We start from the raw sequence: 121,896 nt of genomic DNA, 5'->3' as shown, positions 1-121,896 counted from the left end.
ACAAGGAAAGAGCGAAGGAAAGCAGGAAGGACCCTTGGCCCACCCCATGCAGGTTTAAAATAAATTCAGACACACAATTCAATTAAATACACAAGTTTTTATTATCAGTACGTCTTAAATTTTATTTCACAATGTTATCGCAAATTATAAATGAGCAGCCATTAGCTCGATATTATTCTTTATTTGCAAGATAATAGAAGATCTAACAAATAGAGAATATTATCGATTGCCCGGGTCTCACCACGAGGAGGTTGCTGCACGAGAGACCCGAAAGGAAGCCAGAAGGAATTCAATACGCTTCCTTCTGACTCCCTTTCTTACAACGACGCTTTCGAGTTTTACAAACTAAAATTCGCAACGTATGTCGAGTAATTATTGCGGATAAAAAATGTGTGAGTCGGAGAAGAAGTCTCCGATCCACGGTGGGTGAAAAACGAATCAGGCAGAAGGCTCTGATTCTTTCGAAGAGAGAAACAAAACCGAACCAGAGCAGAAGGCTCTGGATCGAGGGTGACGCGACGCGTACAATGCTTGCAGAACCAACTCCAGCCAGCACCGATACCCGACGTGTCCTCACGAAGAGCGATGGCCGAGAGAAGCGTTCAAACGATACCCATTTCCCCCACCCACCTGTCGCCAGGCAACGACTAGCGTTGAGGCGACTCGGGTGGCCTTACAGCAGAGAGGATTTTACACGAGTGAACAGGTCTCTCGAACATCCCTCTCAATGGATCTACGCCGAGCACCGGTACCAACCGGTCTGGTACATACAAGCAAGGTCCGACACAGCATAAGGCTGTGTCGGAATCAAAAATCGAACCGAGCAAAGTGAAGTTACGGCAAAAATTACTCGACATATATATAATACTAACAAACAAGCTTAATAACTAACGCACGCATGCAAGTCGAGCAATTATTGTGAGAAAAGAAAACTAAGTCAGACAAGTCTCTGAACAATGAAAGAGATAATAAAAATGGAGCAGAAGGCTCAGATTTACAAAAAAGAAAAATGAAAGAAGCGAACCAGAGCAGAAGGCTCTGGTTCGAGGGTGACGCTACCAACTGGTCACAGCAGAAGGCTGTGACCAAAATCAACAAGCGAAACTAACAAAGTAAATCTAACACAATAATTGCTCGAGAACTAATACGAACTTATAAATACTGTGAAGTCTTCTTAAAATTCGTTGTCTTCGTTCGACGATAATCATGGTGAACTGTTGTGATTTAACTGAAACAGACTAATAATAATTAGACACAAAATGAAGTAACGCCGAAGTATTCGATGAAGAAATGAAGACCCCGTACACGAGTACGGCCTACCTACTATGCACAAGAGTGCAAATCTAACCAGCTCTCGAGAGCCAAACTAACCCCGTACACGAGTACGGCCTACCTAATATGCACAAGAGTGCAAATCTAACCAGCTCTCGAGAGCCAAACTAACCCCGTACACGAGTACGGCCTACCTAACATGCACAAGAGTGCAAATCTAACCAGCTCTCGAGAGCCAAACTAACCCCGTACACGAGTACGGCCTACCTAATATGCACAAGAGTGCAAATCTAACCAGCTCTCGAGAGCCAAACTAACCCCGTACACGAGTACGGCCTACCTAACATGCACAAGAGTGCGAATCTAACCAGCTCACGAGAGCCAAACTAACCCCGTACACGAGTACGGCCTACCTAATATGCACAAGAGTGCGAATCTAATCGGCTCACGAGAGCCAAACTAACCCCGTACACGAGTACGGCCTACCTAACATGCACAAGAGTGCGAATCTAACGTGCTCACGAGAGCCAAAATAACCCCGTACACAAGTACGGCCTACCCGACACGAAACTAAGAGTAGATGAAGTCAGAACTTCCATCTACTGAGGTGGCGCTTCGGGGCGCCCCGGGTTCGCCAATACCCGTACTCACCCACAGCAGTGAGTCCCTGAGGGACCTCCGTTCGGAGGAATACCAATTTAAAACCAGACATATAAATTTTAGAATAAGAACTTTTGAAAGTTCAGAAATAAATTTCAATTGGAAAGATGAACAATTCCAATCGAAAATAAATCAAACGAAATTGGGACGCAACGACATAAAGGCTAGGGTCATAGCAATTTTAAGAAACGGAACTTTTAAAAAGTTCAGAAGCAAATTTCAATTAGAAATCCAGAAAAAATGTACGATGTATATTGAATGAAAAAGTATTCCGAAACAAGAAGTGTGTGTTTCGGTTAATAATTAAAAGGAGCTGCCAAGAAGGCGTAGGTGGGCCAAAGGTAAACAAGGAAAGAGCGAAGGAAAGCAGGAAGGACCCTTGGCCCACCCCATGCAGGTTTAAAATAAATTCAGACACACAATTCAATTAAATACACAAGTTTTTATTATCAGTACGTCTTAAATTTTATTTCACAATGTTATCGCAAATTATAAATGAGCAGCCATTAGCTCGATATTATTCTTTATTTGCAAGATAATAGAAGATCTAACAAATAGAGAATATTATCGATTGCCCGGGTCTCACCACGAGGAGGTTGCTGCACGAGAGACCCGAAAGGAAGCCAGAAGGAATTCAATACGCTTCCTTCTGACTCCCTTTCTTACAACGACGCTTTCGAGTTTTACAAACTAAAATTCGCAACGTATGTCGAGTAATTATTGCGGATAAAAAATGTGTGAGTCGGAGAAGAAGTCTCCGATCCACGGTGGGTGAAAAACGAATCAGGCAGAAGGCTCTGATTCTTTCGAAGAGAGAAACAAAACCGAACCAGAGCAGAAGGCTCTGGATCGAGGGTGACGCGACGCGTACAATGCTTGCAGAACCAACTCCAGCCAGCACCGATACCCGACGTGTCCTCACGAAGAGCGATGGCCGAGAGAAGCGTTCAAACGATACCCATTTCCCCCACCCACCTGTCGCCAGGCAACGACTAGCGTTGAGGCGACTCGGGTGGCCTTACAGCAGAGAGGATTTTACACGAGTGAACAGGTCTCTCAACCATCCCTCTCAATGGATCTACGCCGAATACCGATACCAACCGGTCTGGTACATACAAGCAAGGACCGACACAGCAGAAGGCTGTGTCGGCGTCAAAAATCGAGCCAAGCAAAGTCAAATTAGGGCAAAAATTACTCGACATATATATAATACTAACAAACAAGCTTAATAACTAACGCACGCATGCAAGTCGAGCAATTATTGTGAGAAAAGAAAACTAAGTCAGACAAGTCTCTGAACAATGAAAGAGATAATAAAAATGGAGCAGAAGGCTCAGATTTACAAAAAAGAAAAATGAAAGAAGCGAACCAGAGCAGAAGGCTCTGGTTCGAGGGTGACGCTACCAACTGGTCACAGCAGAAGGCTGTGACCAAAATCAACAAGCGAAACTAACAAAGTAAATCTAACACAATAATTGCTCGAGAACTAATACGAACTTATAAATACTGTGAAGTCTTCTTAAAATTCGTTGTCTTCGTTCGACGATAATCATGGTGAACTGTTGTGATTTAACTGAAACAGACTAATAATAATTAGACACAAAATGAAGTAACGCCGAAGTATTCGATGAAGAAATGAAGACCCCGTACACGAGTACGGCCTACCTACTATGCACAAGAGTGCAAATCTAACCAGCTCTCGAGAGCCAAACTAACCCCGTACACGAGTACGGCCTACCTAATATGCACAAGAGTGCAAATCTAACCAGCTCTCGAGAGCCAAACTAACCCCGTACACGAGTACGGCCTACCTAACATGCACAAGAGTGCGAATCTAACCAGCTCACGAGAGCCAAACTAACCCCGTACACGAGTACGGCCTACCTAATATGCACAAGAGTGCGAATCTAATCGGCTCACGAGAGCCAAACTAACCCCGTACACGAGTACGGCCTACCTAACATGCACAAGAGTGCGAATCTAACGTGCTCACGAGAGCCAAAATAACCCCGTACACAAGTACGGCCTACCCGACACGAAACTAAGAGTAGATGAAGTCAGAACTTCCATCTACTGAGGTGGCGTTTCGGGGCGCCCCGGGTTCGCCAATACCCGTACTCACCCACAGCAGTGAGTCCCTGAGGGACCTCCGTTCGGAGGAATACCAATTTAAAACCAGATATATAAATTTTAGAATAAGAACTTTTGAAAGTTCAGAAATAAATTTCAATTGGAAACATGAACAATTCCAATAGGAAATAAATCAAACGAAATGGGGACGCAACGACATAAAGGTTAGGGTCATAGCAATTTTAAGAAACAGAACTTTTAAAAAGTTCAGAAATAAATTTCAATTGGAAAGATGAACAATTCCAATCCTAAATAAATCAAACGAAATTGGGACGCAACAACACAAAGGCTAGGGTCGCCCCGGGTTAGCCAATACCCGTACTCACCCACGGCCCCATCCGTGAGTGAGCCCCCTGAGGGACCTCCGTTCGGAGGAATACCAATTTTAAATCAGATAAATAAATTTTAGGATAAGAACTTTTGAAAGTTCAGAAATAATTTTTAATTTGAAAGTTGAACAATTTTTATCAGGTATAAATATAGGGAAATTAGAACGCAACAACCTACAAGCTTGGATCGCTCCGGGTTCGCTAATACCCGCACTCACCCACAGGACGCACCCGTGAGTGAGTCCCTGAGGGACCTCCATTCGGAGGAATACCAATTTTAAATCAGATAAATAAATTTTAGAAGAACTTTTGAAAGTTCAGAAATAATTTTTAATTTGAAAGTTGAACAATTTGTATCAGGTATAAATATAGGGAAATTAGAACGCAACAACCTACAAGCTTGGATCGCTCCGGATTCGCTAATACCCGCACTCACCCACAGGACGCACCCGTGAGTGAGCCCCTTAGGGACCTCCGTTCGGAGGAATACCAATTTTAAGTCAGATAAATAAATTTTAGGATAAGAACTTTTGAAAGTTCAGAAATAATTTTTAATTTGAAAGTTGAACAATTTTAATCACAAATAAATATAGCGAAATTAGGACGCAACAAACAACAAGCTCGGCCCGGCTCGTGAGTGAGTCCCCGATGGACCTCCGATCGGAGGAGTATCAATTTTATATTACAAATATAATATAATATAATTTCAGAATACCAATTTTATGTCAAAAATATAATATGATATAATAAAATTTCAGAGTACTAATGTTATGTCAAAAATATAATATAATATAATTTCAAGAAAAGAAACTTGTGAAAAATTCCGTAGCAAATTCGAATTAAAAATACAGAAATAATAATTGACGTTCGTTGAATGAGCACGTATTCCAAAATAGAAAATGTATATTTGTGTTGTTACTTACCAGTTGTTGAAAGTTGACCAAGGTGAGCGGAGACGGCTTTCAGGAACCGCAGGCTGACCGCGAGCCAGCTTAAGGTGGACAGGGTTGACCAGTGATGTCCACTGCAGCTCTGGAGGATCCCTGGTCAACTCGAAGGTAGGCGAGGGTAGGCCAGGGTGGGCCAGGGTAGCTCTGGAGAACCTCTGGTCAACTCCAAGGTCGGTAGCCCTTCTGGTCCCGGAGCACCTCCGCTCACTCCTGAGTGCGCACTACGACTGACTGACTGAGCGCGGACGCCGTGGTGGGGTGCGCGGTGCGCAACTCCCCCACCCCAACCAGCTGCGCCAGATTTCGATCGCCGCAATAGTAATTATTGATAAATTTGTTATTTCTGGTTGCTTAATGTTTATAACAATTTCTTTTGTTAATGTTATCAACAAGCACTCCCTTGACCATCTTGCCATCTAATTTTTTAGTAAAAATACCTAATAGAACTCGAGATACAGAGTAACTTTTGAACCATGAATATTCGCACGTATTAATTTATCGAACACATTTCACTGATAAATTTATTATTTATGGCTGTTTAATGTTTATAACAATTTCTTTTGTTAATGGTATCAACAAGCACTCCCTTGACCGTCTTGCCATCTAATTTTTTAGTAAAAATACCCAATAGAACTCGAGATACAGAGTAACTTTTAAACCATGAATATTCGCACACAGTAATTTATCGAACACATTTCACAGATAAATTTATTATTTCTGGTTGTTTAATGTTTATAACAATTTCTTTTGTTAATGGTATCAACAAGCACTCCCTTGACCATCTTGCCATCTAATTTTTTAGTAAAAATAAATTATAGAAACCGAAATATAGAATAACTTTTAAGCCATGAATATTCGCACGCATTAATTTATCGTACGAAATTCACTGTTAAATTTATTATTTCTGGCTGTTTAATGTTTATAACAATTCCTTTTGCTAATGATGTCGATAAGCACTCCCTTGACCATCATGCCATCTAATTATTTATTAAAAATAAATGAAAGAAACCGAGATATAAAATAACTTTTGAACCATGAATATTCGCACGTATTAATTTATCGTACAAAATTCACAGTTAAATTTATTATTTCTGGCTGTTTAATATTTATAACAATTCCTTTCGGCAATGATGTCGACAAGCACTGCCTTGACCATCATGCCATCTAATTATTTAGTAAAAATAAATTATAGAAACCGAAATATAGAATAACTTTTAAGCCATGAATATTCGCACGCATTAATTTATCGTACGAAATTCACTGTTAAATTTATTATTTCTGGCTGTTTAATGTTTATAACAATTCCTTTTGCCAATGATGTCGACAAGCACTGCCTTGACCATCATGCCATCTAATTATTTATTAAAAATAAATTATAGAAACCGAAATACAGAATATTTTTCGAGCTCGAGGCCGGCCTTGGGTGAACGAACGGAGACGTAAACCTTTTGTTTACGTCTATTGTCATACTTGTCGCGAGGCCATTGTTTCCCAAATTCTAAAATATCAAATCCGCTGCCCGTCGTCCTTGGCTCGCTTAATTTACCGCCTTATCATCTCGCCGTTTGTATAAACCTTACCTCCTGTTATAATATAAATGTTTATAACAATTCCTTTCGCCAATGATGTCGACAAGCACTCCCTTGACCATTTTGCCATCTATTTATTTAAAGCAACGATCTGCTAGAAAATCCTCACTGATGACTCTATTAGCAGATACCGGAAGGAAACACCATCAAGTTTAATTTGAAAAGCCCGCTCTACCTTTGTTCTTAGTGAGTCATCTGGTGTCGTGTCACGACACTAAGACATAAGAGACGGTCTCTTGGACCACCTATTCTTCTTACACCGTGGCACCGACGAGATATATATCTCGTCGGTGACCTCGTCTGTGATGCAGGTTCTAAACAGGCTAAAAAGTTGATGCAGGTTCTGTTCCAGGCTAAAAAGATGATGCAGGTTCTGTTCCAAGCTAAAAAGATAATGCAGAAAAGTGGGGACACTAAAACCCCGAGCGTGAGCACTCTCATTCCTCTCTGATAGCATATGCGTCAGTGGATCACTCTCGTTGACTCTCATATTCTGTCTGAAAATACATACCATACATTGTAGTCTCAATACAAAATGATGCACTATTCTGTGAATGTGCCAAAAATTCAATTTTATGGGCGGTTAATAAACCGTTTATTCAGTAATACGAGTACAAATAAATGTTCCAGTCAAAGTATATATAAGAAAGAATGTAATGACTCTACGAAAATTCTTAAATCAGTAAAATATCCTGATTATGAAATAGTCTATACTTTTCCATACATTAAACATGTTTCCGCTATAAACGTAATAAAGCGTAATCAAACTGTGTTTACTGGAGCGTGTACCTTAACATGTATAGGTGCGCGGTTGTTAGATTTTATTTCAACGGATATTTGTTTATCAGCCATAGCTACTAGTAAGTTTATGAATCATTTTATTTAACTCTTATGTGGAATTTTAATTAGTCACTTACTAAAAAAAATTAAGTAGAAAAGAAAATATTAAATTCGTCAAAATTGAAACAGAATTTCATTTTGGGCAAACTCATTTTATTTAGGTTTGTTTAATGCATTAGATAAGTCTATGTAGGTAAAATGAATGAGCTAATTAAATGGCTTGACTTTTCTAAAGACCTTATCTTTAACTCTTTGCAAACAAGAACTTTTTTCATTGGTTTTCCAGTAGTCTGAATGTGCTTATTTTTTATGTAAAATAAGCTTGTGCACTGAAAAGCTAAATATAAGAGTAAAAGAGGGGAAAGATGTATTTGATAAACATTTGTTCGATGTCATTAGAGAATAATTTTTTTATGAAATAACAGTGGTAGTCATTCACAAAGGGTTAAGGGAAGATCACATTATCACGTTTATCAAGTAAAGGCTTATCTAATGCTATTCATCTTAAACGATAATAATACTTCTAACTAAAATTGACATGTCATCATCAGTTGAATTCAATCTCACGAAATTCCACAGAAAGAGTAGTTTTTAATTGAGGTGTCTGTTACTTGTTTCATATTAATTTTTTTATTGTACATTTTAGGTAGTATATTAACAATTTCTCTTCATGTGGGCACTATAATGTGCAATAATATTATTGCACTTGTATATTTAAGAAAAGAAGATCACAATGTAATATTATCGTATTCCAATTATTGGGGTAAAAGGGTGGATTTAAAAACTGATATTATGAATATTTTACCTCTATCAGAAACTCCTTTAAATATTTGTTCTAAGTTCTATAGAATATTGAACATTAAGTCATGTCAAAAACAATTGAAATTAATTGTACCATATGGACAAATAGTTCAAGAAAAAAATTTTGTAAATATATTTGGTATGTACGACTGATTCGTTGTGTAGAAATTCATTATTATATCCTTATTTTATTGAAATAAATGTTTATGTAAATAACTATTTTGGTTTATATACATATAATTTATAATACGGTAAAAACTACTTTTATTTAGATCCACCTAAAATGTGCATAAGCACGATTTGCTTCACACTGCTTATGTATATCTTGCTTCCTTTTAATAACACGACCCTGAAATGCAAGATTTGGTAAGATTAATATAAATAATTGTGAACCATGAGAAATATATTACACGGGGTGCCCAAGTACAATATGAAAATCAATAATGATAATATATGATTGCAGTTTTGTTTTGTATTTACTCCACGTTTCTACTATTAAGATTATTTGGAGGTCATAGTATAATTTTTTTACAGTATTATTGAACTTGCCTTGCATTGTTATAACACTATTAAGATGGTCTTCATTTAATATAGAAAAGTTTTTCAGAATTTTTTTTAATTAAAATTGATAATCAATTGGAAATGGATCAACTTTGAATAATGAAATTATTTCTTATAGAATACATTATGTGTATATGTATTCATCGACGTACCTGATGATTAGCAGCATCAATTAGTTCCTTTGCTAACATTGAAGGAAACGTTTGGGTACAATCTTTCTCGCTTGCGGTTTGAATTATCCAGTTCATTGACAAAAATCTAGCCCTGTTATCGTTCATTGGTACTGGAACCTACAAATTTCTATTATTAAATATATAAATTTAGTCCACAAACTTTAAACAAACATATGTTAATACCTGATAAACAATTCCACCTTTCCTTATTTTCTGTAGTTGCAACATTGGTGTACAATTCTCTATGGCACGATGAAAAATGTCTATTGGATTCAATAAAACAAATTGCTTATGTTCAGGAGCAGTCTTATTGTAACGTTCTAATTGTATCATTTTAATGTGTTCAAATGTTTTTTCCACTATTGCTCTAGCTACTGCTTTCTTGCCTTTGCGCATAATATAATTTGTAAACTTCCTAATAACCACAAATAATAAATATTCAATCTCTGAAATTTTACTTTCATTAAAAATTAAACTATATACCTAACGACTTCATCATGGAATTCAGATGCCGTGTCAGAAGTAAGAGCTGCCCTAATAGGCAGATGAGCTACTTTTTCCCTTTCTTCACTTTTATTTAATTGGTTTTGGTCTTCCTTTTTATAAACTGGTTTTATATAAGTAGATGGGTATAAACTGTAATTCTGAATAATATTTGTTGGTGTGTATCTGGAAAATAAATAACAGTACATTATTAATGAATCCTTTGTAGCAAAAGCTTACTAACGTGATGAATTAGTAAACTGCAGATTTGATGTATTTCTGACTAAGAGTGTAGATGAAATATGAAAAAGTCAGAAGAGTCTAAGAGTACGGATATAGTGGAGTAGTGAAGATTGAGGATAGCAATGTGAAAAAAACTGTTTTTTCAATTAAAATCATTTTTATTAGATACTCTTATATTTTTACTATAAGCACCTAAAGTATCATTTCCATCGATTTGCTAGCTCAGTCGTCATAATTTAGCATTAAATAATTTGAAAAAAGGTTGACACTTTATTTTACAAGTCTGTAAAACAAACAATTTGCAAGATATCGAAAAATCCTTTATGATAAGTTCATTTATCACTAAAGACTACAACATATGCGAATTTGAACAAAATTTGAAACACTACTCCAAAAAGTGGCCAACTCATTCTACATAGAATTATTTATATGTAGTATTACAAAATTTTTGTTCTGTACATTGTCATTTTGTAAAACACTGTAATCGATATTATTTTTCAATATACATAATTTTTTTATTTAAAACTATACTGTGTTTATTCATACTTGCGCAATAACGTTCAATTCTTAATATTCTACACAGATTTCAAATTTACTACTGCTTCATTTACTCTTTTATTGCTATATAAACCAGACCTTTCATGAGTAGCATTCAAGTTATAAAATTGGTGGTCAAAACAAATTCCTAAACATAATAAAATATTGCTTTGGAAGGTTATGTTAAGAAAAACACGAATAAAGAGGTTAAAACACACATGAAAGCAATATCAGATACACAAATACAAGTTTATAATTTATAAAGATGCATATATTGTGTAAAATTCTCTAAATTACCTTTTTATATTCTGTAATAATAATGGATTTAATGATCTTGCTAAAGCCATTTTCGTACAGAAAACTGTACCTGCACTTTCACAACAGAACTCGCAAAACAATAATGGTGGTTTCATTTATCTCACTGACACGTGATCACTTTTGTACGATTTTCACAGAATTTCGTAATTCACATATTCCTTGTGTATTGCACTTAATAAAATGTTGGATTGCTTAAATTTAATTAATTCATCAATTAGAAAATTGCAGTTATTTGCATGCAAATTACTAAATAGTTTATCTAATTTTTTCCATGCATTTAAATCAGTATTTTATATTAATATAAAACCTACAAGAATGATCATTCTCGAGATGCCATGAACATTTTATGCATTAAAAGAGACTATCTTTGAAGGATATAAAAATGTATTTATTCAATACATTATATCTAATGTAAACATTTAATGTTAACTTTAGTATCTTACATTATTTAACAGTAGTAATAATATCAACTTTCCCAGTTAGCCAAATGCCTACTCGACCAAATCCTGCTCGAAGCAGAAGAGTTATGTATTTCGTACCAAACCCTGCTCGAAGCAGAATTTGGAACTCCTGTGCTTTGATTGTGACACCAAAGTGTGTCGTGGAATTCATAAGGCAATGCGGCGGCAGATGTTTGTCACATCCATGCGAAGCCTACAGGTAAAATTCCATGCGGCATCATGCGGCATGGGAGCCAAACTTTGACTTCGTTATAGAGGGCAGGTCCGTCGCACTAAGAACGGACGTAACCTTGTTCTAACAGTAAATATCGGTAAAAGTTGAAGTAAATCTTCCTGTGTAGGGTGGGAAAAGGTATTTTATTTAAGTTTCAATGCGTAATAAAGATAAAGTGATGCGTAAACACCACAATGTGTCGTGAAAGACAAAGCGCCGTGTTGTATAATTCGAAGAGCGTACGTGCGAGAAAGAGAGAGAGAGAACGAGCGCGAAGAGTGTGCGTGCGAGAGAGAAAGAACAGAGCGCGAAGAGTGTGCGTGCGAGACAGAGAGAGCGCGAGTGTGCGAGAGAGAGAGAAAAGAGCGCGAAGAGTGTGCGTGCGAGAGGAAGTGGATTCGAAGAAGATTGAAAGAAGTATATGGAAAGGGATGACGGAATATTTTTAATTCATTAATTTCTTTTAAAGCCATAATATGTATAATTTTTAATTTATGATGCGCGTATGTTAGGTGTTGCGCGTTACGCGATCATGCGCAGTGCAGTTTGCGACACCAGACTGGGAATAACAGCTCTCACGACGAAGGTGTCGGTGTTTCGACACGCGCACTGATTCCGTCTTGTTTGATTAGTGATTCCTTTGTTAGTTAATTACTAATTATTAAGTTCGTAAATTAACTCTGAAGCGGTGAAGACTGGATGAGCAGTGGATTCGAAGGAAGGAAGGATAGAAGCAGAGAAGACGCCAGATAAGTATTGCCACGTGGTATTGTTACCAATACACGTAACAAATTATTATATATTTTGTATATTCTTTATTCAGTTTTCTTTTACCCCCATGGATCGTAGAGTTTTGAAGAAGTCGGTTTTCGCGAAACCGACTATAATAAATTAAGCGCTAGGCAGAAACGAAATATTCGGCGCGAAATAACCTCAAATTTGAGGAAGTTTTCACGTGACAATAAATTACAAAGTCCCCCTAATCTTGATAATCTGCAGAACATTCCCAGCACGTCTTCTTTATCCGTGCCTGTCAGTAATAATAGTAATGAAAGTCTTCTTAATATTCCCACCACATCTTCATTCACGCATGATTCGTCTTCTACCTTTTCATGCGATGATGTGGTTTGGGAATATGCTGGTACTGTTTCAGAAGTATCATTTCGTGATGGTTTAGCATCTTGCTTTGTGGACAATAATTTAACGCACACTCAGGGGAACAACATCTTATCTCTTCTACGTACCCATTCGTGTTTTTCTAGTTTGCCGAAAGATATAAGAACGCTCATTAGTATACCATGTACCAGTGTCGTCACCTCTGTGGTAGAACCAGGAGAGTATGTTCATTTTGATGTAGAGTTGGAAATAGTTAAACAGTTATCTCAATGTTCTCCAATAATTCCTGGAGAGTTGCAATTATATTTTCATGTGGATGGATGTAGTTTAGATAGTTCCAATACAATTCAAATTTGGCCTATTTAAGTCAGAATTGTAAATATCTTAAATAGTAAACCCATTGTAGTAGGGATTTATAAAGGCACTCAAAAAACAGAGGATTGTAACAATTGTCTTCAAAAATTTGTCTCTGACATAAACTTGATAATCTCAAATGGAGGCATTACGTTCCACGAGAAAAAAATTCCAGTCGTATTAAAACATTATATGTTTTATTGCTGATGCACCAGCGAATCGTCGATGGATGAAGAAGACGGTAACATATTGGGAATGTCCCAGTAGGTTATCGCTGTGCTGGTTCATTTTGAAACAGTATAGTTTATTCCAAGTTGCACATTGTACATTACATATTTCTCGTGTTATGATAAATTGTATTGTTATTATATATAGATACGCATGGAAAACAAATAACTTTATGTTATAATCAATAATATCTTCTGTGCAGTATTGTATAGTATTATTTTAGTACTCTAGACTTTATATAGTACTCACAAATATTTTTAATTATTTCAGATACCTATTTTTCCAAGAATGCTTTACTACCAGGATTACCACCGTAAGTAATTTGGAACAAATGTCAAAACAGTATTATTTTGAGTTGATTAATGAATTGAAAGTGAGTATATACATTATTCTAGAATTAAAAAAAATTTTTCTTCGAAATATATCTATTGTACAATGAGAACAGAACATATATTGCGTCCTAATGTAAGGCCCTTTTTGTTTGTAGGAAGGAGAAACTAAAAGAGTGGTGTGCTGTCCATGCTGCCCATGCCTAATGACCTATATTATGTATTATAAATTAATTAAACTCTTCTTAAGCGCCCCCATACCTTATTTTCCATTCGAGGGTTTTATTTCCATTATTTTAAGATTTGAATATTTATTTTTTATTTTATAACAGTTTTGTTATGATAATTGAATTTTATATCATTTTTATTTCCTTCGTGTAACTTGTACAGTTCATTTTTTTAAATTTTATTGTCTATTCGTTTTCTTTCTTAAGATTATAAATATGAAACAAATAAATTTATATAATACAAATATATGTAAAATAAAAATAAATTAAGATTAAAATAAATACGTTTGTAAATTCAATTTTCCCTCTCGTCGTTTATTCCGATTTTTCCCGATATTTACTTTCAGAACAAGGTTACCCCTTTCTTATTGCGACGGACCTGCCCTCTATAACGAAGGCTGATCGAAGCCAAAGTGTGGCACGAACAGGCACATATGGTAATGCGGCGGCAGATAGATGGCACTTCCGTGTCAAATTTTAGTGGCAGATTCAAAGCATTTTGCTTACTGGGTTCAAATATCAACTTTAGAAAAGTGAGTGTTAAGGCCTGTAAGTACTGTAATGACTGTATATATACAGTAAACAATTTGCTATGAATTTCCAACAAAAGTCTACAAATTCTGATCCATCTGTTTCCGCATTAGGCTCGGTCAGAGCGGCTTGGTATTTGAGTGCAAAGTTTGCAGCCAAAATTCCATGTCAAATCCAGACCAAATCGAAGCCAAACCTTGGCTTCGTTACAGAGGGCAGGTCGGTCGCAATAAGAGCGAACCTAACTTTGTTCTAAGAGTAAACCCTAAATGGACATGCCTTTTGGTACCAAACCCTGCTTAGAGCAAAAATTGGTCCCTATTTTGTACGAATTTGGCACCAATACTTGTCGATAAATTCCTAGCCAAATGCGGAAACAGATGGATCGAAATTTGACTGCAAAGTTTGCAGGCAAAATTCCATGTCAAATTGGGGCCAAACCTTGGCTTCGTTATAGAGGGCAGGTTGGCCGTACTAATTCCTTGCTCTACGAGTACATATCGAAAAAAATCGGAGTAAACTTTACTGTAGCAAGAAAAATATAATTTTATTTAAAGTTCTAAATTACAACAACAACAAAATTAGGTTCACTCTTAGTGCGACCGACCTGCACTCTAGAACCAAGCCAAGGTTTGGCTTCGATTTGGTCTTGATTTGGCATGGAATTTTGGCTGCAAACTTTGCACTCAAATGCTGAACCTAATGCGGAAACAGGTGGATCGGAATTTGTAGACAAATTTTGGTGGAAAATTCATGGCAAATTGTTTACTGGGTTATATCTTCTAAACTAATGATTTCTCGCCATAAGTGATCTAATACTTTTATGTAGTGAATAACGAGTAGCATCGAGTAGTGCATTAAGAAATATACAATTCCATTAAAAAAAACAAAGTTGACTTTTATATGACCTCTACGCGTCCACATAGAAGAAAGATATTTACATCGGAAAGTGTGCCCCCTGATATCGTTTAACTTTTGTCTGAAACATTTTTTAGTATCATCAACAGTTTTGGAGATATTCTCAATCTCCAGATAAATTGGGACACCCTGTAAATTTTCTTAATACAGGAATGTACATATATATACGCACACTCTTATTAAATGTTTCTATTAAAGTTTATGAAAAGTACATATACAATAAGGATAAATGATAGATTATAGATTGGTTTTATTAATAACACAAAAATATTTAATAGTAGATATAAATTTCTACTAAATCATGAAAATATGTGTTGACATAATTCGCAATCTAAACTTACCATGAAGTCTTCCTTTAATATGTGTACGCATGCGTGCGTGTACATACACAGAATAGATTGTACGTATACACCGTTACAGCCGTCAACTATACGTGTAACAGATCGCGCCAGGTTTATGGTGACGTACACTTTGATTTTTATAATAGAAAGTTGAGTAACTTTTCAATCAAAGTATTTCGAAATAATAGGAGAATAGTTTTTTTGCGTGCACTCTTCACCGAAAAACAAAACTGCACAAATGGTGCGCTTGCAGCAGAACACATATGCTACGTTCTTAATATCTTGCAGAAAGGTCTCCTAAGAGAGGAGTGCCTTTAATAAGTGGTACTTTGCTTATTAGTTACATATTGAAAATCCTGAAAATGACTGATAATCGTGGGAATTTCTCTATTCCAACAAATCAAAGTAAGCTACAACACTACATAAATGGATAGTGAATATTACAGTATTTTATGCTACATAACCTAAATGTTACTTTCTCTATTGATAAGAAATCATACAGTTACCTGATGTAAATCTATATTATTCTGCGATATTTTTTAACAATGTCATGATTTTTAAAAGAATTATACTATTTGTGTGTAGGTTCCAGCAGATCATTTAATTCTCTACGTATGGAATTTGGACCTATCAGTGACGTTCAGAATGAAATGTCAGGTATGATATATACATATTGAATAATTAAACTAGATAGATATAAATACATGTATTTGTATGCATTTTGGTAGTATTTAATATCATTGTTTTCTTATGGGAACAAAACATAAATCATTAATTACAATTTGTAATTTTAATTGTGAAATATAGGTGTTATAATTTAGGTAACCACACATAGTGTATACTAATTTAAGGATCATATATGCATTCATAATAACTTTATTATATGGAATGCATTTTCTTTGATTTAAAAATTTCTTATAAGAAGTTTATATAATGTATGTACTTTAATGATTTCAAAAACATTTGCATGCTATACATACAAATATAAAAATATTTTGTTTTTTTAGTGAGGTGAAAAAGGTTTCTATTGTAAATTAATATGCTGCAAATATTACTACTAGAATATAACAGAAATGTAATTCAAATTTCTAAATATTTATTTTTAAAATTTGACTCAAAATTGCAGTTCTTGTTAAATATTTTTTAAGAAAAACAATATTTTTGTTTAATCATATTTTCACTTTATTCTTGGTATATCAATAACTTTTTTGCCATTAAAATCATACGTGCACATTATATTGAAACATTTGCATATACATCAAATGAGCTTACACAAACGGAATATGGTTTATGGTTTATGGTAGTGCATGTGATCCAATTCTACTCATAATACAACCTACAAGTTAGATACATTCAAATGGGTTATTGTCTAGATTGAATTAAAAAATATCAAACATTGTATAAAGATTTTTTGTTGATATTCTCTAAGCAAAAATTGATTGTTTAGTTAATTTAACAAACACATGTAATTGTAATGTAGCCTCTTGGACTACGTTCACTCTGTGTATTTTAGCTCTTCAATTGAACCCCTTAGTTAACAGGTGGCATAAGTCCAATATTTGAAAGAAATTGTTTGCTATTGAAATAGAAAGCCTTATGAATGCTTATTTTATTTATCAACTCAACTTACTTATACTTCGTGTTTTTGTTTATAAATAGTAAAAATTAATTTTGCATCATAAATGAAATGATCGTAAAAATTTCTGAAATAGTGTCATAAAACCAGTGTTTTGGACTTGTGCAATTTTTATTTCTATAAATATTTTTAGCAATACTATAGTTCCAAGTGTTTTCTTTACGAACCTGTTTTGATGGGCTTATTGATTATTGATAATTATCGGTATAGTTGTCGATAACGTTTATGCTCCTCGGCGACTGAGGCCACTCGAGCATCCTTGTCTTTTTCTACGTACGGCACTGCATCAAAGAATAGTAGGATCTTTTAGACAGCATTTTTCGCTGCTAGAATGTGACTTTCACATTTAGAGTATGAAACGTGTGAAAAAAAAAAATGGAAGCCTGTAAAGCAAAGGACAATAAAAAATTTATACAAATTAGTCCTGAAAGGAATGCTGGAGATCATAAAAAATAAAGGTGGCACTACACATTATTAATATAAAGTAAAATAAAATTTGTGATTTGATTCTTTCTAAAATATATTCATGTCTCATAGTTTTGTTGCCGCTACAAGAGCGTATTTTCACTTAATATTGAAGTTCTTTGAACCATAGCTTTGAGAAAGGCGTAGAACTGGATAAAGTGTTACTACATATATGATGTAAACAATAACATTAGAAATAAGGGAAGAAAAAATTTCTTACTAGAATACACTTTTTATTCATTTTCTTATGTCTTATAGTTTCGTCCCAGGGTGCATAAAGGAAAAACGTAATTCATACTCTTAGTATATGTAATCTTATTGCTGTCTTTAATACTACAGTTTATCTTGCTCACATGTGGTTTTAGTTTTATGTTGCCGTTCCTTGTTTCACGTTTATATTGTTCACTGATTTCTGGTTCTGTTCTGTTCATAAAAATATGTCTGTTTGCACATCACCTTAATAAACTGTCTTGTTATCCAGTCTTATGATTAATACACGAATAATCAGGTTTTCTCCACCTAAACATTCCATCATATACAAGCAAGTGTCGTAGTGGCACTGGTGAGGCCTCCGGCTACTACGCCGGACGTCCTGAGTTCGAATCCGTGCATTGTATTTTATTTTTTTTTAAATATATATTATATATTTTTATATTGCTAACCAATTTTAGTTTTATTGTCATAATATTATTCATATTAATAACGCTTTTTGGTAACAGCACGTTCTTTATAAGACAAAAAAGAAACTACTTGTAACTTCCGAGGATAGTTTATTATAAAAGCTTTCTGTATGGGGACAAGGGTCATGTTTTCTATTCATTGTACATGCATGAATTACTACAATGATGTAGTAATAGTTTTCTTATTTCATACAGAAAAACGAAGACAACTGAAATGTAGTTTTCAAACACAAGGAAGTGAAATGACATTAATTAATTCAACAAATTCTTCCCTTTCCAATTCGAGTGGAGCTACAGCAGCATGTCCACCTATGTAAGATATACTTACACATATCAAAAGAAATATATATATAAGACTATTTGTATTATGATTTCTAAATAACAATTATCATTATATTTAATCTTAGATCTTTTCGTCCAAGTTTGCCTTTATCTTTACCAAAACTGCCACTAAGACCACGTCCTACAGTTCCAACAGATACTCCTGATAAAGCAAGGTAATTAAATGAATCAACTATACAATTTCTAAATAGTACACGAGTATTCAGTAGTGTAATTTCTGTTTTGATTATCGAGTATGCTGTCTTATTTATATGTGTATTAATAAGATAAATTGCGATATATACATCATAGGGATAAGTTACGAATGTGTCAGTCCATGCAAAGTACTGGAAAATTACAGCTATCACCGAATGTGATATATGATTTCACAAGTGAAGATCTTCAAGATTTAGGAGAAATAGGACGAGGAGGCTTTGGTACTGTAAATAAGATGATTCATAGGATAAGTGACACTGTTATGGCTGTGAAGGTATACCATTTTATTTATTTATTATAATAAATAAATTCGGTAATGTTCACAAATAAATTCGATTACAGAGAATTCGTTCTACAGTGGATGAAAGGGAACAAAAGCAACTTCTAATGGATTTAGAAGTTGTAATGAAATCCAATGAGTGTCCATGCATTGTGCAATTTTATGGTGCTTTATTTAAAGAAGTAAGTTTCTAATTTTAGTTATAAATAGTATTAGTTAATTTGGCACTGACAGAAACGTTAGAATTATTTGAATCAATGGTTCTAAGAAGATTGTTTTCATAACAATCTCTAGCTTAGACGTTTCTTATCTTGATGGTTTGTTTAGAGGATCCATTCCAGTATTCTTACAATTAGTTCTTTCATGGGTAGGCCCGTAAAAATGTCATATGAAAGTCAACTTTGATTTTTTAAAAATAAAATTGCGTGTCCTTGAATCCACCATTTGATGCAGCCTAGGTATTTGCTATAAAAAAGTATTCTTACTTAAGTCGAAAAATTAACGCTCCGCCTAAAAAATATACTATATTCCAACAAAACTCTATAACAACCACTCATTAAGGTTACAAATTAGAATAAAATTGAAATTTGTTGGGTTAGTATGGGTGAAACTAGATGAATTGTTGCACTTTTCAATTTGTATTAAAATCTATAATATTGCACAATTTTCACAAGCTAAATAACATAATAGACTCATATTCTTCTCTAATTGTATGCTATTTGTTATGTTTAGGGTGACTGTTGGATTTGCATGGAACTGATGGACACTTCATTGGATATATTTTATAAATTTATTCATGAGGTATTGAAGGATAGAATACCAGAACGTATTTTAGGAAAAATTACTGTTGCCACAGTGAAAGCACTGAATTACCTCAAAGAAGAGTTGAGAATAATCCATAGAGACGTAAAACCTAGCAATATTCTGTTAGACCGACATGGTAATATAAAACTATGCGACTTTGGTATATCAGGACAGTTAGTAGATTCTATTGCACGCACTCGAGACGCTGGATGTAGACCTTACATGGCTGTATGTAAAGTAACAAATTAATTGGAAGGTATTAAAGTTACATTGTGGATACATTGAAGAGGTTAATTTTACTATCGCCTTTTAGCCAGAGAGGATAGATCCTCAACGCGCAAGAGGTTATGACGTGAGGAGCGATGTATGGTCATTGGGAATTACATTGATGGAAATTGCTACGGGTTATTTTCCATATCCCAAGTGGAATTCGGTGTTTGAGCAGCTTTATCAAGTAGTTCAAGGTGACCCGCCACGGTTATCACCCAATGAAAATGGAAACCATTTTACCATGGATTTTGTAAACTTTGTGAACACATGGTAAATTATTTTGATTTGACAGATTTGCAATTTTATATGAACTACTGTGCAGGACTTTTTGTCTAATCATGTTTTCTGTTATTCTTAAAGTTTAATCAAAGAAGAGACACAACGACCGAAGTACAACAAATTATTAGAACATCCCTTTATCAGAAAAGCAGAAGAAGACACAGTAGATGTTGCTGCATATATAAGTGGAGTTCTTGATAACATGGTTCTCAGGGGTTTGACGCCTTTTACCACTAATCGACATTAAATTGAAAACATAAAGATATACACATTTGTACCTTAATTTCTATTACTTTTGAAATCTTCAATCGGATTGTAAATGAGCAGGTCATTTGCACTTTGGTCTAGCATAGATAGTAAAATTAATCGACATCGATCATTGTTGATAATAAATGATTTTGTGTAGAATCATATACTGTGGTGTTACAGAATCCTTAAATACATAAAAATTAGAAGTGTTCTAACAACAAGTTGACATTTATTAAGTAATGCATAGAGTAAAAATTCTAAATTGATTTTCATTTGCAATTATGACAAGAAGATCGTAATTTTATTAGCCGCTTCATATTAGAAACCCTGAAAATAAGAATGATGTAATCCTATAACAGTGACGTTTGTTACATGTAACAGGAGAAGATCCAATCTAGTTATTTGGGTGTACATCTTTCTCATTCTTAAGGCTTCATATCCCATAATTCCCATGATATGTGTTACAATAGTGTCGAAATTTTATAATCTTTTCAGTAGATTTCAATAGATCAATTTAATTTATTGCAGTGTACTGCAATATCATTTCTTGATTTCTCACATGTTTAAGATATGAATCATGTTATGTGTTGTATGAAGTCATTCGTAAAAACGAAAAAGCAGGTGCCGAAACATGATTGTCCTTATTGTAGTGTACAAAAGAGAAATGTAAATTTACAATTTATTGTCTTGTTACTATCGCAAACGTAATCAATATTATACTATACTACAATATGAATAGCATCTTTCTAATAGTTTTGTTCCTTTCTTCTCAAGATGTATTTAATCCTTCGTGGGCAACATGGGTCTTTCTTTCGAATATTTATTTTCTCTTGTTAATGCTTTAAACATTTGACGTTCCAACGATTACATATTAAACCAGGGACTTCAATACGTATTCCAGAATTTTTTTAGATTTCTTTTAAAACTTAGGACAGTATGTAAATGGCGTCGATAAAAATAAGGTTGCAGACGGAGGATTAAATATATTTTGAACACGTATAAAACTCATTCTAACATGTTTTATTAAAGAGTTGGAATGGTTTGGAATATATTTGTTATACAATGATTTTGACAAAGACAATTGTGAAGAAATGAAATGATATTGTAATAGTTATGGTTAAAAAATGTTTTGGTCTGTACTAATTTCGATTACCATTTCATACAATTTTCTATTTTGGATCTTCTCTCACGAAGCGAAATACAATTAGTTTATAAATATTTTACAATTGCTACAAGGAGCAAACACTGATATAGTTCAAAATTAATAAATGAATGTAAATACAACATGATATATTTTAAGGAACAGTGCATAATTGATTGATATACATATAAAATTACGAGAAACTTTTTTGCCCATAACTATTATTATAAATGTCATTCTCATAATTGTTTTAAGAATCCGAACCGATTCACAGCCGTTTTCAACCTTTCTTATTTGATTTTCTGATTCAAATCAAGAATTAAAGCATTCGGTAAAAAATCTTCGAATATGCAAAATAGCGCAGTTCCTTCGTTAAATTGTATATGCGTATGTATATATACGTACTGATAAATGATATGTATAAATAAGTACTATTATACGTCTCATATATGTATGAACATGTGTGCACAGAGTGTCCAATAGTTTAGTATACAAGTTTTGTCTATGCATATATTCCGTGGTTAAAAATAAGACGAAAGTGTCATAATTGAAAGCCTACGTTTGTTTCTCTAGAAATATACAATTATGAAAATTTTAAATGGTTACTAATTATAAATGGAACACTTGACAGTAAAATTTGAAAGTGCATTATAAGACAATATTGCGAAAGAGATGTAACTATAAATAATGCTGAAACGTTGTGTGTTCTGGATAAAGTAATGAAGATTCATAAGTACTCTCTAAAAGTATGTGATCGAAAGGCATTTAAATTCGTTGTACAGCACTCTGAGTTTCGACGGTATTTACTCACATCGAGAGTCCTTAAAAGTCTATTCAGTGATCCATAACAGTCTTTTTGACAAAGCAAGGCAAAGGCATTGATCAGTTTTTCTTTTTGTATTACATATTGTAACATTCATTTTTATGCAGATTACAAGATTAATATAAATTAAAAATTATTATTATCTTAATTTCAGTCTTCATTTCTTAATTTAAAACTTGGAAAATATTGACAATGATTATATATTGTAAAAACAAATAAATCATTCTGTGTACATATGGTAAGGTAAAATAATGTATACTTGTGCGGTTATACAGGACGTCCCGAAAGTAAACGGCCAAACATATGGTTTAATCTACACATAAAAAGAAGAAAAAATTTTTATATAAAATTTGTCACGAAACGTTTTGTTATAGAGTCATAAACCAATAAATATTGTATGTATGAAACGGGTAACTATCTTATATCATATTATTTTATAACTATTTATGAACAACCCTTAACTGTTACCACACATACGTGCTCTAACGAAACATGCGTAGTTGCGCGTTTCATACATACAATATTTATCTGTTTATAATTCTGTAACAAAGCGTTCCCTGAAAAACTTTATATAATATTTTTTTCTTCTTTTTATGTGTAGATTAAACCCTAGGCAGTTTGGCCGTATAAGTTCGGGACATCCTGTATAAACTGTATATACGCATAAGTCATCAGACTTAATGTTTACTTCTATCAACTTTTTTTTATTAAAATTAAAATGCATAATTCAGTAGAGCGGAATTGATAAAAGACAATTGACACGTGCAATGAAATCTTAATTTTTTCTATTGTTACAGCAGACATTGAATGCGTGCTGTCTGCTCGGAAATATCTTGTTATTTGTTAGCTGTATTCTTGCGAATCATTGGTAATGTCCGTTTATAGATTGATGGCCATTTTTACAAGTTTGTTAATTCAATGATTTGTATTATTTTTCCCACACGTGTACGTAATAAAAAAATTTCATATGCTTCTAAAATTTCTCAATTCTTTTCTTGCGTCATTGAATATTTAATGTACCAGTAACCAAGGAATATTACGAAGAAATTATCAATATCACTACAGACATTGTATCTTATGGGCTTTTCTGTCTCTCGTTTTGTTAAGGTCGATTCACACAAGACAGGCAAAATGCCGAAGTTGTTTGGTTGCCTAAAATCGTCGGTCACAAGGACTGAGCGTATTGGAGCCTATCCGCAGGCCACTTGAGAGGCGCTCGAGATGCCCGCAACAAAGGCTAAGTGCCGAACATCGTGTCATTTCATAACAGAACCCCAGAACCGTTTACTCCCCTCTATACCTCCGAGATGCCTATGCTGGAGCGTGTCGGCCACAGACAGCCACAGACAAGAATAGTCGGCGACAGAAATCTCTGCGGGTCATTATCTTGAACGTCTCATCATTTCCAGATGGCCCCTTTCTAGGGGCTGCACAGCTACTTAGGCAAACTATCGGTATCTCTCCTCTCCAACATCATGGATCATCACACATCCTTATATTATACGTACATTATACCTATATTGTAAAAACGAGAATAGTTGTTATTTTTTTATGGAAATATCCACATTAGGAAGGGGATCATTCCATGTGAATTCGATCATTTTTTTCGGGACTATGTCTTGAAAATGAAAAAATAAAAAAAAAATGCAAAACAAAAAAGGAGTTACAAAACTTTCTGTGTCTACGTCGTTAGCTCAGGGTAAAGCTAAGAAAAATTCTAAGAATTCTTGCGTTCATTTATTTATATTCATATCGGTTCAGATTCCTTAAACAGAAAGCTGCTAATTCATTTTCGTACCCATGGGCGCCATGATAATCTCGCCCGGGATGCTGGTGGTGCTAAAACTGGCACTGTACACTGTACTAATCGACGAAATACATTTATTGAACCAATATTTCAAAAATTACTTTACATCTTCTACCTTGCAATATCATCTTTCATGTAACTAGGATATTATCGCCACTGTTGGTACTGCTGATGTTGTTACCAGAATCAATTCTATTGAATATTTGATGGGAGTACCATCATTCTCGTGAAATCTATACTCGCATTCATAGCTATATTTGTAACTCGCCAGGGTAGTAGCTAGCTTTTTAAGTTATCCATAGATATGCGTCCACATCATTCATTCCATGACCTATAAACATATCCTAAGAGCATGCGGCGAAACTGAATGACCTCGGGTCGATCTACATTCTTCAAGGAAATAATGAAATATTTCTGTGCATCAATGATAGTTTACTTGTATGTACGAAAAAATGTAGATGTTGATTGAAAGTTTTTGACAAATTTTGGAAAAATGTGACCGCATTCTATGATTGTTTTTCTTTAAAATTCCACTTTTAATTCGGGGACGCTAAAAAATCGCGAGCGGAACAAGCCAGCAAAGGACATCGCGCACAGTGGCGCCATTTGGTCACAAAGCGGCAAAAAATCCGTAAAAACGTAAATGTACAACGAAACTTTTTGAACATTTGTGGAAAGTTTGCCACAGGTACTACGCTTATTCGGTAAAAATAATTTTTTAAAAAAGTGGTTAAACATTAAGTTATTTGGGCTAATCGGAAATCTCTGTTTTCCGCTCATTTTTTATTTATGGAAGCATATCTAAAATCTGTTAAGAGATTTTGGTTTGGCACTGATCGTTTCGGCGAGGTGTAATATTCAACTAACTTTGTGTAAAAAATCTCGGCCAGCTACGGTCACTCTTTACCGCAATTTAAGTTAAAATATTAACTTTCAGAATTTCCAAGAATGAATCGCGCGGAAGTTAGTGTTGTTCGATGTTTAGGGTGAAATTTTAAAAGGATATATCGTAAATGCTAAAGAAAAATTTGAAATGCATATGATTTATTAATTGGTTAAATAAAAAAGATTTAATAACAATTTTTTGTATGTTGCTTAATCTAAATCTAAAGGTATCTAAAGGTTTATGACAATCGTTATTCAGTTGAAAGCCAGACCCTGCAAGCGTACACGTTTACAACTTCCAGAGACTAGTTTAGAGTATTCAATCTAAAAAATTATCTAAATGTTTTTCTATCATTCAGTAAACAGTTTCCAATTAAGTAGTTTCAATGACCCTTGTTATGAGCCGAGGGCAAGGCAGTTTAATGTCAATGCATACTCACAGGCTAGTCCGGCCGGCTCAACATTACAACCCTGGTTTTGGTTCTAGCGTTTAGGAGCCGGCAAGCCTGCCAGGCTTTGAAACCGAATTTCTTCTCTGGCCTGTCTGGCCTTTTCCAGATGGCCTTTCGAGAGCGTGTTGACAGTTCCCTGCTGTGCACAGCACAAAAAAAATGTTTTTAGGGGCTCCACAGCTCCTTAGGTAAACTATCTGTATCTCTCCTTTACAACATCATGGAAATAGGAAACGTTCCTGGCACTTACAATTAGTGAAACAGCATCACACATCCTTGCATGTATTTTATCATTCGTAAATTATACATATAAAATTCTTCTTAAATAATTTATTATGTTATACGCAAATGTAATTTCTTAATGAAAATATATTAGAAATATCTTTGTTCTGCAAATTTTACCACCGGTTAAAGTGTAAAAAATTTTTTAAAATATGGTCGTATTCTACGATTCTTCCTCTTTGAAATTCCGTTTTTTAATTCGCGGAGCATCAAAAATTAAAGAATACATTTGAATCAATTTATAAAAATATATGTTTAATATTATTCAATGATATAATTTCCATTATTTGTAAGAACTTGTTGCCATCGTTCAGGTAACCTGTCCATTCTTGTTTCCCAATGACTCAATAGCAACATGTGTTTTTGTACCGTTCGGTTAGCCCAAGCCCATCAATTTTATGACGGGCAAGGTCAGATGTTGGTCAACTCTAAAAATGAGGCGAGCGTAAAAATTAGTTTCTACGACGAGTTTTAATTACTTTATGACCACCGTCCGACGAAAACACGAAGGAAAACACACGGTCAACACGTGCTAGAAGTGACTTCCTCATACTAAATCATATCGCACCTCCTATTCGGAAAACATAACAATAGATACTATTATTACCAAGAAATTCCCGTGTGATTAATTACATAATATTCGACGTTATATAGCTGTGGGTTATAGCAGTGGGCTAAGATATTAAACTGTTACCGCCCACTACTACGCTATTGTAGGGGGTGGCAAGACGCCATTTCGTATAGGTTCCAAGTGGTGACATTGTATTGATGCGAAGCTGAGAAGAAGGTTCCCCGGCAAAACTGCGGTGACCTATCTAGATACGGATGCGCGGCCGATTGGTTCAGAGTGGAAGAGGCAGGCCTCGTTTCACACGCATTTTCGGCTGTATTCGAAATATTGGCTACAGCGGTCACACATTCTACGTAGTGTGTGACGTTCGACGTCAAAACATTGGGCCTACAGGCGCGGTTGAGGTGGGGTTTGTTAGCATAGTAATAAATTGTTATTTTGTTTGTTATAACGTTTAAATTCTTTAAGAACGTATTCTCCACCTATTACCACGAGGAACTCTGAAATGTTCTAGTTAACAGCTTTTATGCGTGGACCGAAGTTTGTTCCTTTTACGCGGGAAAGTCGTGAACTAGCCGATGCCTGTTTCATCACCGGGTGTCACAGGAGTATTCGGTAATCGGCTCTCGTAACGTTTAGAGATATCGATACACCTCGAGCGGTGAAGGTGTATCGTAATGGGAAGAATAGTCACTGGAGTTTAAAAGGATGCGGACATAAGATTAAAGACTCTCATATATCTGATATGAAAATAAAATATTCTTTGTAAAGAGACAGAAGGTATGTACACTTGTTAAAGGTGTAATAATGCTATCGCGGAAATTATGTTCACGAGCTGTCGGTTTTGACGCATCGAGAATCGGCACTGACGTTGAATTTGCTTGAAGGGGACTGTAAACCCGATCTCACGATGTGCGTCGCTTGGCCTTTCGACTCGTACTGCACGCGACTATGGGCAAGCTAGACCCCTTTACACAGGGTGTTTCGTTTATCTGAAAACGGAAATATCTCGTGACGCACTGAAGTCACGAATTAGTATAATCTGAAAATATTCAGCTGTGTCTTACGGACAATGTCTCTCGAATAACTTTTCGCCGCTAGAGGCGTTGAATACGCATACGCCGTTATCTTCGAGATTCAATAAACTACAGATGAGGAATGACATTTCTGAAGAGTATTTCGGAAAAATAAGTACAAATAAAAGATAACTTTCGGTTATCTTTTATCTAAAAATTTCAGATAAAAAATAGCCCATCTTTGCCATGTAATACTGGGTGAAAGTTTCCAGATGCGGCGAAAAGATCACAAAATGGCAGCGCGTCCCATTCCGTCCCGCACGTGACTTAACAATTCCCACTGGGTGCAATAAATTCTTTGATTCATTGACTGTCACGTGGTATATTTTGATTTTCGATATAAACAACAGTTTATCAGCTGCAACACGAAAGTGTATCTCCTAATCATGATACCATCAGATTTTCTGTTATGCACCCAGTACAAGGGCAAAATAGACGTATTCACGTCAATAACGAAAGCGAGAAAACTACAGAAGGGGATAGAGAATTGATAGTATATTTAAAGCAATGAAACAAATAAAGAAACTGGGTGGACAAAAAGTGAGTTTAATTCGACATTTTTCTTAGTACAATTTTGATATTCAAACAGTTTGTTCGATTTATTACTTTGTAGGATTACTTCGTTGCTATTTATTACAGCTTATACAGCCTATCTGTTATACTTGCAATTAACCCCTTGCCGTACGAGAAACATCGACAAATGTGTACCGCGCGGTTGTTAGTAGGCATTACCGCAATTATTTAATCTTACTTTTATCCGCTGGAACGGATTGATAACGCATTATGCGAAAGCCGATGAATAAACAAAAGAAGTTCGGTGTTATATACTGTGCCCCAGATAAGACGAATGTTATCTACATTTGACAAACAAACATTAGACAATGCAAAGCTTCCTTGAAAAATCTTCTAAATGTGTAAAGGGATAACAAGAAGAAAAAAAAATGATGCATGCACTGTACTATAGTATTTTTCTGACAGCAGTCGGTAATGGCAGATAGTGATAGTATGGAAAGTGATTATGAGTCAGAACCTGACGCGGCTGTACGGTCAGGGGAGGGTAGCAGGTGCAACGATTGTTGGTGCTGGTGGTACTGGTGGTGCTGCTGGTGTTACCATTAGCCAGGGGTAGCCAGCTGGGTAAGCCAGTAGGAGAACGGATGTTTCCAGGAGATTATTGATCGTGCACGTAGATAGATATTTCCACTTGCGACTACATAAGCAACTTGCGAAACTTTGCCAGAATCTATGACTGAATTTATTGTATTCTTCATTGCTGAAGAAATCTGGTGGGGTAACCCATGTAAATTCCTTCTGCGTTTGTAACGATGAAAAGAAAATCTGGACAGAGCGACGGAAATACAGAAATCGTAACAATTATACACCCCATAGCATTTTTACTAAAACAATAAATATTATCGCTCGCTGAAATACGCAACAATTGCATTATAATTTTATTTCTGATGATTCGGATCGACGAATTTTTCTGCGTCGCCTAGTTCTCGAAAGAGGGCAGAGTTACACCATTTAGATTCGTATTGATTATTCGATGAAATTGATTACGTGGTAAACACGTCGTCGCTTTAATATTTAAATCTTCTAACATGGTTCTGGGAAAGGAGGGTTGGCCGAACATTCGCGCGGATAACGCCCCCGCGAAGGTTCCGGCGCGACGTAGATACAAGGTGAAATTGCGTCTGCGTTTCGTGCGACTCTGTCAGGGAAATTTTTCCCTAACGATCCCGACAGACGTCGGCCAATAATAAACAGGCCACTGAAATTTAACACGCCATTCCCCACGTCGTCGAATAGCTGCGCTTCTTTCCCCTCTCTTTCACAGTAGGATATCGTAAGTGACGGTCACTGCCTTCCTGATTCGATCAATGAAACTACCTTTCGCAGACCGACTAGGTTATGCGTCCACCCCTAGTTTAGATCTAACCAACTGATTTTTACCTGCCCTTTCTACGTATATTGATGCATGCCAACCATTCATAGCAGAGTAATTTATTCATTTATCCGTTACTGTCAGTGCTGTCGCTACTATTATTTTTACGTGAAAAATAAAATAATTTTAACAACTATTCCGTTAATCTTCTCTCCAAATATTCGGACACATATTGCGCAATTCAACACGCTTCAGTACTAAGCTATTTTTTACACAATCGCGACAACACGTTCGAAATCGTTTCTTACCTTACGGATTTTGTATCTTCTTGAACAAAAATACCACATCGTTGCTCGCAATGTCTTACTGGAAAAGTTAATGTTTATCCTCCATTCAGAAATGGTGTAGAAATATGTGTGTTTCGTTCACTCGACACGGTTGAATTCCCCTATCTACACAGACACGTCTTTAATAGAGTGCGGATCTTTATGCAAAATAAAACTTGTCCACATCAATTGCAAGGAACCGATATCGTTAAAAAGTTTCTTACCTTCTTTAATAACTTCAAAAAGTTGACCACAACACATTGATACCCTTAAATTCTTTCAATCTCTGTACTCTTCCAAATGGCACCTACCCATTTTTGCCATAAACGTATAAAATCCATTGCCCAGTCATGATCGACGACATCACACCGAATCGACTTGATCATCATAATCATCCCACCATTTCCCCAATGTAAATAACATTTATACCGTAAAAATAAATATTATTAATATAGGCACAGTAATTGGCACCCCACAGTAATTGGATCCCTTACCCTATCTATATTTTACAATCGTATGATACGCAAAACCTTTAATATCTCAACAATGGAGAAACATGGAATGACCACTGATTGAATAAAACGTGAATGTTGTTAATTTTCCGTATGTATGTTACATGGTCACCGCATTCAAGTTGAAGGACATCAGTTCGAGTAACTTAGTAGCTTTCAGCTTTTTCTAGCTTTTAGTAGTAGGTACGTATTGAAAATTATTTCGATACAGTGTCTACACGATATATGTCCAAAACACGGGTCTGGCCAGGGACATATATCGGCTAGAAGATACTATTCTTTGATACACTGCCTGCATGTTGGTGAAAGTCCCATAAAAAAATTATGAAAAATAAAGAAGTTTTGTTATTGGATTAGTAGTGGTCTCCTGGTCTCACACCGATATACCAGATCCGTATTATGTTTACACTCCTCGACGACCGAGACCATTCGAGCTTTGGGGCCCGTCACAAGGTATACGTCGCGGCAGTGGGGATAGTTCTGGGACTTTTATCGGTTAGATATTTCGCATATATATCAAGTAAAGACTGTATATCCTAATATAAAATTTGTTTACAACATTGCAACAATATTTATTCTTTAAAACGCTCAAAGATAAAACAAAATGTCGTAAGGCGAAGTTAAATGGTGTAGAATGGAGCATTTTCTGATATTGGTTTTACGCATTTTTATGCACTAGAGCTGCCAAAAAATTTAATTATTACATCTATTTTTTGTATCATACCCCATACTTTTAAATTGATTCATCGATGCATTTTTTTTCCTTCTCTATAAGAAAGTATTAATGGACTCAAGCCTCAAAACTACCATTTTAAAAGTTCGATGTACGACACTCTTCAGGAGAAATTGATTTAAAGTCAATTTCATGAAGTTCGCATAATTTGTAGTATAACTATTACCGTTATTCCTGCAATATAAAGGTAGATTGAAAATGATCTGATCCAGGCTGGACAAATGTTAATTGGGAACGAAAAATCAGCAAGTTTTCTTTACACAAAATACTCACAGTGTATACCAAAAAATGAATAAGTTCTGCCTGTTTCAATAAAAATACTCTAAACATGACAGCGTTCTTTAGTAGCGGAAGTGAAGAGATCGAGAACGTTGGGGCTTTTAAAGCCATGGGGGCATGTGCACCTACTGTGTGCACCATGGGGGCAGCCGATGCAGTCAGGTGTGTCCCCGCAGAAACAAAAAACAGATGTGGCAATTTGCATTGTCATGGCTATCGCTCCTTCGTTCTAGCGTGAGGTTTGAAGGAACCACCGAGAGACCCGAGAGATTTAAAAGAAAAATTACTGTAACAAATACTAGATTGCGAATTGATGCTTTACTAGATTCTAATAAATACTGCATTGCAAATGAATGTTTTACTAAATTGTAACAAGTACTAGATTGCAAGTTAATGGTTTACTAAGAATTGTAATGTACTGGATTTCTTTTCAATTCTGATTCGATTCCGAACACGCGTATATGAGCGAATAACGTAAAGGAGAGCTGTGTGGTGAGCAAAACGATGCGGTGCGTGTTTATAGTGAAGCGGATAGCAACGAGGAACAGACAAGCTACTTTTTCTTTAGTATGCATCGAAATCTATGTATGCCGAATGCCTCCGAATCGTGATTATCTTCGCTGTTAGAAATAAATATTTTCCGAAATAAATATATGCCGCCTTGCTCACCGCCCCGCCATATACAGTCGCATTTGATTACATTGGTTTGATTTTGCCGGGATGTTTGCCTCGTTGCTATCCTCTATCTTCACCAATCCACTGTATCCGTACCCTAAAATAGACGATAGTTGTGCGACGATTTTTAATGTCAAAAAGCAGCTTTCATCGGAATTTTCTGACTCTGCACACAACTGCGAGTAAAAAAAGCAAAAAGTATATCCTAAATAGACTCTAGACTGTCTAGACCAATAGACCCCCTCTTAAGGTCGCGAAAGGACACGGTATCATGTCAAACTATAGTCCCATTTTGAAAAGAATATTGGCAATCTTGAAATCTTGAAAAGTATGATCTTAAGAAATAGGGTAAGGGACCCAATTACTGTGGAATATTAAACAAGAGATATTACATTTTTTTCATTAAGATCAGTTAATATACATATATGTTATATATCTCTTTTTTAATATTCATTATGCATTAAAAATAAGTATAATTAATATAGACAGAGTAATTGGCACCCTCACTCTAATTGGGTCCCTTACCCTTCTCTAGAGTCTAGAGGGAAGAAGAGGGTATTCACGTACAAAGTCGTTAATTTAAAATAATTCCTGAGATAAAAAATTATTAGATTATTATAGGTCAAGTGTTACAAAATTGTGTATACATGTTTGGCTACATAGGATGCCCCAAAAATGTTGTACTTTCTTGAAAGGGATGATTTTTGAGGTCATTTGGAGTAACTTTTCCCTTTGCGAAAATTCCTTTGACTACAAAAAGTCCTTTGACAAAAGCACTGACCAACTACAACCGATACAATGAACATTTTTTTCACTTCTAATAAAGGAAATATACGCAATTATATGCAATTAAAACAAAAAGTAAGTTCCGCAAGTTAAAAAAAAGATACACATTTTTCGTTAATGTTTATTGATAAAAGATAATGAAAACACACGTCAGTTTTCAAATTTAAGAAAAAAATTGTTGATTTTGTTCCGACATTTTTCTCAATTTTTTCGAAAACCCTTCGTTTCACGAAAAAAAGGTAACAGGACATGAAAGACGCAGCCTGTCCAGATCTCTACAGGTTCTGTCGAACATATTTTTCGGTACAGTCAATAATTTAGAAGATGTTCGAGAAAAACGATTTTATGTAAATTTAATTAATTACTTTAACGTTTGAGGCCCAAGGGGCACGTTTTTCCGTTATCCGATCGAGCTCAAACTTTGCATAGATTTTTTTTTAATTAATTGCAGTAATTCAGGGGTATGCCGCAAAAAATAATCAAACGTCGAAAATAAGAGCCACCCTAGTGTCTACCATGTACCGTGGCTGAATTGAGAAATAAGAAAAAAAAGAGATACGAAAGCTTGGTGGCAAAAGTATCGTGAATAAAGCACGCATGGGTGAGTTCCCCAGTTTACTGTCCGAGAAATTAAGGGAGAGGGTAGAAAAACGTGTACGTACATATGGTCCACCTGCAAAAGGGAGCCAACACCTGTCCCGCGTGCCAAGCGCCAAGCACCAAGCACCAAGCACCAAGCGCCAACCACGATCCATGCTCTACGGTAAGAAACTAGATTCAAAGTGGGGGATTATCTGGGCTTTCGCTAACCTGTAGTAGTAGTTTCATTCGAACGATCATGCGGTTTAGTCATTTTACCGTGCACGTCGGCAGTCATGTGTATAGATGTACAAACAATAGAATAACAAAACGTGGTAACATAGACGCTTCCGAGTTTGTTCATATTCCCGTGTAGACCGTCCACGGAAAGTGAGCTGCTTCGATTGTTCCTCGAGCTCGTCAAGCTCGACGTAAAATCCGGCTCGTCGTGCAGTTTTCGAATAACGGATACGTCCAGAAAACGTCCGACCTCGTGCGACAATTCCGTTTCGATTTTTCGGCGTGCTTATTTCCGCTGTTCAGTGCTGCGTATTACTCGAAAGTGTGACCACCGAGAATAATTGCTCGACCAATCGAACAATACTTTCGGATTTTTTTTTCGCAACCTCAACGATCGAAAGTTTCTCCTGGCGTTGTCTTCTAAAAGGATATTTTCGCAACGTTAGGCGAAATATTACACACCGCACCGGTAAGTTCAAATATGCATGTATGTATGTACGTACGCGAAGCATTCAAACTGGCTCTAGCAATTTCTTGGTCGATCAATGAAATCAATTCGAAAAAGATATTCTTTCCCCACACGTCGTACATCACGTCGTTATATGTATATCGTTATTCTCCACGCTTTTGTGTTTCGTCACTTTCGACGTATTCATTTTGTCGTCCTATAGTTTTCAAGAATGCTCGATGAAACTAAAATCGAAGAGTTATGAATGTTCAAGCGAAACATTATTATTGTTGTGTACGAAGTTTGGAAAGAAGAGGTCTGATACCAACTAGAGATCCCTGGAAATGCTTAAACATCTTTTAAAAAATCTGCCACAATTGTCCAACATTTCTTGAAATATATTATTATTGCTACAGTCGGCTCTGCTGTTCCGTGTGTTTTATATAAACATGGAAAAAGAATGTATATGATTCACAATTTGTAGCTAAAAATAGAATGTGAAACAAAATTTTGTCATTATTTTATTATTCCGTTTTAAGCGAATACGTTCGAGCATATCCGTTTGCACTTTTCGGTAAATAAATGAATAATTATAATGTCAATATAATATAGTTATAATTTTATTATTCTGGATAATTACATACAGGCTAAATATTTTTTAATACTACCTGCATCTACCGGCACCGTTGGATTTACAAATGTTAGTTAATTCTGTGTCGAATTTTTTGTTTTTTTATATTCTTGTACAGAAAGTGAGTGCAATTATTCCGCGTTTTCGTTCGACGAACAAACGAGACCAGTTTTTACGAGATTGACAAAGATGAACAGCATTTCAGGGATTTCGCATAATTGATTGTTCAACCGTTTGATGCAGATCCTCATCGTTTGTGTTATACTTGTGCAATGAAAGATAATCAAAATGAAGGCGCGGGTGATCGCTATTGAGACACCAATGGATCGTGGGTCATCAGCTATGAAGGAGAATATACACGATGACGAATACGGCGTTGAAGCAGAGTTGACGAGCCTTTCGTGGTTACAATCGCTCGATATTACAAGTGCTAGTAATTTACCAACACCACCCTGTTCTCCATCCCCTCCGCCTGTAAATAGACAAGCAACAAAAAAACTATCGCCTTTGATCAAGGCTGAACTGGGTAAGTAAAATTGTCATTACCAGACTGCGGATTTTATGCATTTATAGAAAAAGTGAGAGGGTGAAATTTAGAACAACGAGGAGATTACAAAAAGTTAAGGATCACAATATATTATTTTCAACTGTATACAATTTTTAAAGGAGGGAGGAATTTTTACATTTAGCTCCCACTTCTTACAATCGACGAATTAAATTTTTATTTCGCATAAAGATCCGCAATCTTGTCGTTACACACTTTTCGAAACATCTGCAAACACATTTCACATCCTTCAGTCGCCGAACAGGTTGTACATTCTTAAGAATTCACTTTACAACGATTGTTATTAAAACTGTTTGCTTGAAAGAACAGTTCTTTCTTACAGTAGAAATTTGATTATTATGGTTTGCATTTGTTTATAATTCGTCATATAATAATTTTAGATCGTTCATAGGAGAATCTAATAAATAAAGTTCGAATAAGTAACAGATTTTAGGCTATATTTGCGGAAACGCATCCCGCAACGCAAGGTTTAAAAACAAATGAGAGAACACTATAACAACATGTAACAAACCATTTAGCAATAGGAAATATCGTCCGAGTTAAAATAATTTTTATTTCGGTAAAACTTGCGTACTACGGTTCCTCCGAAGAATGGGTTGAACTTTTTTGATTTTGGCTTAGAATGGCCCTTTTTTGAGAAACTTCGAAGGATAGAGAAGGGGGAAATCATATTTATTTATATTTTTATATTAGTTTCTATTTGTCTACCTATTTCATTTTTGGCTGAACTAGCGCTCAGCAGACCAACATTTTTTAACTTTTCTGAATGTAATATTATACAATTTCACCAGAAAATAATAGAATCGAAGTTTCAGTGCGAGGAGTTTACTCATTTAAAAGTTATACACGAACAAAATTAGGAGAGTGAGTTTGGGTTAGGTCGTTAATAGGTTGAAAATAATATAACAATATTTGTATTTCTTCTAATGTTTTTACTGGTTTAAATTACACCTACTTATTTTGCCATGCATGCATAAAATCCACTGTCTAGTCATTATGATTAAGAAATATAATATAAGACCAACGTTTTTTATGAAAACGGAAACCATCATTTTGTTAATGACAGATGAAGTTCAAACATGAAAATAGAGCGCAAATAACGACTCCACAAGTTTTAGTATACCGTCATAATGTAGCATTATCTTCTTTCATTAATCATGAACACTGGTCTTATATTATTGACCGGCAGTGCATATGCTAGTAACAATGTCATCGTTCTGGGTATATATACATTAGGTTGGCTTTTATTTTGGACATTTGTGTATTTTTTACGGCACCCCCCAGGATTGCTCCATTTAATAAAAAAAATCTGTGGAAAGTTTGAGCTCGATCGGATAACGGGAAAACACGTCCCCGGGCACTGAAACATTAAAATAATTAAGTAACGCTCATAAAATCGTTTTTCTGGAATGTCTTCTAAATTATTGACTGTATCGAGAAATATGTTAAACAAAACGTGTAGATCTGGGCAGGCTGCGTCTTTCATGTCGTATTACTTTTTTTCGTGAAACAAAGAGTTTTCGCAAAAATTCTGAAACATGTCGGAACAAATTCTCAAATTTGAAAATTGAAGTGTTTTTTCATTATCTTTCATCAATAAACATTAACGAAAAATGTGTATCTCTTTTTGAACGATTTTGATCAACGTTTGTAATCGTACTTTGCGAGCAAAAAGCGGTCATTTTGTAGCCACGACCATGCTTGCAGCAGAATTTGGTCTGTATTTGCTATGAATTTGGCACCAAAACTTGTCGACAAATTCCGAGTGTGATGCGGAAATAGATGACTCGGTATTTGAGTGCAAAGTTTGCAAGCGGAATTCCATGCCAAATCGGTGGCAAATCGAGGCCAAACTTTGCCCGTGAAGAGGGCAGGTCGCTCGCACTAAGAGCGGACCTAATTTTATTCTAAGAGTAAATATCGGACAAAATCGGAGTAAACATTGCTAAAATAGAGAAAACGGGAAATTGTTTGAATTTATAAGTCATACAATGTTTCACATTTTTCATTTCATAATTATTGAAATTACAAAGATGTTTCCATTAAAAATTACTAAATAAATTTCTTCATTCAAGCACACGTCGTTATAAAAATTGCGAGAAATCTAAAGAAATTCAGGTCTATAATTTTTATAAAAAAACGTATGCCAGTTATATTTTGTGCTCGGTATGGATGGCGTTGAACATATTTTTTCGCATATGACGAAAAATAAAAAATGTTCTGAAAGTAATGTGTTGCTTAAAGAACGTTAGTTGTGTTTCACAATAATTGATATATTTTCTTTTTTACATAGATTTAGCTGAAAACGCTGAAAAGTATCGAACCGATCCCGATGCAAAACCGCCATTTTCTTATGCCACAATCATATGCTTGGCGATGCGAGCAAATAACAATAAAGTGTCTCTCTCGAATATATACGCATGGATTCGAGAGAATTTCTTATTTTATAAATACGCTGATCCAGCCTGGCAGGTAAGGAATTCAATAAAAGGGGACAGAACTATAATATACTTATTAATATATACATAATGTTTCGAATAGAATTCAATCCGACATAACTTATCGTTGAACAAGTGTTTCGTTAAGTTACCCCGGTCGAAGGGTGAGCCGGGGAAAGGTGGTTTCTGGAAATTGGATCTAGAACGAATGGACGAGGGCAAGAAGTTGAAACGGCGTGCGACAATGTCTCAACGTATCCGTGGAACAAAGAAGCAGCCGCCGGTGACGAAGATCCTAGTAAACAATGCACAAAACAATTGTGTACCATCGAACAGCTCTCTATCAACATTGTACGAGACTCCACCTAGTAGCGTATCTCCTCCAATTCCAGACTGTCTCTCAGAAATGCCCGATTCGACGCAAGTTAGTTTAAGCGAAGATGACCTTACCGGTTTATTAATTGCTACCGCGGGTTGGGACGAGAATCAGTTGGATCTTTTAGATTCTCTTCTGGACACGCTATAGAATCAACCGGTTGATCTTAATTTAGATATGCTCAAAAACAGTTTATTTTTTATTATCGATACAGGATACTAATACAGTGTTCTTCCCGTAACTGTCATGTCTTGTCGGGTTTGCCAGACGACAGTTCTAGAAGAGGTACAATACTACATCCTTTGTAATGTGTCGAACGTAGAGAAGGATAGCGATTGATCCAATGATACTTTCACCATCATATTTGTCTCGTTTTACTGATTAAAATGATACTAAACACGATATAATTACGATTATAATTATCTTGTGTATCAAGCGATTCAAGTCTCGGACTTGACATTTACAGAACCCATGTAAATACTTCCACCGTAACCAGACCTGAGTAAAAATATTTCAACTGAAAAATACAAATATTATATTTGCAAACACTATTTCTCTCAGCTGTGTTATATATGCTTCATATGAAATAGTACCTAATTTATTTCTGCATTACATGAAATACTAGTTGAAATAGTTAATTGATTTTACAAATATATAAGTATTTAAAATATGTGTTTTACAATACGAATATTTTCTTTACTGTGCGTGAAATGAAATACTTGAGTATTATTATTTCCATGAAATTTTGCCGTCCAAGCAGCTGCGAGTATGTCTTGACATTCGTATTTACATATCGTAGAGTGAGTGAGAGGTTAATATCAACAATAATAGACTAGCGACTTATGTGCAGTGCCTTCTAAGATTTGTTACTTCTATAATAATATAAAAATAATAAATATAAAGAGGATAAACATAAATATAATATAATCACGAGGCGCCTCGCGGTTCCGACATTTTTCACTACTAGCGCCACTGCCGCTGTCAGGCAGTATACCGCCGAATATTACAAATTACTCCACGATAACGTACAAATAGGCATTTTCGAGACCGTATAGTCCTAGATTGGACTTTTAGGAAACCAAATGGACCACTTCTAAATTGCCCATTGCGATATTGAAGCGTCAGTTTGAATTCCCGTAAACCCTTGCAAGTTTCGTATACGTATATGGGTTTCTTCTATTCAAATGATTAATAGAAATTTAGACGCATGTAATACTATTTCAAATAATTATTTCCAGTACATCTTAAGAAAATACTATTTCATCAGTAATTTTCTCTACCACAACATAAATAACTATTTTCAATACATGTACTTATCTCTATGACGTCAAATAAATCTTGAAATATTATTTCGTACAAACAGGAGTATTTCATTAACTATTTCCAATACTTTTTCAAATATTTTTACCCACGTGTGAGCGTAACTGCTAAGTCCGACACCTTTAATCGCTTGTTACACAAGTAATTGTGATCGTAACACTATTGTTTTTGGTGTCATTTTCATTAGAAAAACGAGACAAATACAATGGTAAAAGTTTCATAAAAAAAAATTAGAAAAGTTGCAATCTTTAGCTTCGCTTACATTAGCGTGAGCCTCGCCGATACTCGACCCCTTGCTTGACTGGTTCCAAGGAGAGTCTCTCCATTGATGGAGATAACATTTTGACAGTTACAATAGAGACTTTTTCGACAATTACGGAGAGAATACTGTATTTCGTTTCATGTATTTTCGATCAATGTGGGAAATATAATATTTTAGACCTCGCGGAATGTTCCAATGTTTTGTGACAAAGAGTAGCAGAGTAATTTTCAATCTGAACATGTTAAAGTCCTTAAGGTACTTTCTATTTCATTCGGTAAACCTCTTTTTTACACCTGCTTAACCCGACGACTCGACGGCAGGGCCTGGGTTTGTTTTGACCGAAAGTATCTAAATCTTCATTTAACTACTCACCTTTTGACGATTAAATTAAAAATGGGCACCTATTGTATTGAGAATAACAGAAAGACTAACGTGTCTGTCAGAAGTATCATAAAAAAACATCATCTATTTATTATACTGGATGTCCCAAAAGTGTGGTGTACTTCCTTGAAAGGAGTGAACGGGGTTCTTCCCCGCTGTCGCTTCACGACTCCCACTACCTGTGTACCGGTTCCCTCACTCTCAACTATTTCATGCTTTGCCTCGCGTAACCTCGTAACTGTGAATGTATGCGTGTACGTTTACACTTCCTAGAAGTTTGGTGGGGGGAACCCAGAATAGGGAGAGGAGTCATTTGTGGTTCGCAAACTGCAAGTCGCCTAGACCTAGTTTAAATGTTCTCTGCGGCTTTGTTAAGGAGTTATTAATGCACAACACGAACCAATCAGGGCGCGGCTACAGCGAACGGATTTTGACTCGGCCAGTGCCAACGCCACGCTCAGTGGCACCTGTCGCCATGCTTGGTCCGTGTTTTGCGTTAATAACTCCTTAACGAAGCCGCAGAGAAAATTTTCGCACAGGACAAAATTACTTTTAAGGAAGTACTAAGTACAACATTTTTGGGACACCCTGTATATACTTGGTGCCGCGTAAGAAGGAACCTAGTTTGCGCATGCCGTTGTGGGTTAGTCTTCTTGTGAAATCTCAGCTCTCTCACTTTGTCACCCACTACGTCATGAATATTCGTGTACCGAGAGACAAGTAATTTGTAATTTGTCTAGTCTTAACCCCTCAAACCATATCTCTCTGAACGCTACGAACACTCGGTATTATCAACAACTAGCAGAAGAGATGCGCGGTCGTAGGATCACGAGAGGTGGATTAGACAATGAACGAGTCCCGTTGGTGTCATATGCGCAGTAAAGTTTTAAATTCGTCCTTCACCAGGTTTCTTCTTACGTGACACCGAACGAAGTATAGTTGCGAGGGTGGTCCGCCGTCCGAGGGTTAACTCATACGTATCTTTTACTGTCGGTGTACATTGTTTTATTCGTATAATAGTTAGTCAATATGTCTCAAATATTTAGCCAGTCTTAGTCATTAATTTCTTTCCTAAGTGAGGATCTAAACCTTTAGCATATCTGTATTATTTTTCAAACGAGTTTGGACGCATCACATAGGAAATGGTCAATTGTTTCTATCGTGTATGCCGTTTTTAATTTGTTTTGTACTATATTTGATATTTATTATTTATTTATTATCTGAGATAAATTCATGTAAAATATTATCTTAAGTACTATGGTAATAAGCATAAAAAGAAAACAACGGAACTTTCCACGAAACCTGCGAAACCCGTTGACATCCTGATGATACGTTCGATAATGTTTTCGAATTAACACAGTCTGAAATTTCAATCTTGAAATATGAAAACTTTCAAAATACGCAATCTATTTTGATAGACATATTGTAATTTTACATTACATTAGAAGCATACGAAGAGGATACCTTAATTTAGAGTAATGGAGAGTTACTAGCGTGTACATTTTTATGCGTTTGACATTTTATTTGATTTTGCATTATGTATACATTTATTTAAAAAACAGCGTGAATTTAATTTTACATTTTACATTTTGAATAAATATAACTAGACAATTCGAATATTTGTTATGCACAGGCAATAATGCAACAGATTACAGATTGAGTTATCTATGACAAATCTCCTCAAGAATAATTACAATTTTTTATATAGGAAGAGATTTTTGGTTCCAGAGGCCACGCTACATGGCGAACGAAATTTTTCTCACGCGATATATTTTAGATTAACTAACGATTACAACCCTTCTTAATGTAATTTTAATGACCTTGACCACTCAGGGTTCCTAAGGATCGTGATACAGAAAAATGAGAAAAGCAAACATTCATTGTTTCGTACAAACATAATTTATTTTATTCCTAACAGAGATCAAAATTATTGAAACTTTTTACTTTGGTAAATAAAAATGTATTTAGTAGATTCTGTTTCAAATCATCACCACGAGTCTGACTCGATAGTATTGGCCGAGTCGTTGAAACGTTGACAAATTTTTCCTTGAACTAAAAGTCTTTATAAACTTTCATTTTTAATTGTTCGAATTTGATTTTGTTAATGGAGCCCAAATATTGTGTTTTAGAACTGTTTACAAATATATGTATAATTTCATTAAAGAGAAATGGAAAAATTTAGTTCACTGTGTAATGCGCCCCCTGGGAACTAAACATTTTTTTAACAGTTTCAAACATTTTTCCTTATTTCAAAAATAGTAGGAGTTATTAAAATATTTTGTCTTGGGTACCATGGTCTATATGTGAAGAAATGTACTCAGTTTGCTCTAAAAACTTCCTAGCTAAAATTAAGATTTTATCTTACTGTAAAATATTCATGTATTTCATTACGAACAATTCCAAATTATTTGCTTCTGAAGAAATACACTATGCGTATATTGATTACATACATGTAGAAATTCGTATAACGCCCTTACCATTCGTCACTCCCTTACTACAGTATTAGAGATAATGTACGTTGAAGCTTCTGTACGTACCAACTCTTGTTTTATAATTTCAGGCAATGGATGCGACGGAAAAGATCTACTACATCCTTTAAGTTCACTTTGTTGCAAATATTATTAACGTACAGTGGCAGACAAAAGAAAGTTTAAATAGTAATGCATATGATAACTACCACAATTTTTATAAATTGAAATTTTACTCCAAGATAAGAGTTAAACAGTGCAATTTTTTAACAAATGCAGGTTAAGAAATATTTTCACTATTTATTTGAATTACTATTCCACAATTCAATCACTAAACATATTTTTTTGAGCATTCAGAAGAAATTTACCGCAAAATTGATTTTTTTCTCTCATTTTCAATATAATTATTATTTTTCTATCAAAATGCGTATTTACCTACCCAATATGGAACACTTCGTATTTATCACACGATGATGACTCAGAACGTTTATTTTCTTAGGGCAATTACAAAAATGACAATAATGGTGAAAAATGGGTCCAATGCATTTCCTATTTTCATTGGGGTCTCGAAGAATGTTGTATTTACTTCAGGTGTATCATTCACATGCCTGAGTTGTACACAACAGAAAAATCAAGTTAATGTAATGTATTAGTTTAAGAAATAGAAGATATTTGCTTCTTCATCCATTGTACGTAAAAGTAAAGGTATTTGAAATTTCTTTACTAATCTTCTAATTATAAGTGTCCATGTAAGGTACCATTTTTTCAAATTGTAAAGATTGACTCTTTTTACATTTCATACGTCAAGGTACTTAAACATTGGCACAGTTAACTATAAGGTATCAAACAAATGTACATTTTTGCGTGTTTGGCGCAGGTTCCATTGAAAAAGCATGCCTCTAGTTTATGTTATTCCCATATTATTAGGTGCAGTTACCTTAAAATCAAAGGTTGTTCCTAGTGTGTGTATAATCATTATGTGCAGTGTATTTTTTCTTCAAATCAAAATGTCTCGAATAATTCATGACATGTAACATATAAGTTATCAATATACATTGCATATATTGTATATCAAAATTTGTTACAACTCTTATTCTGTTAATAAGCGTGGATTTTCAGAGCAAACAGTACCTTCAATCACGTGTATATTTCAATCTTCGTAATTAATTTACAAGCAATACATATTTAATTTTTTGGGCAATATTTACTATTGTTAAAATAAGTTTTAATACATCATATTTGCACCTATTATTTGACTGAATCAGCAAGAAATCTTACTATAAACTCATAGTTGTATGTATAGTGCCTCAGAATAAGTAACAAATATTTGCATTTTGCGATATGATATAGCATAAATTTGCCAAGTCGATTAATTCGTATAAAATACGTTTTGTATTTCTGCTTGGAAATCATGTAGACACAAAGTGCCTTATAAGAATTATTGGAAAATAAATTGTTTTACTTCAAGCGAAATTCATCCATATATGAACAATTAATACGCGGATCAAAACTATTGACATATAATAACCCAGTCAGTCAGCCCAGGCAATGGCAGAAATCAGCAACGTCTGCTAGGAGATGCAGGCAGTAAGTTTGCGGTTACCGATCGATTCGATCTGCATCTTATGGGCAGAGAAGATATGAGAGTGCTCACGCCCGGGGTTTCGGCGATCCTGATACAGTGAAGTCCCCTACTTTAATTTTTATCCTGAACACCGACGAGAGATTTTCAAAAACTGCTAGTCCCCGTGTTAAACTGCGAGCCTCAAAGTTGGTCCCAGATGGGTCCTGGGAGCGGTCGGTAAAGGCCCCAATGTCGAGATACTCTCATCGGTTGTGGAACTAAGAACGTGGAACTATCACTGATCTCAAATCCCAACATCGCTAAACGTGCCGCGTTCGCTACCAATATAGAATATTTGATCGTGAATTACGGAAGAAACGTCAGTGACATAGGCAATAAATAATCGTAGAATGCTGACATAAAGCATTCTGTAATTGCTTGGAAAATAATTATTTTTTATTGTATAATTTCATTACACTCTTATTGCCTTCTTATTTTCCTTATTGTTCACCATTGTAATCATTGTTTTATAATCGATAGTTTATAGGTGTAGAAAATATGAAAGTAACATTAAAAAAAAATATCAGAATCTAAAATTAATTTAGAAATTATTATATAATAATTATAGAATAAAACAAAGAATAAACACAATCTCCAAGTAATAACAAAATTCAATCGTTCTTATTGTGATCCTTAGTAAAAAACAGAAAATTAATTATTTTACTTATTTATCCGATAATATCACTTCTAATGCTCGTCAGCATTGACTGCAATCAATACAGCAGAGGTAGTATTAACTAAGTAAATTAACTTTCGACGGCTCCTATCCATACAATGCTACATATTTGGAGGCCATAAGCGCACAGATACCGAGATTTTGTGTCTAATGGACCATCTTTTCATTTCATTTCTTCATTACCCACTTCGTCATTTCCTACTTTTTCATTTCTTCATTTCCGAGTCTCTCTTCTGCCAACTGTCGTCTGTCGGCTGTCGTCTTTATCCTAACACAGTGCACTAAAAACGTACAAAACACGCACAAAACAAACATGCAACACGCGCAAAACGCAAACAAAACATCCGTAAAACACACCCAAAACACGCGCAGAACACGCGCTGAACATACACAAATCACACGCACGGAACACGTAAAACACACATAAAAGAATCAGCAACAGCGCCGTCGAAGGACATTAGTTATAAACATTGACTTAGTTATAAACTGTAAAATATGAGCGTACCTGAAAGTCCGAGAAGATCAAAAAAATATATAGAAATTAGACCTTCTGCAACAATATAAAGAGGCTTCTTTCCGCACGGACACCGGATGCCCGCTCGGGCTCGGGCTGCCCGCCGGGCAGGGGATGCCCACTCGGCCACAGCTACGGGTAAGTGACTCAACGGTGGCGGAGTGGGTCGTAGCACAGCTGCAGCTGGCTGTTTTGCGCATGTTTTGGCAATGTTTTGCGGGAGGTTTTCGGATGTTCTGCGCATGTTTTTTACATGTTTTGGAAATGTTCATCTTTTTAGCCTGGAACAGAACCTGCATCACCTTTTTAGCCTGTATTAGAACCTGCATAATCTTTTAGGCTGGATCAGAGCCTACATAGAAGAGCCTCTTTTAACATAGAAGTAGTATCCACTCTGACATTATTTGGAATCCGCCGCTAATGATGCAGGTTCTGGTCCAGGCTAAAAATGTGATGCAGGTTCTGGTCCCGGCTAAAAATTAGACTAAGGGGCAGCACTATACCGGGGACACTAAAATCCCGGGCGTGACTCTCATTTCCTCTCTGACAGAACATTTGCTCGTGAACTACGGAAGAAACGTCAGTGACATAGGCAATGAGTGACATAGAAAATAATTACTTTTTATTGTACTATTTCATTGCACTCTTATTGCCATCTTATTTTCCATATTGTTTACCATTCTGATCATTGTTTTATAATCGACAGTTTAGAAATGTAAGAAATATGAAAACAATTACTACGTAACGTTCTAAAAAATGATCAGAATTTAAAATTAATTTGGAAATTATTGCGATATTTATAAAATAATGATTTTTAAACAAAAAATATTCTGTAATAATTATAGAATAAAAAAGGATAAATACAATCTACAAGTAATGACAAAATTCATTGGTTCTTATTGAGATCCTTAGTACGAAACAGAAAATTAATTTTTTTACTTATTTATCCGATGATAACACTTCTAATGCTCGACAGTATCGACTGCAATCATTAAAGTTGAGGCAGGAACGAAGTAAAAGTATTAACTAAGTAAATTAACTTTCGACGGCTTCTATCCATATAATGCTATTTGGAGGAAGTAAGCGCACAGACACACAGATTTTTATATATTTCAATACGCGTTGTTTTTTTCTCCGTCAACCGATTTCGATGAAATTTTCAGTACGTGTATCACCAACATAGTTGTAAAGACACATCTTTTAAATTTTCATTGCGGATTTAAATAAAAAAGTTTTAAAAGGTTGTTGAGTCATTTTAAGTTTTAATTGTAATTGTATTGGTTGCTATTTTTTATACCTTATACTATTGTTACTTTATATATTGTATGTTTTATATTTTATAAGCAATAAATTTTATATATAATCATATTTATTATTTGTATTGTTAAATTTCATTTCCTGTGAGTAATTGTCAATACATATACATTAGCAACCAAAAGACTTTTGCCCGAAATTCGGCCATTTGTTCGCACTGTGCGACGCGACGCGGCGAAAACCGAGCAGTCGAATTTGTGGCTTAAAGATGGTAATGTGAAGGTAACTGTACCGTGCATTTATTGTTTGCACTACCATCTTCTGTTTCCTATCATATGCAAACGCCAGAATGTAGCATTGTAAACGAATCGCGAGTGGGAGAAATAGCTGGGTAATGTCTGGTTTCCAGCGAATTAGTCTGAGTTTGTTAGTGAAGCAGTGATGATGGAACTGAAAACGTTTTTAAGAAAAAAAGATCATGTCTTCGGAATTCTTGTTTATTTCATACAAATATTACACTTAACTTCATCAACTATGTAAGTTATATATACTGTAAATCTGCTTATAATTCACTATAACATTATCACTTCTAAATCTATGTACAATTCAATTTACACGCAATAATTATAATTATCTTTCGTCATAGCGTCTATACTAAATACATGACATATAAAATACTTTTAATGTAACATAAATATTAAAAGCGTCCAAACATTTATAATTTCTTAACATGTCGATGTATATACATGAAAACTGGATTAATTATAATAAGAATAACACACAAAACCAAATTTTCTAATTATACATTCTTGTATTAATGCTTGTAGAAAGTCATACTTGCACCTAATTGTTTATGAGATTTAATCAAGTACAATGTAGTTTAAAATTGAGAATTTTATGATACAGAGCTATTTTAACACTAACATACAATCTTATGTCACTATTGTTAATGTATTCTATTATGTGCTATATTTCGTATAATATAAACTAATAATAATATAATAGATATTACATTATCGTCGTATGTGTTAGTGCATCGCATTTTACTCGATTCGTTGTATAGTTAATATACATACATGAAATATTTCTTCTGGCTAGATAAGTGTGACTAATTATAATAATGCAAATAAGTTCAAGAAAATTTGCGAATGTGTTGCCTGTTTTTCTTCCAGTACATGAAGTAAAAGAACACGTCCTCGTAAATGGCAAAAATAGTAGACGTACTATAGAAAAATAAAAGAAAATTCTGTTTTCAGTTATGATAATGTACAATCCTAAGAAGATAACTTATACAAACACTTGAATGTTTGATCCTATAAATTAATGCGTTTGGATAGATAAGACTAAGATGTTGAAATTAGTAGTCTCATCCTATGGTTTGCAAATGTACGTTACAAAATCGAAGATTCTATATTTTGAAATCGTCTTGCATTTCTTTCCATTTATATCTTTCTAGAATGAATGATATAATATACATATATATCTTACTTCTGATACTAATGTGAATATTACTTTCAATACCGATGTTCAGGACACATAGTGAGTTTTGTCATTGGTTACATTATAATTCAGTTTTTGATTCGAAATGTAACAAGATGATTTGTATCAATTAAATTAAGAAAGCAATTAAAATTTGAATTTTCTATAAAAAATTAAAAATATTCGTCACATTTGTTTTTCAGAAACATCCTGATATCTGTGTGTGGAATTTATTTCACACACATTTTTAACGACGTTACAATAAAAAATATTATTCTGAATTCGAAGGAACAATAACAACTTTTCGACGTAGACAGTATTCATTTGGGTTGTGTACACACGTTAAGACTAAAACTGCAGCAGCGCATGAAATATACTTTTCTGGCGCAAATAGCGGTCCCTTTAATCTTTGAAGCAAAGTTTTTTCAAAGTGTGATTACTTTACTTGTTGCACAAATCTCGTGAGATTGCTAGCCGGAACTACAGTATAGTTTTATTATTTCGTGTAACATTGTCTTCGAATTAAAATTCTCGTGCATGTTTTTTTTTGTGTCTGTGAGCACGCTTGCAACATATTGACGAAATATACCTAAAACACACAGTTTAAATATGGCAGTCAACATTTGTATACTAAAAATATAGAGTAAGAGACCCAATTACTGTCGGGGTTCTAATTACTATATTAACTATACTTATTTTTAAAGCATAATGAATATTAAAAAAAGAGATATTCAATTTTTTCCATTAAAATCAGTTAATATATATGTTATATATATATCTTTCTTAATATACTTAATGTCCCATACTCTACAGTTTAATTTTATGGGATTTTATATCCTGAATAATTTCTCCAATAAAGTGTTAAATACGCAAAAGGAATTGAAATTTTATGACATTCCTGATTCCACCAAGATACGTTTCAGTTTTTAACTAATATTCAAAATTGTCAAGTTCTCTAAGAGCAACACGTTTTGCAATATTTTAAAAACTAATAAGAAAGTTGCAGTGTAATGTTATATCGACTAACAAATACTCTAATAGTATTTCGAATTGATTTATGAATAATGGACTAAGAAGTTTTAATTTCGAGTATCTTTCGAATGGTTGTAAATATAATATTCCTGGAATGAACGTCGATTCTATAAATAAAAAAATGAGCTGCGTGTTTGATACATCTAGCGTGTATGTCGTTGTACAAAATATCTGTCTGAGCATATTCTTGTTTTTCCACGTTTTGATTCAACACTACGGAAGCTTAATGTTAAAACAGCTGGCACCATATTTTAGTTCAAATCTTTCACAAACCCATTTACATACTGTTCGTAACGGTTTGTTCAACGCACACGTTGTACTACTTAATATTTCACAAGAAACTCAACATTGAACTTCTTCATTTTTTCCACTGCAATATACTATGTAATAAATACATTTTTATATCAATTAATACTTTATAGTAAGAAACAACGTAATAGCAGATAGTACAGACACGCTTTTATACGTTTAGTAGTTTTAGATATACTACTCTGTCATAATATTATACCGTTAAACACAACATCAATGAAAATTAATCTTACGCCATTCTGTTTTACACGTTTACCTGTTTGTACGCACGTTGCGAAGCAGTACTATATGTATGTGCGGGATGTCAAGAAATTATGTGTAAAAACTGTTACAGCGTGATTGTAAACCAGCGATAGACACGGAGACTTGCCGCAGGCAAAACGTTTCCCCCACCAACGTCTCTTTCGTGCAGTGCACACCTCTGCAGTGCAGCGGTGCCACTTTGCCGATATCTCACCACTGCTCGTATGTCCCGCCGTAGACGGGACTTACGCCATAAACCGCGCACATAGTCGGCTACGGCGGGACGTACGAGGAGGAGACGAAGGCACTAGGCACACCGCAGCGCGGCGAAGATGCGAGCTGCACGAAAGAGACGTTGGTGAGGAAATCAGGCAGTTCAGGGGCTCCTTTTTTTTTTCTTTTTACGTGGTGGTAATTGCATTGCGGATTCCCCGCCCTCCCTGGGGAGAGAAACGGGGATATGTGGGACTCCCCCCGAAGGGGTATAACCCACTAACTCCACCACAGTGACCTCCCTGAGTTAACGGGAGACAGCAGGGAACCCGTATCGAAAACAACTCGCCACCCCCTTCCCCAACAGTGATACCCCGGAGGAAGTAAAGCTTTGCCCCCCCCCCCCTCAATGCCTAATCTAGTAGGACACCGCACGGGTCACCCACCCGGGGTCCCCCATCTCGGAGGACAGCTCGGCTAGGCGCCGCGAACCCCAGATCGCGACACCCCGCTGCCCCCGGCGGCTCCCTATTTCGCGCAGGGAAAAGGGTCCCCGTAGGACCCCGCCCCGCCGAGGAAAGAAGTCACTGCTCGCAGCAAGAGGTGACCGGGGGCGTGTTCCGGCACTCCCGGGCCTCTCCATCCCACCCCCCGCAGACTCCCCGTACACGGGACGAGCAATTAAACGGCTCCTCCCGCCCGGGTTGGCCCACCCCTGGGAGGGAGCTCAGGCGCTCCTACCGTGCCCATCGCTGTTATAGACCATAGACAATCAAACTTTTTTTACAGATCTTCGCCGATCCTAAGGTGTAGAATCACGCTGTAACGGTTTTTTGCACGTAATTTCTTGACACCTTGTATATTAAATGTGCTTAGGGTATACGTATATCTACTGAAACGCACCAAGCGTACAACGTAGTATATGTATTTTTGGCAAGAATGAACGTACAAATCATAAAAATGCAAAGAAGTTGTTGTCAATAATTAATCACATAGATACCGTAATAAATTTCAAATGAAAACTGCTTCGATATCTAAAAAAGGTGATTAAGTGTACAGGGAAAGCAATTCACAATTCAAAGTTTACTTTTTTTATCTAAAAATTAGAATGAGTGTGCTCTGAATAATATTATCCGCTTACTATTACTAAATTAACACCGACCTATATCTTTGCTTTGTTTGGCATACAATAGGTGTATTTCCATTGATTGAAATATGAAATACGAGAAGACGAAAATGTTTAATTACGGTACTTTACTCTGTAAATATACGTAATAGCGTTATGTATGTATGTAGATATGTTAGAATATTTGGTACCTCGTCATATTAACGTATTACGAGAATAAAGTTGAAGATAGACAAGATGACTTGTAATTGTAAATCGATTGTCTCACTTTTTTAAGCTTATTAGACATCATGTGCTGAAAAATTAGTTTTCGTACTGTGAAGAGTCACATGCATTACATTATGTCATCTACATAGGTACAAAACAACAATGAACTCTACGCGGCAACAGCTGGAATTTTAATTCAAGGCTCTTCTTTCGAAAGAACTTCTTCCTTTACATGCTACATTTGTGGCTTTCGCACGTAGATTTTACCTTTTCATAAAAGAAATACTATTGATTCTTCAATATATAAGCCGATTATTATGAAATTGCAAGATTTTGCAATTGTAAAATAATAATTGTAAAATACAATTGTAAAATATAGGTGGGGTAAGGGACCCAACTACTGTGGGGGTACCAATTACTGTGCGTATATTAATTATACTTACTTTTAAAGCATAATGAATATTAAAAAAATTTAATATCTCTTTTTTAATATTCATTATGCTTTAAAACTAAGTATAATTAATATACGCACAGTAATTGGGTTCCTTATACTAGGTATTTAGATTCTAGAAGTTCGAGTTTTATAGATTTTTTAGAATGAGTAAATTTATTGTACCACGATTTTTCTAAGAATACATACATTCAGAAGAAAGGTATTCCTACGAACATTAAAGTTGTATATAATTTTTCTAGATTGGGAAGTTGTCCAAAGTTAAGTAACAGCGACTCTATGACACAGACGGAACTTTTACAAGAGTTAACCAGCACTTGCCGTTATGACAAAATGGCTAGACCCCTTGGAGAAATTAATGCTACGGACCCAGTTAAAGTGTACATCAGAGCTTACATCTACACGATTAAGTCCAACATGGCTAAAACATTGGTAAGTTATTTTCGCTCTCTTTTAATTTTGTTTCTGGTCTCCCCTACGCATAATTTATTATGTGTGGAAGTTGGCTTTTCTATTCATATGCATCCTAAATACTGTGATTACAGCAATTTGACGTTCACATGATACTGCAGTACAGATACTTGGACAGTAGGTTAAAATTCGCGGACATAGCACCTCACTTAGACCAAATATATGGCGGACAGTCTGCACACGATATAATATGGACTCCAACAGTTTATGTTTCCAATGAACGCAGTTCAGCTCTAGTCGGGAATAATGTTAAAGATCTACTAGTTTCGGTAGATTCAACAGGAATCGTTACTTTAAATACCAGGTTTGTAAAGTTGACTTTTTCTTGGTAATACTATGGTGGTAAATAATAATAGGGCGGTAAAAGTTGATAAAAAATGCACTTGGACTAAAGTCATTCGATAGAGCATTTAGAAGAAACATCTTGCGTCAAATATTAACCCTACATCTCGATCGGAGGGTAATTATGGGTTAAAATGGAAAAAATTCGTATCACATGTATTGTATACTGCAATTAAGTCGGATTATTAAATTCAAAATCCTAGTTGCAAAAAACCAAAAACTGGTCGAGATGTAGGGTTAAAATGTTACACAATACGTTCTTTCTCAATGCCTTGTCGATTGGCTTATAGACAGATTGATTATCCGGCTATAATATTTACTGATGTACTAAGCTGCGACTACGCGACACGCAACTACTTTTGCGTGTGCGTGTGATCTATACAACCGAAGCGTGGTAAGTACTTGAAATAAGTAAAAACGGGAAAAATTTTCGAAACACGAACTAAAAACACAAGTCATAATGTAAGCGGCTGAGTGAGGATTCAAACAATAAAATTAAACAATTAAACATGAAAATTAAACATAATCATATCCAAATCTAACCCAAACCTGCCCAGACCTGACCCCGACCTGATCCAACATGCATATAGAAATAACGAGTTCAAAAACGGTACCTAATCCAAGCTTTATGCCGGTAAGGTAGAAACTGTTGTGTTGTTAAGCTAGGAAATGATAATAACATGATACAAAATTTTTTTCGAGTCACTAAAAAACCTTTTGGGAAACATGTTTTTAATGAAAAATGAGGCTATGTGCAAAATTTGAGCTCAATCCGATTTGACCGATTTTCCAATCTTCAGCCCAAAACTTAATTTTTCAAGTTACAAGAAATTCTGCGAATCTGAAAATGATCGGTGACCACGTAGCGTATTCTACGCGATTTTTAATAGCTCCTACATATGCAATAATAAAAACATAATATGATAGTTCTATTTTTTCGTCTTATAGGTTACAAGTTACTCTGAATTGTGGTCTTCGCTTGGAAAAATTTCCATTCGACGTGCAGGAATGTCCGCTCATTTTCGAAAGCTGTAGGATGTCATTGTTGTTGTTCTACTACAATGTCAGCTATATTACTCTACTGTGTTCCTAGGAATGAATGCCATTTTTACCTACAGGGACATACAATGTGAAAGACATGAGGCTGATTTGGGATCGGGATCCAATAATTCTTGCTGATGAATTACATCTAACCGAGTACAAACTTGTTGACAAGTGGGTGAATACAACGGAAGTGTTCTATACCACGTCAGAACAACATTACGGTCATTTTGGCACGTATCATTTTATATGTATACGACAAATTGTATCTTAAAATTGTTTGTAGTAAACATTTTTACTCCTACAGCTGGTAACTTCAGTTCAATTAGTATCACGTTTAAGCTTGCTCGTGAAATGGGATTCTTTATGATGGACTATTATATACCATCTATATTAATAGTCGTTATTTCTTGGGTGTCTTTTTGGCTGCATATGGATGCAAGTCCACCGCGAATAGTTTTAGGTAAGGAATGTTTCAAAGACACAGAAATTGTATTAACTGTGCAATGAAATACACGTAATTTATATTTGTAGGAACAAACACCATTTTGACGTTTATGACTCTTGCGTCGAAACTTGAAAATTCTTTACCAAAGGTTTCCTATATAAAAGCCAGTGAAATTTGGTTTTTAGGGTGCACCATATTTTTATTTGCAGCAATGGTTGAATTTGCATTTGTCAATACAATCTACAGACGAAAGTACGATACACGAAGCATGGTATCACGAATACTGTGATACATTATACGATTACCAGACTGCGGATGTTTATGTGAATTCATATATATAATAGTATCGGTGTGAGACCACTACAAATCCAATAACAAAACATCTTTATTTTTCATTATTTTTTTATCGGACTTTCACCAACGTATTCGTGGCGTTTTTCTAATGAAAATGACACCAAATACGATATAATTCCGATGATATATACGTGTGTAATGAACGATCAAAGTTTTGGACGTAACAGTAAAAGTAATATTTTTGTCGACATAAATAGGTTAATACATTTTTATTCCGAATACCGAGGTTTTTTAATTCCATTAAAAAAATAAAGATGACCTTCATGTGTCCTTCATGCGTACGCTTACAAACAAAATAGTGTCACATATTCATCTATATCATATTTTAAAAATTACTTAATCATGACATCAATTTTTGTCCAGGTCGCATTGGTCTACCTATTTTTTATAAAAATATGCATTTGCATAAACATCCGTAGTCTAATGATTACTAATCATTGATACATTTTTGTACCTGTAGGAAAAATGTACCTTTGAAAAAAGTAAACAGTAAATATATTCTGAAATCAACGCTGACGCCAAAATTGGCAAGGAAACAATTCCAAAAGAATACTACCGGTCTAGAACGATCGCGTTCTTGGTCATCGCTTGATAATGCTGTTAGTATGGAACGAGATTACACAAGCCAAAATTACCTTACTGTACATGTGAGTTAATATACTAGTTTCGTTAATATAAAACAAAAATGTAAATAAATAATTAATAAATAATATAATTTAAAGAATTATTAATAATAGAATTTTTATTGAAAGGAAATTAATCTATAATGTTCCTCTAAAACAAATATTTTCCTTTGACAGAGTTTTCCAAGCACACTCAACATACCGTCTGTGAAAATCGATGAAGACAATGACCAAGAATGCTCCGTTGGAAGCATCGTGACCGTGAATAGTACTCCACCCCCGAAACCTTTTTCGAGAAGAGCAACTCTGGCTCAGCTACATAATTTTACAACAATGACGCCGCAAGAAATTGCTCAATGGATTGACAGACGTAGCAGGATTGTATTCCCTGTTGCTTTTATTATATTCAATATTTTCTATTGGTCCTTTATCTGGATATAAACATTTTTTAACATAAGTATAAGTATTTCATATTCTTTCTGTATTATCGGCATAAAATATTGAATTGAGAAATCTTTATACTTTCATTTACCAATAGTACTTAATCCCTTGTCTTAAAATGTCGTCACTTTGTTAGTTAGATGTCATGAGATTTATGAAGCTGTTCGTCGTGCTTTTTTCTTACACAATTTTTTCTGTTTATAGTAACATTCTTCTACGGTATTAAGTAAAGAATTTTATAAAATATGGAAAACAATACAATCAATTCTAAAATATAAAGCCATAGAACTATATAAGTCACGGCCGTTAATTTTTATCTTTATCTTACAAATCTTATCTATTTTTATTTTTTATAATCGCTACAAATTATATGTAATTTCATGAAGCTGCGACTACTGTTACCAACCATTTCTGTTACGTATATACAGGGTGTTTCGAAAATGGTAGGCAAAACGTTAGGAATAGATTCCTAATTTTTAGAGAAGACAAAAAAGTTATATTAACATAAGTCCGGAAATAATTAGTTTCTGAGTTATTAAACTTTTTATGCCACAATTCTCGTCGCATCGTCTTAGGGTACGATCACAGTGGAGCCGATGTCGGACGATTCGTCCTATGTCCGACGCGTCGCATTGTGGTTCAGATCGAGGAATTTGCTGTACATTTAAAAAAAAAAGAAACTTGTTCATATCGATGTTTATCGAATGTATGTACGCAAGATTTAGTTTTTTTCTATTAACAACTGCTTATGCTATGTATGTATCCTTAAAGAGAAAAAAAGACAAATTCAACGATATATCACAACGTACATTTATGTCAAGATGTTAAAAATTCAAAATTTTTTTAATTTGATGCACTTCGGATTTCCATGATCTAATCGACCACAAATGTTTTCCAGATCATTTTCTCATCAAGTGTCACAATTCTCGGGGGTGATACTAAAAAAATCTTGCGAAATAATTTTCGTCAAGTGTAGCTAAGGTCCACCCTACTCACACATTTGAAAGGTTGGACCGATACGTCTGACGTCACCAGAATCGTCCGATATCGAGTCTACTATGGTCGTCGCCTAAAGTCGAACTGGTATGTAGGTCATGAACCGACGCGTCAGACGAATTCTATTCAATATGACGCGTGTTTGTCGAATTTTCGTACTCTAATTTTTCAAAAAGGAGACGTCAAATGAACAAAGTTGTTCTATATTTTCTAATGTAGAATCGCCCTCTCCGCGGCTATACCATTTTGAGACACCCTATAGACATATGGAATAAAATAGTTTACGAAACTTTGAAGTCGTTTTTCAAGAAAACAATTGACTTGAGACTCATGGCGCCGGTGAGAATTTGGTTCCTCGCGATGAGTACTAAACGACGCAATAGAAAACGATTTTGACCTTGAAATTCAAGTTCAAGGTCAGTTTTGCGGTCCAGTTTTTTAATAGATCTCCAGCGATCTAAGGGTGTAGAATTCGTCTATAATATCCACGAAAAAATATTTCTTAACACCCTGTACATATCTCGGATTGTTACATATTTTGGAGATACATACTGTGCTCTGTTTCCACTCAAATATTTCGACGTCTATATATAAATCTCTTGCACCTTACTTGAATAGTCTCAAGGAAGACACTGTATTTGTTCTACATGACATACGTATATATCTACAGATCTATGTATGATGTCATTCACAGGAGAAGTCGCCTTGGATAGTCAGCTGATGTGGCATCACTTTTAGACAGTTCCTTTGAGAGCAGCAAACAAAAGATAAGTAATATGTACTATAACTATTATCTACAATACCTGTTGCAGAGAGGAAATTAGTAAAACTTGTGATGCATCTTCCATATAACAGAATTTTACCTATCCATTAGTTATTTCAATATTCAAAAATGATTCCGTTGGGTCGTTAACAGTTGAAAGAAAAAATTGATTTTTTGTTCGTCGGTCACATTACACATAAATGAACGGATACTATGATGTATAAATGTAATATGTTATACACGTCTAAATTGATTAACGAGAACGTGTGACTAGAGAATTAGGTTATGACTTTTTGCATACATATGTAGAATTGCATGTATGTTTACGGCAAGAGAGCTGTATGTAAAATGATACGATGTAAACGAACTATTCATTTTAAATAAAAAATTAATAATATGATACATGTACAAGTAGTATATTTATATGAAAACATCCTTTCGATAAAATAAAATTCTTAAAATTTACGGAAACTTATTAGTTATTATTTCCAATATGAAATCAGCATTACGTTTTGGTATTAAAGTCATGAACCTATAAAACTGGTCGACAAATTTCGATCCATCTGTTTCCGCATTTAAATCTATGCCAAACCTTGCCCTTGTGAAGAGAGTAAATCGGTCGTACTAATAAGAGAGGTCCTTGCTCTAAACAGGTTTTTGCAAAATTTTTGCGAAGCAGGTTTCGCTTGGTTTTGGCTTTAGCACGTATTATGTTTTATAAAATTATACACATTAACATAATACATTTAATGATGATTTTATATGTACAATTACAATGTATTGTTAAGTTTTTTTTGTTAGTTTTGTTACGTATGAATTTAGAAGAATTAGAAATCTGCCACAGAAATGCTCGAAATTGAATTATCTCCGATACGCGACATTTTGTGAAATACGCGCAATTCGAACATATTCGTTTTGAATGTGTTCATCGATAACATAAATTGTAACATATATCCTTGAAAAAAGATGTTTATCGTCATCTTAAGGTGACCTCAATGTGACATTGTGAACTTGTAAAAATTCTAGAATAAATGCAATCATTTGCAAAATCAAGTCTGTCAATAGTGATTTTAGCCTCGACAAAAAGAGGCGATATTACACGTGGCTATCAGCTGATGCGTGCGCCTTCGTGGTTTCCAGACCCAGTTAAATGATGTGGTGCGTTTCGTCAGATAGGACGAAACTTTTTACAAATGTGCTAACTGACCAACAATGATTTAAGTGTGACGTGTATCGTTTTGTGCTCGTAGAATATAGTAAGTTTTATTGTTTTTAATATATTTACATTTTTTCTTGTTATACATACTCGAATGTTTATGCATTGCACTTTCCATTATTAATTATAAAATTGTATATATCATCTTTTCTTAATAATTCACTACATTTTTTATTCCAACATTAAGTAAATCATTCTTTTAAATTAACTTTTATTACATGATTTTTGCATAATTTGTGTATTTCACTTACTTAACAATTTATTGAAGTGAGTAGAGTGCTCTTACATAATGTTACTCATACATTTATGCATTGTACATATATATTTACACATATACATAGTACTACATTGATAGCAAGGGCTTTACTGTTAAATCATGATTAAACGCATTCATTATGAATGTATATAGCAGTATTTATTATTTTTTAAGAAGTAGTAACGAATGAATTCAAGTATTAGTTATAAATTAATTATTATTAATACATAATGTACTTAAAAAAACAGGTAAGTCTAATTATCACTTATGTTCTGTAAATTTAAGTTATATATTTTACCTGTGCGTAGCTAATAAATATATATTTTTTCCACTTCATTGCAAAGATACAGAACATGAAACAATGGCAGACAAAACGAAAAAGTTGTCACGTTGGTATTTTGGTGGGCTTTCCTCTGCAGGTGCTGCTTGTGTCACACATCCTTTGGATTTGTTGAAGGTAGATGCAAAGTTCATATTTAATTCTATTTTAATAATATCTGTAATAGTTTCTAAAGATACATACTACCCTTAAATATGTTACAAACAAGTATCATTGCAGGTACATTTACAAACGCAACAAGAAGGAAAAGTATCTGTAATAAGATTAACTACCTCTATAATACAGAAACAAGGAATTTTAGCTTTATACAATGGTCTTAGCGCTTCCTTGCTTCGTCAGCTTACATATTCTACCATGAGATTTGGAGCTTATGAAGTAAAGTTATTTATACTATACATTACAGACATATACATTTTTATGTAAAAATTAATTTTGTGGCTGAGTAACTCGAGAGAATTTATTTTGTTGACCTTTCAAATATAGGTAGGTAAACAAACATTTGAAACTCCTGATCGTCCTATGCTATTTTACCAAAAGTTATTACTGGCTGGTTTTTCTGGTGTTATTGGAGGTATTCTTGGTACACCAGGAGATGTAGTGAATGTACGCATGCAAAATGATATAAAACTATCACCTGAATTAAGAAGAAAGTAAGAATGTACAGTACTGGAGATTGTATTTTTGATTTTATTGGCTAACATTAAATATTATTTTAGTTATAAGCATGCTTTAGATGGGGTGGTGTGCATAATTCGACAAGAAGGTGTACCTAAATTATTTAGTGGTTGTTCTACTGCAACATTAAGGGCTGCATTAATGACTATTGGACAACTAAGTTTCTACGATCAAATAAAAATTTTGATGTTGGAGAGTGGTTATTTTATAGATAATCCTGTAACTCATGTGTTATCAAGTGTATTTGCAGTAAGTATATATTAAGCGGTAAAATATTTCAAGATTATTTAAAACATGTTTAAAATTTTATTATAATACATATACAGTGTTAACATTTTATCGAATTTGTTTAATGCGTATATGTTACGTTTTTATATAATATAGGTAATATAGTATAGAATATTAAGTTAAGTCAACAAAGTTAATTTAAATTTTTGCACTGATCTAATACTAAAAGCTTATCAAGAACAATGAGCAGTAAAGAATACATCATTTCAGACTACTACTTTATTTGAAACATGTTTTATACAGAAATCTAACGAATACTCAAGTAAATATATGTTTTGTTTCAAGGCATCATATTCATTTTAAATTGTTATGTGCTAATAAAACATTTGTTAAAATCCAAGGGTGCTATAGCTACAACACTCACACAGCCATTAGATGTATTGAAAACTCGTGCAATGAATGCTAAACCGGGCGAATTTAAGGTAATTTTTAGTACACGTATACATCCATAAAAATGCCATATTACATAAAACTCTTTTATAGAATCTTGCGGATTTGTTTTTTTACACTGCAAAACATGGACCATTGGCATTCTTTAAAGTAAGTTTACTTATTTATTTATTTATTTCTGTTCTACTAACTTGTAATACTCATTATCAGTATACATTTGGAAGTACCGATTTGGAATACTATATAGAATTCTTCAAACAGTTCATGTAGATATACAATTTAGTGCATTAACCTGTAAGAGCTATAAATAGGAATGTTCACAATGAAAGCTACATTGCAATAGTCTCTTTATATTATTACACACTTTTTTATTAATGGTATTCATTTAGTGAAGAAAAATTAAAACAGCACAAAAACAATAATACGTATATATTTAATGTCTTTTTAAAGATTTCTTTCAACATATGAAATATGCATATAAATTTTTCAGTTTATTTAACAAACTTTCTCAAAAATATTATATTTAAATGTATACTAGACTGTATGAAAAGATCATAGTTTAAACAAATATATATTTAAAATGTGAAAATAATAAATAAAAAATCTGAAAGTTAATTATTTTTTAGTATTGTGTTTATAATCTAGATGATTGCAAAAATTTTTGTAATTTATGATATGTGATTATGGTACGATTCTAAAAGTGAATTGATTTTAATTTTTCTTTATAATTTAAATCAAAACATTCAATTCTGTATTACAAATTGAGGTTTTTTATATTACAAGTTGACATGCCAGTAACTAATAGAACTAGTATTACTATAAAATAGTTATGATTTAGCGATATGATTAGTAATGTTTAAATCTGTACACATGTATTTTCTCTAAAGCGTCTAAGAACACTATATTTTACACATTAATATGTCGGTTCTAATTAATAAGTTGTAGTGAAACATTTATAGAATGCTTTTGCCAGTCATAGACATACTAAGTTTGATGGAGATTATTGTAGATTATATTTTAGACACTGTATATTTTTATCTATAACTTATTGTCAATAATAACATTCAGGGAGATACTGTTTTTACATGCAACAATCTTCCACAAAAATGTGCTGACGATTAAAATTATTATTTGTTCTACTTAGATCACTTAACATTAATCTGTTGTAATAAGAGTTCTTGTATATCACATTTAAGTCTATTTTTCGAAAGAAAATGATGGAAGTCCAATAATAATAATTGTGTTCCCCACTTCTATGTTGCAAATCTTAAGTAATAGGAGAGGGTTATACAGCTATTATGATGTTAGCTATCTTCATTCAAAAACAGACCATAGTTTCAGGTATCGGACTTTTGTGCTATAAAATTTCTTTCCTTGTTGCATGTTCCTTTCATACTATGCATGCAACATTTAATCCATGAATGCTTAGACAAATTCATTTTGTAGATATTTTTGTAAACTAAATTAATGTTAAGATTCTAACATAAAGTTCATACACAAATGTGCATTTTGCCTACTTTATATTTTACTTTTTCACATTATGTTACATATGTGTATGTATATATGTGTGTGTACACTAACAAGTAGTAAATGGTTATATTCGATGGTAGTACAGATATACGTGTTGTTATGACACATTTGGACCATCTCTCGGTGTTATAAAACGACAATAGAATATCACAGTGTCAGAAATACCACTCATTTTGGCTTATGCTTTTTGGTTACATACGTTGAACACAATTATCTTCAATATTCAATGTTCCTGAAACCTTATCTAAATTCAGCTCTTTACATAAGTTACGCACGTGCGTATTAGAACACGTGATCCATCTTCTATTAGTTTCTTTTGCTTCGGATAGTAGCGTATGTGTACCGACGATTGCCTTTTGCATTAAATTTTAGCATGAAATCGCTGTTTACGAAATCGCTTTTAATAACCCTATACTGAAATATTTTTATTTCATATTTAAATGAAATAGATTCTTCATACTTTCATTTTAGAAAATATTTTTATGTCGTAAAATTATAAATCAATACACAGATGGAATATACATGTATAAAAAATTTAGGATTTTATTTGTTTAAGAAAGTCGAAACTTACAAAGGGAAAAAGGAAAGATACGCCGGCGTTATGGTAATGAACACTGTGAAGTTATCACCCAATCGTTACTATTTATAAAGATATTAGTTACAAAATTAGATAGAGGTAGTATTTTTTAAACGTCTTTAGTGATATAAAAACGTAATGAATTATGCAATAAGTAGTGGTAGTTTAGTCGGCAAGATAAGTCCAAAGTAATATCCAGTAGTTTTAACTTTCTTTTGGTAAAGGATTCTTCAATAGCATTTTGAATTAGTAAATTTTCGCCGTCTATAAATAATCCTGCTGCTAGCTGTCCAAATAAAATTCTATTTTTGAAGATTATAATTGGTAATCGGATGCAAAATCTAAATAACAATCTATTAAATACGTACAATCTCGAATGCGTTTTATAAATAATTTTATTTAGTAAGTACCACTCATCTCAGGTACTTCTTCACATAATTGGGGTAGTCCTTCGAAAAAGTGCGTGCCATTGACAAAATTTTCGATAATACCGCACCAAACGTACAGAGTCCATGGATTTTCATACGCCCGTTGTTCTCATCCAATGTGGATTTTGAGCTGCCCAGTAGTGCATGTTATGCCTGTTTACATTGCCGTTTGCAAATGTTGCTTCGTAAACGCTTTGTAAACGCTGTTCTAGTCTTTTAAATGCCATATGAGATCTTGATAGCATTCTGTAATTTTTCCTGCATCCTCCTAGTACCATAAACATATCAAAACAATTTTGATACATTTCCATTTTCACCACTTATTTCAGTACTATTGTTCAGCGAAGGATACTAATGTAGTACTAATTCAGCACGAATAGTAATGAAAGTAAACTAACTATCTTGCAGAAGAGCACAGTAATTAGACAAATACGTTTGTTTTCATTTCATTGATAATAACATTGATGTTGTCCTGAGTAATGCTGATATTGAACACGTGTTATTGTTTTGGTGTGAAAGTTTGAGGTCACGAACTAAAGTACAAAGAAAACGATCACACCTTTTCTGCATTTCCCCGAAAGTTTGACCTTGAATGATCTTGAGTCATAGGTCATTCAACTCATGTTAAAACGTACTATTTGATAGTAGATAAAAATACATATCATTCCATTTAAAACAAGAAAGATGACCTTCACCTCACCTTGGAGTGTCGAACGAGAAAAATAAAAGTCTCACCCGGTACAGAACAACTTTCATCTGAAACTTTTTGTGTATAATCAATATTTTTGGAGATATTTGTCTGTAACGCTTTATTACTAACCCATTATTAAGTTATTAAACTTCGAAGAGTGACCCAAAAGGGGCGATAAAACACCAAATTTCTGAGTCACTCTTTGGGGCGGCGCAGGTATTAACATTACCTATACACATCACGAAGGGATTGCACTGGATACTAAAAATAGTATGTTATTTACATTGTATACATAATTTGTTTAATGTTTAATGTTTAGTGTTTAATTTTTAATGTTGTATACGTTCAAAACAAGTCGAAGAATGGGAATACACTGAACCTTCTTATGACACGGTTTCGATATAACATGACCCAAAAAGTGCGACAATCCTCTTATAACACGATACGCTGATAACATATTTTCCGCATACAGTAGTTTCTCCAGAACTGTCGCTCGGCGGTATCGACGATACGACATGGAGGTGCTGCATTGTTTGTAGTGTGCCAAACGTGGAGAACGATAGTGATGGAAAAAGTCAGAAGGACTGAGATTTGGAGGTTTGGAAACCATCAAAGGACTCGTGCCAGCTCGGCCTTTCAAATTCAAAAATCAAAATTTCTTATTTTTGGTTATTGTCAATGAACTTTCATCATCGCGTTCGTCTTGTTTTTCTGATTAAAATGACATGAAATTTGATATAATAACGATCATAATTATTTGTATAACAAGCGATTAAAGTTTGAGACGACATTTACGGTAGAGGTACACAAATTCTTAACTTCGCTTGTTAAACAAGTAATTATGATCGTAACTCTATCATGGTTGTTGTCATTTTAATTAAAAAACCGAGACAAATACAATGACAAACATTTGGTTCATGAAAAATCAAAAATAAGAAAGTTCAATTTTTTATTTAAAGGTCTGAGCTCGCGCCAGTTTTTATTTTTTTCCGAACGCTTCGACTCTCTGTCTCTTTTTCTTTTCCATTCGCCGTCCTCTTTCACACCTGAAACTTCGCTTATTACACGAGTAATGATATCGTCACCCTACAGTTATGGTAGAGATCTTTTCGACAGTTACGGGGAGAATACTGTATAAGAGGACTGTACTATACCAAAAGATATCGGTGCAACGCACATATATGTTCGCTTTTTATCACTGTTACCATCCATTTCTGTCATCAATGTAGAATTATTCTAAAGTGGAACTTTATTACAAAATAGCAATTAAATGAAATTGCAAGAATTTTAACTCGCATTACATGTGTAACTAATATGTAAAAAATGGAAAATGTGATATTTTCTTTCATACAACTGTTTAGCAGTTATTTAGAGCATTTAGAATCGTATTAGTGGAAACTGTGATCTTTTCATTTTAAATGTATTTCTAAATCATATGAATTAGTGTACTTCAAAAAATGTTAATCATTTTCTATTCTAGGGTTATGTACCTGCGTTTATCAGATTAGCTCCGCAAACTATTCTCACTTTTGTGTTTTTGGAACAACTGAGATCCAATTTCGGATTTTACCCTACTAAAAATTCAACTGCGTAAACTTTAATTATTTTCTTGACGCACAATATATTTTTGTACGTTAAGTACAAAGTTAAACACTTTCCACGGAAGTTGGCTGTACCGTTAATATAATCTAGATATGGGCAATTGAGAAGCTTGAGTAGTTTGAAATTAGAGTCTGCTCGGACCGAAATAAACAAAATGGTATTCGACTGCTTTTTCCGATTGCAAACTTTCGAACATGTCTGAACATTGGATCGTCCTTCGAACACTATTCGAGTTGAATGGACGCAAGAGGATGTTCAAACATCGAACGTTTCGGTTGAAGTAGGTATAATTCGAGTTGCTTGACGCAACGTGTCACAAAATCGTGTCATCTTAAATGATTGAAGACCACTGATCACAAGGTATACGCCTTACAATTTTTACATACCCAAAATGAGGTTATGTCGGAAATTTTAGCTTAATTCGACTTGACCGATTTTCGGAACTTTAGCCCTTACTTTTTCTACTTGATAAAAGAAAAGTGAAAAATATCTAAATGCGCTTTAACCCCCAGTCACCCTCCATTATTTAGATAGTACAATTTCCAAAAAGTCAGCTAATCGTAGTGAATTTTTCTGAAAAACGCGTGAAATGATAGCCTTTTAATATCTACATATGTATGGTCCGATACGAGGTGACAGTAAAAAATTTGTTGAGCTGTGAACAATACCATTGTCATTCAAAGTTTACAATTTGTGTTATTAATTGTGGTGCTAAAACGATCGTTAATTTAAATTGAATCGATTTGTTTACGTTGTTTTTCAAATTCAAAGTGGGTTCTCTATAAGTTTTTTTTTTCTAATGAATTCATATCTAAGAATAATTGAAAAGAATAAGAATAACTTAGATAAGGCAATGATAGTAACTATTTTCTACGAAGTTCGTTGAATTCTTGTTAATCGGAACAAATGGATATTCTGGACAATCTTCACGTTGCAATTTTAAAGAACAAAACAAAAAATAAATATTGTTTTTCGAGACGGTTGATAGGTACTGTTGTTATAATAAGGAGAGAAGCGGATTTCACTAAAAATCGACGCGACACATGATACAAATTTTGTCAGAACAAACGAATTATTTTGTGGTAAAAATAAGAAAGAAATCTGAATTTCTTCTTCTTTCCTGAAGCCATCCGAACAAATCGTTCATTTTAATTTTTTTTTTAAACGACGGTAGATCTTACTAAAGTATTTAAGGACAATAGCTATAACAATATATCGCTACGATAAAAGTATAAATTTTGTATTGCAATGTGAAACTTTTATTACAGCTAGAATTTGCAACTACAAACTAGACAAAATTTCTTAACATGTATCTGAATATTTTTAAATATATTTATCTTTTGAACGTTTTCAAAAGAATATGAACATTTTTTTATGTTAAACGAGGACAATACTTCAAAATTGCATTACTCGAATGCTGTACGTAATTACTTTCCCGATTAATGGGGAAAGTTAAAATTTGGCATATAAATTTTTCTTTGTAAATTATCAAACCAACCATTATCGGTTTCATTCAATTCCACGATACTTTTCTATTAGGCATAACTTACTCTGTTTGTGTGCAAAGTTTATAATTTTTTGAATTTACGAGTTCTATAACTTTCCTTGTTAGTTATACGTTCCATACGTGATTTGTGACGATCTTTCTAAAACTAAAACTGTAAATACAAATTCAGTAAGATAACGAATGTGTCTCACTATTTTTTAGAAGTAGTATAGTAAAATACAAGTTCAATACATGTGTGTATCTAGTGTGGTGCACAAAACTGTTCGAACGCCCTTAACAGTATAATTTTCCTAAAATCGGACGTAATACATTTCACATTTTTTAGCAATTGGAAACAATGGTTTACTAAATAACGTGAAAAAAAGGTTTTGAAAAAATTGCAATTGGTAGGAATTAGATGAAAAAAATAAAAAAGGCACTTTTTGAAACCTTTTTATTTGAGCCTGTAATGAAAATTTAAAATATGCGTTTTGCATATCAATATTAGTTATATACATGCTGAACATTTCATCGAAATCGATGGTCGCAAATTCTACGTGTATAGTTTCCGTGATTAAAGAGTGAAAATATTTCAATGAAAAGTTATTACATTCTTAAAAACATTTCAGTTTATGAAATATTCATTAGCATTTTGTTTGGATAAATGGAGTCATGTTGTATTTATGCTGTTATATTACTTTTATGTTTTGTATAAGTACATAGGGAAAAATTGTAAAAGATATTTATAACTTTCCCAGAAAACCCTCTTCAATCGTAAATAATTATTGATAGCGTTAGAAAATTTGTACCTGAAACAATGTGCGCTGTAGATCAAAACTTTGTTTATGTGAAAAATCTATTCAACAGTAATCTTACTTTAATTTTCCATTTTATAACATGATTCGATATATCGACATGTAAATACACATAAATGAAACGGTAAACAAATTGTGGCATAAACTGATAATATATGTAAAAGAACTTAATTGATGGAATCAATTGATCCTATATCAAATAATTACTGAGAGCTTTTTTTAATGTTGTATTCTTCAGTTTTTATTTTTTCATCGGAGATGCATAAAACGTGTTAGAGCTTATCGCACACATGAGAAATATCGTTTCATTATTTTGATAATTCTGTACTGTTGAGTTAAGTTTCGTAAAAAATAGTTGCCGTACAAAATAATACATTCCATGCAAACGTTACTATACTTAAGCATTAGTATATAGATAAATACAAAACTTTGTACTAGCCTACTAAATTGAATGACATTTAAAGAAATATTTTTACAGTTTAAGAAATGAGAGCATATGGAAAGGTATTTCATGCGTATTTTATTTACCACAAATTATTTTAAAACAAATATATTTATGTAATTTATGGAAATAAATAAAAGGGTGCTATTGCAAAGAAATTTTTATGTTTTATTATTATTATCTCCTGATTGACATGGAGTGATGTTCCTTGTCAAATGATATGATAATTATTCAGAATAGGGGGATTCTAAACGATTTAAATAACCTTGAAATATGTTGTTGGAGGCATAATAGTGACCAATTTGTTAACTTTAACATGAACTAATAAATGTGGTGGCTATAAATTTTAATTGTTATTTTATATATTACTAAATCCTGCGTATACGTACGGGTGAATGAATGTTCTGGTTCGCGTGCAGTGTTCTTTATTACTCGGTGTAAATACGCCCGAACAATTGACGCGGCGCTCGGTTGCGACTCGCGTCCAGGAACCTCTGCTCGTGCCGAGTGTTCGCGTTGGACTGTGTGTTCTCTCCTCCACTGTTTGACAAAAGACGACTGCCCTCGGCAGTGGGCAGTCACCCACGCCGATACAATGTATGTCGGCGGACTGGCGGCGCGTTCGTGCACGGGTCGCCACAGGTTCGTTCACGAAGTTTCACCCTTCTATCAGCTCCCCGGTTTCGCACCGGGCTCGTCTGCGATTGACTCCATTCCTATAGACTTCGCGTCAGGTTCGTCTTCGACGTCAACTATCCTAGTGGTTCCCCAATTTCGCATTGGGTTCGTCCGCGTATCTAACTCACAAATTGAAACCATATTCCTGGGGTAATAACTCTTATTACATATATTTAAATAAAAGCGAAAATACAGAATAATCGCGCGATCCGAGAAATGTACTAGGGACATTATTGCTGCGCCTAGAAGTCGTGCAATAATTACAAACAGAGGGTATGAAAGGAGCTGAATCTTACTTCGCAAAATTACGCGAACAACGCCTCTTCTGAACGCAAAAAAAAACGCGCGTAAATCACCTCATCTGGACAAACTCTTATTGCGACTTATTGCTCTTATTGCTGGTTTGACTTCGATTTGGCATGGATTTAGCATGGAATTGCGCCTGCAAACTTTGGACTCAAATACCGAGCCATTTTGTTTCCGCATTAGGCTCGGAACTTGTCAACAATTTTGATGGCAAACTCATAGCAAATAGGAACCAAATTCTGCTCCAAGCATGGTCTTGGCACGAAAAGACCGCCTTTTTCTTGCAAAGCACGATTACAAACATTGATCTAAAACAACTTGAAAACACTTGAAACAAGGCTGAAGTAAAGTGTAGGTTGGAATTAATATTACACATAATAGTTTTATTATGTCAACATCCGAATAAAAAATAAAAGACATATAAACTAAATGCGCAAAGTAATTGCAAAAAATAGATAGTATACTAAATTAATTTTCATTTGCAAAAAATAGATAGTATACTACATTAATTTTCATTAAAATATTTAACTCAGAATAAACTCTAATTCAAACGTTTTCTAAATCTATCACTTGTTCCGTTCGTGGCATCATTTATTATTGTACTTTCTTTTTCTCCTTAAGATGGAATCTGTCTGCAATCTTTGGTACTATTTCTGTGAATATCACTGTACCCACAAAGACTAGCAGCGTACCAATCCAGTGGTGGATTGTAAAGGGATTTTGAAAGTATAGTATGGAGAAAATTAATGATAAAAATTTCCTTAATGTTATTACTAAAGTCACTGTGAGAGATGTGCATTCTGCTGTTAATGAATAAACAGAACTAATGCACACGTATCTAAATTGATTATTAAGGTTATGTCATATATGATAAATTTAATTTTTCAATCTGTCTGTACTGACTAAATAGTATTTGCGTATTTGTAAAAGGATACTGCGTAAGAACGTTTCCTATAAGGTATAGAATCAATTTTGGCACATGTATATTTAGCATTGACACTTGCAATGGTTCTGAAGTAACTGCGTAGGTAAAATGTTCCCAAATATTAGGTGCTAATAGTAAAAAGAATGGTAAGGGCAATAAATGCTGAAAAGATAATAAATGTTAGATATTTTTTGCATATTTGACAGAGGAGTAATAATGTGAATGTTGACATACCGTATAATATAATGCCTCCCTTGGATGTTTTCCATACTTTTTGTGTAACTCTTCTTGATAAATACCCATTCTAGCAGAAACAAGTAACGCAACTGTCATTAGTGATATTCCTAATACCCACCAAAAGAGATCTTCGAATGGAGTTGTTGGTACTTGTTCAACATTCTTGGGTTGCAGCGATTTGATTTGTTTACTGCTAACGATTGTACAAACTGCGATTCCAAGAGTAATCATAAACACTGATAAATATTTGCTAAATATATACCTTTTCTTCAATACAACAATACCCATAATCATATTTGCTATCAGAGAACCCTAACAAAATATGAAATAATAATTAGATTTGAACATTTTACAATTAGATATCAGAGTATTTTGACTTTGTGTACTCACAGCTCTGAATATCATATGTAGAGTCATAGGTATATTAAAGTCGAACGCATAATTGTTACAAACATTTGTGATAAAAAACATTGTCACCAATACGAGGTAGTTCTTTACTCCTATACGGGGCTTTACGTTTCCACATTTTGAAGTAAATATAAATCCCTCTAACGATATAAAAAGGAATTGTACAAACGTGATAAGATTTCCACAACCAGGATCATCTCTGAAAAACGGTAATATTTTTATTTTTGTCGTTAATATGTAAGTATGTTTCAATTAAATGTAATTTTTGCGTTTTATTCAAAAGAAATTTTTGGTGTATACATTATATAATTAAATATTATATACTTACTTCACAAGAAGTTCCAAGAACACGACATTACTGCAACAACCGAGAAAAACGCACAAAATTGCAATAGCTGCACGCATTCTTTATTAGGTATGTATTAAAAATCCTAACCTAAAAACAGTTACGTGGTAGTGCGCTACCTTTTCGAATTTTGCTTCCTTTAATCAACACTATCTAAATAGTATACGTTAGTTAGCTAGACAGCAACTTCTCAAGAACTTGCAACGCATGGTAATATATAATATATCACATAAATGTCACATGACTTCTTCCATTGGTAGATAGAATAAAGGTTACTGTATGTTCCTTGCATGAAACGTTTTATCCATCATGCACTACCACCCTCATAAGCAACCTTACTAATACTATCTTATATAAGATAAAATTTACGTAACTCTCAAGTATACAATGACGATATACATTTTACGTCATTAATTCAACACGTGCATTAAAACCTTCATTTCTAAGTTTTATTACTTCTAAATAAAATTTTGATTTGTAATCAACATTTATTTTATTCAATATTAAATCGTGATGTTTTGGAATTGTATATTTGGGCAAATGACAAACAAAACTAAGGTATTAAATTATATATATATAATTCTATCCTCAATAACAATATTTGATGAACTCTTTTGCGGATTTTATGAAACAGTAAAAACTAGAAGAATTTAAAAATGTTGTTATATTATTTTCAACCTATTAAACTATTAAGAAAGCAAATAAACTTTCATTTCGTTCAAACGTTCATTTGTTGTCAGTTATATGTAGATAGAAAATTTTTTTCTGTACAAAGATTCGTATGCAAAGATATGTATGCATATATATATATATCTTGTCCTCTCTGCTTATCTTGTCCACTTAAATATATCTTCGTTACTTTTACAGATACAAAGAATATACGGGAAGTATGTTAATTATTTCGTTCAAAACGACCAATATTGCGATTTATTTTTTCTGTTCAAGGAAATTTTTTTCCAAAAAAATGGATTTTAGATACATAGGTAAACCTATGTAGAAAATTCATGATATTTTAAAGAGGTCTAAAAAATATTATACAACATTTTCATATTTTTATTATGTAACTGTGCAACTGTGCTTTATGCTTATTGGATTCTTCCATTCGTACTTTTTGGTGTACACACAACTTCATTGCAAACGTGAGTTCTTATGCGTTCCCACAAAAAATCCAGGTAAAAAATACACTTTATTGGAATTTTATATATATTTTACATATACATATATATATAAAATGTGTCACATTCAATCCTTTTCCAACGAAAGATATCGCTACATACATACCTTCATTCGCAATATGTATGTACTATGGAAAGCCTAAGGCTGCTGACCTTAATTATTCGATTTTAATTATCTTCAGTATTTGATAGGTTTTTGTTATTTTTACTTGATTGTAATGATTGTTTCAAATAATTTATAATTTTTAAAAAACTTCTAAAATTCCTAATTTTGTTACAAATTCTATGATTCGTGCATTCGTATAAATACAGATGTAAACATCGTGTCGTGTGAGTCCTGCATGACAGGGTGTTCTAACATGTGGCTCGCGAGCACCCATAGCTCCTTCCCCGCTTAGGTACTTCCCCGACTTTTAGACTTCATCGTTATGTAGTACATAGTACGTAGAACCTCGTCTTTATTCCCGTACCGCTACTGCCGCTCTACTAACTTTACGGCTGCACATACTAGCGAGAAGAGATTTGACTAATGGTGGGAATCTTGCGGTTCTCGGAGGGGAACAAGTTAGAACTCCCTGCTGTATGATATGATATATACAATGTGTTAGACAACTTAAGTAAATATTTTCGGCTCTCTGGGAGTAATTTTTAGCCGTAATCCATCTGCATTGCGCAGTACTAACTCGCTGGTAAAACGGAGCTGATCTTCTGTATCTAACGATTCCACATGGAAATTCCTCAATACACAAAGAATAACAACCTTCACTATCATCGTTGCGTATTTCCATCCTATACAATTTCGTGATCCAGCGCTAAAAGGAATGAAAGCGAAAGGGGGATACTTCGGCCCATTCGGAAGGAACCGTTCTGGTCGGTAAGAATCTGGTTCTGGAAAATATCGAGGATCACGATGAAGAAGAAATAAATTCACGAGAACAGTAGAGCCTATTGGAATATTGTGTCCCGCTAAAAGAAACATATTTGTATGTATTAAATTAATTTTACTAAAAAGTATACTACTAGGAATTAGACTACGAATCTTTAGGAAAAGTAAAATCTTTCTTCATGTATTGCAAGAAACTCAAGCCAAATAGAAACGTTTTTTCTTCTTTAACAATTGGAATAAGTTGAAAACAATATACAGTGAATTCTCAATATACAGGGTGTTCTGTCGCACGCCTCTATGACGTACGCAACGTACTCCTCTGTTCGACGGGTTGCCGCATTTTAGGCGGATTTTTAATTGATAATAACTAAAAAATGAAACCGGAATCGCAATTTTTTTATTTTCCATTTTCCTCTTATATTGTCATGGAGAACGGCCCCTTAAATTTTCTCGCACCTGTAGTCGAACACCCTGTATGTCGCTGAGGCCTGTATGATAAATGCTTCGCTGTTCTTTTCTAAGTTCGGCGCGGATCAAAGAGTAATGACTCCTGGAGGATAAAAGATACCAAAACTCGTGTTGCTGACATATATCGAGAATTCACTGTATTGAAATTGAAACCGCAGTCTATTTAGAATAGATATGTAAATACGAGGTATGTTCGAAAAGATACGCCTCGTAGATCATCGAGGAAACTGATTTAAAAATGAAGCAGTAATATGCACAACATTTAGTGGTACTTACATATGGTAATGGGACTATAAATTTGCCTTGCAATAAGCGGTGCAACCGGATACACTCTCCAAGATTCTTTTAGGCATGCTGTCAACCATGTCAGTTTGTTTAGTATATCGAATGATAGTTCGTCTGTTCCCACAACGTTATAATATTCATGAAGAATTTTTTCCTATAGTAACAAATACATGCGTAGACTTAAATTAAATCCATTTATATTTTTCAACGCTAAGAAAAATATTAATCCTTTGCGTTCCAACGTAATTCCTAGCTTTTACTTCACGACTCATTACAAAATTATATAGTTCATTTACATTCTCATAAGTAGGTTTACTAACTTTTTTAGTACAGATAAGAAATACGACAATTTTACTTAAGTACCGTGTAATGGTGACATTATTGATGAACATGATGGGAATCAATGAAATAAGAAACTATTGGACAATAGTCAATGTCAAGACTGGCTCGACATAGGACTGCAAAGGGTTATACTACTAAGAATTCAACGAACACTTGTTACTTTTCTTATCGAATGAAGAACATATTAGAAAAGTAATGGTGAAGTCGTAGAATTCAGAAATTTGTGTAGTCGACATTAGCTCATACACTTCCAGATTTTATACTTGGTAATATGTGCTATTAGTACCATGTATCATCAAGAGTGCGTAATTACATGTTTCAGGAGTTGTTCTTGATTTAAATCATTAGCAAGTTTCCGTTAGATTTAATCGTATTTAACGATATATTTGTACATATTGATCCGTAAATGCCCATTATATAGAAGATGTTCGACTACAGGGAGAAAATTTAAGGGATGGTACTCCAAGACAATGTAAGACGAAAATGAAGAATAAAAAACTTGCAATTTCGGCTAAATTTTTTAGTTATTATCAATTAAAAGTCCGCCTAAAATGCGGCAACCCGTCCAACAGAGGTGTACGTTGCGTACGTCAGAGAGGCGCGCGACAGTCACCTATCAAGTAACAGATACTCCGGGTGCCTCACAAGAAGTCACCTGACAGGAATTAGGCAGAGATGCGAGTGTAAACCGTCAGATTGGGTCATTCCGAACGCATTTTCAGTTCTAGCCGAATTATAGGCTAAAGTGTATGACGTCAATGCCTAACCATTGAGGCGAGGACCCCCTTTGATATGGGAAGATAAATTGTTAGAATCAAAGTTGACTATACACGATACGACCACCGGAATTGATATTTTCGTTGTAGTTGCGGAAGTTTTGAATAAATACAGTTTATCGTTAAATAAGCGAGTTTGTCTTGCAACTGATGGTGCTTCTTACATGACCGGTGCTTTTAAAGGAGTTGTTACGAGATTAAAAGAAAAATACAAAGAACAAGGGGATACTTATTTTCAACATTTTCATTGCATTATTCATCAACAATCGTAGTGCCTCAAAGTTTTAAATATAGGATATGTGTTAAAAAGTATCACTAAAATTATCAATTATATTCGTGCACGTGGGCTTAACCATAGCCAATTCAGTAAATTTCTTTGAGACATGGGTTATACGTCGATCTACCTATTATTACCAGAATGCGGATATTTATGCAAAATAGAAAATGTCCAAGTCAATCTAAGGAAACAGAAGTTAAACGGAACTGTATTTCCTCTTTTAATCATTTGAATGTCAGGTATTATGAATGTTTATAATACCTGATACTCTGGATGACGTCCTAATGCATAAAGAATCCATGATATGCTTGTAGCTGTTGTATCGTGACCCGCAAACATGAACGTATTCACTTCATTCCGAATGTCTTCGTCGGTAAGGACTTCACCATCTTGCGATAAATCTAACAACAAGTCCAATAAAGTCTGGTATTTAGTTAATCGTTCGTCGAAATCTCTATTCCCCTTTGCTTTCCATTGATCTTTTCTTTTTGCAATGATCTGCGAATAACAATATTATACACAATACTCTATATTTTATTCGAATAGGAGGAAAGCAAAATATTTACTTTGTTAACGAAATCATGAGCAACACGCAACGCGTGATCGTGCTTTTTGCCCCATGTTGTTAATTTGAAAATCGGATCGAAAGACATCCAGACATTTAGAAATCTTCTTTGGGAAATTGATGCTAATCTAAGAAGAGGATTTAATATTTATATTTATATATGTAAGTTTGTTTTCATTTAATAGAAAAATTGAAGTAATTTTGTCACTTTAAATATTTATAATATACACCATACATAATTAACTATACATATAAATTATATCTAATATATGCGTATGTGTATGTGTATGTGTATGCGTGCGTGTATGTATATGTAATAATATTGTATACGTACATGCATTATATAAATATTATATTTATCTGTATGACTAGGTAATCGCCAAATAAGACCCCGTGGTAACATATTACATAAAACTACTACTGCTAGTAAAACCAGAATTCGTCGAGGAATTCTAACAATTAGCAAAAGATGAACAATTAACGACTAAAACGAAGAACCTCGGAGGTGCAGTTCCGGATTCCATGATATTGACACGCATATTGTCAATATTACCAAAGAAATTTTATGACTTTCATAGTGCGTGGGATTCCGTGGAAGACAAAAAGAAAACCCTGGAAAATTTGACGGCGCGAACGATGACTTAGGAAATTAGAACTCAAGAACAGGACGGCTCCGAGGATATGACTGTGACCTTATGATCAAACGGAGGTCGTTAAATACAGTGAATCCGCGTTATATGTCAGCAGCTCGGGTCTTGTCGTGCTCGGGACACTATTCTTTGACGAAGTTCCGAACATAGAAAAGGACAGCAATAGTCTACCGCCATTTAAAGCTCGCCGCGGTCGGTAAACACGTCGTAATTCGTGTCTCCTTTGAATTATCTGTCAAAGTCACAGCGTGGTCAATGCTGCCGACGAGACCCTACTATTCTTTGATGCAATGCCGAACGTAGAAACGGACAGCGAAGCTCGAGAACTTTTTTATTTTTCATTATTTTTTATGGGACTTTCAACAACATATTTGTGGAATCTCTCTGATTAAAATGATACCAAACACGATACCATTCGGATTATATTTATACTAATTTCCCGTTAATATGATTGTAATAAGAAGTATCTTTCATCGTTCATTAGACAAGTAAACATCACCGGAATTATATCATATTTAGTATCATTTTCATTAGAAAAATGCCACGAATATGTTGGTGAAAGTCCCATAAGTAAATAATAAAAAATTAAGAAGTTTTGTTATTGGATCGGTAGTGGTCTGGCACCGATACACCCGACCCGTATTATGTTTACACTCCTATTATGTTTATCTTCGCTGTCCTCTCCTACGTTCGGCAGTGTATTAAAGAATTGTATCTTCCAGTCGATATATGTCCTTGTCCAGACCCGTGTTTGGGACATATATCGAGTAGATATTGTACTTTGAAGACACGGCGACTTCTAGGAGTTGGCCGATGCTTTGAAATCGGTGGCAAGAAGACCGACATCTTATTGCCAATTAATATAATATAACTTGAGAGAGTAAAACCGCGTTTTAGGAAGATGAAAAAGTACACTTACGTGTCTACGGCCTGCACGTATTCGTTTTTCAAATCAGTTTGCGCATTGACGTGGCATCCCATAGATCCATCTGTAATGTTGAAATGAAACAGAGATTTGTAGATGAAATGAAATTGTTGAAAGCATTCAATAAAGTTTAACAGTAATTCTCTGCATAATATCAGTTTTTGCGGATTCATTTAGCCACGATCAACATTGCAAAAATGTCGAAAAAGTACGAAAAAATGGAGGCTTATGCATGAAAAATATTTTGCATGGCCAAATTGTAGACTAAGATGCTACATAATAGTGCATAAGAACAAATGATTTATTACATTTTGCTAAAAACACAGTAATTTCTTTTCATTCTTGCCGATTCATCCTTTTATGAACTTTTTATTAATTCCGTCGTCGATAATATTTTTTACTAATGATGAGAAAAATTTTAAATAAACATTTTAATTCAACAGTTTTTTAATTACTTAATTTTTTGAAAAACTTCTGCAACATTTATTAACACTTGGCTTCTTGATTGGAAAAGTGTCTATAATAACTGTTATTTTTGGTATCTGGTATGTGTAGTTTATGAAGTATGAGAGCTTCTTTACTGGTCACACTATTTATTGGATACTGAAGATCGGAAGAATCGTTAACTGTTACCGAAACAGTTTCGAGCCAATCACAGTTTTCGTAAACTGTCAAACTACAAGAAAATTCTCAAAATTATAAAGTGATTATGAAATATTGAAGTGTTAATATCGTAATAATCATTGAAGCATTTGTCCCAGTGGAGACCGTTAAATATGATGCCGAAAACAACAGATTTGAAAATAACTAAATATCAGAAGGATGTATTTTTGGAGTCCAGTCACGTAAGAATATATGTAAATTCTATTTGAATAAGAGATCGCATTAATTAATAATCATATTTTTCTAAATTTTACATTGATTCATAAGAAATTATTTGATTATTTGAAATAGAAAGTATTAATGAACTAAATAATTCAGTAAGCCTGCTTTTATACAAATTAATCACTCTGATAAGGTTATGTAGTAATATTGGGTTACTTCTTTTAACTGTCATTCGTGTATAATTTTGTCTATCCAATTTAAAAACTCCCTTCACTTCAATTTAAAATGTATTATGTTCCTCTTCTCTATCTTGTAGTTATATAATATTTTTTAATCATTTGCTATGTTATTAGATCTTTTTTAAAAAAGAATTGTAGCCATTTTATTGAGTAATGTTTTACTTTGATTAAGATTACCGTTTAATTCGCCAGCTTTATCTTGATAAAGCACAACATATTTTAATATCTTTTCTTTCTTACGGAATTTTCACATTACAATTTTGTGGTTCTTTTTACAATAGTAATGCACAAGTTCGTGTTTCACACGAACACTTTTGTATTATCTCCGATTTACCTGTGATTTTTTATATTAGGTGAAAATTTCAGCACTCTTGTATGAAATATCTGAACGCACTAATCAACTAGCTCAACCCCGTGCACGATTGCCTGACGCAAAGACATTGCAAACCCGTTCAACTACAGTGCATATTCCCAAAGCTTCACCACGTATAATTGAGCTTTCGAAACCTCGAATGCCATATCAGCAGCCTTCCAAGCCGATCGGATACGTTTCCCATGGTGCATTGCATGCTATTGGTTCGTATTTTGCGTCATGAAAAACTCTGTCGCATAACTGTCGTAAAAGTCTCTACTGTCACTGCCACCATCTTATCCCCACCACTGGGAGAATCCCCCTTGGAACTAGTCAAGCATAAAAAGATTGAAACTTCTTTAATTTTTTATCTTTTTTATGACACTTCTACTACATTTTAACAAAAGCCACCTGCTAAACAATATATTAAAAATACGATTTTTTTGCAGTTTCTCCTATTTATTGTTAATCTATTTTAATATAAATTCGAGTGTGTAATCTCTCATCCAAAATAGGCGATATCTTTATAAGGTTATCATATAATTTGATATGCGACATTCTTTTCTTATATTTAATTTTGGAATGTACTTTCACTGTTCGGCGATAAATATATTTATAGTTACGAATCCAAAATAAGTAAATGTTTACGCTTAAGTAACTTAGAACAGTAACATTTTCTTGTAGCCACGCAACGCTTAATTGAGTTGTCGAAACCGAAAAGAAAGCGAAAAGTAAAGGTCAAAAGAAGAAAGAAATTGTATGGAAACAAATCAAGGTAATTATAATTATTCTGTGAAAGTAAATTTTATCCCTATAAACAAAAAGCATAACATTAGTTTAAATGCCAAAATTAATTTTTTCATACATAACATATTCAGTTGATACTGTTATAAGAACCATCATTTTATTACAGCTATTACACGAAACATGGGAAGGAGAAGCAAAACCACGAATATAGAAAAAATGAGCGGAGGGGGAAAAGAGCTAAACTAGGGAAAGGCAAACGATATCCACCAAAGACATCAGATTCTGACAGAACTGTCATTGTAGTAGATTTGAAGTCCAAAAATAAGTTAAAAAACAAATTGTCACACAATAATTGATCGCAAAGGAGGAAATGGAGGAGGTTACTCATTTCGATCAGTATGTATGTGGTCTTTTGCATCTTGTGTCTTGTATTTAGATGATACTGCCTTAACTAAATTTGTAAGATTCACTTATTCTTAACTATAATGAAACGAAAAATAATGTAAAATAAAAAAGGAAAGAAACACTCATTCTAATTACTTCTTTACGAATATAGTGTTTACTCGATGTATACAGTGAATCCGGGTTATACGTCGCAAAGCTTCTGAATTAGTCGACGTCGAAATATCCCCACTACCGCAGGGTATACCCCGTGAGGGACCCAGAAGCTCGAGAGCCGCCGCCGCCGAGGAGTGCGAACATAACACGGGTCGGGTACATCGGTGTGAGACCAGGAGACCACTACTAATCCAATAAGAAAACTTCTTTATTTTGACATTCACCAACATATTCGTGACATTTCCATATTTGGTTTCATTTTAATCAGAAACATGCCACGAATATGTTGGCGAAAATACCATAAAAGAATAAAGTTCTCGAGCTTCGCTGTCCGTTTCTACGTTCGGCACTGCATCAAAGAATAGTAGGGTCTCGTCGGCAGCATTGACCACGCTGTGACTTTGACAGATAATTCAAAGGAGACAGGAATTTCGGCCGATTCGGCCTTTCCGGCGCTTCGCATCTGGTCGCGAGTGTCCACGCTCGATAAAGCATAGTTATTGTTTCCGGGCGTGAGTCTCTTCATCGTTCTACATCTCTCATCCTTCTGGCGATGCTGAACGCATCCGAGTAGGCGGCTAACCACGTGTCGGTATCAACTTTACCGATACCGTCACCGACCATTGGTGACCCTACTTCCTACATCTGGTGACCCCGATGTGATCGAAATCCGTCGTTTTACACATCCGACGATTTCGGACTAAGGATCTCGAAGTCCTCCGGCATTCTAGGCGACTCAAGAGGAAGTCTCCTCGAGCCGATGACGGTCAAGCGCGACGGACGTCCGCCATTGTTGAAAGCCTCGAGGGAACGCGCCGGCCAAGCGACCAGCGTGCTTTTCGCACGCTTACACCGCGGGAACATCAACGCGTGGCCGACGCCGAGGGTGCATCCACCGCAGATTCGGCGGCCAGCAACGTGTAGCACTCCGACCAGCAAGGTCACCTCCACCGGAGCGTTCATCACCCCCAACGGCGATCTCAGGCGTCGTCCACACCGTCTAGCGCGCGTCAAGCGAGCGGGGCAGTTAGAGTCTGCGCGCGATCCGCAGCCATTTTGTTTCCGTACCGCGACTTCGAACCGTTGTAATGCCGCGAACACTACGGTGCACTAGGTCGCGGCGATTACACTGTCCAACAAAATAAACCTTTTCTCGTGTTCTGCAATACCTGTCGGCTGATTCTTATAGACTTTGTCATTCCGAAAGCAGGATTGCTCTATCGCGCAACGTTTTCGGAAAACATTGGTTTTTGTAAATATGCATGATTTGAGTCAAAAGATGGAGGGAACTCTCCTCTACATATTCATATAGCCAATTATATTTGTATGTACTTCCTCGATAGTTGCAAATGGTTGATTGAAAAAGTGTTGACGCGAATACTTTATACGCTCTATTTTTGTATTTATGTGAAAAGTCCTTTATCTAGCAGGAATTTACTATACAGGAATGCATTCTACAGACATTTCTGGAAAAGAAACTATTCACGGAAAGTATTTGGTTCCCTTAGTATATGAGCAGGTTAAGAAAATGTTTATTGACAGCTTGTGCGCGACGCGTTCGCGCCACACGGCCATTGCAGCCTTTTCTCGACTCGCCAGGGCCGTCGCTATGCTCAATTATATACTTCTTTTTATGTAATATATATAAAGAGAAGAATAAACCAGTAACCAGTAACCAGTCTTTTTGGGTGCTAAACATTACACAAAATTCTAAATTGTATTGAATATCCTAATTCTTCTCTCAGGGGACATTAAGAGTCCAGTATCGATGGCTCCGAGTGCAAAGTGTTAATAAAGAAAATTAAATACAAAAACTTACCTATTTCTGATGAAAACTAATTTAAAAATGTTTCCGCCTTGCTCGACGATTGCCACACGAGGTTTTCGAGAATCTGAATATTCTCGGAAATCCTGATATATTCGAGAATCCCAAAATTTTTCAGAACCCGCCGGGATCCTGAATAAAATTTTCGCCCCAATACTTTGGGATTCTCGTTTCTCTCTAGCGTTAACCTACTTGTTCCGTCGTGAAGGAACCGTCTATGTGGGGTTTTGACGACAGAAACGATACAACATTTGACGATCAATCGAGCCATCGCCTAAACCTTGGTTTTTTTACCTCCGGTCGATCGGGACAGTAAGTTTTGCCTAATACAACCCTATTTTTTCGTGCTACTTCTCGTATTAAAGGGATGAAATCAGCCTTTGATAAAATTTCAATATGAGACATTTAAAAAAGTTGAACGAAAGTTGCATGGTATTATTGTGTCTATCAAACTGGGTAAACAATTTTTGTAAACGCATTTTTTTTTGAGAAATGCTTCCCCTCCCCTCTGTTGAGAAATTTCACATGGCCGATACAATTTGACTAGACGTTACTCGAGTCATTGGGATGTGATGATTTGTTAAATTTTAAGTTAACTTACCGCATATTATGTCTAACGTTGCTCGTTTTGCATATGGAAAAATATCGAAAGACGATTTGCTGACTTCTTTTTTTAGACAGGAAATTAATATTCCAGTTTCTTTGGTTGCTGTCTTCAAGTACACCTCTAAAAGACCACTGTGAAACGTTGGTGTTAATAACTTTCTTCGAGAATGCCACTTTTCTCCTGGAACAAAATGTAATATTGTACATCTTCTATATTTCTCATAACTACATTTTAGCATAACTATATTCAATAGACGAAATACAAAACAGCTGACGAGACCAACAATAAAGTTATGTGTTCATATGCTTACCAGTGCTAGTTATTAAACCGCTACCGAGCCAAGGCTGTAGATATTGATACTCCAGACTTTTATCAATGTGAACATTGCTACTCAATAATGGTTGAACTGTTTCTGCTTTATAGAGAAAGATAAAGGGGCGCATGCCGACCCAAATTAAATACATATCACCTAATTCCTTTCCCCAGCTAATCATCTTCTTGAAGGCCTCTGTAACAAAGAAATTCATACATACGTATATCTCCTGAAAATAAATGCAAAACAATTGGTTGAGAAACTTGAATCTCAATTTTACTGAACAGTCAGCAGGGTGTTTGAACAATTGTTCAAGTGTACCGTGTAGTCGCGGGTACTAAGTAACCTACTCTCGGTTATGACACACTGAGAAATGCGGGGGTGACTTTTAGTTAACTTGGTAGACGATAATGATACGATAATGATAATAAATAAAAAATGTAAATAAAATATTTTATAAAAAATAAAAAATTTATCAAATAATTGATTGTCTACCATTTGAAAGTTGTACTATTTAATAATAAGTATTGAACATTTCCTTCATCAATAACTGTTATGAGCGATCGAAATAAATTTATCTCATTGATAACTGTTATTAGCGATCGAAATGAATTTCTCTCAACCATAACATTTACCAACAAGAGAACAAATTTTCGGTTACTTATAATCCTTATTTGTAACCAATACGTTTTTAGTCGATGAATTACTTGTTATTCTACGACTTTTTTTCTTTTTGGTTGTAACAGTTATGGTCCCTGGATACGATAACAAAAAATTGTATAATTTTATACTATAACAATAAAAATTCTCTTAATTTCGATTAACCCGTGCTATGTACACATTAGAAACACTATTTTTGCATAAAAAGCTTTATTCCTAACCGCTAATAAAATTCATAGGCGTGCTAAACACTTGCTGTTTAACGCTAAACCTACTAAGCATTAAAGGTATCTGGTAAATGTTGTCTTATAAAAATTATGTAATTATTAATATGATAGATGTTTGGCCATTTATTCGATTATCTTCTATAATTGAGTCTTTATAATTTCGATAATTGTATTTGATCGTGGTAGGTTTAGTGTTAAGAGTATTTTCGAAAGTATTTATAACGATCGTTAACCCGTCGACAGCGTGCAGAAATAGACCTTCTCCCAGTCATATTCAAGGCAAATTATAATTACACCATGTGTCTGATTTCTTTTGGCGTCTCCAACGCGAATTATTTCTTGTTAAACCGAGAAATTAAAGTGATGATATAAAAACAAAAAACAAAGATGAAGAGAGAGAGAGGGGGGGGGGGAGAGAAAGGTAACTCGTGTTGCAACGCTAAGGAAAAAGGTGTGGCTGAACACTAACTGCGTGTTGATCGCTAAAAATATCGACCTGTACAATACGCAGTGAGACTTTTTCTCCCGTTCACTTGTTGTTGCTGATTTCTTATCATAGTTATTACTTCCCAATTACACCAATTTATTTGCGATTTCTTATAAACTCAGATGAGCTCGATTCATCACAGTAACATTCATTAAAGTAAGCATCATTGTAATCGTCATATTCTGTCAAGAAATTACGAGATTTTCAATTATACTACGGTAATTATTTAATTTTTTTAGTCGTTTACCTTCCTCATTTATTAGATTGTCATTTATATTTTTGAGCTTTTTCTACCATTGCCTAACAGTACGTTCATTTAATACCACCATTTTGACTAAACATCACACAATGTTGTCAATGTCAAGTTCGATATGTAAATGGAAACAGGCGGGACTTGGCGGGCAACCAACCACGCCTCCTAGGGCAACGTTACATGAGTTTGTCACACGTACTTTCGCAATTAGTCAAAGGCAGTGACTGAGTGAGCTAGAATGATTATCAGCTGAACGTCATATAACGGCAATGCGTGCGAGAAACAAAATTTGAGTTGTCCATACGGATGACAACATTCTTCCCGCTGACGTCACATTGCCCGCCGCATTGCCCTCAGCTATGACCGCGGGCATCGGCGGGCGCCCTTACCCGCTGGAAGCTTGCTGAACGGGACTGTTGTAAACTATTTGGAATATGAAACAATAGTTGAAACGAAAGTCGTATGGTTTCAAGAGTAGCATACAGTACAACGATTAGTTTTCTTTCTATTTTGCTTTTTTTATGGAGATATAAAGGTAACCTTGGAATAAAACATTGTAGGGGTACATGGTGTAAAAAACTAATAGTTACTAAGTATTCTCAAACGATTTTGAATGCAAGTGATGCTCAAAGTGTTCTCCGTTACATTGAATGATACATGTTGAAGTGTTTCTAGAATGATAGCAAGCGAGTTGCAGCAATAATTGGAATCTGAATGTTTAACAACCGTAACAGAAAGTAAGATACGCACCTCGAGCGATGCAATGTAAACGATCAAAACAGCTTTATTGTTCGTTGCTCAGATTTTACATTCATGAAAAATGTTTGTCATTTATTAAAAATATCTGAATTATCTATATCGACTTTTTACTCCATATATCGTATGATTAGTTTCTTCGGGGACATCTCAGAAGGGAAATTAATTGTGAGATACCAACGACGTCCGAAGATATGAAAAATCGTATTATTATTACGATTAGAGCATGTTACGCTATAACTTAAATAACACACTTCGCTTGCGCTTATCGATCGATTATGCTAATGTATTCATTCGAATGGATTTGATCGATCGCGAGATTAAAATCGATCCTACGTAATAAAAAGATAAAGCTGATTTTTATATCTCGATACAAGAGCAAAACTAATTATCACGTTGTATCCTACTCTTGAGACCATACGACTTTTCGATTCAACCATTCCTTCGTAGACCAAACAGTTTACAACTAATCTAGGCGACACAGTCAGCTGAACCGCTCTGAATGTTCTCATTGTACAATATTATACCGTATATAATATGTAAAATTTCATAGAATTATATGCAATTATATGCTACAGTAGCGTTATTCAGGACGCAGACGACCTCGACCTGCTTCTTCTTTCGTCTTGTTGCTCGCAAGTGGCTCACGATTATCTTCAGCATTCAATACACCCGAGCTCCGAGGTGGATAAATGTTGTTTTTCTCTTTTCTCCCTCTGATTCTTTCGCGCGTGCATTCGCGCCAATTCGCTTGCTTTCCATATCTACAGCGGGCAACTTATTTACAAAATATGTACATACATAGGCCAAGTGACCCAATTACCGTGCCCATACTAAATGTACTTATTTTTAAAGTATAATGAATATTGAAGCAGAGTTACATAATATATATAATTTAACTGATTTTAATGAAAAAAACTTAATATCCATTTTTTAATATACATTATGCTTTAAAAATAAGTATAAAGAATATAGGCACAGTAATTGGAACCCCCACAGTAATTGGGTCCCTTACCCTATATGCTTTATCTTTGATGATTAATGTCCGATTTGTTGATCGACTCTATTAATGTTTGCGATAACGAACGCGTTCTCAAAAGGACTTTGACTTCTTACTTACTAAGATATAGCTGTCCAATTAAGAATAATATTATTAGAACATTGTCCTTACAATTTCTGCGTACCTGCAACGTGACATGCGCCAGGAATAATAGGAATATGATATTTAAACGTAAACTCATAATTAATTTGGTCCTATACTTATGCTATTTATATCTAAGCGAAGCGTCTTTTATCTACGTATAATTATTTTTCAAGAATGATTAATACAACTCTCGTACGCTGACACATCGAGATATTAGGATTTTCTAAAATTAATCTACATTCTTAACATTCTTGTCATTCTTCCTGACAGTGTACTGGTTGACGAACACTTATGTCAACATTTCTGATTTATTGTGTATTTATTCATTGTCGAGATCGACTCCTTGTACGCTTACTCTCCCTTTCTTCGCTTTTCGCTGTTGAGGTTATCAACGAATCGAGTTAGATTGAAAAGTAAATCTATAGAAACATTAATCGTTTAGGCATATTTGAATCTGGCGAGATTCCAGACGTTCCACTCATCCGTAACATACTTCCAAGCACATTTTTTTTATATTTCGTGAAACTTGTTCTAAGCTCAACAAATATTTCAAAACATCACTTGCACTTTGCCAATTAGCATATTATTTACGCTATCGTCAATGAATAGTTGGACATCTTTTAAAGAAAAGCTTTTCACTATTTCTTTCTTTACGAATGTATTGCAAAAGGACCGATACATTATTGTACTACGGTTCTAAAAGTAAGCTTTTCACCGATGCAAATTCCTCGATTAAAATTATGCGAGTTTTGGTAATCTCATTTTTTATGTCACTATAATACTTCGTTGAACCAGAATACTTCGTTCCCCACCCTCTTTCAACTTACAAATGATAAGGTGACTATTCCACATATTCCAACGCCCGGAATATAAAGCAAATACCTAAACTTATTAGTTTCCTATTTGAAACATTTCTTTCCGTCAGATTATAGTTCTAATTTGAACGTGTATTTTTAAGGATTGAAATTCGGAAGTAATTTCATTCAAAATTATTCGCTTCAGCTTTTTTTATCTCCGATAAACGTACTTCGACAGAAGGGCTGGCGTTTTCAAATCCGAACACAAAATCAATTCTTAACTTTCTTGTTAGCTTGCCGATACTTTCATTGGATTTTCAAGATTTTTCAAATTTAAAAGAAAAAAAAGCAATGGCGTGATATTTACACATGATGTAAGTGGTAGCAAGAGTACAAGATAAACGATAATCTCGAAGGAATGAAAATAACATCGAATATTAATACCGATCGAATCATGATGTCATAATTAACTAACTGGACACCGCCTGTGAAAACTTGAACGGTATATCACAGTAACGTTTTTGCGATGTTCTCTAACAGCAACTGCGTAAAAACGACGAAACATTTAAAACAATCGATCATTCGACAAACTCAATACCAAGTACAACTAGGGTAAGGGATCCAATTGCTGTGCATATAATAATTATACTTATTTTTAAAGCATAATGAATATTAAAAAAGAGATATATAACATACATATTAACTGATTTTAATGAAAAATTTAATATCTCTTTTTTAATATTCATTATGCTTTAAAAACAAGCATAATTAATATAGGCACAGTAATTGGTACCCCCATAGTAATGGGTCTCTCACCCTATTGCATGTCGTTTATTCTGTTTCTTCGTAAGGCTAAATACTTTTGTAATTAAGATACTAACGTGTTCATGCGTTTAACTGGCGTGGTCCAAGCATAATAGTTGTCCAGGGTTAATCGTTTTCAGAGGGATGGATAGTCTATACTAGAATGTCTACTTACGTTCCGGGTTGCAGCACAACTGATAAGCATTCCCGATTATGGGAAACGCTGGAGGGTAAGGCACTTTCCTCAGGGCATAAAGAAACTTCCCCCGTCTCACAGCCATCAGTATAATGATTGTCAGCAAAAACATTGACAGAGTCAACGTGACCCAAGATGCACCCATGGCGAAACTCGCCGAAGCCATTCCGAATGATTCTTCTAAACTATTTATTTAATTGTAGTCGCGCGTTCTGTCCTTTCGATGACAGTTCAGTCGAACCGACAATAGAAGTTCGACCAGGTGTTTTATTTTTTTTATTGGAGAATCTCTAGGATCGGCGGGAGAGGGACGAATTACATCCCCCAAGGTTCGCTCCGATGTACCGACTAAGAATTTCTGCGACGATCGCGAAACAGTCGAAACAGCCGAACAAGTGGAGGAAGAGGTTGCCCCGTCGTGTGCAAACGTATTATCGAATGACTCCCTCGGTTATGCGTGCCCGTACCAAACAGTCTCCCTTATATACTACTGAATACTCTGTGTACTATATCAACGAGCAGTGGTTAACTCTTCCACCAATAGAAAGAAACACGTGGGATGTGTATACAGGAACATGCAGAGGTGTTGAACACTCGTTCGTACCAAGGTATTGACCGTTTATCTGCAAAACAACAAAATTTACATTTCCACGGAGAAGCACGTATGCACTGTGAACGTGCATTCCTGCATGTATCAGAACTATACCCAGCTCTTATGGTACACGCATCGAATCGATGTTCTAAATCTTGTGAAAGCAAAATAAACGTTATCCGAGCCGATTGCAGGAAACTCAAGTTTTATCTTTTAGGCAACAATATCCGAAAATTCTTCTAATGTTTTTAATTTTTGAAATCCGCGGTCCACTTATCAGGAAGCCAAAATATTGAAAATAATTATACGAATAGACAGCGTATCTTTATGCAAAATAAAAATGTTCTACCTGAATTGCAACAAACTGGAGCGAAATAGATATTTTGTTCCTTTTTTAATATGTTCAATATGTTGAAAATAATATAACAGTATGTTGAAATTCTTCTAACGTTTTTGCGGTTTTAAATTACGCCCTTACTATTTACTCATTTTTGAAGCAAATGCATAAAATCCGCATTTTATTTGTAAATGCATTAGTATCGGAGTAACTTTCGTTAACTCGTCGTTTAATTCCGTGTACTTGTTTACCTTTCGACGATGCGAAATAGTTCAATAAACTTTGTACAAGAATAATTGATCAACCAAACTAATGTCTTTGTGGTTCGTAAATTATCATGTAGTATGGCAATTCTCCTCGGAGAAAAAGCATTGCTGACATTGTGTCGTTCTTTTCCTTTATCACCAGTGATGTAACGTTCATATTTTATTCTGGAAGTAAGCATGCATGCAGTGAACGTTGCACTTTTCGATTTAAAGATTATATCACGCATCTTATATGGTGTTACGAATGTTTACTTTCACGGAGAGAGAAAGTTTCTATTTTCCGTTTTGAAGGTAACGCTTCGAGTGTATTTTTTTTCGAAAAATTTATCATTTCAATTCTGAGACTAAACGCGAAATATCCGTTGTCGAGATCGGTTGCTTCGTCGTTAGTTCGAAACGATCGTCTCGCCGCGATTGTCCGCATTAGCGTAATTGCTCAGCCTATTATTATTAGACGGTAACTACCTACCGATTAAGAGACAAAACTAACTAAGCGGTTTCGTGTAACTTCGAGAAATCGGTTATTTGGCATTGGTCGACATGTGGGCAGCGAGCTTCCATCTTAACCACATGGTTCAAGCTGTTTTCATGTTGCTTCAACGATTCCCTTCAGTTTTTGTTGCGAAGCGAATCCTTCGCGATCACAGCGTCCTATTCATTGGAAACAAGGAGTTCGATGATTAACCACGTCAAAACAATTACGTCAGGGTATGAATACTGCTATGAGTCGCGCCGTTTGAAGAAGAAGAAGGGAGAAATGACACGTGTCGGAACGATGGAGGAAATTTACACAATTAAATGTAAATTCTACATGCGATCTACATGCGAAGAAAAATTTAGCTTAAACTGACACTGTAGAAGACGGTAAAGGAAAACGAGTGTTACGAGTATAAACATTTAATGAGTAGTATTTGTTGGAAACGCAATTTAAGTAAAACCGTTCGATGTTCGTTAAAGAATTTTTATTCATATTTTTTATTTATGAAATTTTTAGTTATTATATTATTTAATTTTTATTATTTTTATTTCGTTCATAATATTGCCACATCTCACTCTTTCGACTCTTTTCTATAAAAATTCTATAGACGTGAGAATTACTTAATCGGTGATAAACGACTAAAATATGTTCTTAAATACTGATCATATTACGCACAACAAACATGTGTCTTCTAACGTTATGAAAGTTATGCCCACAGTTTTTGTACGCAAACTTAATTGTACTTCAACCACAGGATTTCAAGATCAAGAATAAAAGCAAGAAGCTGATATACTAGCATTCATCTTCAAAGCTCGCCTCCATTTGTTAGGCTAGCAACTCATTACGAATACATTTTGTACCGATTTTTTAATATTTATTATGCTTTAAAAATAAATATAATTAATATACGCACCGTAATTAGCACCTCCACAGTAATTAGGTCCCTTAGCCTATATGTACATATTTGGTATGAACACGCATTTTCTGCAAGACGAATTGGTTGAACAGACTGCTCGATCGGCATTTCCTTTTGATTGGAATGAATGAAAATGATGTTAACTACAACTGGGTCGCTGTAAAACAATTAATGTCAGTAAAACAGGAAACATTTGATACGTTTAACACCTAAACGCGCCATGCTCTTCCTCCAGACATTCATGCGTGTCGGAGCAATACGCATCGCGTTAAGGCGCACGCCTCTCTTATTTTCTGCTGCTTCAGAATCCAATTTCTGTAAATGAATTAATCGCGATGGCAGTGTGCCTCGCTACAAATGTGTACATGCTGCATTTTCGAGGATATTAACTCATTCCTTTATCAGAAACTACATAGATAGGTCGTTTCATCTGCGCTCCATTGTCGCAAATGTAAATGTATTGCGACGGTATTGCATTACCGGCGTTCTACACAGATAAGGAATAGAAGAATGATTGCTGGTTCGTCGAACTTTGCCAAGCGAACGATAAGGTAACGACAAAGAAGATTGCGATCAAGTTTACCAACATTAAGGGAAAAACGGTGATCTCCTAGGTAAAAGTTATATCATTAAAGTCAAGATCGAAGTATAGTAGAATTTCTGTACTGCACTTTCACTACATAATTCGAAATTAGATAAATCAAATGTGCCAACATTTTGTTTGCCTCTTTCCCTTTTGTTGTATTAATCGCGAGCGTGAATCGAAGGATATCTAGGTCAGTCGTATTTTTTATCAAATTAAAGAAAGGAATAAATTAGCATAAATAATATAAAAATAAATAAATAATATATATATATATATATATATATATATATATATATATATATGTGTGTGTGTGTATGTTTATACGCATGACCATTTCGATGAAAGCAACGACCAGCAAGTGCGAATTTATTCCTCTCTTTAATTTGATAAAAAATACAACTGACCTAGATATCCTTCGATTCAGGCTCGCGAAAAAGAAAGAACAGCGCGAACGATGTTCATGCATTCGTCAGCGTCGAGACTGTCGAGAGACAAGCAGTGTAGTCGCAGATTCGATTGCACGTGTGTGCGTAGATTTCTCCGTGTGTGTAGACTGTGTGTAAAGTCGTCGCGTGTGCCTCTCCCGGACAAGAGACAAACGTGTTCCACGTGTCTGACCTCAACTCCTCGATCTTCCACGAGTTGGCAAACATGTGACCTTCTATTACATAATCCATCCTGTTTCCACGTGTAACGCGATCTACTTGCTCCGAGGAAGAAAACTTCGATTCACTACACCCGTAAACGTCTCCTCTCAGACACGTATATTTTCGCAAATTGCCACAAAACAATCACAACAAAACGTTTACGTACAATTACTGTGGGGATACCAAATTACTGTGCATACATTAAATCTACTTATTTTTAAAGCATAATGAATATTAAAACAGAGATATATAACATATGTATATATTAACTGATTTTAATGAAAAAAATTTAGTGTCTCTTTTTTAATATTTATTATGCTTTAAAAATAAATATAATTAATATAGGCACAGTAATTGGTACCCCCACAGTAATTGGGTCTCTTACCCTACATACGTAAAGTGGCGGACAAAAGAAAATTTAATTAGTAATGTGATCAATAACTAGCATAATTTTCACAAACTGAAATTTTATTTTAAAGCAGTAATGAATTTTTTACAAACATTTACAGTGACTCCCATTAATATTCGAATACTGTTAAAGAGACGATAACTTTTTTAATCTTGGATCATGCGACTCTGAATTTTCTTTATAAGTTAGAACAATTGGTTTCCTACCATTAAAAATGTAGTAAAATACAATTTTGACTATTTTCTCTGCAATTTCGACCAAGTTTAATTTTTCAAAAAATTTTTTTCGCATGATGTAGCAAACCAATTTTTCTAACTTCTCAAAAAAGAAATCCATGTTGTATGGTCCAATATTAAAAAAATTATTGTTTTCTTAAGATTATCCACATATTAATAAGAGTCCCTATATGTATGTAACACACGCATGCTCACGCGCGTCTGCCTCCTACATTAATACGCAACCATTTTGATATATTTTGTAACTGAACTTCAAAAAGGAATTAAATTAAAATTTACTATATATTTTCATGTATATTTCATTTAAACAACATAAACTTTAGCTTTAAAGAATCTTGCAAAATATCTAGAAAGAGTTAAGCATTAATTAATCAATAATTATATGTAGTTGATCGTTTTTTGCAAGATGACAATCTTTTCACTACTGATTCAGAATGTAGTTGTATTATTTTCTTTCACGTTTGTAGTGAGAAAATAAACGACGAACGCAACAGTACGAGACGTATGAACACTACCGCATTCATCGAGCTCGACCAGACTCGTTCAGTCGTGATGCCAGAATCGCGAGACGCCGCACAGTGGTGCCAAATGGCCAAAAAGCGGCAAAAAATCTATAAAAACGAAACTATCCAACGAATTTGTTTGAAAATTTGTGGAGAGATTGCCACAGGTGACTTGACTTCATCTACTATTGTTGGTTTCTTGTTGGTCAGGCCGCACTCGTGTGTGCGCTTAGCTTGGCTCTCGTGAGCCGGTTAGATTCGCACTCTTGTGCATATTAGGTAGGCCGTACTCGTGTACGGGGTCATCGTTTTGTCTTTGTTTCGTCGCCTTCAGCGTTCCTCCATTGTTTTGTGTCTAATCATTATTAATCTGTTTCAGATTGAGTACAACAGTTGCAGTTTATCATCGAACGAAGACAATGCATCGTACGAAGACTCGTTTCGACCTTGCTTGCATGTACCAGACCGGTTGGTACCGGTGCTCGGCGTAGATCCATTGAGAGGGATGTTCGAGAGACCTGTTCACTCGTGTAAAATCCTCCCTGCCGTAAGTCCACCCGAGTCGCCTCAACGCTAGTCGTTGCCTGGCAACAGGTGGGTGGGGGAAACTTAGGGTATCATTTGAACGCTTCTCTCGGCCATCGCTCTTCGTGAGGACACGTCGGGTATCGATGCTGGCTGGAGTTGGGCTGCAAGCATTGTACGCGTCGCGTCACCCCTCGATCCAGAGCCTTCTGCTCTGGTTCGGTTTTGTTTCCTTCTCCGAAAGAATCAGAGCCTTCTGCCTGATTCGTTCTTCACCTCCCGTGGATCGGAGACTTCTTTTCCGACTCACACCTTTTTCTCCGCAATAATTACTCGACATAGGCTGCGAAATTTAGTTTGTAAGATTATAAATCGTCATTGTAAGAAAGGGAGTCAGAAGGAAGCGTATTGAATTCCTTCTGGCTTCCTTTCGGGTCTCTTGTGCAGCAACCTCCTCGTGGTGAGACCCGGGAAATCGGTATTATTCTCTATTTGTAAGAACTTCTAGTAATCTTACAAATAGAGAATAATATCGAGCTAATAGCGCCTTATTTATAATTTACGATAACATTGTAAAATGAAATTTAAGACTGACTAATTATAAAATCTTGTGTATTTAATTGAATTGTATCAGAATTTACTTTAGGCTATCGAATTTACTATGGGCTAAGGTGCCTTACTATGGGCCTTCAATGCTTTCCTTGTTTTCTCCTGGTCCACCTTCAGCTTCTTGGTAAGCTCCTTTGAATTACTAACCGAAACACACAGTTTTTGTTTCGGATTACCTTGTCATTCAATAAACATCGTCACCTTTTTTCCTGGATTTCTGATTGAAATTTGCTTCTGAATTTTTCAAAAGTTCCTTTTCTTAAAATTGATATTTTTTACCTAAAATTTGTATTCCTTCGATCGGAGGTCCTTCCATTTATTATAGGTATATGGTCTAAGCTTCTCGTGGATCTAGTTGCAACATTTATCATCATATAGTTGTTGTTTATGATGTCGGTATTTCAGATCGTGAGACACGAAAACCCATATGGTGATTGGTCTACTTCTATACCTCGTCCGTGGTGTGGGTCTGTTCCATGCTAAACGTGAATGTGAAATCTCATCCATGCTAAACGTGGAGACACCCTACCGTGAGTGCAGGATCTGATCCAGGCTAAATTTGGGTCATCGGGCAAAACAATATTGGTTGCACAAAAACCCTGGGCATGAGCACTCTCTGCGCCTCTTTGGCAGTGCCGTTACACTTCCAGCGCTTCAGAACCACTTGAATTGACACGTCAGTAAATTGTGCGATTTATTTTTTAATCATCCTGTATATACTTTGGGGCAAATAATGGCAGATGGCGTCGGGTCGAAATGTTTGTAGGTTTACGGTCTGGGGAATTTCCAGACTGCGGCCTACTACCGCCGGGAAACCGGAAACTGGTGGAAGGCACTGTTGCGTGTTGTAGTACAGAGAACTTTATTGCGACTTTCTTCGAGGAAGGTTGTTACATGAGAGAGAGATTAAGAATCTCAACGGCGGCAAATCCGCTTTGGGTCGTCGGACACGCAGAGTCGAGAGCGGCGACTCGCTCTTGCCGCTTGCACGCCGGCGACGCTAGCGCTGCGGCAAGGTGCGGCAACACACGTAGCCCTACATGTTCCGTACCAAGTGTCACGTTACTAAAATGTTGGAGAGCCATGGGTATGCGTTACTGTAACTGAATGCAACCTAAAAGATTCAGCTGTGCTTAAGGAGATCTGCCGTAGAACCGCTAATGCGATTGTAGTTGGGTTATCCAGCTTTGTTATGCGTACACGTACAGTTCGTATAAAGGTTACTATGCTTCACGACAGAGAGCACGATAGCGTAGAGGGAATGGTACGAAGTGACATTTCTATTCGCGAATAGAAACTCTAAGTTTTATCCGACAGTTTAAGTTTGCATAATGTGCGCATCCTAATTTCAACAGCTATCCTGGGAAAAAAAATGTAAGTACCTGTGTACCTTTTTCTTTTGTGAATCAAATTTTACTACGGGACGATCGAAAACTTGTTTGTATCGTTTCACGTTTGTAGACCTTCATGACACATTGTCGTGTACACACATAGTCGACAATGTTGAATTCAAAGATGTCTGAGAAAAGGTCCTTAACGTACACGAGTATAAACGACCTGTTGCAAAAAGCAAAAGTCGATTATGTAAACAAAAGACCGACTGAAGTCTGCAAAAGATTACCGGTCATGTACAACAAAGCCGAAGACAAAGCAAAACATGGGAACGAGGAGGACAGGTTCATTATGTTGACCAGATGGCTAAATTCTATAGAATGGTTGAAAACAACATACGAGTACAAAGACGACAAAATATACTCACTGACGGATTTAAGCGTTAATCAGGTGGGAAGCCGGTTGTTTTTTATTAAGTTTTGCCATTCACAAATCAAGGTCTCTTGAATTGTAAAGCCCTGAAGAGACACGCAATACTTTGACACAATACTGTCCAGAAGTAAAAACAAGAGAAATCTATATATCATGTTTACATTGTAGATCAATGAAGTAAAAAAAATACTTGCAGACTTAAATAGAAGGTTAGACTCAAGGTACAAGCAGCAAGCAAAAGCAAGAATGACAGGAAAGAACAATAGTCTGGAGAAAATGGAGATCGATAATGATGCTATTATCGACTCATTTATGTCCTCGATCGACGGTCCTATTGAACTGCCAGAAACACCGACCAGAGACCCGCTGGCTGGCGATAATGAAGAGATCATAAACTGTGAACAGCTGTTTCAATTGGTTCAAGACATATACGGCAGATATCTGATAATCGACATTAGGTCTAAATCGCAGTTTGATAGCTCCAGAATAAGGTCTAATAAATATATCAACATTCCGAGTGCTGAGATAAAGACTGGGTAAGCAAACGATATTTCTTTTCGAGGAAAGGATATTATTGTGCCCTAATTTCTTTTTTGAATGGTTTCAGGTTATTAGCGTCGCATTTTGAGAGGCATCTTCGCAAGGAGAAGAAAGCTTTGGACTTGTTCAGACACAGAGGAGCACAGCACGTCGATGTTACCGTTTTACTCGACTGGAATACATCGAGCAAGACTCTGACGCCCAACAATCCGCTGAACGTGTTCAGAAAGATTTTAGAGAATTGGGACCCTGGTATACAACACAAAAAAATCACTATTCTTGACGGGGGTTACGCGGAATGGCTAACTCGCTATCCAGCGTATACGACGAACCCTAATATCATCGCGGAGCCTAAATTAGATAATGTCTCGAGCGAAATACTGGATACCATCGAGTACCCTGAATGGATACACTTTGACGACGAGGACGATGTCAACAAATGGCGCGAGAAGAAACTGCATAGCCTAAAGTCTGTAAATAAGGATGAGATTGCGAGGACGAACATTTCCACGAACGATATTGTCTACAAGCACATGGACATGGACATAAGTAGCAATGTATCTACTATAAAATCAAACAACTTTATGAACAATGGCTCCACGATCAAGAACAGTTCCGTGGAGCTGGAACGGATCAATGTTAGCAACGACGTTTGGAAGCGGTTCAGCAAAGGTTCGTCAAAGCTCGAACACGAAAGGAAATTAAACGTAAGGAAGAAAAGTGATATCATCATGAAACCGACTGTCGATCGCAGCAATAAACCGTCTCTGTTAGATGCGTCCGATGCTAAGGCCGTGTTGAAATTGCTGCGACAGCTGAACGAACTCGCGAAAATCCACATGCGTTTGGAGCAGGACATCCTGGAGCAAGAACGCGCCTTATGCATGCAGTACAGCACCGAGTACAAAGGCTCGAACGAGGAGGAGTTCATCCGTGGTAACTTGGAATCTCTATGCCGGAAACTAGAGGAAAAGGTAACGAACGTTCAACATTATAAGTTAACGAAATTTAACGATATAAAACGAAAGACAGCTTCACTTTTATGCAACAGAAAAATGAGTACAAGAAGCTCGAAGAAGATCTTAATAAGTATTACTCGCGAACGGAGCCGATCGAGTTCACCACTGCCGACAACCGCGAGAAGCGTAATTTAGAAATTAATCTTGCCTCCGCGAAGCTGGACATGAAGAACATAGCCAAAGCGAGAAAAAAATTGGTAGAGTAAGTGTCAGGTCGAGTCATAAATATCTAGCCCCATGGACGTTATAATAATTAGACTGCATAGATATGCAGATATTTATTACGAGAATGTGTATATCAAATACGAAACAGTGAAAACACTTAATGAAATTAAAAATACTATTCTATTATTTTCAACTTATTAAAATTACTTTAAAAAGAAATACATATCTATGTAGCTCCTGTGTCTTACAATTAACGCGGTCAATGTTTATTTTGCATAAAAATCTGCTGGCTAATAATAATTATTCCCATTTGTAAAGGAAAACTGCAAAGAATAACCTGAAAGAACCGCCGAAGGATATTGAACCTAGTGTTCACAAGAAGCCTTTAAAATCGGAAAGTTCCTCGTCAAGAGGCAGTGGTTTGGAGCGTTCGTATTCTAGTCCTAATTTGCTACAGGTATCCATCTTAAATTGGAGAATCATCCTTTACGTAAATGAAAGGTGTAGATTAATTTGTTTCATTTATTCAGTTGATAGATCGCAAAGCGCCAAGGGTGGACAGGACATCGAAGCCACAGACTCCGCTGCAAAGCCAAAATGGTACGCTGGGCAATGAGAATAAAGTGTCTCACGTCAGTTGGGCAAATCGTGAAGAGAGAATGACACCTGTTCATGGAAGTGTGGTAAATATAAAAATATAATTATAGTCTATAATAGTTAAAAAATCTATTTCTGGAAACGCACGTGATGGAACGCATTTGATTAGACGCAGAGATAAACTGATGCGATTGAGAACAATTAATGATAAAATCGACAAGAATGATCAGTTAGAAATTTCTCCAAGCCCGTGACTTGAAAAAGCACGTGAAGGCAGAAACGTTCGGCAGCTGTAAGGTATCTGAATCCAATTTGATCGTGGTGCGTCATGTACATCAGTATTTACGCGACCAACGTCACATTAATAACCGATACCCGTTCATTCTTCATTGTACCTCGGAGACTCGATTCATACAATGTGCGTTCATCGTGTTGTGACGGAATAATAATAAATGAATAATACTAAACAATAATGAATAATACTCTAAAGCATGTGAATGGAAGTGTTGTTATTGTACTGCGGACCAAAAGATGGTAAACTTGCCTAGAAAATTTTCGCCTCATTTTAACGTTCACTACTTTCGAAAGGTAATTGAAAGATGAAGATGAGTTATTAGTATTTGCAAATTAATTTCGTTAAAATTCCGCAAGTGCCAAATAGATTATAAAATCCACAATGTCTATTACATCATGATAAAATATAATATTTAACTTGAGTGCGATCGAGTCGATGTGGAAAAGATTGCTAAGTGTATTGACTTTCGTGTTACAGCATCCAGGCATTACAGGGTTGAAGAACTTGGGGAACTCGTGTTACATGAATAGCATTATACAATGCTTGAGTAACACGACGCATTTAGCGAAGTACTTCACTGACAACTTGTATATAGAGGATCTTAACAAGAACAACGATAACAACACTCAAGGACAAGTCGTGGAAGAGGTGGCTCAAGTGATTAAAGCCCTCTGGAGAGGTCAATACAAGAGTATATCTCCCCATGATCTTAAGGTTTGCTCAATACTACACTTAACGAATGCAAATGACGCTAGACCTATTAATAAAATTAAATTAAACCTATAAAACTGTAATTTACAGATCGTAGTTGGGCAGTACAAATTACAATTTGAAAGCTACGAGCAGCAGGATTCCCACGAATTCCTAACGTTTCTCCTAGACTGGATGCACAACGATTTGAAGAGGGTATGTCTCCGAATAAAAAAATGTTTTCTTATTTCCAGGATCGTTCGGCTCTAATTGTATTATACTTGCAGAAGTGTAAGGTTCCCTTGGAAATGACTGTTGCTGAGGAAGCGTGGGACAAAGCAATGGGATCTATGAAATCGATAATATCCGACCTGTTCTTCGGTCAGCTAAGATCCACCATTACCTGTAGCTTTTGTAAACAAAGTAGCACTACGTACGAAAGTTTCAATAGTCTGACGACATCGTTGCCTCACTCCAATCGGTGTACATTGAATGTAAGCGCCATCTTCTCGTGTTAATCGATAGCGTATAATTAATTGCCTAACTCTAGACGAATTGTTTTGTTCATAGGATTGTATATTAAAATTCGTGACCGGCCAGAAAGTAGTCGGTTGGAAGTGTCCGAAGTGTCAGACGCCCAGAGAAGCTACGAAAAAGTTTGATTTCGTCAAACTCGCGCCTATAGTGGTGATACACTTGAATCGTTTCGCAGAGAGTGGTGGCTGGTTCGAGAAGAGAAACACTGCTGTCGATTTCCCCCTGACGGACTTTAATTTGAAATCGTATTTGGCTACAGACAGCAATACACTTACCATTTCGAACATTCGTAGCTACGATTACAGTTTATATGCAATGTCTAATCACTACGGAACCATGGAAGGCGGCCATTACACGGCGTTTTGTAAAAATGCCACCCAGAACAAGTGTGTATACATTTTATGTTCATTGGTGTTCCAGTTTTATTGTATCGTTGTTGCAGAAGCTAATGTCTATTTTCTGTTTTACAGGTGGTACAAGTACGACGATCAGACAGTAACAGAAGTTACGGCAAACCAAGTTAAATCACAGAACACTAGTGCCTATCTGTTATTTTATACATCATATTCAAGCAACATTATTTAGTACCAGCATAAACAGTCACGAGGCATGGTTATTCGAATTTATTACTTAAATAGTCGTAAATGTTATATGTCGATGTAGATATTAAATATGTTTTGTATGTATGTGTAAGAAATATGTTACGCGATGTACGTATAGAACTACGATGGCATTGTCAGGCTTAAATTGGTGCTGGGATATGCAGAGAACATGTAAATAAAGAATGGTAGGCAGAAATATTGAACATGCGGACCATTGTAATTTTGATCGCGAAGTGAATCGGAAAAATATTTAAAAAGTTACTTTACTGTACACCGCTACTGTGATGTATCTTGGCAAACATTGTTGCACTCTGTTATTATAATTATCTTTTCTTGCGTTCGTAAGAGTGATTACGAAATTCCTCTACATTCTCCTGAGAAAAGAAACTTTGTAGAACTGAAAGTATTCTATGCTTTATACAATGAATCATTGCATATTTCGTTATCGTTTATCGTCTTTCGTTAGTATCTCGCATCTTTGTACTCGCAATCAGAGGTCTTTGATCGAACACAATGATATATAATTACAAATGGAAACGATGTTAATTATTCCGGAGCACTTCCGAACGATGATGTGATGTTACACCAGTTACGACATAAATGTTTTCTTTTTGTCAAACTTTTTAAAATGTTAAACTTCGACGAATTGGTGGCCAAGCATACGGATTTCAAACATATTACTAATGCTTACGAAATTGTAGTTAACGAATGATTTGATGTTCATTGGACACGATGTTTCGAAAGTGCCATCTCTAGCGCGCTTATTTTGTATATGGAATAAACATTTTCAAGCTTATAAACTCCCGAGAGCTCGTCTTTATTTACAATTTAATTACAGTTTAATTACTTGCTGAAGGAGCAACAGTTTCAGAATACTTTGTTCACTATGATTATTTAATTCAAAAGAAAATTAAATTGTAGAATGTCTTCATTGGTGATATTGGACTTTTTAACCTTTATTAATCTATAATCTTGCTGTATGTAACTAACGTTTTTTTAATTGAATATTAATTATGAAAGACCGATCCTCTTTGGTTTCTAAACTTTGTCGGAAAAGCTGCGCGTGTTGCCACGCACAGTCACCTTTACCGCCGGAAACCGTGGCCGTAAGAGTTAATTTTACTGATCCCTCTAATCGATCTGTGGAATAATTGGCACAATCGTTTATAGAAATTACTAGAGATTTTCTAGGGTCCGTGCTATCGAAGAAAGCTTCCAACTGCCACGACACGTTCGCTTCTTCAAATACTTGTATCACAGTTTGCAAGTGGAACGTCGATACGCATAAATTTGGATTTGTTATTAGAAAACTCCATTTCACTTGCCCGGAAACGGCTTCGGGCGAACGTGCTAGGTACGCCATTTTCCAATCGGACTCTGATTTCCGGAACACTCCGCCTTGTACCTCGTTCGCACCGTTTTTCCAACCGGGCACTTCCTCTACCATTCTATCGTCATCGTCCATTACCCTATACACGTCCTTAACGATCGAATAACATAGATGGAATGTCTCGCCATACTTCGAAATATCCCAAGAATGGCTTGCTCCTGAACTCGACTGAAACGAACAATTCAAAAAGTTTGCATTACGATCTTAAAAATTAGTGCTACCAATTTTCATCTTCGGACAACTTAGAGGTCTATCAACAAACTCCCGAAGCATTTTCAAAGAAAAGGATGGGTCAAGACAAATTCACCGAGGGTTACCAATTCGCGGACTTGTTCTGTACCTGAGCAATCTCTCCTCTCGCCAGTCTCCATTTGTAGGAACCGGTTGTCCTGCCCTGATAACTCACATTGTTATCGGAATTCTGCTCGTTCGGCATATGTATTAATTCTACAAGTTCTAATAGCCTTCGTTTGGTCACGTATTGCCTACGCAACGAACTATAATTGTTGGAACACTGTCGGTATTTGTTTAATGATTCGATGAACTGTAACAGATTAGTCTCGGAGCAGAGATTCCTTCTTTTCATCACGGCTGCTTGGTCCCGCGTGTACCGCCATGTAACGTCCTGTACCTCGTCTTTTGAAAACGCTAATATATAGTTCAATTTCTTGTTCCAACCCTTTTCGTACATCAAAGGACGATCTATGACGTCCTCGCACGGGTCTACGTGGATCCATCTCTGCTCAGTAATCGACCATACCTAAAACATTGTTCGTCGTTCGTAAATATATTGTACGTCGTTATAACAAGTTATATTGTTCATCTATACCTCTATCCAAACGTGGTCAGTTTTATCCTGTATAAATCTCGAGTCGTATCCCAACGAACAACAGAAAAGCATAAATACATTGGCCCATTCTCCGCAACGTCCGCGTCTTAGAGTCAGCAGTGGTTCTGGATCAGAGTAACGCGGGAATTTGACAAATGCTTCACAATTAGTACATCTAGAATAATACACAGTTCGCGTTTCAATTAATGGTAGCTGGTACACAGGTAGAACCAATAAGAACTTCAAATTTTTTCTATTGTTATTATAAGAAAAGGTCAGGCTCGAGGTGAACTCAAAATCACCTGGTTACAGATCGTCGAATTCGTCTATTTATTGAGAAAAAAGGGAGTTCTTATTGTCTCGCCCTGTACATTATAAAAGAAAGCGTTAATTAATTACTTATGTATCTCTACTCTCGGACACCTAGGATCTTCGGAAGATACAACCTTATGTAATTCGCAACTACCCATACACATTGAACACCTGGGACTATCGACCCATGTGAAAAATTTGTACTTAAACCAATGTGTGAGCTCCATTAGAAACAATTCCTTGGCGTCGATATTGCTCTCCTCGAATTGTCCTCTGGCACCTGTTCCTGGATTTTCTTTGCTCAATTTAATCCTCCTGCGACGATAATGTGTTAGAGAAAAAATACAAAGACAAAAGCGTGTATGAAAAAACTATAGTGCAAAATTACTCTTGCAGTTCTCTCATTCTATTCATTGTTGCTATCTCGAGTTCGGTGATGGGTATCAGTTTTCTTGCTTTGGTCTGTAAAAGTCGGTTTTCGTAGTAATGGTGAAATCGTTGGAAATAATGGATAATTTCTGTGAAGAAGGCTCTCTCCAATGGATTGTTTGTTTTTGGCAGAATGTTGTAGGCTGCGGTATTGTCTATCACGTTGTATTTGGTTGAGCATTTTTCGGACAGAAGATTCTCCAGAGCTAGTAATTTGCAGAGTGATGCTTCTGCTGGTAGGACCAGAGATTCTGTAGCCTGTTAAACAAATGTAAACGTTAAAACTATGCCAGGACTTTGCGAGGCAGCTTCAAGAAGCTGAAAATTATCTTTCTTAATATAATTACCTCGATAAATCCTATGTCAAATAAGCATTCCATAGCTCCAACAGCTGGAAGCAGCTTCTCAATGAGAGGATCCTCCAGACCCACCTCTCTAAACTGCTTGTCATTGGGATGAGACAAGATGTTTTGACAGACAGTCAATAATGCACATTCCGCATTGTGCCTAACGATTTCCTCGTTCTCCTTTAACAGGTCTAAGCAACGTTGTAAATCTCCATCCATGATTGAACTGTACTAACAATCACTGAGAACGACCCATGTAAACTCATTCGAAAAATGCAGTTTTGCAGGTACGAGATATATTTTGTCATTGAATGGCGCTTATCACCAACTGCAGTGCTGCAGATTGTCAAATATCGTGTGAAGGTAATAGTAGTTCGTAAAATGTGAAAATAGCGCCATTACACGTAGTGGCAAACTGCTGAAACTGGTAGCCAAATATTATCGACGGTAAGTATTTTTCTAAATAACGTTTGGTTACTAACAGAGACGAGGTATAGGAGTATACCAATCACCCAAATTGGGTGACCCAATGTATTTTCTTGTCTCACGTCCGCGGGGCTCTACAGTAGAGCCCCCTTACCATTTTTGTGTCACTATCGATTATAAAACAATGATTACAATGGTGAACAATAAGAAAAATAAGAAGGCAATAAGAGAGTAATGAAATTATACAATAAAAAATAAGTATTGAGACCCACTTTGAGGCTCGCAGTTTAACACGGGGCCGGCAGTCTTTGTAAATATCTCGTCGGTGGCAGCGGATTCCGAATAATGCCAGAGTGGATGCTACTTCTATGTTAAAAGAGGCTCTTCTATGTAGGCTCGAATCCGGTCTAAAAGATGATGCAGGTTCTGGTCTAGGCTAAAAAGTTGGTGCAGGTTCTGTTCCAGGCTAAAAAGACGATGCAGGTTCTGTTCCAGGCTAAAAAGATGATGCAAGAAAAGTGGGGACACTAAAACCTCGAGCGTGAGCACTCTCATTTCCTCTCTGATTGTTCTACTCCTAAACCTTGTCTGTGTTACTAATTTCAGCATTTTGCCACTATTCTGTTTGAAGATTTTACAGCATTAGCGTGTTGCGCCACCTAGGTGAGCGGGCTGAACTAAAATTTGGCTAACAGTTTGGCCGTTTTGCTACTACGTCGAATGGCGCTGTACGGACCCCTGAACTGAGCTTCATCTTTCCCCAGCTTGAGTTTCCGAGTTTCCGAGTAAAAGTTTTCGAAAAGGCTATAGCCGATTTTGAGGGTCAAATTCGCCTCGGCCCTATTCTAATCTAATTTGAACCATTCGATAGCCTACCAGAAAAGAAACCTTTCTGCCAAGCCAGCTAATGGGTCAAATTAGGCCTGAAGCATAATTATTTTAAAAAAGTACCTGAGCTTCTAGGTTTCGCCACGATTAAGATGATTCGTGTCTCGTTTTACATTGGCTCTTATGGGGACTTCGGCATGAATCACTCGAACTTGTAAAAATATTACATATTCTCTATTTTAGCAATAGTATATAAACCTTTTTCTATGATACGGATACAGAAAGCTCTCCTGAATATTCTTATATTTTTATAACATTGTTAGAGTCCATCGCAACCGCCGCGCTGTCCACTTACGAGCAATGAGTGTAATGCTTCACAAATATGAAAAATTATGCAACCATTTTGCACGGAGTATTTTTAAAACGGTCCTGCCTTCATGATGGTTCCTTTTTCCATCGGAAATGCAGTTGTCGGAACGTACCAGGGTGCCGAACATTATATAACTCCTCGGAGCCAGTGGCGGATTTATGCTTCTGCCGCCTAGAGCTACCTCTACACCTCAGGGCCAACTTCCTCCTCGCTCGCTCTCTTTCACGCTTTCTCCCCATAGGCTTATCAATAGCACAAACCACAAAATCATTAGTACTACCCTAATTTTGTTCAACCTATTTTTCAGATATGAGGAGAGTTAAGTACTTGCACTTTACATTTCGTACAACGTCATTCAAACATGTTATTTTCATTTTTAAATTGGTTAACATCTTCATTTATTTGTTTTCGTTATTATGACATGTGACTTCGGTAATTTTTCATAAATTTTCCGTCCTGGGCTATGGCCACTATAGCACCCCTTCCCCTAAATCCGCCATTGATCGGAGCACATAACTTGCCCCGAAACGGAGCCTGTTAAAAGGATAAAAGTCGTTTCCGTTCGACATATAATGCGGTGTCTGTGAACAACATCGAAGGTTTACTGTATGCCTCTGATATCGTTAAGGTAGATCGTATACGATGCAATAGAATGGCTCCGAGATAAGAAAAGTACGGCCACTGCAGCTCAGAATGGCCCGGAAACGTATATGACGTTTGTATGAGAACGACACCGTGTACGGTATAATACTTGCCAGATAAAAAGCATTTTCTGCCAAGCCGAACGATACCGCTCCGGTAGTGTTCACCGATCGCCAAATCACCGTGTCTGTAAACAACTGCGTACGTTTTTCTTTTTTTTTTTGCTTTTGTTTAAAACAACCGAACGAAAACGAGTGAAAAATAGACGTGCCCAGGACTCTTCCGTTTCTGAAATAGAAAAGCTCTCCTCGCATTCTTCATTGGGCGATTGTATTACCGGCCTGATTTTCTACGACGTCACTTTCTTTCAAACTCTGGACAATTGGTCGAAAGTGGAGCAGCCCCTTTGTTCCATTTTTGATTATGTATAGCTGCCTAGCATCACATTCTTAAGATTGCCAACTCTCGGGAAAGTATACGTTTCCCTTCTGGCTCAGTGGCTCGATACATACCGATCCCCCAATAATTTCAAATACGCGAGGCACACGGGTGACATTAGGGTCGCCAGTCAAAGCTTTCCGAGACGAATACTTCTGTCTGACGTCACAGCAACTTAGCATTCGGCCCGCATCGAACTTTTCCATCTTTTAAATCAAAACGAGGCTGAACAACGTTTATCGGGACATCCGACTCCTTTCAGGGGAATTTCGATTGAATCTCCTTACATACGCAACGAGGTTCACGTTTTTAATACCTGTACTATATTCAAGAGAAAAATCATACGTGACTTCTTCCCAAATGACGACCACCGAAAAAATTATTCGACCACGTTATTCGTATGTAAAATGCTATATATTGGGGCCCTAGAACATCGCCCTTTGTTTTTCAAAGGCTTTCAACCCTCGTAGGTTCCTCAAGGCGAAAATTTGTCTATGCTATTTCTACAGATACCGTGGAAATTTTCGCAGTTTACAATAAACTTTCTTTGATTTCGCGTTATTTTTCCGGTCGACTGTATTTTTGTTAGCGTGGCCGTGTGTATGTACGTACGAGAAGTATTAGGGGGACCCATAAGTAATCAATTATTTTGAAATTTGAAACAAACTTTGTAGTAAATTCAGGTTTTTATTTCTTAATTTATTATATAATCTGCATCATTATCAAGGACAGTTTGCCATCTTTCCTGCTTTGCAATCCCCCTCTTATAGAAATCCAGGGTTCGTGAAGTAAAATATGACTCAAGGTGCCTTCTTGCATCTTCTACTGAAGTGAATGTTTTATTTCTTAAATAATGCTCCAGAGATCTGAAAAGATGATAGTCAGAGGGAGCAATATCCGGTGAGTAAGAGAGCTGCGGTAAAACTTCCCATTGCAATTCTTTGATTTTTTCCTGAGTGAGTTTCGCTGTATGAGGCCGGGCATTGTCAATTTGCAGTATTACACCTTTTCTGTGGACTAAAGATGCTCTCTTTTTCAATAGTTCTGAATACAGCCGTTGTAATAGCTGCCAATACAACTCAGCAGTAACTGTTTCTCCAGGTTTCAACAACTCAAAGTGAATTATGCCACGACAGTCTCACCAAATGCACAGTGACACCTTTCCAAGTGATAAGCTATGTTTAGTAAAACTGTAAAAGAATACGTGTTTCCTCTTCAAGAATCAGTACAGAACTAAAGGCAAAACAAAATTCTTTGCAAATAATTGATTACTTATGGGTACCCCTAATATTTTCGATCGCGTCAGCAACTTTAAAACGTAGCACAAAGAAACGCGAGAATTTCTATAGCGGAGATTTTGTAAATAAAAGCGGCCGAGAATAAATTACCGAGTTCACCCGGAAATAAACTCGATGGACAAATACGATGACCGAGCGCCGAGTGTCACAGATGTTTGCAGTCACACAATTTTGCTGATTTCATGGAAAGTCTGCGCGAAGCATTCGGTGTCCGGAGCAAAGCAACGGGATTTCGCGAAACTAAATATGCACAGTCGACGAACCCTCGACGATAATTAATAAATTGTCGACACTTTTCCCTTTGATTTCCGGCATTTCAAGAAATGCCGAGCGTGTCGTGAGACTTTTAAAACGCGGAAAGGACAATCGTGGTAAAACGATCTTTCTCTCTCTCTCGATAAGTTAATATTTTTCCGGAACAACCTTATCGGAAACGTTTCCGATCAAAAATTATCGCAGCCCTTGCACCATGCACACACCCCCCCCCCCCCGCTCCCCTTTCTCTCTCTCTCTCTCTCACTTTCTCGGGTAGCGTTAAATACAGCAAACGTAATAATAGAGAAAGTTTCCGCGGGCGCGCGCGCGGTATAGGTTTCAGAAAACAGTATTGCTTTTAGAAAGCAATATTTCAACGCGGCGGATGAAGTTTCCTCCGACGTATCCGTTAATCGGTTTCCGTTTCGCGCGGAACATTCTAACTGAAAAACTACGGGGGAAAATTCCGAACAATATTTATAGACACCGTTGGAGAACTCCGACCGAATTTAATTTGTAAGTTTGCGATTCAAATTTATTGAAATTTCCCGCTGTTCCGCCGCAGAGAGAAATAATTAAATACCGTTCTCCTTCTCCCCTCTGTTCCCCTTTTTTTCCAGGCCTGTTATTTTTGTTTCTTTTCGAAACGATCAAAAACTTCCTTCGAATATTTTTACATCGGCGCGAACGCAAGCAAGAGAGAGAGAGAGAGAGAGAGAGAGAGAGAGAAAGATCAGAGTGCGATCATTCTCCCGAGGGCGTTCCTCCGTTAATTAATTCCCTTTTCGAGCACGTTTCCTTCTTTGTTCGGCCAAAAATTTCATCGAGATTATCGCGCGCTCTCGACACTCGCGTTTCGTGCCGCCATTTCTCACATTTAAGGCAGTGGCCCGGCGTTCCCAGTCCCGCCACCCTTTGTCCCGTAATAGTTTCCTTCTTTCTCGACATCGGTCTCTTCACCTTTCTTCATTATACTTCGGCGAGAGCTGCCTTCACCTTTCCCGCCACTCGACTCGCCTTGACTCGACTCGACTTGACTCAACTCGGCGCGAGTTATTCAAGGGCTCCCTCTCGCTGTTCCTCCCTCTATCGATGAAAAATTAAACGAAAAGATCATCCCTCCGCACGAGAATTTCTACCGGCGAAATTGTTATTGGACGGACTGTGCGAAATATTTGAAACGGATCGGCGAAATATCCGCGCGCTCTCTGCATATCTGGAGAGAACAAACGGGAACAAAGGAGAGAAGGGGAGCGGGGGACTGGAAAAATACGACGAAAGTATTGCTTCGATCGAAACTTTTTAAAATCCACTTTGTTCATTGTGTGCAACGCTTCACACGAAAAATGAGCTCTACGATCACTGCTCGTAGAAGCGAAAAGATTGAATATACTTAACACGTTAACTTCCATGCCAGTCACACATGACTGACACTGATTTTTTGACCAGGTTTAGACATTCATTGTTATTGTGACATATCCGGATAAACCGAATTTTATTAAGATCTTTAGAATTCAAAAGGATTAAAACAACATCCCCTATAATACATTTAAAATTTCTAGTTTCGCTTTCATTCATTAAATTATTCTGTTTTTGTAGGAATCTCTGGGAATGATATGTGGCAGTTAACGTGTTAAACTATCTACCTACAGGGTTTCATTATTGTGAATTCAGTCATTTCCTATGAAAGCGTTCATTGTCTTTATTAAGCGAATAACAGTCTCAAAGAAACGATCGCATTATTTTTTTTACATTATACAGACGTCTTCGAACGATTTATTATGACTAGACTGCGGATTTTATGCATTTGTGACAAAAATGGGTAAGCACAATTTAAAGCAGTGGACATATTAAAAGGATTTAAGGGCATATCGGCGTATTGGTTTGAGCTTAATCAAATAATTAAAAGAAGAAAGAAATGTTTGTTTCGCTCCTGTGTCTTGCAATCAATGCAAATACTTTTTATTTTGCATAAAGATCCGTACCCTGATTATGATAATTTGCACAAACGCCATGTTCCCTCCGTAGCGTCGCGTTTCTATCCCCACCATCTAGAGCCGCGCGACGTCGCAGAGGCCCCAGCCAATGGAAAACAGCCTCCGTTGTCGGCTACCGTTCTCTACGTCTCGCAAATGCACGCGACCCTAACGAGGGACAAAAGTATTTCTCTTTTCGTGCACTGTTCGGCGGGGTCTAGTCGGCAGTGACCCAGAATATCTCGGGGTCATGAGAGCGACGATATCGAGCACAGGTACCCGCAGAAAGGCGAGCGCGATAACAAAGCTCCGGCTGGACAGGCCGGGGCGAATTGTCACGGAATCCTTTGAAATATAGGGTGGTCCGGCGCGTCTCGGGTGTGTTCTTCCGCCGGTCGACAGAGAGTTCCGTGGCTCGAAATTCCGCGAAAATCTTTGGTAGCCTTAGCGGGGCAGTGTGGCCACTCGATCTTTTCGAATTATCGATCCCCATTGTCGGCCGCCACCAGGATGCGACCCGGATCGTTATGCGCGGCAAAAGAAGCTTTGCCCGACGCCTTCCTATCCTTATTTTCCGAACGTGTACACGGGCCGACACGCTGATCATTTACCCTCGCGAATACCCTCTCGTTATAGTCCTCCCCCCTGCCCTTATGACAATTAACCGCCTGACGTCGCACAGTGGTCCCAAAGCCGGAAAACGTGGCCAAAACCTAAAATATGTACTTTCACCTAGGTAAGTTTTAAGTATGGGCTTGGTTACTCTAAGAGTGTTTCTAAGTGGGGGTAAACAGCAAAGAGGTCGGTTTCTTATAGCTGACCAACAGTCACAGTCCGAACTTCGAGTTCATTAGACAATACCTTTTTAAGCTTGTGAAGCGCATTGCGAATTTTAAGCGCACAGTGTACAAATTGTGTTGAAACGTTTCGATTTTAATTGTGCATTATGGATGCTGTTTGTCGAGGCAAGTTGCATAGTTTTTAGTGCCAAATGTTTATTGTTGACTGATGACTATGTATGCAAAGAGAGAGTAAAATTGAAGGCATACATTTTTACGATTTAGAGTAAAAGTTGCAAGTCTCGCACGGTATATCGGTGAAACTTGTTGGAGCTTCTACTACATAGTATTGTCTTGCAAACGGCCTAATAACAATTTTCAAGCAGAACCAATAATTTTTTAATGTATATGTCCGCCATATTGGATCCGCCATTTTGTTTTTTCTAATTTCGAGTTCAGATTCGTGATCAGCGACCCCAAAAACGGCCTAATACCAATTTTTTAATAAGTTGTGAGGTTTTGACCACGTTTTGGCGATTTGGGACCACTGTGCGTCGCCACGACACTTTTTCGAATTGTGTTTTTCGAAAAGGCTCCCGGGTTTTGAGTTTTCACAGTCTACGACGCTCTCGATGTTTTCCTCTTTCTTGTACGGTAGAACATTGTTTATTCGTATTTTATGTACAGGGTTATGATTTCCGCTACAGTAGCGGAAATAATTTCGGTGCTTCTGTCAAAATTAACACGCTGTATATGTATAGCTCCTGTTCAATAGAATTCGGATTTTATGCTTTTATGAAAAAAAATCTAGTTCTTTTATGAAAAAAAAATCCGGCATCGAACATTTCATTTCATCTGGAATATTCTCGTTCTATACGATCTTTTTCATTTTGTCCATATGAAATCGATTTACACGTAGCGCACACGAACGTTTAGCCATTTATTGAATACAAAGACAAAGACAAAAACTCAATACAAAGACAAAATAATTGATTACTTATGGGCCCCCCTGATATAAATGCACCTACAACTACATGCAATGTAATGTAACGTAATGTAACGAAAAGTAATACAACGCGGTCGCTAATCACCTGAGATGTTGATGCTACCTAAAATAAACCCATATCAAAAAGAAAGAGTGACAGATTTCCTCGTTGTTATTAGCTGGATTATTAAAATTTTGTGGCAGTCTCTAGAGCGGAGAGGGTTACGAAAGAGGTCTTGTAACGCGGTCCTCGGACGGAGGATCTTTTAATTGAACATCGACTGGAGTCTCGATCGTGGTCCGGCACGATCAAAGCACCGCGATCGGACCTGGTTCTCCAATTAAAATGAGCTCCTTCTTGTCAATTACGCGACGCTTGGTCGGCGGTCCTGTAAGCAACGTTTGAAATGCAAAGCGACGCGTTTCCGTATTAATGCAGCCGGTCGCACGTGTAAACGAACGAAAATCTCTCGTCGAATAAGCGAACGCGACCGACACCTCTCTCTCTCTCTCTCTCTCTCTCTCTCTCTCTCTCTCTCTCTCTCTCTCTGTCTCTCTTTGGCGGCACACTGCCGGCACAACGGTGTTTGAATATTGAAAATTTATCGGACGCTGAATAAGTGGATGAGGCCGCGCGCTAGCGCGAGCGCGAGTGTTCACGCGGGCACGGCCGAGGCTATTTGTCGGAAATTGAAATATTGAATTTTGCATGCGCGTGCCGTGGTGTGCGTCGTCGAAATTCGCTTAAGCGCCGTTTTAATACCGAATGACGCGTGAAACATTGAGAGACGTCGCCGTCACGGCTTCTGCGAACGACGCGCGACGACCCGGAGCTCAGGAGACCCACAGGGTCTCTGATTGGTCCTGGAAATTAGGGACAATCTTCTCGAGCGGGCACGTGGAAACCAGCCACCCCCTTAATTACCTCGATTTTATTGGCCATACATTATTTCTCGCTCGCATCGGCTATGGACTGACAAAGAATTGGGACCGTTTTGGTCCCAGTGGTCCCAAACGCTTTTCAAATTTTCGCACCACCTCTGTGACGATACCCGAGCTCCCGAAATTACAGTATTCACAGTTTTCATTCTATCGCCTGACTAGTTACAAATTTTGTAAGGTCCCTAGAATCCCGGCTTCCGAATGGGGGAAATCGAGAGGGCAGGCCCTCGACGCGATCGAACTTCTTGAGAAACACTTCCGCGATCCGTTTATTACGATATCCTCTCTGTCTCTGCGGCTGTACCGTTCCGCTTTTCTCCCTGATAATTATGTTAAGGATCGGCTGAGAGTGGCGATCAAGCAGCGGAGAGTCGGTAACGAGATATCGGCTACTCGTTTAACGAATTCGTCGAGTCATCGCGTTATTATTAAAAGTTTCGAAAAACGAGAATACGGCTCTCTCTCTTTCTCGTGCCGCGGGAATGAAACAAAAACCAATCGGCGAAGAGAAAGGGAGGCCAGAGAGTGTGGGAGAAGGCGCGCGCGCGCGAGAGAGAGAGAGAGAGAGAGAGAGAGAGAGGGAGGGGGGAGTGGGCGAGAGTAAAAGAGAGGAGGAAAAAAGTTGGCTGACGGAAGTTCGTCGGGGCTGCAGTAATTTTTCTCATTTAATGATCCCGCTGCGATGTTGCTAGCTTCGAAGTGGCTCTCGATGTAGAGCCGTGGCCCTAATAAACGCCATTCAAAGTCCCGCGAAAAACGAACAGAAAGAACCAGAAAGAGAGGGGAAGAGAAGAAGAGAGAGGGAGAGAGAGAGAGAGAGAGAGAGAGAGAGAGAGAGAGAGAGAGAGAGAGAGAGAGAGAGAGAGAGAGACAGGGAGAGGGAGACAGAACCAGTGCCGGAAGAGGGCGGCCGGCAACTTGAACTCCGCCGAATAAGAAGACTCTAATGGGCTTATTATACACGAATTAACGTGCACTAATAATAAGTTCGCGCCGGCACTCGACACGCACGACATTCACTAACGATGAAACGAGGACGAGCCCGTCGCGGCTAGTCTAGGGAAAAAATGGCGGTGCTCTCGAGCGCTTCAGAGTCACTAGCATACTCTATTTTACCGAAGGAAATCGCGAGGCTCTACGCTCTATCCAGAGCTGGAAACACGTTTGTTCCAAGTCCGGTAGTGGAAGCTTTCGAGCTAGGATCTCGGGAACCCTAAAGGAGGGGAGTCTAAAATAGTCTGGAAAAGTCACCAGAGTTCTCCATTTTGATAGAGAACTCCCTATTTTGACAAAAAACGGAAATCTTGAAGCTGTACGTTGTTTTGACAGCTAAATAATGATTGATTCCATTGTGAAAGTGGAAGGCTTCCAATAACTATGACGTGTTTCACTCGGGAATATGGCCGCCGATGGACGCGATCTCGCGGACCCTCGGTCTAAAAGACTCCGACAAATTCATTAGAGTCCTCCATTTTGATAGAGAACTCCCTATTTTGACAAAAACGGAAATCTCGAAGCTGTACGTTGTTCTGACAGCTAAATAATGATTGATTCCATTGAAAGTGGAAGGCTTCCAACAACTATGACGTGTTTCACTCGGCAATATGGCCGCCGATGGACGCGATCTCGCGGACCCTCGGTCTAGAAGACTCCTATAAATTCACTAGAGTCCTCCATTTTGATACATAACAAAAACCGCGACGCTCGATGCTATTTTATAAGTCAGAAAATCATTGGTTCGTAGACAGCACAGGTTGCAGAAGGTTTCGTAGCGAGTAGCGTGGCGCAACATGGCCGCCGAGGATCGCGGAATGCTTTTAATGGAATTAGCGACACACCCTGCACGCGCTCGCGAGCCCGGCCAGAAAAAGGGCACGTTTTCAATCTACTCGGTGACAGACTGATTTGCTCGAGCTGATCCGCCGTGCTCTTTAACCCTTAAAACGATCGGGTGGGTGGGTCCTTTTTGACCCTGAATTTTTGCCAGTTCGAATTATTACCTACTTATATTGAGTCCGCGTGGACTAATGCGTCGAGCGCGTAGCCAGCAGTCTAAAAAATTCTATAAAATTAAACTACTTTATGGAATGAGATAAAAATCGAAATGTTGAAGAACAAGTCTAAGAATAGTCTGTTGTCTCCCTTCCAGCATTTTGCAGATCGAATCGTTACATTAAATACAGTAACATAAAACATCGTTTACAAATAATTCCCTCTTCCATTAAAGTTTCTTAATTGTTTATAAGTGTTCAGAAGCATGGATGACAGAGAAAGAGAATTTTCTTTCAATCGAACAGAAACGAACAACGTCGTCTTGATATCGCGGATTGACTCGACATTGTAGGGCAAGGGGTTGACGCTGGTCCCAGAGGAGAGAGTATAAAAATATGTGTCGGTTAAAAGCGTCCGTCGTCAGGGGTTAATCAGGTTCCCGAGGCACAGTGGCGTACGAAAATGACCGACGATCTCATGTTTTGACAGAGGATCGTCGGGACGGATGTCGGCCGGTCATTTTTGTCGTGAACGTCGCGAGATAGAACGTCGTTTCGACGACGCACGAAAGCCAGGGGAGAGGGAAATCTATTTACGGGGGAAATGGATTCGTTTATTACCAGAGATTACGTAAACCCGATTACGGCGAAGACCGAGAAAAGAGGCTATCCATGACTATAGATCCCTGCCCCTCGAACTGTGAATAACTCGATTGCGAGCGCCGGCATGCGACAAAAGATATCGATGAGTGCTAGTCACTCGACTCGGCCTCGAAGATGCCCGCTCCTGATCGAAATAATAGCTACCTGCGCCTTTGTAGCCGGCAAACAATCCAAATTATATCTGTTGTTAACAGGATTAAAGATCGTCCAAAAGAAACTCGAAAGGAAAAAATCGTAAATTCTGCACACGGAGATCGTTCACGCTATGCAAATCAAAAGAGGGCTAATCTATGTGAAAAACTGGATTAAAAACGTACCAATAATTTTTCCGGCTTGGATGCCTAATATCCAAGATAATCGAGTTCAAAGATTCGAAGTGTCTGACCATGGCTGGCCGTTTCTACTTTACGCGAGTACGACTTTAAAGCCGATTATCTCGGAAACGGGTCCAGCTACGGGAAAATCGCACGGCACGATTTCGACGCGTCTTTTCACGTAGAATCGTCTACTGTTCTTTATTTTCTCGACACGATCTCGAGCGGGGTAGTAAAAGCTCGATTCTACGTCGCGAGCCGTTAACGCCGATCCTCGTCGCGGGGCGAAGGATATTTATATTTATTTGATTGCGAGGGAGACAGTGGCGGAGAACGTGGCAGGCAGACGAGAGAAGCCGAATGAAAAGTTAATAGGGAGCCCCAGGTGTGGCAAGGGAGCGAAGACACAGGGAATATCGGTGAAAAAGGGAACGGAGGGCTCCCGCCGTCTTCCGTGTATGGGAGAAATAAGAAGCAGCGAAACTATGGCGGAATGGAAGATGAAACCCGGTCCACGGAAGCAATTCTACTCGACGGGTAGAACGGGGCAAGTGTAAAGGAGATTGCAGGCTGGAAATCGACGCGGGAAATACGAAATACGTCCCCCACCGTTCCGCTTTCTGTATCGCCTCGGATCCGTCTCGGTTCCCGTCCCGTTTCCGAGCTCGGGGCTCTAAATTAAAAATCGCGTTTCACGAGCATTCGTTCGCGCGCAAAGCTCCTTAAATATGTAAAACCGAATGGGAAAAAAAGACCGGGAGAAGTCCATTAGCGGAAGCCGATTCAGCCGGAGCGGGATCGAGATAAGTTCGGACACTTCCCGGAAACTCGCGTGCGAACAGTCCCATCGTCCTCGCTCGAATTATTGAAAGATGCAAGGGACGCTGCTGTTCAATGGGAACACAGAAACTTTCACGTTTTCTCTCCCCGCGGTGGATCAATTAAATTAATTGGTCCCGCGTCTCTCAAAAAGCTCGATGAAACGATCACAAAACGCTTTCGCCGCTGCAAACGGCAAAGACAAATTTTGCAAGTGGTGCGGGTCAGCCTCCGGTCGGACCACTCGTTGTTTTTCTTCAATTTTCGTAGTAAGCCCCGCCAGAGGATTTCCTCGGATAACTCTGAGAGCAGAAAATTGGTTTTTTAGGATTGTTCGCTGTGTCTTCGGCATTTGGAAATTGTGTGCTCTCGGGAAGAAGGATATGGGACCGCCTGGCCTTACAGGCAGCGGTGTGTACCTTCGCTTATGGAGTATACCTATGCATTACATCATCGGCGTGGCTGCAACCACTGCGAAGGGGATCCTCGGCCGAGCGAAATTTTTGCAATTTAAACGCGACACTTCGGAAACTCCGAGCGATCGGTCAACTTCGAACTTCTGGAATTACTATGAAATTTTCTCCGCCCCGGACGAACCATTCGGCCCGTGAAATCGAACGAAAGAGTGCATTTTATACTCTAAGTTCCGATGTTCCCTGAAAGAAAATTGGATCAACGAATACGGATTTTCCTGGACTAATCCGTAAAAATCTTGTAAAAGTTTCCTGGACGTTTCACAGTGCCCATGTTACGGTCGATGAAAATTCTGGGGATATTGTTGTTAAGTTTTCTAAGGGATTGCCGGTGTTGGGGATAATGAATGAAATTGTCCACGGCGCGGCGGTCCTTTAATTATTATTTGAGAGGGAAGTGTCGGTGTAACCGGGGGATTTGCAAATTTCCTAGCACGTAACGAACCGTCTTATCACCGAACGTCAAGTATCATGTCGGGGGCCCCGGGGGTCGTGCGGTGTTTATGTAATAAATTCAACTTTGCCATCCAAACAACTCATAAAATATTCAACGCTGACCTACAACCTGTTCGTCATTTGAATACCGTGTCACGGACGTAACAACATCCACTTCTGCACGGATTTCGTTATGTTAATTCGCGTCGACGGACACCGGTTACGGTTTCAAGGGGGGTTGATCAATCGCCCAGCTCCAGAGGATTTTCTACGAAACGCGACATTTTCCGCGTTTCCCGATTTTTTTTTTCCGGCATACTGGAAAATCCTTTACTGCGGGACTTCGACGCGAATTTTTGTCTATGTTTCAATGAAGTTCACGAATTTTTTGATACAGGAAACGCCAAAATTGAGGTGGTTACAGGCGATTGAGTAGCCATGCAAGAGGGGGTATTTAGGGTTAGAGGCTGAATTTTGGTCAACTTTGGGAATTTCTTGGTATGAAACTAGAAAATCTTTCGGTATCTGACCTTCGTGGTCATTTTTACCCGTGTTTCATCGAACTTGGCAAATTTTTTGATAGAGGAGAAATCAAAATTGGGTTTGCTACAGGCGATTGAGTACATCCATGTAAAAGGAGGTATTTAGGATTAGAGGCTGAATTTTGGTCAACTTTGGGAATTTTTTTACTATGGAACTAGAAAATCTTTCGGTATCTGACCTCCGTGGTCATTTTTACCCGTGTTTCATCGAACTTGACAAATTTTTTGATAGAGGAGAAATCAAAATTGGATTAGCCACAAGCGATTGAATATATCCATGTAAAAGGAGGTATTTAGGATAAGAGGCTGAATTTTGGTCAACTTTGGGAATTTTTTTACTATGGAACTAGAAAATCTTTCGGTATCTGACCTCCGTGGTCATTTTTACCCGTGTTTCATCGAACTTGACAAATTTTTTGATAGAGGAGAAATCAAAATTGGGTTTGCTACAGGCGATTGAGTACATCCATGTGAAATTGGGTGTTTTAGCGTTGGACGTCGTATTCTTGGTTACTTTTGGGAATTTTTTTACTATGGAACTAGAAAAAATCTTTCACCGTGAAACTTTTGTGGTCCATCTCGCGTATGTTTCAGCAAAGTCCACTAATTTTTCTATAAAGGAAGAACGAAAGATGTTCGCGCTTTCGAAACCTCTGGACCAGAATACGGTTCGAGAAGGGAGGCGATGAAATATTCCATTTGTTATTGGTTTCTTGGGATGTCGGCGTATTATTAGAGGCAACGGATCAATTTTAAGTTATTTCCATGCCGGCTTACGTGTTCGTGCATCCCCGACGTGCGGCCCGTAGAGACAAAGCTTTGAAAATTTTCAGGATTCATCGTCTCGGGGTATTAATTATGTCGAGTTTTTCTGTCCCGCGTTACAATTTCCGTGATACTCGTTGCTGCCGTACGATTTAATTCCTTGTAATTACATTAGACACTTTGATCTCGCGCAAAATGAAGTCTCTATGGAGGGTCGGTGGATGCGTTCAGCATCCTCTCGGTTGCCGAGACCAACGAAAATCCACTTCTCGTAATTAGCAGCCGGAAAAAGAAAACAATGCTGCATCCCATTAAAGAAATGAATAATAAAAACGCGGCCTGCCGCGTAATACCCGCTCTCTCTCTCTCTCTCTCTCTCTCTCTCTCTCTCTCTCTCTCTCTCTCTCACTCTTTCTCTCTCCCCTTGAAACAAACAACTTCCCTAAAAGCCGGTTTCATACTGTTCCGAATTAGGGGTGCACGCCGTTCCCGGCAGCCTAACTCGACGCACACACGACCGACGAAAGCGCCGCGGTCGTTTTAAATTGCAACGCCGACCGAAAACAATTACTTTTTTTGCCAGCGTTCCACGCGTCGCGCCGCACGCGACCGTACTACGAGAAATTGCCGCGCGATATTACTCTATTAGATCAATCGATGCGAAATGGATGCACGTGGCCGTAAATGAAATCATTTTTTCCATGCGCTTACTTCAAACTGCTGCAACTTCGAAACGAGCCGATATTTTTCATTAAAAATTGCCCCGCGTACTCTCGAAATGTGCATCGACGGGTCTGTAAAATGTGGAACTTTTGCGTCCGATGGTTTCGCCGAGAGACATTGTTGAGGAGCGCCAGCCATTTTCAATACAATGTCAATGTGAGGGTGGTTTTAATAATCGGAATATTAAAATGATGGACCTGAGGTGTTCACTTTTTTTATGTTTTCTAGGATTCTAAGGTTCTTAAAATAAATTATTTTTGCGTTTGATGGTTTCGCTGAGGGACATTGTTGAGGAGCGCCAGCCATTTTCAATACAATGTCAATGTGAGGGTGGTTTTAATAATCGGAATATTAAAATGATGGACCTGAGGTGTTCACTTTTTTTATGTTTTCTAGGATTCTAAGGTTCTTAAAATAAATTATTTTTGCGTTTGATGGTTTCGCTGAGGGACATTGTTGAGGAGCGCCAGCCATTTTCAATACAATGTCAATGTGAGGGTGGTTTTAATAATCGGAATATTAAAATGATGGACCTGAGGTGTTCACTTTTTTTATGTTTCCTAGGATTCTAAGGTTCGACGAAGGTTTCTTGCAAGCGAACAATTGATTTAAGTTATTGGGATATTTTTATTTCGAGGATGGTTTTTTTTTGCGAATACTCAGTGAGATATTCGAGCTGCAGATTTTTTAAATAGATTCCACGAATTGTTGCAATCTAAATCTTGCGAACGTTTCGCAAATTTTTGGCACATTCTTTTAGCCTCTTCACAATTATTTCGTAAAAGTGTGTATTATATTATATTATAATATCCGAGTGAAATAAAGACGTTGTTGACAAATGTAATGAACGATGACGATATGATGATTATTTTTGCCTGCAGATGTTTGGTATTCCTGGAAACTTCCCCGAAATCTAACGAAGGATCCGCAAACGCATGATCAGTCGTATGATTGTAGAAGGTGCGGTTTTTTTAAACGAAACAAATCCCACCTTTTTTTATCAATACAACGTCAGGTAGCACGAATATTTTTACATACGTTGAAACATCGTCTGAATATAACAAATATTAAAAAACTGTATGTTCGATCCTGTGATCGTTGAAAAATTCCAACAGAGGTACGACTTTCAAACGAAAAACAAATTGACCAGCCATAAAACTTTGTAGATGTACGTGCTGAAGAGTTTTCGAATTTTTTGGGGACAGTTGAATGGTCGTTGTGTCTATATGGGGCGTCAGGAATTTTCTTGTTGCGGGACTAACGCTCCGGTTTGGCAGCGACGTATCGACTGGCGGAAAGTGGAGAGATACGTAATGACGATAGGTAGAGAAAGAACCGAGGGAACGAGAGAGAGAGAGAGAGAGTGTGTGTGTGTGTGTGTGTGTGAGAGAGAGAGAGGGCGAGAAAGAAAAAAATTGACCGGGGGAATTTGTAGTTGGAAGAATACAGCAGATATCTCCGGTATGGATCTGGCCGCGGGTGACAATGGCGGTCGCAGCTATTGGCCCGTTTCACAAGCACAGCCCATATCAATACCCCTTTGTTGCACATGACTGAGTTCGGGATAAAATCCTCTCCTTTCTCCGTGGCCGGGGCCAGAAAGCCGGGAAATAATGCGCAAACTTCTACTCAGACGGAATCCTTTGGAAAAATGTTTCTTACGCTCCTCTTTCTGCGGAATACTTGGTCCGTGCCGGCGCGTTTTTTGTTCTCCCCGAAATGTTGCAGTTTCGGAGTCAGTTTTCGAGATAGTTTCTTGTCCCTGCCTCACAATCTGCGAATCACTTCCGGCCCTCGGGTTTTGTTTAAATAACCAGGCCACTCTAAAACACGAGGCGCGGCGACTGAGAGAAAGAAAGAGAGACAGAGAGAGAGAGATCGGAAACGGAAACGAAAAAGAAACGGCGACGAAAAATAAATAGCTGGTTACGCCGGCAGACTCTGCCGGAGCCTTTGAAGTCTCCAAGATTCGCAAGATTGAAAGCGTAGGCGGTCCCCGATCGTTGAATACACGGACACTTCGCGTCTCCAGAGTCTTCAAGTATTTAAAATTGTGAAGTTTGGAGCGCCGAACGGATGATGGCTGAATTCGCGATAATTTGATGTCTCTAGAAATCTCAAGTGTAGATTTGTGAGCAACGACTGTCTCGATCGCCGAATACTCGAAATTTGAGGCCCCCACGGTCTCGGAGTGTACTTGAAAATTCGGCATCGAATGTCTGAATCGCCTAACGTGAAAAACGTGAAGTCCTGAAAGCCTCCGAGTGTTCGAAAATTGTGAAATTTTGGGCATCGAATGTCCGAACAGCCTAACGCACCAAATATGACAGCTCTAAGAGTCCTCGAGTACTTGAAAATTGAGAAATTTTGGGAATCGAATGTCTGAATCGCCTAACGTGAAAAACGTGAAGTCCTGAAAGCCTCCGAGTGTTCGAAAATTGTGAAATTTTGGGCATCGAATGTCCGAACAGCCTAACGCACCAA

At 36.5% G+C, this 121,896-nt stretch overlaps 11 protein-coding genes and 2 long non-coding RNA genes across 23 annotated transcripts; 7 read left to right on the top strand and 6 right to left on the bottom strand.

Annotated features, from left to right (window-relative positions):
• Positions 1–7,291: 7,291 nt before the first annotated feature.
• LOC143354687 (transmembrane protein 186-like) lies at positions 7,292–8,724 on the top strand. Its single transcript, XM_076788950.1, has 3 exons — positions 7,292–7,334; positions 7,614–7,790; positions 8,417–8,724. The coding sequence occupies exons 1-3, from the start codon at positions 7,292–7,294 to the stop codon at positions 8,722–8,724; spliced, it is 528 nt and encodes a 175-aa protein (XP_076645065.1).
• On the bottom strand, positions 8,681–11,078 carry Mrps7 (mitochondrial ribosomal protein S7). Its single transcript, XM_076787983.1, has 5 exons — positions 10,866–11,078; positions 9,789–9,974; positions 9,489–9,720; positions 9,285–9,422; positions 8,681–8,920 (listed from the first exon to the last, which is right to left on the bottom strand). The coding sequence occupies exons 1-5, from the start codon at positions 10,979–10,981 to the stop codon at positions 8,840–8,842; spliced, it is 753 nt and encodes a 250-aa protein (XP_076644098.1). The 5' UTR covers positions 10,982–11,078; the 3' UTR covers positions 8,681–8,839.
• A 4,575-nt stretch (positions 11,079–15,653) lies between these two features.
• On the top strand, positions 15,654–23,748 carry LOC143354153 (dual specificity mitogen-activated protein kinase kinase 4). Of its 2 annotated transcripts, none has more exons than XM_076787973.1 (9): positions 15,654–16,010; positions 16,191–16,262; positions 18,582–18,699; positions 18,794–18,883; positions 19,020–19,197; positions 19,266–19,385; positions 19,936–20,235; positions 20,321–20,547; positions 20,638–23,748. In XM_076787973.1, the coding sequence occupies exons 1-9, from the start codon at positions 15,968–15,970 to the stop codon at positions 20,801–20,803; spliced, it is 1,314 nt and encodes a 437-aa protein (XP_076644088.1). In that variant the 5' UTR covers positions 15,654–15,967; the 3' UTR covers positions 20,804–23,748. The 2 variants fall into 2 exon arrangements, with proteins under 2 accessions (XP_076644088.1, XP_076644089.1); XM_076787974.1 differs by lacking the exon at positions 15,654–16,010 and adding an exon at positions 17,965–17,993 and having other exon boundaries at positions 16,198–16,262.
• On the bottom strand, positions 17,386–34,028 carry LOC143354159 (uncharacterized). 4 transcript variants are annotated; one of them, XR_013082283.1, is made up of 4 exons: positions 33,897–34,028; positions 33,701–33,796; positions 30,036–30,093; positions 17,386–17,522 (listed from the first exon to the last, which is right to left on the bottom strand). It is a non-coding gene; the product is annotated as an uncharacterized LOC143354159 (long non-coding RNA). The 4 variants fall into 4 exon arrangements; XR_013082285.1 differs by having other exon boundaries at positions 33,701–33,809; positions 33,897–33,982; XR_013082284.1 differs by lacking the exon at positions 30,036–30,093.
• On the top strand, positions 33,720–38,654 carry LOC143354157 (forkhead box protein J1-B). 5 transcript variants are annotated; one of them, XM_076787982.1, is made up of 4 exons: positions 33,720–33,801; positions 35,180–35,462; positions 37,795–37,973; positions 38,043–38,654. In XM_076787982.1, exons 2-4 carry the CDS (start codon positions 35,225–35,227, stop codon positions 38,463–38,465), a joined length of 840 nt encoding a protein of 279 aa, XP_076644097.1. In that variant the 5' UTR covers positions 33,720–33,801; positions 35,180–35,224; the 3' UTR covers positions 38,466–38,654. The 5 variants fall into 5 exon arrangements, with proteins under 5 accessions (XP_076644097.1, XP_076644092.1, XP_076644095.1 ...); XM_076787977.1 differs by lacking the exon at positions 33,720–33,801 and adding an exon at positions 33,832–34,326; XM_076787980.1 differs by lacking the exon at positions 33,720–33,801 and adding an exon at positions 34,749–35,057.
• A 7,543-nt stretch (positions 38,655–46,197) lies between these two features.
• LOC143354152 (pH-sensitive chloride channel 2) lies at positions 46,198–55,810 on the top strand. The gene is made up of 9 exons (XM_076787972.1): positions 46,198–47,350; positions 52,117–52,306; positions 52,420–52,649; positions 53,636–53,718; positions 53,806–53,961; positions 54,036–54,191; positions 54,263–54,428; positions 54,991–55,177; positions 55,331–55,810. Exons 1-9 carry the CDS (start codon positions 47,256–47,258, stop codon positions 55,592–55,594), a joined length of 1,527 nt encoding a protein of 508 aa, XP_076644087.1. The 5' UTR covers positions 46,198–47,255; the 3' UTR covers positions 55,595–55,810.
• Positions 55,811–58,468: 2,658 nt separating this feature from the next.
• Positions 58,469–68,247, top strand: Dic1 (Dicarboxylate carrier 1). The gene is made up of 8 exons (XM_076787976.1): positions 58,469–58,609; positions 59,170–59,282; positions 59,385–59,540; positions 59,649–59,815; positions 59,882–60,089; positions 60,470–60,550; positions 60,612–60,668; positions 65,225–68,247. Exons 2-8 carry the CDS (start codon positions 59,187–59,189, stop codon positions 65,336–65,338), a joined length of 879 nt encoding a protein of 292 aa, XP_076644091.1. The 5' UTR covers positions 58,469–58,609; positions 59,170–59,186; the 3' UTR covers positions 65,339–68,247.
• Positions 68,248–69,435: 1,188 nt separating this feature from the next.
• Efr (ER GDP-fucose transporter) lies at positions 69,436–71,323 on the bottom strand. Of its 3 annotated transcripts, XR_013082282.1 has the most exons (7): positions 71,109–71,323; positions 70,972–71,049; positions 70,626–70,842; positions 70,233–70,547; positions 70,009–70,160; positions 69,578–69,911; positions 69,436–69,536 (listed from the first exon to the last, which is right to left on the bottom strand). XR_013082282.1 is itself a non-coding variant. In XM_076787975.1 (5 exons), exons 1-5 carry the CDS (start codon positions 71,046–71,048, stop codon positions 69,668–69,670), a joined length of 1,005 nt encoding a protein of 334 aa, XP_076644090.1. In that variant the 5' UTR covers positions 71,049–71,322; the 3' UTR covers positions 69,436–69,667. The 3 variants fall into 3 exon arrangements, 1 of the variants encoding a protein (XP_076644090.1); XR_013082281.1 differs by having other exon boundaries at positions 70,972–71,322; XM_076787975.1 differs by having other exon boundaries at positions 69,436–69,911; positions 70,972–71,322.
• A 375-nt stretch (positions 71,324–71,698) lies between these two features.
• On the bottom strand, positions 71,699–88,585 carry LOC143354150 (cytochrome P450 4c3). The gene is made up of 8 exons (XM_076787971.1): positions 88,108–88,585; positions 82,802–82,999; positions 82,486–82,671; positions 77,333–77,402; positions 75,765–75,891; positions 75,460–75,696; positions 73,795–73,957; positions 71,699–73,130 (listed from the first exon to the last, which is right to left on the bottom strand). Exons 1-8 carry the CDS (start codon positions 88,292–88,294, stop codon positions 72,778–72,780), a joined length of 1,521 nt encoding a protein of 506 aa, XP_076644086.1. The 5' UTR covers positions 88,295–88,585; the 3' UTR covers positions 71,699–72,777.
• Positions 77,536–80,232, top strand: LOC143354592 (uncharacterized). Its single transcript, XM_076788845.1, has 6 exons — positions 77,536–77,568; positions 77,894–78,001; positions 78,088–78,183; positions 78,756–78,978; positions 79,439–79,529; positions 79,668–80,232. Exons 1-6 carry the CDS (start codon positions 77,536–77,538, stop codon positions 79,855–79,857), a joined length of 741 nt encoding a protein of 246 aa, XP_076644960.1. The 3' UTR covers positions 79,858–80,232.
• A 47-nt stretch (positions 88,586–88,632) lies between the features above and the next one.
• Positions 88,633–89,712, bottom strand: LOC143354151 (uncharacterized). The gene is made up of 2 exons (XR_013082280.1): positions 89,309–89,712; positions 88,633–88,751 (listed from the first exon to the last, which is right to left on the bottom strand). It is a non-coding gene; the product is annotated as an uncharacterized LOC143354151 (long non-coding RNA).
• Positions 89,713–94,662: 4,950 nt separating this feature from the next.
• Positions 94,663–101,241, top strand: LOC143354148 (uncharacterized). The gene is made up of 13 exons (XM_076787968.1): positions 94,663–94,982; positions 95,267–95,606; positions 95,694–96,014; positions 96,165–96,532; positions 96,604–97,510; positions 97,588–97,757; positions 98,039–98,177; positions 98,251–98,403; positions 99,090–99,326; positions 99,414–99,518; positions 99,590–99,796; positions 99,873–100,225; positions 100,310–101,241. Exons 3-13 carry the CDS (start codon positions 95,733–95,735, stop codon positions 100,422–100,424), a joined length of 3,036 nt encoding a protein of 1,011 aa, XP_076644083.1. The 5' UTR covers positions 94,663–94,982; positions 95,267–95,606; positions 95,694–95,732; the 3' UTR covers positions 100,425–101,241.
• On the bottom strand, positions 101,239–104,071 carry Pngl (N-glycanase Pngl). The gene is made up of 6 exons (XM_076787969.1): positions 103,749–104,071; positions 103,361–103,659; positions 103,060–103,287; positions 102,661–102,835; positions 102,172–102,591; positions 101,239–101,999 (listed from the first exon to the last, which is right to left on the bottom strand). The coding sequence occupies exons 1-6, from the start codon at positions 103,965–103,967 to the stop codon at positions 101,427–101,429; spliced, it is 1,914 nt and encodes a 637-aa protein (XP_076644084.1). The 5' UTR covers positions 103,968–104,071; the 3' UTR covers positions 101,239–101,426.
• Between the last annotated feature and the right edge of the window lie 17,825 nt (positions 104,072–121,896).

This window comes from Halictus rubicundus, chromosome 5, assembly GCF_050948215.1.
Source record: "Halictus rubicundus isolate RS-2024b chromosome 5, iyHalRubi1_principal, whole genome shotgun sequence".
NCBI classification, from domain to species: Eukaryota; Metazoa; Arthropoda; class Insecta; order Hymenoptera; family Halictidae; genus Halictus; species Halictus rubicundus.
This window is presented reverse-complemented; position numbering and strand designations above follow the sequence as displayed.

What these genes read in the sequence shown, in the direction of transcription:
- LOC143354152 (XM_076787972.1), top strand. Translation starts at nt 47,256, where the DNA reads ATGATGGAACTGAAAACGTTTTTAAGAAAAAAAGATCATGTCTTCGGA. An exon ending in ATCGTTACTTTAAATACCAG is followed by an intron (nt 52,650 to 53,635) that starts GTTTGTAAAGTT and finishes TTCGTCTTATAG; the next exon opens with GTTACAAGTTACTCTGAATT. An exon ending in AATACAATCTACAGACGAAA is followed by an intron (nt 54,429 to 54,990) that starts GTACGATACACG and finishes TTGTACCTGTAG; the next exon opens with GAAAAATGTACCTTTGAAAA.
- LOC143354148 (XM_076787968.1), top strand. Translation starts at nt 95,733, where the DNA reads ATGTTGAATTCAAAGATGTCTGAGAAAAGGTCCTTAACGTACACGAGT. An exon ending in CGGATTTAAGCGTTAATCAG is followed by an intron (nt 96,015 to 96,164) that starts GTGGGAAGCCGG and finishes TTTACATTGTAG; the next exon opens with ATCAATGAAGTAAAAAAAAT. An exon ending in CTAGTCCTAATTTGCTACAG is followed by an intron (nt 98,178 to 98,250) that starts GTATCCATCTTA and finishes TCATTTATTCAG; the next exon opens with TTGATAGATCGCAAAGCGCC.
- LOC143354150 (XM_076787971.1), bottom strand. Translation starts at nt 88,294, where the DNA reads ATGGCTTCGGCGAGTTTCGCCATGGGTGCATCTTGGGTCACGTTGACT. An exon ending in GTTGTGCTGCAACCCGGAAC is followed by an intron (nt 83,000 to 88,107) that starts GTAAGTAGACAT and finishes TCTTTGTTACAG; the next exon opens with AGGCCTTCAAGAAGATGATT. An exon ending in TACGTGCAGGCCGTAGACAC is followed by an intron (nt 75,892 to 77,332) that starts GTAAGTGTACTT and finishes TCCTCTTCTTAG; the next exon opens with ATTAGCATCAATTTCCCAAA.
- LOC143354157 (XM_076787982.1), top strand. Translation starts at nt 35,225, where the DNA reads ATGAAGGCGCGGGTGATCGCTATTGAGACACCAATGGATCGTGGGTCA. An exon ending in TTTGATCAAGGCTGAACTGG is followed by an intron (nt 35,463 to 37,794) that starts GTAAGTAAAATT and finishes TTTTTTACATAG; the next exon opens with ATTTAGCTGAAAACGCTGAA. An exon ending in ACGCTGATCCAGCCTGGCAG is followed by an intron (nt 37,974 to 38,042) that starts GTAAGGAATTCA and finishes TGTTTCGAATAG; the next exon opens with AATTCAATCCGACATAACTT.
- LOC143354153 (XM_076787973.1), top strand. Translation starts at nt 15,968, where the DNA reads ATGACTGATAATCGTGGGAATTTCTCTATTCCAACAAATCAAA. An exon ending in GATACTCCTGATAAAGCAAG is followed by an intron (nt 18,884 to 19,019) that starts GTAATTAAATGA and finishes TATACATCATAG; the next exon opens with GGATAAGTTACGAATGTGTC. An exon ending in GTAAACTTTGTGAACACATG is followed by an intron (nt 20,548 to 20,637) that starts GTAAATTATTTT and finishes TTATTCTTAAAG; the next exon opens with TTTAATCAAAGAAGAGACAC.
- Efr (XM_076787975.1), bottom strand. Translation starts at nt 71,048, where the DNA reads ATGCGTGCAGCTATTGCAATTTTGTGCGTTTTTCTCGGTTGTTGCAGT. An exon ending in TTCTTGGAACTTCTTGTGAA is followed by an intron (nt 70,843 to 70,971) that starts GTAAGTATATAA and finishes ACCGTTTTTCAG; the next exon opens with AGATGATCCTGGTTGTGGAA. An exon ending in ATAGGAAACGTTCTTACGCA is followed by an intron (nt 69,912 to 70,008) that starts GTATCCTTTTAC and finishes TAATCAATTTAG; the next exon opens with ATACGTGTGCATTAGTTCTG.
- LOC143354687 (XM_076788950.1), top strand. Translation starts at nt 7,292, where the DNA reads ATGATGCAGGTTCTGTTCCAAGCTAAAAAGATAATGCAGAAAA. An exon ending in TAAAAAGATAATGCAGAAAA is followed by an intron (nt 7,335 to 7,613) that starts GTGGGGACACTA and finishes TTCTTAAATCAG; the next exon opens with TAAAATATCCTGATTATGAA. An exon ending in TTTATCAGCCATAGCTACTA is followed by an intron (nt 7,791 to 8,416) that starts GTAAGTTTATGA and finishes TGTACATTTTAG; the next exon opens with GTAGTATATTAACAATTTCT.
- Dic1 (XM_076787976.1), top strand. Translation starts at nt 59,187, where the DNA reads ATGGCAGACAAAACGAAAAAGTTGTCACGTTGGTATTTTGGTGGGCTT. An exon ending in TGAGATTTGGAGCTTATGAA is followed by an intron (nt 59,541 to 59,648) that starts GTAAAGTTATTT and finishes TTTCAAATATAG; the next exon opens with GTAGGTAAACAAACATTTGA. An exon ending in CTAAACCGGGCGAATTTAAG is followed by an intron (nt 60,551 to 60,611) that starts GTAATTTTTAGT and finishes ACTCTTTTATAG; the next exon opens with AATCTTGCGGATTTGTTTTT.
- Pngl (XM_076787969.1), bottom strand. Translation starts at nt 103,967, where the DNA reads ATGGATGGAGATTTACAACGTTGCTTAGACCTGTTAAAGGAGAACGAG. An exon ending in TTGACATAGGATTTATCGAG is followed by an intron (nt 103,660 to 103,748) that starts GTAATTATATTA and finishes TTTGTTTAACAG; the next exon opens with GCTACAGAATCTCTGGTCCT. An exon ending in CCGAGAGTAGAGATACATAA is followed by an intron (nt 102,836 to 103,059) that starts GTAATTAATTAA and finishes GTATTATTCTAG; the next exon opens with ATGTACTAATTGTGAAGCAT.
- LOC143354592 (XM_076788845.1), top strand. Translation starts at nt 77,536, where the DNA reads ATGTCGAAAAAGTACGAAAAAATGGAGGCTTAT. An exon ending in TCGAGCCAATCACAGTTTTC is followed by an intron (nt 78,002 to 78,087) that starts GTAAACTGTCAA and finishes TAATCATTGAAG; the next exon opens with CATTTGTCCCAGTGGAGACC. An exon ending in TGGTGCATTGCATGCTATTG is followed by an intron (nt 78,979 to 79,438) that starts GTTCGTATTTTG and finishes ATTTTCTTGTAG; the next exon opens with CCACGCAACGCTTAATTGAG.
- Mrps7 (XM_076787983.1), bottom strand. Translation starts at nt 10,981, where the DNA reads ATGAAACCACCATTATTGTTTTGCGAGTTCTGTTGTGAAAGTGCAGGT. An exon ending in AAGGTGGAATTGTTTATCAG is followed by an intron (nt 9,423 to 9,488) that starts GTATTAACATAT and finishes AGAAATTTGTAG; the next exon opens with GTTCCAGTACCAATGAACGA. An exon ending in TTGATGCTGCTAATCATCAG is followed by an intron (nt 8,921 to 9,284) that starts GTACGTCGATGA and finishes CTTGCATTTCAG; the next exon opens with GGTCGTGTTATTAAAAGGAA.